Below are 144,179 nucleotides of genomic sequence, written 5' to 3' on the forward strand. Positions count from 1 at the left end.
ACGGGAAACAGTTTGCCATCTTTGATTTTCAATCTCTCTAGAATGATCACTTCATTCCATGGATTGCAGCGTACAAATTTCTCATTGAAACGGTAACACTCTCCCATGTAGAGAAAATCTGTTCCAAAACACAGATTTTCCTTCTCATTCCATTTTATAAGCGCAATATCCACTTTTATATTTAAAGGAATATCCTCCAAATCTTCCAATTCTAGCAGTTGTAAGAACCCAACGTCTTTTTTCTCATAAGGCTTTGCTGAGATATTTTTAATACTAGCAAATATAAATAACCATAAACAATAGTTATGGCCATTCATTTTGATGTTATTTGTATGAGAAATTATGTACAAGTGCTTATTTTATTCAGTTTGATGATCTGAAAAAAAAATTGATAGAATAAATGCATACATATTTACTGATAATCTTTAGAAATAGACAAATCTGTAAAACATATGACAGTAAATAATTATTTTTTAAATTTGAGTTGATATCTCTTGCTTAACCAAAGCATTTTATGAAATTATTCATTTTCAATTTAATAAAAATAGTATTTTTTAATGTGTCCAAACATTTTGAGATTTCAATAATAAAACAATTCAAATTTTTACAATATTTTGAGTGTCCAAAATCTGTGTTTACAAATTCTGGGTTTGTCTTCACTTAAGAGTTTTATTAGATGCAGACCTATAAAAGAATGCTCGGGATATCCTGGAGAAACCACATCTCCAACGACGAGGTACTACGATTGATCGAAGAAAGAAAGCACCTACTCGCGACACCAAGAGACACGCCGAATGGATCGGTCACGTGTTGAGACAAGAGGGTTTCCTGCACAAAATAATAGAGGGGACGATCGAGGGAATAAACGCCAGAGGACGCCCACGCCGCGAATACCTAAGCGACTTATACGAAGACATGGGCTGCTCGACGTATGAGGAGCTGAAGAGGGTTTTGGAAAATAGACTGGAATGGCGAAAGAGATGTCATCTTTTGCCACAGACAAATCCACAGGATTGAAATCAGAGAGAGAGAGAGAGGAGTAATTTATATTGACATCTCCACATAGATGAAGAATAATATGAATCTCGTTGGAATTATCATTGATTTATAATATTCACCGTTTTACACTACTTACATTGTTCAAAACAATATGTTTGGCGACTTTCCAAACACTTGATTTTGTTTGCTGTCAAAGTATTTTTAATTTTAGAATTATTGAGGCAGATTTTTGAAAATTTTATTCAGGATTCAAATTAAAAGTTAGGTAAGAAAAAATTATACTTAAAATCTTTTGACTAAAAATAACTACTTAACCATCATGGCGCTTCCCGGTAGGGGTAGGCAGAAAGAATAGAATACCACACTAACCGGACCTGCAGAAGAGGCGAAAATGTTGCAAACAATTTTCGCCTCTTCTGCATTCATGTATCTCCTCATACATGCCCGCTGATTATTTCAACTCCTGACCTGATCACTTTCAAGTATTTAAAATATTTGATTATGCCAAGTTGTCCACCTCCGTAGTGTAGTGGTCAGCGTGTTTGGCTAAAGTGCTGGAGGTCACGGGTTTGATTCCCAGGGGAGTCAAAATAAATATGGGTGATTTTGACACTCATATTTATTTAATATCACCTTGGACTGGTACAAGAAGCGCAGGGCTGATCACCTTGCCTTCATGCAATTAACTATCAATATAACACTGCTTTTATATGATGCAGTGCCCTATGCACAATCGGGTTCTGATGGGAGTTTGACGAAGAATATATAGTGAAAATAGAAATTATGTAAAAATAACATTAAAAAAAAATAAAACTCACCATCTTAGGGTGCTTGTGCACGACCCGGAATTTTACCGTCCGGCAGTCCGGTTTTGAAAAATGAAAGCGAATACGACGGTTTAGTGTGATCGAATTTACGCGCAGCGTGTTCACGCACCGATCCGAAGAAAGATGGACAAAAGCACAAGCCAATCATCATTTTGTCACGCTAACTGAAGTGCCGGACTGTAAAATTCCGTGTAGTGGACAAACGCCTTTAAGGCTTAATTTTATGACAAAATTACATCCACAGATGTCATTGCTATGCAAGTTTAAAAAAAGCCTCATTATTCCACTGCGACGAATGATAATAGAGATGAACGGCTACCCTAGGCTAAATTAATCCGCCTTTCACCCGTATAAACTTGAAAACATACTTAAGGTAAACTTACCTTTGTAAAGTGTGTAATATCTCTTCATCCACATAAGACTGACATACTAAAGAGTGCACACATCGCTCAGAGTCTATTTCGGAAAATAAAGCAAATCATTCAACATCTGTCAATTTTATAGTATATAGTAGTACTATTTTGTAAGCTTGCTTGACCAGTCTTAGGTACAGGTAACGCAAAGTACCTTAAAATTAACGTTATATCATACAGATTAATTTGATATTTCAGACATGATTGTGTTGCAATACCAATTGACCCACTTTAAGTAAAATAATGTTCATTATCTTGTACATAAAAATTACGGAGCAATTTCACATTTTTATACATCATTGAGACCTTTGTAACCCTTTGACTGATAAGTTTTATTTGGAAAAAGGGCAGGCTTTTTGATTTCTAATAATATTTTACATACTAAAGGACTCCTGAAAACATGATTTTCAATTTCAATTAAACTTATAATTTGACTAGCTATTTTATTCATAATATTTTGAGTGTTTCAAAATCATTGTTCGCCCTCATCTTTCTGATTGTTTCTATTACAAATAAAGCACATAAATGTACATATTACCATACAGTAACAAAAAATATACCATACGGTGTACATATCGCTCACTCCTTTCAAGAACGTCATAATTCAAAAAACTTGATTTCAAGCCACTTACTGAACTTTTTACTGTACAACAGATATTTTGAGGTAAAACCTGAAGGTTTTTTCTCCATTTGAAAAATATTTAGGATTTAAAAAAAAAAATTAAACAATACATTTTCTTCAAAATGCAATAACAACACTCTCTGCCCTATAGCGGGTAAATATTAAGTTAAAAATATTCCGCTTTTGCTGAGATACAGTACATTTTCTGGGCATTCCGAAAACATGCACAACTGAAAATTGACAATTTTTAATACATGATGTTGTTGAAAAGAGTGAGCGAAATATCGCTCACTCCTTTCAAGAACGTCATAAATCAAAAATCGATAATTTTCAGTTGTGCATGTTTTCGGAATGCCCAGAAAATGTACTGTATCTTAGCAAAAGAGACAAATTTTTAACTTAATATTTACCCGCTACAGGGCAGAGACTGTTGTTTTTGCATTTTGAAGAAAAGGTATTGCTTAATTATTTTTTTAAATATTCTAAATATTTTTCAAATGGAGAAAAAACATTCAGGTTTTACCTAAAAAGATTTTTTGCACAGTAAAAAGTTCAATAAGTGGCTTGATATTTAATTTAAATACATTCTTTTATATTTTTAAACTTTAAAAACAATCTCCTGAAAAATAAAGTTTTTTGATATATGACGTTGTTGAAAGAAGTGAGCGATTTGTCAAGTCTTCATACATCCTTTAAATATATATAATATAATAAATCCCTTACCGCACCCTAATGGTGCATAGGGCACTGCTTCATATAAACGCAGTGTTACCTCGATCGATTACACATGAAGGAAAGGTGATAAGCCCTCCACTTCAGATACCAGTCCAGTGTAATATTGAATAAATATTAGAGTGAAAAAATCACTTATATTTATTAAACCCCCCTAGGAATCGAACCCGGGACCTCCAGAACGGTGGCAGAGCATGCTGACCATTACACTACGGAGGCAGACAGAAATATATATACAATAAATAAAATTATGTTTTACTTTTCTTTAAATATTATGGCCAATTGGGAAAACAGCCTTACTAATACCTCCTGGCACTTCCCCTTTTTTTGTCTCAATCCTGTGGATTGGTCTGCAGCAACAAATGACACCTCCTTGGCCATTCCGGTCTATTATGTGAAACCCTTTTCAGCTCCTTCAACTCGAACAGCCCATATCCTCATATAAGTTGCAAAGATATTCCCAACGTGGGTGTATTCTAGTGTTTGTTCCCTCGACCGTTCTTTCTATTACCAGGTGCAAGAAACCCTCCTGTCTCAATATGTGACTAATCCATATGGCGCGTCTCTTCGAGATAGTTACGACTTGGCACTTAATTATATTAAACCATATCCGCTCTTTTTAATGTTTAATAACAAAATAAACTGTTTAATAAACTGTCTCCAGAATTTTTTGTCGGCTGCCAGCTCCCTTGCATCCTCCCAAGTCTGGTTTGCTTCCCAAAGTTCAGACGAGAACTGGCGACGGATTGTCAGCAGTGGTCGTCCTAAGCAGCGTGAACGTGATATGCCTTGTAAAAGAGGCAAGCTTGATTAAGGCTCTCGGGAGGCATACGGAGTACATGGCCAAGCCAACAGAATCGCCTTTTCTTGATGACAGTTGTGTCCAAGACATGCTGCGTCCTACGTCTTATCTCTTCATTCCTCACAAAGTCAAGCTTAAAATTCTTCACAGACACCTATTCTGAAAGCTAAGTACACGGCTGCTCTGGACCCTTTAAAGTTGCCATGTTTGACTAACCATATAAGAGAAAAGGAGCAATGCAGACATTGTATACTTGCTCTATACTTGGTCTCCACCGAGTATAGATCCAATCTCTGGAGATTGGATCTATACAGCTTGGGCAACCTTCATTCTGTTAAATGCAGACCCTGCGAGTCCTAATCGCACTCCCAGTTCCTTTTGAAGGCTGCCATTTTCAGTTATGTACACTCCCAAGTACTTTCTACAACTCTCGACCCTTTCGATGAGCTGGTTACTCAACGTCAAGTCACATGACATGTAGCACTTAAAGGGTTAATAAATAAATAAAACATTTAATATTTATCTCTTTATTATAGAACATGAAATGTTATACAATTCAATGACACAGTTAATCATTTCATAGAATTTAATAAAAACATAACTTTCAAAGTAATCCCAAATAAGATACTATAATTATGATAAAGGTTTACGTCTATTTACTAAATTTAAATCAGGTTATAAGTGAGATTCATAACGAAATCAGACCTGCACATTTGTGCTTCAAATTAATTATACCTAATATTCTATCTGTGAGTTCAGAATACATAAGAAGAAATGTATTTTACAGACTATAAGACATACTTTTTTCTTATAATAATTGCCTTCAAAATTCAAGTTTATTATAATTAAAATTAATATAAATGTACAGTAATTGATTAAAAATTCCTGAAAAAAAATTACAAATGGCCATATATTTGATGCCATTGGAAATTTTTCTCTATCTGGCAACATTGTAGTGATGAGATGATCGTGCGATAAAATTCATCTTACATTCATCATCGATAAAGTTCATCATACGTGTATTTGTAGTTCACAAAAATACATTTACTTTTTCTTACTTCAGCCTTCTTCTTGTGTCCAGTATTGAACAAAGCCCTCCCTCTTGGACTTCCACAGTTATCTGTTGGACGCGACTGTCTTCTGGTGCAGGCCCGCCACATTCTTAATGTCATCGGACCATCTTGTCTGGGGCCTACCCACGCTTCTGCGTCTAGTTCTAGGCCTCCAGTCAAGAACGTTTTTCTTCTACCTATCCTCAGACATACGTGTCACATGACCTGTCCAATTCCAAAAACACATTAAAATTGTGTAATGAAATGTTTTCTGAGACAAACACCCCCCACTCTGCCAAGGATTTCACGAGAACTCCAAGATTATGAGGCAATTACATTTTGATAAATATCATGTTTTAAAAAAAATGCTTAAAAATTAAGGTGTGTCTTATAGTCCGTAACATCTTATAGTCCATAAAATACGCTATGGTTATTTTAAAAATGCATATTTAGCGAAATGTGTTATATAATCCTGTGTAAAATATTGATAGAAACAGCAATAAATGGACTATAAAAGCCCTAGAAATCGATTCCTTTAAGATGTTGTGTCGGAGACAAATTTTCCATCATTTGTTTAAGTTACATACTTTGAGTCTCTTCTAAGATTGTCTAGTCAAATCCTTAGATCCTCCTAAGGATGTAAGCTTCAGGCTTTGACTAAAACAGATATTCTCTAGTTATCTTTCAGATAAATTTTATATTGAACTCTTGAGAAGAAAGCGTACTTATGGATTGGACACAGTGATGCCTCGCATAATGAATGGTGTATACAAAAAACTTTTGTTTGTTCATCACGCGACTCACACAACAAACTATGTTTCACACAATGGACAGCAGATGAACTTTACGCACAATATCCTGGTTAAATGGTGAGAGGTTCAGGAGTTTACCAACACTCATTATCCAAACTCAACTGAGACCAAAAAGATCAACCATCTCTACAATGATACCCTTGACTGTTTTTTTTCCAGCAGGTGTTAAAGAAGAGGGAGAAATAGACAACCATGGAAAGGTTGTTCAAGAAGCCAGCAGCCAAGAAGCAAAGGATGAAACAAGAGGATTTGACCCTGCAAACCTTGGTTTTGATTATAAAAAAACATGATTATCTTTTTAAAATTATAGTACCATATTTTATGCTACATAATGATTTAAAAAAAATCATGTATAGTTAATTAGATACTGTTGAAAAAATGCCAGCCAAACTAAAGGGAAAAGTCTACCAAAAAATTGTCAGATCCGCACTTCTTTATGGCTCCGAATGCTGGAAGATGTATAACACCTACTCTAGGCAACTAGAAATTGCTGAAATGCGAATGCTTAAATAGTCGGCTGGAGTGCCCCTTAGAGACAAAATAAAGAGTTCATGCATTAGAGGCAGCCTGGGTGTAACAGACATCAATAGTAAGGTAGAGCAAAGTCAATTGAGATAATATGGGCTCATTGAACGAAGAGAACCTGAACATACTGTGAACCAGGCAATCGCCATGGATCTTCCTCGAAAGACATCTAGAGGGAGACCAAAAAAATTCACGGATGCTACAGAAAGATAACATGATTCGAAGGCATGGCTAGGTGACGTTGTCCATGATAGATACATACTTGATCGTGCCAAGTTTTTCTCGGTCTTCCATAAATAAGATCATGTATTGTTATGGGAAAATGCTTTTCCCGTTACGAACTTGATTCTGTAATGATTAAGTTCTCCTATTATGCGAGACATTTTATTATGCATACATTACATATTTCATCTGCCTCCGTAGTGTAATGGTCAGCACGCTCGGCTACCGTTCCGGAGGTCCCGGGTTCGATTCCCAGGGGGGCCAAATAAATACAAGTGATTTTTTCACTGTAATATTTATTCAATATTACCCTGGACTGGTACCTGAAGCGGAGGGCTGATCACCTTTCCTTCATGTATAAACGATCAAGATAACACTGCGTTTATATGAAGCAGTGCCCTATGCACCATTGGGGTGCGGATAAGGGTTTTATTATTATATTATTATGCGAGACATCACTGTACGTCCATCTTATTAAATAGTTTTCATCGTAAATCATTCATTTTACAATCATCAAATACTTACGATACAACACAAATTCTCTAAACAAAAAAACCTTACAATATATGAACAAATCTTATCGCTACTAACAAAACATAACAATAAAATGAATAATTACACTCTTAAACGAAATAATAAAGTTGCAGTTGGACGGAATATTTATTCTAATGCATTTCATAAATTAAAATCATCTTTATTTTGTAAATAAACTCTAAGGACTTAATGGATATGTGCGTTATTCAATAATAAAAACATACATTTTACGAAAATCAAAGACATTTTATAAAATCTAACATAAAATTAGCATCTTAAATGCGATAGAGATTTTCTTACATTAAACATTGCTATGAACTCCCATATATATTTTTACTTTTAAAAAATCTTTAATACCTTAGAGCAGCAAAAACATTACATTTTAGTCAAATTATCTAAGAATGCAGAGGGTAGGACTGCCTTTGTAATACTCCCGATTGAGTTAACACCGTGTTGATTTGATGCAGTGCCCTATGCACCGTTTGGGTGTGGACAGCGGTCAGAGAAATCCAAATAATATTTTTTGCTAGGGTAATTAAAAGGATTTTTTTTACAAAGTGGAGTGTGTTTGAATAAATAAACAGTATAAACAGCATTTATTTGCATTTTTTTTTGCATGTTAATGCAGTTTTGTGCACGTTTTATCAATTTCGTAGTCATACAGGACAAAGTGACCAAGTGCATTTTTTTACAAAAACGTGATCATTGACTATTTGATATCTTACTAGCTTAATATTGCCCTGAAAAAAATACCAAAGGATTTAAAACTTAGAAGTGTAATATATTTTTTCATTTTTCATTCATTCAAACCCTTATCCGCACCCCAATGGTGCATAGGGCACTGCATCATATAAACGCAGTGTTGTCTTGATCATTAACACATGAAGGAAAGGTGATCAGCCCTCCGCTTCAGGTACCAGTCCAGGGTAATATTGAATAAATATTACAGTGAAAAAATCACTTATATTTATTCGACCCTCCCTGGGAATCGAACCCAAGACCTCCAGTACGGTAGCCGAGCGTGCTGACCATTACACTACGGAGGCGGACAATACCTAATATATTGGTAATATATTGGCTTGTTAAAAATGACTAACTATGTTGATGTTTATTTTCTTGCCAAGCAAAAGTGACTTACATGGCCCTCCTGAACATTCTACGTTTTGTAAGTTGGTCACTTTCTCCTGTACGGTTATGATTTGATTGTAAACTGCAGCTGTCCAGTTCGCAAATGTCAAATATGATTGACGCACGACGCCGTTTGCCAAAATCATAACATCTTCTTATAGGGTGATTCATTTTGTGCCACCCTGTATATTATAATGAAAAATGCCAAAAGTCTTTATCTGGGATATGAATGCTAGTTTACTACCTATTTATTTTTCCTAAAAAAGCATTGTAGCTGCCTATGAATGCCAATTCCTTAAAATAACATATATATTTTTTTACATAATACAAGATTAGTATGCATATTGGTCAGTTATTAGAGTCAAATTAAAAGCTTGACTTTTGTAGTTAAATAATATATAACTAATGATACCTAAAAGATAATACCTTGTTCACCAGGTTTGAGGTATGAAATTAGGAAATTGATATAATATAACATAAGTTTTTTTTCCGTTGTTTTTATAAAGTCCCGATTTTCACTCTACATCTCTGATGTGGCAAATAAATGCCATTATAACTTTGTAGTGTATTTATTGGTTAGCACGCTCCGCCACCATTCCTGAGGTTCCGGGTTCGATTCCCAGGGGTGGTCAAATAAATATAAGTGATTTTTTCACACTAATATTTATTCAATATATGTATTACCCTGGTACATGTAGCGAAGGGCTGACCACCTTTCCTTCATGTGTAAATGATCAAGATAACACTGCGTTTATATGATGCAGTGCCCTATGCACCATTGGGGTGCGCTTCAGGTACCAGTCCAGGGTAATACTGAATAAATATTAGAGTGAAAAAATCACTTATATTTATTTTACCATCTCTGGGAATCGAACCCGGGATGTCCAGAACGGTAGCCGAGCGTGCTGACCATTACACTACGGAGGCGGAAAACAATAAATTGCAATATAATATAAACATGAAAAAACTTGGTATAAAACTGTTAATGATTGTGCTTTCATTACGTACATATTATAAATAGTCATCAAAGTGATTGAATTATTTAAAATATTAAAAATATTTGTTATTTTCATAGGTAAGGCATCAAAATTTGTATCATACAGACTTGCTTATTATTGTTTTTGAAAATTCATATCCCAAAATCTTTGGAGATGAGATTTCTCAAATCAGATAATGATTCCAGATTTATATTCTAATTTTACTTGTAAAATGACGCATGTACATATCGCTAGTTAAATAAATGCCAAAGAGCCACAACGTAAAAAAATATTAAAGTCTTTATTCCAAAAATGGTATTAAAATCGTCAACATTTTCACATTCAAAAGACACCCATTATTCTAGCGTTAGAAATGTCCATTTCTAATGCTAAAATCATGGGTGTCTTTTTCGAACGTGAAAATGTTGACGATTTAAATACCATTTTTGGAATAAAGAGTTAATTTTTTATTGCATTGTGGCCCTTTGGCATTTAACCAGCGATATAATGATGTAACATCAAAAACTTGCGAAAAATATTCTTATATGATACATACATCATGATCAGATGTGATATGACATGTACCCTTCACAGTACATACTTACAAAATTCACAAATTTCTCTACTGATAGCCATACTTCTAAATCTATTAATTAACCACTCGCTTGCGAAAGGAATCCAAGATCATTGCATATCATCGTTCGGCATGCAATACTGCGAATTTGACATTTTTTTAAAAGTTACTTTTTAATGCCATTCGATTGTTATGTTATACTCAGAATATCCATATTTTGTATGAATCGTCATGTTTAAGGGCAAAATGTAACACAACGTATGTTGTTTTTACTGCAACACCGCGAATATGTCAATAACTTTTTTCGCTCTCCTGAACATTTTGTTTTTTGTCACATACGCGGTTTTACATGCCGAGCGACGATACATCAATGAATTACCAAAACTAATATATCATTAAAGATGAAATACAAACACATCTGGCACAATTTTATAAAATAATTTTACATTAGTCAATATTTTATAAATATTTTACTCTAAGAGTGGAGATTCTTAAATCTAGAATTAGCAAATAGGTACAATGATAAAGATTTTTTTTCGAAAAGACATGTATAATATAATAAAACTTAATTAAGCATTCCAATAATTCTTATGTGCATTGCAAATTGCAATTAAATCCACTTATTTCAATTACACATTTTGGTGATACCGGAATGTAAACAATTAATACACCAAAACCCATTTCAATATAAAAATGAAACATTCATATAAGACCACTTTTGAGATTTATAATGTAAATATGACTAGTTACGAGAACTACAGATGTTCTCATTGACTTGAAAAAGTGCAAACTAATGTTGTATATTAACCTGTTGATGAACACATCTGTAGTTCTCAAAACTAGTTGCGTTTACATTAACAAACTCAAAAGTAGTCTTATGCAAGTGTTTATCTACTTTATACATATATTGTAAAACTTTAAAGATTTTTAATCATCGTTTATTCTCAAATAAAAACACGAAAAATAATTTTGATTTATACAAGGGAAAAACATTTTTAAATATTTGAAAACAATAAAACAAACTATGTTTTTTTATGGTATTGCCACACTTAGTGCCATGATAAACAATTCGAATTTGAGTTTGGTAATTTTAATATTTTTGGAAAATATATTTTCAAGAGAAAATTTTATCCGTTTATTCCATACTACTGCCATCTTTTGATTTTTCCAACCAAATAGGCCAGTTGCCATTTTGAAAATACATAAAAAATTTTAAGGAGCAGTTTTTCCGTAAATGTTAGAATTATTTTTCCAATTAAACGATAATTATATTTAACCTCTTTTTCAGAGCTACAAAAAGTATAAAAAATAATAAAAAAAATACAAAAAGTCAAAATGATAAAACTTGATAATTTTTGTCGAAAATATACATGATTCATGGTGGCGGCAAACGCAACAGGGTTGGGGTCCCGAAAATCAGGATTTAGATTACCAATGAAACCTTTCTAACAATTACAAAAGAAAAACTGCTACTTTAATCCATTTCAGCATTTTTTCTGTTTTTATCGACTGGGTTGAATTTTTTCTAACACTTTGAGTGTGTCCAAATTTTCGTTCATTAAAATGACATTTTTTTTTTGAGAAATGAACATTTACAGGGCTCAAGACCAGTCATCGGCTGGTTTAAGTGATAAATGTTATTATTATTACTATTTATTCATTAACCCTTTTGCACACATGTACATAAAGCACTTAAACCAACCAATGACATGTAGTGAACGCTGTGACTGATGGTTGACCCATTTCGGAATCAAATCCACGATCTTACACACAGTAGTATAAGAAGTAAACCACTGCACCACAAAGGCAGAGAAAAAGATGCTCAAATTTGTAAGATAACACACCAATATATATTTTTAAAAACATTTAATGAAATTCTTATTAAAATAGATAAACTGACTGAAAAAATTGCATTTAAAACAAAAAATATTATTATATCGGCTGCCATTATAAACATTTTATTAAAATTATTAAAAATCTACATACACTAGATATCAGGAAGCATAATATCGCATATTATGATAATTTATCTTAGATTTCATTTATATTAATTGCTCCGAGAGTTCATAATAAATATTTATATCCTAAACACTCATAGATACATGTAAATTCGTAGATACATGTGAATTTACAGAAACATACATATATATATAATCTGAGATATAAATAAACTTTAGTTATGTGTAAATTTGTAGTTACATGTTATCTCGTGGACACAAGTTGACTTATAGATATGATTGTAAATATATGTTAAATCATAGATACACGATAACTCATAGATGCATGTAAAATTCGTAGATACGTGTAAAATCGTAGATACGTGTAAACTCGTAGATACAAGTTTATTCGTAGAAACATGTAAACTTGTGGATACACATAGACACATGTAAATTCATAGATACATGTTAATTCATAGAAACTTGTTAACTCGCAGATACATGTAAACTCGTATATATGTTTTAACTCATAGATAAATGCATATATGAGATTATACGTATCTATGTATTTACAGTAAAAATTATCAAGACATTCCTATTGAAATTAGAATTCAGTCTGTTGTAAAATAAAAATATATAACATATTAATATCATGCAAAAGTAAAAAACGTAAGACCTTTTTGAATGCATTTGAATTTCTTAATAAGCAAGTAAGACCTTCATGAATCCATGTAAGATTATAAGTAAGAAATTAAGACCTTCATGAATACATGTGAGATTCTTAGTAGGCAAATAATACCTTCATGAATGCATGTAAAATTCTTATTACATGAGATAATTATATTACAAATTACTGACTGATAATGCGGCTTTGTATTTAATATCCAAAACACTGATTAAAAAATCATAATAACGACAGAATTTGTAAGAAATTCAATTGACTACGATCAGCAAAAAAACGCCAGTAAGCATATTTTTCATTACTGACATTTTGTAACTGTTTACAATAATTCACATAATAGTAATATACATATATGTATATAAATGATCAAATTGGAACCACACATTGTCCTTAACATCAAACACAATCTTCTTCAAGTCTCTTAAAAATATTCACTCTTTTTTTCAAATTCTTCTATAAACAGACTCGCGCTTTATTTTTATTAATATTTTTACGTCTATACATTTCACAGACACCATTTGCACTGCCATTTTTGTAATGGTCCATTGTTTTTTTTAAAAAACTTATCCCTTTTCAGAAGTTGGTCTCAACTCTCTGATCAATAAATATTTGTCTCCAGTATCAAACCTCAGTGCTGTGAGTTTGAATTCTCACCTTCTTCTGGCTGCCGTTGCGGGATAATGTCGGGGAGTGTCCCGAATATCCTGGAAGAAAAACAAGAAAAAAAATTGAAACACATTGTTTTGTAAACATCTCTACACATTTGATTGCGTATATATATATATATATATATATATATATATATATATATATATATATATATATATATATATATATATATATATATATATATATATATATATATATATATATATATATATATATATATATATATATATATATATACGCATACCCGTGTATATATGTATACCCGATACAGGGCAGAAAGTGTTGCTTTTGCATTTTGAAGAAAAGGTATTGTTTAATTATTTTTTTAAATAAACTAAATATTTTTCAAATGGAGAAAAAACCTTCAGGTTTTACATAAAAAGATCTGTTGCACGGTAAAAAGTTCAATAAGTGGCTTGATATTTATTTTAAAAACATTTTATTATATTTTTAACTTTAAAAATGATCTACTAAAAAAAGTTTTTTGATATATGACGTTGTTGAAAGGAGTGAGAGATATGTCAACACAGATAAAGATGAACATGGAAAAATGTGCCATTTCTACTTTTTTATTCCCCTACCAATGTATCACCTCCGTTTCCTGTCTCATATAGCAGTGATATTCTTTACTCTAAGCTTCTTCACTTATGTCATCACATATTCCTATATACACAAATTAAAATCAGTAAAAGTTGCAAATATATATATAACACCAACAAAATATAACTTACCACGGTAATCTGTTTCCACATGAATGCATAGAACAAAAAGACTCAATTAAGACATATTGTAAAAACCGTTTTACTACCAAGTTCATAATGGAGCGCTAGTAGAAATACTTATATATGAAAACACAACAGAATTGGCAAAAGAAGGATGAAATGAGAATGTTTAGAAAAATCCATGTACAGGAAAATTAAAAATTATTATATTAGGTAGGAAGAGGAAGACCGAGGAAAACTTGGCACAAAAGTATGTCAAATACTTGAAAGCGGCCGGGTCAGGAGTCGTAATAATCGTCGGGTATGTACGAGGAGATGCATGAATGTAGAAGAGGCGAAGAATGTTTGCAAAGACAGAGGTGTGTGGCGTTCGATTCTCTCTGCCTACCCCTGCGGAGAAGCGGTGTGATGGTTAGTTAGTTAGTTAGTTATATAAGGGTGAGTGAGGGCCATTACTAACGCTAGAATCATGGGTGTCTTTCAAATATGAAAATGTTGATGATTTAGACACCATTTTCGGAATAAAGGGTTAATTTTTTTTGCATTGTGGCCCTTTGGCATTTAACCAGCGATATTATAACTAAGAAAAAATCTAAATTTATATGTATGTGTGTGTGTGTGTGTATGTGTGTGTGTAAAAGTAGAGTATGATGTAACATATTTTTGTTTTTATTGTCAAAATATTGATTGAATGATAACATTGAACACAGTGAAAATCTGTTTCATTGGCAATTTATTGATATATTGAAAAAAATATTGTTACTGTTTTTGTTTTTGTTTTTATGCAACTTATCCGCACCCCAATGGTGCATAGGGCACTGCATCATATAAACGCAGTAATATCTCGATCTTCAACACATGAAAGAAAGGTGATCAGCCCTCCGTTTCAGGTACCAGTGCAGAGAAGTATTGAATAAAATCTCTTATATTTATTTGACTCCCCCTTGGGAATCTAACCCGAGACCTCCAGTATGGTAGCCGAGCATGCTGACCATTACCTTACAGAGACGGACAAAGCATTTTATACAACAAAGAAGAAAAATATATAACAAAGAAGAAAAAGTTTGCAATCATAAAAGTATCCATTATACCTGGATTATGAATCCCCAGCCCGGGCGGCTGACCCTCCTCGCGCGGTGGCCTTGGCTTCTTCAGGGAGGAGCGCAGCGGTGAGCGCGCGGCGATCACGGACGACCCATCTGCGCTCAGTGACGTCACGGTGGTGGCGGTGGTGTTCATGGACACCACGCTGCCATGCCCATTGTAGTTGTATGGCTTGCCCGAAGAATCCGTCATAGATACTCCTGGAAGAGAAGAACAACCTGCATTAGCAAGAGAATATAATAGTTGGAGCATATGGCCAACACGAGATGTCTTCAAGTCACCCCTAGGTCAGTCCGCTGAGTATAGTCGGTGAATGGTTATCAGCGGCCTTCCGGGGCGCCGGAATCCTCGAGGTTGGAAGAAGAGACATTTTTATTTTACATTTTTTTGCATTACATGTCATAAATTCAAATACAAAAAATATGAATAAAATATAAATATAAATACAAAAAAATATCCCACAAAGGCATGGCCTGTGTGTGGGTATACAATATAATTTAGGTCATAGTAAAGGGTATAAGGGTATAGGTATTATAAGTAGAACTAGAATAATAGTGTAAATATAAAATAAAATAAATACTTGACTATCAGAAAACAAAAATTATTTTACTATTTTTTTTTTAACATGAGGGGTTGATGCTCTCAGGTGGCATTCTAAGGACATGTCCCAACCATGTCCACCTTCTCCTCTTCAGGACTTCCAGTATGAGGGGCCGTTGGGTTCTTCATACCACAATATCAGGTTTAACATACTACATATAAGAAAATATATTATATTATTTTGTTCCAAAGGTGAAATGAAATAAGAATGCAAGGCTGAGATGGGATTTTTTAAAAGCCTTCACTATCTTTTTGAGAGTGATTTTGGCTCTTACAGACAAAATACATTGTAATAAAAATATAAAAAGGATATAGGTAGAGATAGAGAGAGGAGAAATAATGATAAGAATAATTAACTGAAATTAAGGAAAATGTATTTTATTAATGAAATTATTTTACATACTGGGAGATGATATTCAATTTTAATCAAGATTATAATTTAACCACTTATCATCTTATTCACAACATTTTGGGGACGTCCAAATCCTCGTTCAAAATCTAGTTGTTTATATTATTATTAAGTTATTTTTTCATGTTAACATCTCAACATAGATGAAGAAGAGCATTTAATGTGTCCCTTACCGCTCCGCAGGCCGTCCCTAAATCCAGGGTTGTTGATGGTGGTCCCGTCTGGTCCCACAGCTGCCTGGACCATCGTGGGGTCGCCGCCCTCTCGCCGGGAGAAGAGCGTGTCGTATATGGACATCACGAACAGGACGCTGTTCAGTATTATGGCTAGAATCTGAAAAGCGAAAAAAATAATCTGAAAAAAGTGCCATAAAACTCAAAGTGAACGCAGCCACTTTCGTTCGACACAAATTTTCTTAAAGCCGTCTATATAGACCCCGAAGGGTCGATTGCGACGTAGAGGAGGTTTACGTTACATACTTCTTTATTTTTTATATTTTTTCTATATTTTTTGTTTCATCATATACAAAATACAAATGACAATAATGCGCCCTTAGAGAGAATAAAACGACGCACTACTCTGTCTTTGGGAAAAAGTAAAATAATAAAAATCGCCTCTTCCACATTCATACATATCTTCATACATACCCGCCAATTATTCCCATTCTTGATCCGACCGCTTTCAAGTGTTTGATATACCCGAGAGTGCCAAGTTTTCCTCGGTCATCCTCTACTCCTTTTTCCAACCATATTTGCCTGCTAAATTTGTTATACCGTTCTTTCCTCACTCATTCGTTCCATATGTCCAAACCATCTCAAAACACCTTTCTAAAAGCTGCGCACAAAATAATAACACATTTACCTATGTATAAAGAACATTGAAAGCTGTCCACCGCATTCCCAGATCTGATACAGAAGCATCTAGGCTTCCTGACAGATCTTGCAAAGCAAGTTCTTTGGTATATCAACTGAGTTGCAAAAATTATAGAAAATGAGAAACAAAATTGTACATAAGTATCACGATTTTACTGTGAATTTACATTTAAAAGCATTCAATGTCCCTGTCACTGCCAATCTAAAAAAATACAAGTTAAAAGTATAAAAGAACAACATACTTGTATGTAAAATGCTTCTCCTCTTTCTATGATAAACCCGTTCGTATCTCTGTCGTCTATCTGTATGGCAAATAGACCGGCTGCCACAATCGACAGCAAAGCTGAAATAAAAAAAGAAAATTGAATACAGGTGGCGCAAAATTAATCATTGTTTAATTAAGGCAGCAGCAGGCACCTCAATGGTTGGAGCGCTACGTGCAGCGCAGTCAAGGGATAACTGGAGAAGAGTCATTGCTTCTGCAAGGGTCACAACCCTCAGCAATGAGGAATAAGACGGAGAAGAAGAAGAAAAATAAATTTTTAGAACAGATTTTGAGCGATGACAATCTTTATTGGGACCTTTGCAATTTCAAGTGGAAAATACGATATCCGTCAAGCGGTTGCCGCCAGTAATGATACACATTTGTGACCGTTTTATAGCATTTTCCATGACTTTCCGCAAGATTTCCTGTGATGTTCGCATGATCGGATGAGACACAAAATTTTCCTCTAAAAACGAGGCATGTTAAAAGGTGAATGCTAATAGATCCATATTATTTATTGATTTGGCATTAACTTGGTGGAATAACAAGATAATTAAAATAAACTTATATTTTTTAAAATTAAAATGAGAAATATTTGTGTTTTTTTATTATTTACACAAATATTTCAATTTTTGTGAGCCTAAGCGGCTCATAATTAGAAATAGGTATCAAATTGTGGTAGAGCGGGTTCGAACCGAGAAACTCTGGCTTGAGTGTCCGCGAGACTAACCACGAGACCACAACCCGACACTAAGATTTAAGAATAAAACACTTGTATAACACCACTTTTGAGTTTATTCATGCAAACATGCCTAGTTTCGAGAACTACAGATGTTTTCACATGGTGAACAAAACAAATTTTGGAATATCGTAGTTCTCGAAACTAGTCATTATTTACATTAATAAATTCAATTAATATGTTATTCTACAAAGCTAATTCTGAAAACTGAGTTTTCAATACGTTTATATTTGTCCGCCTCCGTAGTGCACGCTCGATTTTACCGAGCTGGAGGTCCCGGGTTCGATTCCTAGGGAGGGTCAAATAAATATGAGTAATTTTTTCACTCTAATATGTATTCAATATTACCCTGGACTGGTATCTGAAGCGAAGGGCTGATCACCTTTCCTTCATGTTAATGATCAAGATAACACTGCGTTTATATGATGCAGTGCCCTATGCATCATTGGGGTGCGGATAAGGTTACTTATATTTTCACCTGCGGATGGGAACATCCGAAGTTCTTGAAACCAGTCGTGTTTACATTAATAAACTTAAAAGTGGTCTTATACAAGGGTTTAACCATGCTTGCTCAGTGCTTTTGAACAAGCAGTGTGTTGCGGGCGGCGTATGTATACATGTAGCGCGCCAACCCGAGCACTGCTCGCGTGTTTCCACTTTTTTGCATTATATAAGATAAACAACACAACTGAGCTTGCCAGTTGCCATTTGACGCTTTATATTGGAATTTATTGGAAATTCTTTGATAAATGTTTGAATTTTATCTTTTTATTTCTATTTTTCTTATTTTCATAGTAAGACTGTTTTTATTTTTTTATAAGATTATTTTTTTTACATCTTTTATTGCTTCTTTTCCGGTTTTTTCAATTCTGTTATGCCTTTACAAATATTTGAATCTAATAAATCTAGGTACAAACCTGCCAAGAGGGAGAAGGCCATATTCGTCATGACCAGAAGGGTGTAGACTGTGCGGGTATGCACACGATTGTGACTGTGTTGTCGTCACCAAAGTGTCATACCCACATTTCTTACAATATTTGAGTCTTATAGACCTAGGCACAAACCTGCCAAGAGGGAGAAGGACATGTTGTCGTCACCAATGTGCACCCATATCCCTTACAATATCTGGATCTAATTTCAATGAACAAGAAAGGATGGGACATTGCTGTACGAGAGAGCACCTTGCGAGGATTGGTATCTTTGACTCCCCCATTTGCGAGTGTCGTTTTGAAGAGGAAGACCTTAACCATATCGCTCACTCCTTTCAAGAACGTCATAAATCAAAAATCGTGAATTTTGAGTTGGGCATGTTTTCGGAATGCCCAGAAAATGTACTATATCCCAGCAAAAGAGGCATATTTTAAACTCAATATTTACCCGCTACAGGGCAGAAAATGTTGTTTTTGCATTTTGAAGAAAAGGTATTGTTTAATTATTTTTTAAAAATATAATAAATATTTTTCAAATGGAGAAAAAACCTTCAGGTTTTACCTAAAAAGATCTGTTGCATAGTAAAAAGTTCAGTAAGTGGCTTGATATTTATTTTTAAAAAATTGTATTATATTTTTCAACTTTAAAAACGTTCTCCTGAAAAATCAAGTTTTTTGATTTATGACGTTCTTGAAAGGAGTGAGTGATATATTCTTTGATTGCCCAATAAATGACCAAATGCCAACATTTTTCAAAACTCTGGTCCCGCTTATTCCCCTCCCTAAAGATATACATCTCATCCTGGCGAGCAGGAACCCAATTATCTACAGACTTTTAGTTGTTTTTTTTTTTTATTGAACGGAATTGATTCATAGTTTAATAATAAGTCTGTCATATTTTATAATTAAGTTACATTATTTAATTAACTTGATATTGGCAAAAGCAATAAATGCAACGTCATTATATATTTAAAAAAATCTAGGTACCAACCTGCCAAGAGGGAGAAGGCCATCTTGGTCATGACCAGAGGGGAGTACTTCATGACCACCTTGTCCTTGGAGACCACCATGGCCAGTTGGAGCACGGACAAGACGCAGAAGAGGCCCAGAGTCACCACGCCTATCACTCCCACGATCCCAGTTATGTAGACAGCCACTGCAATAGACATTAGACAAATATTGCAACAATGGGTTTTAAACGATCAATCTTTTTAGTATACGATCTCTAAAGGTGGAGACTGACCGGAGCATTTCGTGGTAACATAACGTTGTAACATCGCTCGCGGCGAGCATCACCGAGCATCCGAAACTATGGATGGAGCGCTCGGCTCGCTGTACTGACTGCCTGAATGCTCGCATCGTAACGTGTTACGTTCAATTTCAATTCAATTCAATTTATTTAATAAAAAAATAATATATACATTACAAACAATATTCAAGGCGTATATATTATAATAAAAGTAAGCAATAAGACTTAAAGGTGTAGAAGAATCCCGCTTCGGAAAACTCCTTCGGACACATGGAACAGATCAATATCCAATGTGATATTGTTCAACATAGCGATAGCTCTTCCTACAGGCATAACCATCGGCAGGTTGGTCCTGTGTATAGGAATGTGAAACAATCTATGCCGACGCTGTCTTAGGTAACTATCGGGAACATACAGACCAATGCTCCGGATAATTTCAGGATTATCGATCATACCGCGCAACAATCGATAAAAATGCGTAATCAAATACACATTCCTTCTAGTCTCTAAACTATTGTAGCCAAGCATACCCTGGAGAAACTGGGTCGGGTAGAGCCGAGGATAATAGCCGTACTCTCTCATGTAGAGATACCTCAAAAACTTCTTTTGGACTTTCTCTACCATAAGAGAGTACTTGTGGCTCGTGTGGCCCCCAAATCATCGAGCCGCTCTCGAGTCTACTTCGCACCAAGGAGTTATAAAGAGTTCTCAGCACGCGGGTATTTTCGAAAACCCTGGCAGTACGCAGAACAAATCCTAGCAGACGTTACGCTACGACGAAATGTTACGACGAAATGCTCCGGTCAGTCTTCACCCTAAGGTGATCAGATCAGTTTGATTACTGTGATGAAGGTTAGCGATTCCATTTTTATGGGGTCAGAATAATATAACAATTTCTTTACATAAATATTTTTTATATTTTTATAAGATTGCAAGACTTTTGAAAATGTAACATTGATCGGTTAATGAGATAATCATATATTTTTAACTAACTAAGTAACAAACCATCACGCCGCTTCACCGCAGGGGTAGGCAGAGAGAATAGAGCGCCACACCACTCTGTCCTTGCAAACATTCTTCGCCTCTTCCACGTTCATGCATCTCCTCATACATACCCGCCGATTGTTACGAATAATTCGGGATTTTTTTGCGAATATAGCAACAATTTACGAATGTTTAAACATTGACACGTATATTTTAATTTTGGGAGATTATTGCATAAAAGATTGCTGGTGATATTATTTTAAAGCCTAATACATGATAAATCGCAATTTAATTCTCTTTAAATCCCGGTAACATTTGACGTCATTTAATTTTTTGCTTAAAATACCGTTTCCCTGAGTTAAAATACCGTTTAGCTGAGATAAGCATTATCGATAAAATTAAGAAAGGTGTGTTGAGATGGTTTGGACATGTAGAACGAATGAGTGAGGAAAGAACGGTAAAACAAATTTATGAGGCGAATGTTAGCGGGAAAAGAAGCAGAGGAAGACCGAGAAAAACATGGTACGATCAGGTGTGCCAAATACTTGAAAGTGGTCAGGTTAGGAGTCGTAACAATCGGCGGGTATGTATGAGGAGATGCATGAACGTGGAAGAGGCGAAGAATGTTTGCAAGGACAGAGTGGTGTGGCGCTCTATTCTCTCTGCCTACCCCTACGGGGAAGCGGCGTGATGGTTAGTTAGTTAGTTAGTTAAAATACCGTTTTTATTTTGTTTGTTAGTTTTTTTTCGAAATAAATATATGGTTTCGAAAACAAAAGAGCCATTAAAAGAGTTTTGTAGAAAAGAGTTTAAAAAAAAATATTCTAAAAAAATGTCGCGCACTGAATTTGTATATCTGAGAGTACACCTTTAAACAGAGAAAAGAATACTTACGATTTGGGCGGAACCTCCCAACTTCTGTACCGCATTTCTCCCTGTTGTAGAGCAGCTTCTTGCAAATCCTCCATGGCCCGAAATATCCCTGGTCATGCCCCAAGTTGTCAGCTACAAAAAATTGAGAAAAAACATTTATTTTTAGTGATTTCACACGAACATCATGGTTAGGTAAGGTTAGGTTAGGTTAGGTTAGGTAAAATAAACTCAACAAAGTATATTTTGTATATTAAAAGCATTGTGAACATTGTGGTATGGTAATATAACACTCTCCTTATCATTCATCGTTCACTTTGTGGCATGGTAATATAACACTCTTCTTATCATTCAGCGTTCACATTGTGTTCACTCTTTTTTTTTGTATAAATGTCAGACTGTAACAATTTCATTATAATTATTTTGTTTTTTAAAAAGAGAAATATTTGCGTTTTTATTATTTAATAATAATAATAATAAAACCCTTATCCGCACCCGAATGGTGCATAGGGCACTGCGTCATATAACGCAGTGTTATCTTGATCGTTTTTACACATGAAGGAAAGGTGATCAACCCTCCGCTTCAGGTACCAGTCCAGGGTAATATTGAATAAATATTACAGTGGAAAATCACTTATATTTATTTGAACCCCCCTGGGAATCGAACCCGGGACCTACTGAACGGTAGCCGAGCGTGCTGACCATTACACTATGGAGGCAGACAAATATTTTATTATTTACACAAATATTTAAATTTCATACTATTTCTGTGAGTCTAAGCGGCTCATTATTAGAAATAGGTATCAAATTGTGGTAGAGTGGGTTCGAACCGAGAAACTCTGACTTAAGAGTCCGCGACACTAACCACGGGACCACAACCCGACACTTCACTACATTTGACCTGGTGATGGAATGATTTTTCTGAAACCGGTAGTCACGAAGTAGTGTTTTTTAAAGTGGTATTGCACAATGTGAACGATGAATGATAAGCAGAGTGTTCTAAACAAAGTTCCTATATTTATCGTTCAACAAATTCGGTTAACGATATTCATCGATATTCATCCCATATTCACGGGGATGTTCAGGTCATTTAACATTGTAAGTCGACATTATATATAGTGCAGTGGCGTGCCTAGGGTTTACCAGTAAGGCAAGCCCATTATTTTTCACATTCGTGAATACATGATGTACCTATAATTTCTTCACCTCATATCATTCCCAGTATAGTAAGCACCCAGAAAGTATTATAAATATAAACAATGTATTGTAATCATTGTAAAAATATGCATACATGTAGCTTTTGTAAGGTATAGCCATCACCTTCAAATAAAGAAAATGTTCACTTTAATAAAATATCTTCCTCAGATATTAACCATTACCAATAAGTACCATCACCATATAATGGCATGCATAGTGTTTAATAATCATACAAGCGCGAGATAATTTAAAAACAGTCACACATTAATTATGTATTTTTAATCATTTGGTCTAGATTTAATAAAATAAAAATAATAAAACCCTTGTCCGCACACCAACGGTGCATAGGGCACTGCTTCATATGAACACAGTGTTATCTTGATCGTTTACACACGAAGGAAAGGTGATCAGCCCTCCGCTTCAGGTACCAGTCCAGGGTAATATTGAATAAATATTACAGTGAAAAAATCACTTATATTTATTTGACCCCCCTGGGAATCGAACCCGGGACCTCCAGAACGGTAGCCGAGCGTGCTGACCATTACACTACAGAGGCGGACTAGATTTAGTCATTTTTATTTGTAGTTTTTAGGCAAGCCGGGCTTTTGGGCTTCTAGGGAAGTACCGCCACTGATATAGTGTGTCCCTCTTTCGTACTATTTGTCTTCGATCTTATGATTCGGTTCAACTGGAATATCGCGGAGTTAAAAATGTCCCCCCAAATTTATTACCCAGACTATCGTTTGGCATACCACCAAAGTAACCAAATGTATTCTTGTAGTCTACAATACAAAGATCGTGAGCATTTTAAAACAATTATATTTTAATCAAATAACGAGAAATATATTTTATTTGATACAATCTAGAAATCTAGCCAAAGGACAAACAAATAATAACTTCAATATAAAAAATAAAACACTTAAAAAAATACCATTAGTAAAATACCATTTTAGAGTTTATTAATGTAATTTATTTATTGTTTCGGCATTAACTTTGTGGTAAGACATGTTACAATGATTAAAGAAAACACTTGTTTTTTACCTCTTGAGTTTTATTATAGACTACATGTTTCAGAAGTTAAACTTCCATCATTCAGGTCTGTATAATAACTAGTCTGTATTCTCCAACTAGTCTGAAACGTGTAGTCTATAATAAAACTCAAGTGGTAAAAAACAAGTGTTTTCTTTAATCATTTTATTAATGTAAATACGACTAGTGCAAGATTTATAGATATTCTCATCAACATCCTTTTTAAATTTGTTAATGTGCCCCTGCATAAAGTACCTTATCTGCAAATCTGTTACTTTACAGGAGAGAGCTTAGAAGATTTTTTCAACGTATTTTTTTAAAATTAATTAACGGTTTTATCTGAAATTCTGAATAAGTATTAAACATTCAAAAACACGATAAAATAATGTATTAAATCGTTTTAAAGCTTTATACGTTGTCAAAATTACATAGTTAGCGTTTTAGGAGTTCAGTTCAGTTAATTTCGAAAATTCGATGTAGATAGCGTTTTATACGCCTGAAAACTAGGCGTAATTTATATATATATATATATATATATATATATATATATATATATATATATATATATATATATATATATATATATATATATATATATATGTTTATTTATATTTGTAGATAACGGTCAGTTGATAACGTACATCAAATATCTCAAAATTGACAAAAATGTAGTTAGAGCACTTTACGTAGGGCACGTCGAGATGTTCTCTAAACTATTCGTGTTTACATAATAAACTCATAAGTGGTATTATACAAGTGTTTTATTTGTATATGTAAATCATCATGTCATTGCACAAAGTTAATGCCAAATCAATAAATAAAACATCGAATAAATAGCAAATAGCATATTTGGTTTATCAGGTGAAAAAACCAACTGAAACAAGTTTTTCAAAAATAAATCCGGCCATTTTCTCGAAAAGGTTGGTGACCGCTGGTATATATTATAAAGAGTGATCAGTCCTAATAAAGTAGATTTGATGGAGGAGGAAAAGTATGAATTTTCAATTTAGCAGAGAAAGGGGGGAATAGCAGCACTCGGGGTTGCATACCCGTACTTGTGAAAACTTGTGTGAGTTGGATAAAAAAGGCACCGGGACTTCGTACGAATTCCTCAAGGTTTTCTTTTAGGTATATGAAAAATTATTTAACTTTAATTTTTCTCGTGCATTTCGTATTGGCAGTGTGTCAATTATCTGTCAGACGAAACATACAATGCTAAGAAGATAGCTAATATAAAAGAATGTATTAGTATAAACCCTTTCGTTTTTCGTTCGTTAGTTGTACGTTTTCCTTTGATAGTATCTTTCTCAACTATTATATCTGTGATTCAACCATTGATGTGAAAATGAGAAAAATACACGACGTAGAAATGCGTAATATCGAAATTCTTATTAAAAACTGGCTAGAATTTCAATTTTAATTGATTTAATAATAATTAATATATACATTACAAATAACATTTAAAGCGTAGGGATACATTATAATTTTTAATTTAAAAGTAAGCAAGAAGACTCTTGTTAAAAATGTAGGATTCCGCTTGGGAATACCCCCTCAGGCACATGGAACAGATCATATCCGGCGTGATATTGTTCAGCATAGTGGTAGGTCTTCCTACAGGCATAACCGTCGGCAGGTTGGTCCTGTATATAGGAATGTTAAACAATCTATGCCGACGCTGTCTTAGGTAACTATCGGGAACATACAGACCAATGCTCCGGATAATTTCAGCATTATCGATCATACCGCGCAACAATCGATTTTGAGGGACGAGAAGTCTCGATTCGATAAGATTCAAAACGAGTGAAAGCTCTTGGATTTTATAAATCAAACTATGTAAATCAAGTGAGCGACATTGTACTCAATTTCAAATGACGCATGGCAATTTTTCTTAAATAAGGAAAAAAAACTAGATAACCAACACGCCGCTCTTCCACGCTAACGTATCTCATTTTATAAACCTGCCGATAATTCCAACTCCTGACACGACAACTTTTTAGTATATGAAATACTTGATAATGCTTAGTGTTCCTCGGTCTTCCTCTACTCGTATTTCCAACTACATTCGCCTTATAGATTTGTTTTACCGATCTTTCTTTACATAATATTACCTTCATTAAATTAAATAAATTCGAATTTCCCCGAGAAATTCACTCCCACACTGGACACACGTCAAATGTGAACAACTTGCTCCTGCAAAACGTGGTTAATCGAAATTAATGCGTGGGCGAAACGAAAACGTGCGATTAACGAACGAGTGACGATGACGATAACATGCTAGGCCCACAGAATGTCAGAGCTGGACTAGTGAAATAATATAATGTATTTTAGTATTGAAATTAAACGTCCAAAGGTAATTAATGGGTGCGACCTTGAGTTCGTGGGTGTTACATATATATCCTGACATATTTTGGCGAGGCGTGTCAAATTTTGTATTTTGAAATTATACGCATATGTCTAAATTCCATTATATCATTGCTAGAAGCAATTTATTTAGGTAAATGTATACCTACTGGTATATATATATATATATATATATATATATATATATATATATATATATATATATATATATATATATATATATATATATATATATATATATATATATATATATATATATATTTGTACTTCACAGTAAAATATATAAATATAAAGTAGACTGAATGCAGTCGAAATCCGATCTCTCAGAAGAATGTGCGACAAAACGATGTATAATAGATGTTCGAATAGTGAAATAAGGAAGGAATGCAAAGCCGAGACAAGCATTATCGATAAAATTAAGAAAGGTGTGTTGAGATGGTTTGGACATGTAGAACGAATGAGTGAGGAAAGAACGGTAAAACAAATTTATGAGGCGAATGTAATTGGAAAAAGGAGCAGAGGGAGACCGAGGAAAACTTGGCACGATCAAGTATGCCAAATACTTGAAAGTGGTCGGGTTAGGAGTCGAAACAATCACAAAAGACACACAAGGTGGCTTGGTGGGTCTCTGCAAAAAATGTTCTAAATATGTATAAATTGTGATTTAAATAAATGTATTAAAAAAAAATTATAGACCAACCTGAATATGTTTGACATGGACACAAAACACGAAAGGTTCGTGAGCTGTGAAAATCAGTGTTGCCAAAAACAAAATACTTTTTAAAAAAATCACCCTTTATATTCTGACTAAGCTCTCTGTTTTCACATGCTTGTTGGTCCAGACGTTATTTCTAAGGCAAAAATTAGAAACAAAACTATATTTTTTTATCATCCCTTATTAAAAAAGTCACCGCACGCATGTCTCCGATCCCTACCTATCTATAATTACACCTCTTCCGGCATATACGAGGGCATTAAAACGTAACTACTCATTAGATTGGCAATTTTCCCTTCGTCTATCAGATCCAAGGCGAACACATCTTAATCTCGTTATAAATCTCTACATTGTCCCCGAACACGTGACTGGATGATTAAATCAATTACACAAGGTTGAGACATATCCGACATTAATTTCTCGTATAACCACGGTTCGCTATATGTATTTGTAAAGGTCTGGATACACATGCTTAAGGTACAGATACACATGCTTCAAAGTTAGCATGCTTAAAACAAATATGCTGTCTAGCTGTATACATTTTCTTGAAATAAGCATGCTAGCAACACAACGAAAACACATACCGCTCACTCCTTTCAAGAACGTTAAAAATCAAAAAACTTGATTTTTCAGAAGGACGTTTTTAAAGTTTAAAAATATAATACTTTGTATTAAAAATAAATATCAAGCCACTTATTGAACTTTTTACTGTGCAACAGATCTTTTTAGGTAAAACCTGGAGGTTTTTTCTCCATTTGAAAAATATTTAGTATATTTGAAAAGATAATTAAACAACACCTTTTCTTCAAAATGTAAAAACAACACTTTCTGCCCTGTAGCGGGTAAATACTAAGTTAAAAATATGGCTCTTTTGCTGGGATATAGTACATTATCTGGGCATTCCGAAAACATGCACAACCGAAAATTGACGATTTTTGATTTATGACGTTCTTGAAAGGAGTGAGCGATACGTCTTTTGGTCAAAAGAACTTAGATTTTTATGCAATAAAGTTGTGCAACCTGTTTCCGTTATCGAAAGAGTCATTTAAAATATTTCATTTTATTTTTTATATAAAAAAAGATAAATATTTGCGTTTTTATTATTAACACAAAAAATTCCATTTCATACTATTTCTGTGAGCCTAAGCGGCTCATTATTATAAATAGGTAACAAATTGTGGTAGAGTGGTCTCGAACCGAGAAACTCTGACTTAAGAGTCCGCGACACTAACCACGGGACTACAATCCGACACAATTATGGTATGTTGAATCCGATATTACTCCAGTGCAGTGGCGTGCACAGAGAATTAATTAGGATAGGTAATACGGCTGTCCAAACTCAAAACACAGCAAGGGACATTTTTTTTGAAGTGCGTTTTTTTTGCATTTTTGGACTAAGTAGATTCTACTTAGCCCAAAAATCGAAAAAAAACGTACTACAAAAAAATGTCCCTTACTGTGTTTTATGTTTGGACAGCCGAATAGAGGTAGGTAGTAAGGTAAGCTGGTACATACTACCTAATAAGGTAGGCAGTAGAGGTAGGTAGTTTGGTAAGCTCGATGCTACTTAGTAAGGTAGAGTAGGTATTGGTTGCGTTTTTATATGTCACGCGGGTAAGTTAGGGTAGGCACTGTTTTTCTGCCTATATGGAATGCACGCCCCTGCACTAGAGTGCAAATGTCCTTGGAGTGTGTTGAATGAATATCTTAAGATTTTTATGCAATTCTGAGCACTCAATCATTGGAGTTTGCCTTGATTACTTAACGCAGTATGCACAACGGTGTTAGCCGAGATATGCATTATAACCGCAAGCAAATAATATTCTGCCCGGGATTATTAAAACGATTTTATATATATTTTTTCTTTCTTTAATTAGCTTATATTATATATAAAACCCTTACCGCACCCCAATGGTGCATAGGGCACTGCTTCATATAAACGCAGTGTTATCTCGATCGTTTACACATGAAGGAAAGGTGATCAGCCCTCCACTTCAGGTACCAGTCCAGTGTAATATTGAATAAATATTAGAGTGAATTTATTTATTAAACCCCCCTGGGAATCGAACCCGGGACCTCCAGAACGGTAGCCGAGCATGCTGACCATTACACTACGGAGGCGGAGAAAGCTTATATTACACTTATATAAACTATTATTTACACTAAATTTACATAATATATATAAATATATATATATATATATATATATATATATATATATATATATATATATATATATATATATATATATATATATATATATTTATATATTATATATATATATATATATATATATATATATATATATATATATATATATATATAAATATATATATATATATATATATATATATATATATATATTTTAATGCAAATCTGGTTGGTAAAAGAAGCAGAGAAAGACCGAAGAAACCTTGGGATAACAAGTGTTTAAAATATTTGCAAGTGATCAGTTGGAATAATCGGCGGGTGTGTATGAGAAGATGCATGGATGTGGAAAAGGCAAAAATTGTCTGCAAAACCAAATTGATGTGGCATTCTGTTCTCTCTGCCTACCCCTGCGGAGATGCGGCGTGATGATTGGTTAGTTGGTTTACTATTATTAAATCATTATATTTGCTACTTTGAACCCATTTACAATAAAAGTACATAGGTAATTATACTATTATTATTTGTAAGTAATTGAATGCGAATGGAAAGTATACAGGATGTTGATAATTTCACAGGAATTTACTATCGAGAGAAAACCACTTCTAAACATATGTAATGAGAAAAAATATTGTAGCTTTTTGATAAGTACAGTGTATGCTTATATTTTTATATTATTTTTGACATCTCATCAAAGATGAAGAAAAATATGGAAGTCTGGGCATTTACGGGGCTGACGACCGTCATAGGCTGGTTTAAGTTATCACTTTACACACGTGTAACATTCACCAATTCTACCCATTATTGACAACCACATCACTCAAATTCTTGTAAGTTCTATATATATGAACCAATTTGGAAATCTTGTTCTTGAATCACTAGAACTTCACTAGAGACATCTATTGGTGAGATGTAAAGAAGCTTTTTATTAAGCAGAAACTCTTATATTAGTATGTGAGATCCGAATCCCGGATTATAATCACACACATGAGAAACGCCAGAAAATACCATTTTCATTTTTATTATTAAGCTTATAATTTGACCAGATAATTTATATTTTTAATTTGAGTTTTACTTGGTACCTACCTAAACATAACTGTTTCTTAAAATCTATTGTGACACGAATAGATTTTAAGAAAAAGTAGTATTTACTAAGTAAAGCTTAAATTAAAAATGGATAGATTTTACAACAAAGTGTCTGCCGCATCAAATAATGAAATTATATTTATATTATTTGTAATTCTAAAGTTGATACGATCAATACTAAACTGGCGGTACACAACGGAGTCTTAGTATCAACCCTAATGTATGGAAGTGTAGCATAACATTGGCAAAATAAGGATGAAAGTAGACTGAATGCAGTCGAAATGCGATCTCTCAGTGCGGCAAAACCATGTATGATAAGATGTTTAAAGGGTGATATAAGGAAAGAATGAGATAAGCATTATCGATGAAATTGAGAAAGGTCTGTTGAGATGGTTTGGGCATGTGGAAACAATGAGGAGAGAGGAAAAAACGTAGAAAGAAATTTAGAAGGCGAATGTAGTTGGAAATGGGAGCAGAGAAAGACCGAGGAAAGCATGGCATGATCAAGTACTTCAAATATTTGGGTAACACGTGTATAGGGTGATCACTCGAACCAGCCTATGACAGGTCGTAAGCCTTGCTATACTCGGACATCCATATTCTTCATTAACACATGTTGAGATGGCAATATAAATATAATGCTTAAATATTTTAGAAATGAAGAAGATTCAAATAATAAAAAAAATCATAAACATGTAACTAGAAATAAGAAAGGAATACGTATAAGATTGCCATTTAAAAAAAAGGTTTAAAAATATTATGGTGTGATTGTGTATGAGGAGATGCATGAACGTGGAAGAGGCGAAGAATGTTTGCAAGGACAGAGTGGTGTGGCGCTCTATTCTCTCTGCCTACCCCTGCGGGGAAGCGGCGTGATGGTTAGTTAGTTAGTTAGTTTTATGGTGTGATTCCTGAATGTATGAAGATCGATGAGTTTCAATGAATTTTAAAAAAAATGTTGTGTTTATTGTAAAAATATGTAAATACATATGATGTTAAATGAATTGTAAAAATTTGTTTATATTTAATAATAATAAAAATAAATCCCTTACCGCACCCCAATGGTGCATAGGGCACTGCTTCATATAAACGCAGTGTTATCTCGATCGATTACACATGAAGGAAAGGTGATCAGCCCTCCACTTCAGGTACCAGTCCAGTATAATATTGAATAAATATTAGAGTGAAAAAATACGTCCGCCTCCGTAGTGTAATGGTCAGCATGCTCGCCTACCGTTCTGGAAGTCCCGGGTTCGATTCCCAGGGGGGTTGTTTATATTTAATGTACGTTTATTTTATTTCTTAAGTCACCTTAAAAATACAAAAAAACTCAAAATGTTGTTAAAAATATGAAAGGTTTCAGGTATTTTAACGTAAATTATAACGCGGAATATGTTTACCATTATTTCCACCCCTTACAACTGTTTTCATAAAATCTTAATTCAATTCCCCACCCGTATTTGAGAATGACGCAATATGGGATCGAAAACTTAGAAATGCCCGTAAAAAGTTACGCAAAGAAGCGAGTAACAACATCTGAAGAAAAGAAAAACACATTAAATATTTTCGGTGTAATGTTCAAAGGAAATTTAGCGTGGAAACAAAGTTTTTTCAGCTTTAACAAACGTCCCTAAGTATTGACTTAATAAAGCAAAACTAAGGGTATAAGGGCGTTCTCTCAAATACACAATTCAGTAAGTCACCGGCTGCGTGAGGGGCCACACGTGTCTTTGGGCACATTTTCTAAAGAATAAATATTGGAATTTGATACATTTTGAAAAATATAATAAAATAACAACTACTTCTGCAATGTTTTCCTTGCGATTTTTTTTTGACCAGCCACCGGGTTTCGTCGTAACCGACATCGTCAGACTGGTCATCAGACATCACCAGTCTGGTGATGTCGGTTACGACGAAACCCGGCTGCTGGTCAAATAAAATTAATGTGGAAAAAATTACATAGTTGTTATTTTATTATATAAAATGCAGTTCCACCAAGAAATGTCAGTACAAAGCCTAAAATATTTTGAAAAATATATATTTAATTTCTGTTGTTGCACTCTTTACCATTCAAAAACTCGTTTATTTTCAAAACCATATATTCATTTCGAAGAAAAACTTATTTTTTCAATACAAAAACCACGTTTTATTTATTACTGGGCCTTAATATGGTAACAAAGCAATTTTGTACTGTCCCTTTCACTACGCATCAAGGGATACAATTTTTTTTATTGTTATGGCATATTGAAATTTTAAACTTTTTCATATCTGTTTTCGTAGAATTACCCCATGACTTTATTCCATGTCTTAAAATGTAAGTGTGAAATAGACAAACAAAATTATGAGAGTGAGTTAAGTAGTCCTTAAGTTTTATTAAATTTAAGTTTCATCGGAGAAAACCAACGTTTTACAATAGTTTTGAAACTCGCTTGCTTTGAGCGCGGAAATTGGTAGAAGGAAGGAGGGGAAATCAAATTGAAAACGAGAATCAGATTGGTCCAAATTGGGTGAATATTTGGAGACGTTACATGAAATGGAAATTATAACGGGAAAACATGAAAACAAGGGGGTTTTGAAGGATTAATATTAAAATTTCAATATAGATGAAGAAAAATATGGAAGTAAAGGTATATACAAAGCTTACGAAGGCTGGTTTAAGTGATCATTTTATACATGTGTAACATTTACCATTCTACCCATGATTGACAACCATATTACTCAAATTTCGGAAGCTGCATTTATGCTTCAATTGACACCTGCTTTCACATGCTCACACCCGATTTGTGAACATCAGATTCTTCACACTAGATTTGTGAACAAAGATTTGGACACATTAAAATATTGCCAATAAAATAACTGATCAAACCATTAAGTTAATAAAAATTCAGAATCATGTCTTTAGTATGTAAAATGATTGGGAAAGAATCTCACAAACATTTTACAAAGGCGTCTGCTAAACCAGCCTATAATAAGTCATGAGCCATGTGAATACCGTAGAACGGGTACTTGAGTACTTGAACTTTGATGTGTTACTTGAGCCCAGTACAAAAAAGAGATTTAAATCTGTATTAGGTCTAAAATATGGAACGTATCGTAACAATATGTGTCACCTGTCAGGGAAACAATGAATCATATCGATACTTATTTATTTTTTTACAAAAATGTTAATAAAATTAGTATATAACCACTCACCGAGATTTTTACGTCTACCGGTTTCGAGACGTACCCGTCTCTTCGTCAGGACAATCACTAACACAGCATGCAAACAATACTACCCTTCACCACCATAGCACCATTTACACACTCAAAACTACGCAAAATGTCTAACACATGCGATTTTTGGTCGACCCGAAGACCAACATGCACTATAGTTTTCAATACAGACATGCGTTACGAGCCGAGGTTAAACGTGCATAAAATTAGACCTGTAATCGAATCAACTTATATACTCGTAGGATGAAAGGAGTGGGCGTGGTTCGAATTGGATATTGACGAATCGTGTTTAACCGATGTCGAACCAAACAATGGACTATATGTAAAATTTATTTGGTTGTTAATTAGAGGGTGTTAATTTGGTTGTTAATTAGAGGATGTTAATCGATACGTTCATTATTGTAGACCAAAAACAGATCTAAATATTTTTGTACTAGGCTCAAGTAACACATCAAAGTTCAAGTAGCCCCGTTCTACGGTACCCAGATTTCCATATTCGTTATCATCTTTTTTGAGATATAAATAAGAATACCTCCTAAAAGGACAAACTCCGATATTTGAACAAAGATTTCGACACACAAAATATTCTGAAAAAGGATTAATTAGGCCACCTTCATTCATCATCCTACCATCACAGAAATGGGTGAATATTGCGTAGGTAATCAGTGACTCTATCACCCACCAAATATGTCTCATTCTAGGAGATGTCATTGTTATGATAACATAAAAGCCGCAAAATGGATATCGGAAAAGAAAACGAGGAAAGAAAATATGTTCGTCTCGCTGAAAATACATGAAATGATAGCTGGAATAGATGTTATATGGAGTAGAGATGACTTCATAAATATTGAAAGGGTAAAAGTATAAAGGGTATTTATTTTACCTAGTGAGGTAAGAGAGTATCTAATAAGTAAGCTTATTTTATTTTGTATATTGAAAGCATTAATTACTTTGTGGTATGGTAATAAAACACTCTCCTTACCGTCCATTGTTTACTTTGTGTAATACCACCTTTTAAAACACTCATTTGTGACTACCGGTTTCGGTAAATTATTCCATCATCAGGTCATTAAAATAAAATTATTACGATTTGACATTTGTATAAAAAAAAGAAAAAAAGGTTTTTATTTATACAAATGTCAAATCTAAATAATTTGATTTTAATGACCTGATGGAATAATTTACCGAAACCGGTAGTCACAAATAAGTGTTTAAAAAGTGGTATTACACAAAGTAAACAATGGATGGTAAGGAGAGTGTTTTATTACGCTTATTATTATTTTTGGATTTTATTTGAAATGCTATCTATCAAACGAATGTGCGACAAAATGATGATTTAAATATGTTCGAATGGTCATAAAGGAGAAGGATATAAGTCAGAAGAGCGAGATCAGGTGAGTAGAGTGGGTGAGGAAGAACACTGATCAAGTTTTTGGCTAAAAACTCAAGAGTTGGCTTCTCCTGAATGGGCTGAAGCTGATATAAGTCAGAAGAGCGAGATCAGATGAGTAGAGTGGGTGAGAAAGAACACTGATCAAGTTTTTGGCTAAAAACTCAAGAGTTGGCTTCTCCTGAATGGGCTGAAGCTGATATAAGTCAGAAGAGCGAGATCAGATGAGTAGAGTGGGTGAGAAAGAACACTGATCAAGTTTTTGGCTAAAAACTCAAGAGTTGGCTTCTCCTGAATGGGCTGAAGCTGATATAAGTCAGAAGAGCGAGATCAGATGAGTAGAGTGGGTGAGAAAGAACACTGATCAAGTTTTTGGCTAAAAACTCAAGAGTTGGCTTCTCCTGAATGGGCTGAAGCTGATATAAGTCAGAAGAGCGAGATCAGGTGAGTAGAGTGGGTGAAGAAGAACACTGATCAAGTTTTTGGCTAAAAACTCAAGAGTTGGCTTCTCCTGAATGGGCTGAAGCTGATATAAGTCAGAAGAGCGAGATCAGATGAGTAGAGTGGGTGAGAAAGAACACTGATCAAGTTTTTGGCTAAAAACTCAAGAGTTGGCTTCTCCTGAATGGGCTGAAGCTGATATAAGTCAGAAGAGCGAGATCAGGTGAGTAGAGTGGGTGAAGAAGAACACTGATCAAGTTTTTGGCTAAAAACTCAAGAGTTGGCTTCTCCTGAATGGGCTGAAGCTGATATAAGTCAGAAGAGCGAGATCAGATGAGTAGAGTGGGTGAGAAAGAACACTGATCAAGTTTTTGGCTAAAAACTCAAGAGTTGGCTTCTCCTGAATGGGCTGAAGCTGATATAAGTCAGAAGAGCGAGATCAGATGAGTAGAGTGGGTGAGAAAGAACACTGATCAAGTTTTTGGCTAAAAACTCAAGAGTTGGCTTCTCCTGAATGGGCTGAAGCTGATATAAGTCAGAAGAGCGAGATCAGGTGAGTAGAGTGGGTGAAGAAGAACACTGATCAAGTTTTTGGCTAAAAACTCAAGAGTTGGCTTCTCCTGAATGGGCTGAAGCTGATATAAGTCAGAAGAGCGAGATCAGATGAGTAGAGTGGGTGAGAAAGAACACTGATCAAGTTTTTGGCTAAAAACTCAAGAGTTGGCTTCTCCTGAATGGGCTGAAGCTGATATAAGTCAGAAGAGCGAGATCAGGTGAGTAGAGTGGGTGAAGAAGAACACTGATCAAGTTTTTGGCTAAAAACTCAAGAGTTGGCTTCTCCTGAATGGGCTGAAGCTGATATAAGTCAGAAGAGCGAGATCAGATGAGTAGAGTGGGTGAGAAAGAACACTGATCAAGTTTTTGGCTAAAAACTCAAGAGTTGGCTTCTCCTGAATGGGCTGAAGCTGATATAAGTCAGAAGAGCGAGATCAGATGAGTAGAGTGGGTGAGGAAGAACACTGATCAAGTTTTTGGCTAAAAACTCAAGAGTTGGCTTCTCCTGAATGGGCTGAAGCTGATATAAGTCAGAAGAGCGAGATCAGATGAGTAGAGTGGGTGAGGAAGAACACTGATCAAGTTTTTGGCTAAAAACTCAAGAGTTGGCTTCTCCTGAATGGGCTGAAGCTGATGAAACGACAATGCTCCAGCCCATTCAGGTTTTAGAACTCGTGAGTTTTTGGCCAAACTATCGATCACTGTTCTTCCCCACCCACCCTACTCACCTGATCTCGCCCCTTCTGACTTCTTCTTGTTTCCAAAACTCAAAAGACCTTTGAAAGGAAAAAGATTTGAGACGATTTGACGACTAAAAAAAAAGATGAAGAAGAAGAATATTACGCACCTTCTAGTATGCAAACGCATCAATCGTGCATGGTATTAATGTCACAAGCAACTCACTGTTGTCAACAGACCTTCCGTTTACAAGTTCGTAAGATAAATCCCAAAGTATTGTTGGCTTTAGAAACTATGAAGTTTATACGCTAATAAGGCATAAAGTGAATATCTTAGTGTGGGCAAATCAAGAACTTCTCAGCATTTGCTCATTGCTGGAAGAAAACCACGTTAAACTCCTCAGGAGCCAGACTGTTGACTGTGGTCAACAGGCCTTCCATTTATAAGTTCGTAAGATCAAACCCAAAGTATTGTTGTCTTCAGAGACTATGAAGTTGAGTTAATGTTGACTATGAAGTTGACTTATGTTGACTATAAAGTTGACTTATGTTGACTATGAAGTTGACTTATGTTGACTATGAAGTTGACTTATGTTGACTATGAAGTTGACTTATGTTGACTATGAAGTTGACTTAATGTTGACTATAAAGTTAACTTACGTTTACTATAAAGTTGACTTATGTCGACTATAAAGTTGACTTATGTTGACTATGAAGTTGACTATGTTGACTATGAAGTTGACTATGAAGTTGACTATGTTGACTATGAAGTTGACTTATGTTGACTGTAAAGTTGACTTATGTTGACTATGAAGTTGACTTATGTTGACTATGAAGTTGACTTAATGTTGACTATAAAGTTAACTTACGTTTACTATAAAGTTGACTTATGTCGACTATAAAGTTGACTTATGTTGACTATGAAGTTGACTATGTTGACTATGAAGTTGACTATGAAGTTGACTATGTTGACTATGAAGTTGACTTATGTTGACTGTAAAGTTGACTTATGTTGACTATGAAGTTGACTTATGTTGACTATGAAGTTGACTTATGTTGACTATGACTTGTGACCGTAATGAGGCAGAGAGCAGGCAGTAGAGTGCCTCGGTTAGTTAGGGCCGGCACTCACGGTTGTAGAAGTATCCCCACATGGGCAGGCCGATGGCCGTGGCGCCGATGGCGAAGCAGGCGAAGCCTAGGCAGGCCACGCAGAGCGAGTACACCGCCTTCCCGTGAGCCATGGCCGCATGTCGTCAGCCGGCGGCCATCACGGGAGCTGCCCGACAGTCCCGAACTGCGACAACCTGGAAAAGAAGGAAGCGAGATTAATATCAATCAGCTACGTGTGAATACAAAGAAGAAAAAAAGCACTGGTAGTAATGAGAGAGTGTCAGAAATGAAGACTTCAAAGAGCATATCGCTCAATCCTTTCAAGAACGTCATAAATCAAAAATCGTCAATTTTCAGTTGTGTTTTCGGAATGCCCAGAAAATGTACAATATCCCAGCAAAACAGGCATATTTTCAACTTAATATTTACCCGCTAAAGGGCAGAAAGTGCTGTTTTTGCATTTTGAAGAAAAGGTATTGTTTAATCATTTATTAAATATACTAAATAATTTTCAAATAGGGAAAAATCTGTGGAAAATGTAGTTAGACATATGAGCAAATTAAGACGAAGGAAAACTTGGCATGACCAAGTATTTCAAATACTTGAATCCTTATCAAATACTTCTTCCTTATCAAACAGTGGTCAGGTCAGGAGTCGGAACAATCGGCTGGTATGTACGAGGAGATTTTTGTATTTAAAAAAAATCAAAATGTCATTCTAAGTTAACGCCAAATCAATATATAATATAATATAAATGTTATTTTTCAATATTTTTGTGGCTGACAATTTGGGCATGACCAAAAATATTTTGAGCCATGGAGAATTAGGAAAAATCTGCTTCAGTCATATATATAATCAAAGGGACAATCCAATCTTGATATATAAACATTTTAAATTACTGCCGGTACGTGGAATATTGTGGATGAGTATCATCGTTGAATAACAAACTAGACAAAAATATCGAAATCTTCTAGTACACTACCATGATACACGATTTACACACAACGAAGGTTTGATAGTCCCAAGAATTAACAATAAATATGGGAGTCGAACACTGCAATATATCGTTCCGAACATTTTTAATTTGTTGCCGACGGATGTTAGAGGTCAAAATAAAATATGGAACAAAGGCAAAATAAAGGAATGGGTAAATGATCAAGAGTTAATTTTATGAAAATTTTAAATGTTTATATTCTTAATTTTTTTCACTTTTTTGTGTCTATATTAGGTTAAAATCGTTAAAAACAATAAAAATGTATTAAAAAAGAACTCCACCGACAAGACACACAAGGTGGCTTGGTGGGTCTCTGCAAAAAGTTGTTCTAAATATGTATAAATTGTGATTTAAATAAATGTATACAAATTTAAAAAAAAAAAACAACAGAGAGAAAATTTACATATTCTTCCTACATCCATGTCTAGATGTCAAAAAACTCACAATACTTTTCATGCGACCATCCAAGCACATACTAGGTCCTAAATCGACGTGACCTACGTAAAGTGCTCTAACTACATTTTTGTCAATTTTAAGATATTTGGTGTACGTTATCAACAGACCATTATCTACAAATATAAATAAACAAAAAAATATGTATGATAAATTACGCCTTGTTTTCAGGCGTATAAGACGCTATCTACATCGAATTTTCGATATGAACTGAACTCCTAAAACGCTAACTACTTAAGTTTGACAAAGCATAAAGTTTTAATAGATTATTTTATCGTGTTTTTGAATGTATAATACTATCACATAATAGATACTTATCACTCATTTCACTCTCATAAATTAAAATTATTACACCTTGTTCCATATAAAGGCCAAATTATGAATTATCTTGAAAATTTAGAAATCCAAAAAAACCTAAATTCTAATAATAATTTATTAGATAATATATTGTTTCAAAATTCTTCACCTTTGCTTTCCATTTTTCCTTTGTTTTCAAACTCCACCCCTTGACTTAGCCCCCTCCCCCTTACTTTCCCCTCTCCTTATTTATAGAACAATTTTATATTTTATATTTAAGTTACTATACAGACCTGAATGATGGAAGTTTAACTTCTGAAACATGTAGTCAATAATAAAGCTCAAGTGGTAAAAAACAAGTGTTTTCTTTAATCATTGTAACACGTCTTAACACAAAGTTAATGCCGAAACAATAAATAAAGTATAATACTAGTTTAGAATTTCAAAATAAAATACGTTGAAAAAATCTTCTAAGCTCTCTCCCGTAAAGAAACAGATTTGCAGATAGAGTACTTTACGCAGGGACCGTCGAAATGTACCCTGATAATCACAGGCAAATTGGCATGCAATCAAACCCTCGCTCAAAGCCCTAATTGTTTAATTTTTGTTCAAAATTTGTTCTGATTTTCACGTCTCACCGAGTTTGACATCCGTAGGGAGAAAAAATCTCCGTTTAAAATTCCTATTCATTGTAATACGGTAGTATTCACCACGTTCGTGATTCCAAACAGGAAGGGGACCGATCATGCGGAACTAGGTTTTTAAACCTGATTACAGACCCAATCAGAAATGATAATATCGGGTCGAGTTACCGGGAGAAGAGAGCATCAGAAGAGATGAAAAGAAATTGATTTGTAGAAATTGATTTTACATTTTGAACGAGTCAACAAAGTTGAAAAAGAATATCGAAGTATGGGTATTTAAAGTGCTTATAAACTTGTAAATAATACTTGTTCACAAATCTGCATTATCTCCAATTATACGAGTTATTTTTTATATTCTTTTTTGACATCTCAACAAAGATGGAAAAGAATGTGGAAGTCTGAGCATTTACGGGGCTTTTGACCGTCATAGGCTGGTTTAAGTAATTCTATCCATGATTGACAATAACACTACCTTTGGCGAATCCACATTCAAAACAGGACACAAGGCCTACACGAAGAATAAAAAGATGAAGAACCTATTACGACTCGGCATAATAGTATTTTTTAACCGATGTTTTTTTTTGTATTTTAAAATTGGATACACAATATTTTAATTTCATACTATTACTGGTGCACTGAAACCCACCAAGCCACATCAGTAGGGTTGGTTGGTTTAATTTTATCGATTTATGTCAACTCGTAATGTCGTGTCAATTGGAGTTAGGTAAAGTATTATCGAGATTCATCTCTAATTGGAGCTTTCAATACTTTGACAGAAACGCTCTATATAAAAATAAAAATTTCTGTATTAAAAATAATCGTGTACTTTACTGCCGAGTCGATTAATGAAATTATTGTACTACCATTAAATAGTTTAGTGAGTAGGCATTGAAGAATGCCCTTACTATCGGGAACACCATTAGAATACCATAAACAGTTTGATGTGAAACACTTCCGTATAACGCGAGATTACCTTATCTCGCACCTGCATTCCTGCATTAGAATCGGGACTGTGAGGGAAGAAGAGGGACACAATGTTCCCGGCTTACTCTAAACTATCGGCGAAACCTAAACTGGCAGTACAGTAACTAGAGTCTTGTTTCCAACCCTAATGTATTATGGATGTGAAGCCTGGAGTTGGCAAAGGACGGATGAAAGAAGACTGAATGCAGTCGTAATGCGTTCTCTCAGACGGATGTGCGGCAAAACGTTGTATAATAGATGTTGGAATGGTGACATCAGGAAAGAATGCAAGGTTGCTGAGTAAAGCATTATCAATAAAATTGACAAAGGTGTATTGAGATGGTTTGGATATAGGATAATCGATTAAGATCCAGCATTCGTTAAGTCTCATTCATTCCATCGGAGACCACCGGAGAGGTCATACGTCTGATCACGCACGATTTTTTTCAATGTGTACTTATTGGTAATTTTTTGTTTTTGAGAATATACATAGTAAAAAAAAATTTTTTTTTTTTTACTCCTTACCTTTCAATTACTCCTTTCTTTTGAAAACCATAATTACTTCACAGAAAAACTTATTTTCTCAATGCAAAACGGTGTTTAAAGAAAAAAATCAATCATTTAAAATTTTACCTGGATTTAGAGAAAATTAAGTTGCGACTTAACGAATGCTGGGCCGTAAGTCGTACGAATGCCAAGTAGAACGAATAACGAAGCGAGCGAATGGCGAAATTTTACCGTACTTTGTACACACATATTTTCTGCTACTTCACTTCTATTGCCTTCTTCCCAAGCAAGCTCAAAGCTTTGAAGCTGTGACCTTTATTACAGATGTAAAAAAAACTTGAATAACGGTTATTTCGAGCTTTATTTACCGACGGTTACGTAGCCCAATTCGAATTATTTATTTAACTTACCAGTTAACGTTAACAGTTCGGTTAACACGCTACCAAATACCGACACACACACACACATGCACACACAAACACACATACAAAGCTCCTAAAACTTCCTAACCTCCTAAAGAAAAATAAATAAATACACTTCAAGAAATACGAGATACACAGGTTTTACACTTAAAATTGGACGTTTTACAAATCACATTGGACGCCATACAATCCAATTGGACGTTTAATAAATCAAACTCGACATTTTACTAAACAAATTAGACCTTATATTGTACTTTATAAAAAAGTTTGAATTTGAAAAAAATATATTCATATCACAACTACATATAACCAAGTCTTTTATTCTTCAGACTAGTGGGCAAGCCTGCGCGGCGCGCTGTCATAGTCTATGCGCGCGATGTGAACTGAAATTTTCAGACAAGATTTTCAATACTTCTTTGAATCATAGTACTACTTTAAATATATTTTTAAAAATTCGAAACCAAAATGTTGTGAATTTTTTTTTTTACCGCATACGAGTAAAGTTAATATTACCTTTAATTTTAAAATGTTAACTTCTATTTGTAATCGATGACCAAGTAAGAAAATCTTTATGACGAGGTCGGCTTCGTTAGCATCAATTAACAAGGAGCTGCCAATAGTTTCTGCATATGCTGGCAATAGCGGTTTTGAATATAATCTGTTTATTTATTGTAACTGCAGACAGTTGGTAGAATTCCATATTGAATTATTGTGTAAATACTAAACACGGTTATTGGATTTATTTCTACTTTTATTTACATATATCGCTCACTCCTTCAAAACCGTCAATTTTCAGTTGTTCATGTTTTCGGAATGCCCAGAAAATGTACTATATCCCAGCAAAAGCGGCATATTTTTAACTTAATATTTACCCGCTACAGGGCAGAAAGTGTTGTTTTTGTATTTCGAAGAAAAGGTATTGTTTAATTTTTTTTTAAATAACCTAAATATTTTTCAAATGGAGAAAAAAAACCTTCAGGTTTTACCTAAAAATATCTGTTGCACAGAAAAAAAGTTCAACAAGTGGCTTGATATTTATTTTTAATACATTTTATTGTATTTTTAATACATTTTATTGTATTGTTTAATTATTTTTAAATATTACTTTTTTTACAAAAATGTTAATAATATTAGTATGAGTGGTTATATACTAAAATTATTAATATTTTTGTAAAAAAAAATTAATTAAAAATGACTAATTACAAAGTAAATGGTTTATATTAATAATATTGAGAATACAAAATACGAAGGAGAAAAACATTCAGGTTTTACCTAAAACGATCTGTTGCACAGTAAAAAGTTCAATAAGTGGCTTGATATTGATTTTTAATACATTGTATTATATTTTTAAACTCTAAAAACGATCTCCTGAAAAAACAAGTTTTTTTGATATATGACGTTGTTGAAAGGAGTGAGCGATATATGACAATATGTGACGGGTTTTGTCTTATTAAGGCATTATCAAACACTGACTACAAAATAAATTGATCGATAAAGAGAGAATACCCTACAATCGATATAATGTTCCTGGTATAGGGACAATTTTGTTTTTACTTGATTTATGTAATTTAATTTTTACTTCGAACCATGTGAGTTTGGAGTCTACTACTAAACTCAAATATTTCATCGCATTTTTAACTATTTTATTTATCTAGTACAGGAATTCAGAAGTTTTAGGAGCTCCGTACTAAGAGTGCATCGACCCATCCTTTCGATATTCCATCCATGCACATGCACTTGTCAAATTGAGACTTGTATAATGTGCTGTACGAAGACACCTGTGCGCCCTATTTGGCGCACTAACCGCGAGTGTGCGCCCTATGCGAGTACAATACAGCCGGGCGCGTGACACAATCATATGGGTACCATACCTAATTATCCGTTAATCTATATTCTGATAGTGTAAAACTAGTGACCCTTCATTCTACAGCTTTATATTTTAAAAGATAAAATAATAATAAGTAAAATAAAAAATTTAGAAAGATATGTTGGAAACTATATTATGGAATAATTATTCTTGTTTTTATATATGTATATATAAAACCCTCATCCGCACCCCAATGGTGCATAGGGCACTGCGTCATATAAACGCAGTGTTATCTTGATCGTTTACACATGAAGGAAAGGTGATCAGTCCTCCGCTTCAGGTAACAGTCCAGGGTAATATTGAATAAATATGACAGTGAAAAAATCACTTATATTTATTTTACCCCCCTTGGGAATCGAACCCGGGACCTCCAGAACGGTAGCCGAGCGTGCTGACCATAACACTACGGAGGCGTACGAATATATGTATGTATATAAATAAGAATGCATATTAGTTAATTCAAATCTCAATTCTCCTATAGCTATGCATTCACCGAAATTGCCATTAATTTTTTTTCTTTGAAATTTATACACGCGGGAAGACCGAGAAAAACATAGCACGATCAGGTATGCCAAATACTTGAAAGTGGTCAGGTTAGGAGTCGTAACAATCGGCGGGTATGTATGAGGAGATGCATGAACGTGGAAGAGGCGAAGAATGTTTGCAAGGACAGAGTGGTGTGGCGCTCTATTCTCTCTGCCTACCCTTGCGGGGAAGCGGCGTGATGGTTAGTTAGTTAGTTTCCGTGGCGTAGTTGGGTAGACGCTCGACTGCGAAACTGGCGTCGCGGGTTCGTTCCCGCTAAATGTAAAGTACATTCAAGAGAGAATTATTTTCAATTGGTCTGGATGGTGTCCTACCCTCACTATCCTACCTGCAGACGAGCCTCTAAAATAGAGGCTTTGCGGGATATTAAAATATATATTGCTTTGAAATATTGACACACTGATGCATTCGAATACGCGCACGTTTTTATCCTTCTATAAAAATAATAATCTGTCCGCCTCCGTAGTGTAATGGTCAGCACGCTCGGCTACCGTTCTGGAGGTCCCGGGTTCGATTCCCAAGGGGGGTAATATAAATATAAGTGATTTTTTCACTGTAATATTTATTCAATATTACCATGGACTGGTACCTGAAGCGGAGGGCTGATCACCTTTCCTTCATGTGTAAACGATCAAGATAACACTGCGTTTATATGCCACAGTGCCCTATGCACCATTGGGGTGCGGATAAGGGTTTTATAATAATATAAAAATAATAATGTATAGGATATATCAGTTTGTTCAAATCTCGAATCTCCTGAAGCCATTCACCGATTACTTTAAAAACTTGACTGAACTTATATATAATTACTTAGATAATCTTTTTGTAAATCTTTAAATTAAAACTATGTAAAAGATTAAGTAAATAAACGATCAAGATACGTATGTATTTGTATGAGATAAATGTAAAAAAATCCTCTCTGTTAATTATATTTGTTAAGTATTTCTTTGTATGGATATTTTTTATTACATTTAATTTTTTTTAAATATCTGAACCACTATCGTCAGGCATATCATACCAAAAGATGCCATTAACGAGCACTGTTATGTAAATACTAAATACTTAATACAGCAGTGATTCATGTCTGAATACATTAAGACACTATAATAAGAAATATCTCATTGATATTCAAGTGAGGTGCAAAAATGTACATATGACTATGTTTATGTATCAAAACATGTCGTCTGTGTATAGACAACTAATACAGGTTGACTAGAAATTAAAAAACAAAATGGAAAGTTGGCAAATTATTTTTTTAAAGAAATACCCCAAAAAGCCCCTACTTTTTAGAGGCGTGTCTACAGGTAGGATAGTAAAGATAGGGCAGGTAAATGTAAAAAAACATATCACAAATATTATTTACTGTATTTATTTTACATTTGGCAGGAATCGAATCCGCGACGCCAGTGTCGCAGTCGAGCGTCTACTTAACTACGCCACGGCGCCTGTCTGCTAATGCCTGCCTAATGAGAGTAGACTGAACGCAGTCAAAATGCGATCACTCAGACGAATGTGCATGATCTATCATACGATGTATGATAGATGTTCGCAGTCTTATGCAATTATTAGTGAATGTCAGAACCCGGTCTTTAGTACATGTTAGTCTAGAGTTCTCAGTGTATGTTGGTCCTTGGGTTGATCAAAAACGCATGTGATTAATATTTTTTGTAGTTAGAAGTGTACCACTACTATACCACATAAGTGGTTTGCGGTATAGTAGTAACGTGTAGTGTTGTTTTCATGATGGTATAGTGATCGCCCTGACGAAGAGACTAGTACGTCTCGAAACCGGCAGACTAAAATTTCGGTGTATAGTTATATACTAACATTTCGTAAAAATAACTGACCACAAAGTAAATGCTACAAATATTAAAAATATTAATAATACTTAACGATGATTAAAGAAAACACTTATTTTTTACCACTTGAGTTTTATTAAAGACTACATGTTTCAGAAGTTAAACTTCCATCATTCAGGTGTGTATAATAGTTATTATAATACTTATTATACAGACCTGAATGATGGAAGTTTAACTTCTGAAACATGTAGTCTTTAATAAAACTCAAGTGGTAAAAAACAAGTGTTTTCTTTAATCATTGTAACATGTCTTACCACAAAGTTAATGCCGAAACAATAAATAAAATACTTAACGATATTGATGAAGCGCCAGACTTGAATTTAATTTGGTAGGACTTCGCTAAATGACGTAGATATATATTAAAATAAAAGTTTTATGGCAGTTTAGGGTCATCCTGTAGTATGAAAGTTCATCACGAAGTGTAATCCCGAGGTCCTTGGACTGAAAAGGACACGGGAATGTTAAAAGGTGAACAGATTTGAGTCTCTCAGAGTGGAAACAGAACAATGGGAGATTGTCCTAATAAAGGTACACAAGACTTAATGGGAAATGGATGCCTCAAGCCTGCATATTCCCATATACATACATAAAAAATATAATAACTTTGTCATTTTTCATATAATTAAAAAAAAAACAGTTTCAAAAACGTACTTTAATTAAATCAGCTAGAAAAAAACATTATTTATATATATATATATATATATATATATATATATATATATATATATATATATATATATATATATATATATATATATATATATATATATATATATATATATATATATATATATATATATATATATATATATATATATATATATATATTTTTTATATATATATATATATATATATATATATATATATATATATATATATATATATATATATATAATTAAACACTTGTACTATACCACCTAATCAGTTTTATTTTTATATACGATTAGTTTCGAAAACTAACCCACAGATGTTTTCATCTACAGGTAAAAATTAAAACTATTAATTTCATATTTCAAATGTAAAAAAAAACACACATAAAAAATTGTGACAATTTTTTCGGCGTGTTATGGCATTTTTAATCAATATAATACAATTTAAAAGTCTCAAAAAATCAGTGTTTGATTTTTACATTTGATATGTAAATTAAAACGGAGTTCTACAAATTAAACGCCAAATCTAAAGATACATTTATTTTGCTTATATTTAAAATCATACACCTCAGTAACTTCATCGCTAACTAAGAATCATTTGATTGTTTAAAATCATGCCTTTAGGGAGATAACGAGTATTTCTGCCTAGAATTTTCACTGATGAATTACATGAAATTATAGTAACTTTAAACGTAAAGTATAAATTCTAAAAAAACACTTGTTTTTTACCACTTTATATTATAATATTGTTGTTACTGCTAACGGTACTGGAACACTTTTGATGAGGAAGACGGAAACGCGCAAATGAAGACAATCTTTTATTTATTACAAAATTACAAAGTCATAAGTGTGAAAATAACAAAATTATACCAATATATCGAAAATTAAATAAACAAAATAAAAGTCTAAAGAAGTTCATATAGTGAAGTTCTAGTGATTCAAGAACAAAGTTTCTAAATTGGTTCATATATATAGAACTTCCAAGAATTTGAGTAGTGTGGTTGTCAATAATGGGTAGAATTGGTGAATGTTACACGTGTGTAAAGTGATCACTTAAACCAGCCTATGACGGTCGTAAGCCCCGTAAATGCCCAGACTTCCATATTCTTCTTCATCTTTGATGAGATGTCAAAAAATAATATGAAAATAAAAGTCGATGAACTGCGTCTCTTTGTTCTTCTCGCGTACATTTATGAATACTATTTTAATACATAACTTATTCTGAAAAATACACAGATTTTGGCCGAAACAATTGTTACGACTACTTTCGGAAGCTACAAATGCTTCCATCTACGGGTTTGAATATAAACTGTTGATAACGTATAAATCTATGTTCAGATATGAATACAAAATACATTTAGTTTACAAACGCAAATTTCCGAACAAAGATTTGGACACACTCGAAATATTGTCAATTTTATTGTCATATTGAACAGATATACTATATTTTTTACATTTTTTTGTTAATACGTTTCTCTTAGTAATTAAAACCAGAATTCCAAATTCTTCTCAATCTGTATTGAGATAACAATATTAAATTATTTCCTTTATAAAAATAAACAACTTTGTTTTAACCACATTTTTTTTATTTTATTATTAGTACACTTTATCCAACCGGTTTCGACAAGAACCTTGTCATCATCAGTGTTTATAACATTCTAAAACATTAATATACTAAAAAAAACATTAAAATACTCATAGTTAATTACATTCCCTTACCAAAAAATTCCACACACTCCGTAGACCTAATTTACTATTTTAATATTTTTTAGTATTTTAATGTTTTAGAATTTAATGAACCATGATGATGACAAGGTTCTTGTCGAAACCGGTTGGTTAAAGTGTAGTTATAATAAAAAAGTGGTTAAAACGAAGTTGTTTCATTTTATAAAGTTTATAAAATGTGCCACAAAGTATTTATTTTATTTATTTATTTTATTTTCATAATACATAGATACATTCAATATACATATTCATTTCATATACACATTTATTATACGTATTACGGCTCTTTAGGCATGGCCTGTGTTGAACCGAATACCAACATGGTAATACAAAATTTATATACTTATATTTATATTTTTTTTTTATGTTTTTTTTTTAATTATTTGATTATAAACATAACATACAGGAGATACAAAAATAATTCATAGTTTAAAGGTTTTTCAATATGATAATTAAACCTGGACTTTAATTAATTCACTTTCTACCTTGTCCCTTCCAATGTTAAGCAACCATCGACGGACACTGTTCTTAAAGACTTGATCACTCCTGGAAATGCGAAAAACATTCAAGAAATTTATAAATATGTCTCTCTTAGTAATATAACAACATTTTCATATTCATTTTATATAAGTATGTTGAGATATCAATATAAAATAACTATTGTTAATTGTTCAAATCCAGATTTGCGAACAATGATTCGGACACAATCATAACATTGTGAAAGCTTTCTTTAATAACACCTCTGTCCGTCATTCCAAGAAACGCGAGTGAAGCGAAGACCGTAGACCTTCAGTACCTTGCTGTTTGAACTTAAGACGAGTTTCACGGCCAACGAAATAGCGTATACGAGCATTCGAGAGAAAGTATGATCTCTAACTGCGCTAGTAGACTTCCCAGTCAACTCCCGGTTAAAAAGACAACGATTTGTTAGTCAATGCTAGTTATAATAAAAATAATTCTGTGGTGTGTGATTTTTTCAATTAAAAAAAAATTATGTATTTTTTACAGTTAATTTTTTTTATACATAATTTCTATCCATTTCTTCTTAATACAATCTTATTATTTTAGTTGCGCTGAGCCTCTCCAAAAAAGAAACTGAGCTCTTGTGCTTGGAGAGGGACTTTTTGCTGTCGTTGATATTATCATGTTATACATTAAAAATATATATTACTGGAGAACATATCGCTCACTCCTTTCAAGAACGTCATAAATCAAAAATCCTCAATTTTCAGTTGTGCATGTTTTTGGAATGCCCAGAAAATGTACTATATCCCAGCAAAAGAGGCATATTTTTAACTTAATATTTACCCGCTATAGAGCAGAAAGTGTTGTTTTTGCATTTTGAAGAAAATGTATTGTTTAATATATTTTTTTTGTACTAAATATTTTTCAAATGTAGAATAAACCTTCAGGTTTTACCTAAAAAGATCTGTTACACAGTAAAAAGTTCAATAAGGGGCTTCATATATTTTTTTAATGCATTGTATAATATTTTTAAACTTTAAAAGCGTTCTCCTGAAAAATCAAGTTTTTTGATTTATGACGTTCTTGAAAGGAGTGAGCGATATATATCTATGCGGTATGAGGGAGTTCTTTGTGTCAGTTTTCTATTGTATGGTCTGTATATGTTTGTAGTGTTCGTTAAGTTTGTTTTAGTGTTTTTTGTGTCTTTTATATTTGAGATTTTTTTGTGTAATTCTAAGCCTTGTATTTTTTCGTAATTTCACCATTTGAACATCTATCATACATCGCTTTGCCTAACATTCGTCTGAGGGACCGCATGTATATACATATATATATATATATATATATATATATATATATATATATATATATATATATATATATATATATATATGTACACATTGATTTTTACTGATTTCGGTTATAAAAACACACGCACATTTGTGAGATCATATTTTATATTAGAAACACATTAACATATTCATGTAAAATATTTTGTGTGATAATGCGCTTTAATTAAGGCAACTTTCTTTTTTTTACCAGTCAGAAATGTAATAGGTATTTAGGTACCATTGTGGTACTTTTGAATTCATTAAATTGCATTCATATGCATACTTATATTAGTAGCTCTCTTCCCACGATAGAGCCTAACTCGTCGGTCCACGAATTTCAAGGTGAGATTTCGTGTAATACGCAAGCAGACGCACTCCCGGCTTGAACCCGTGGGTTGTTAAAATCAAGCTTCGGGTAAAAATCGATGAAGACATCAAGGTTATTTATTTATTTATTTATTTAAACTTCATGTACAGAAAATAAAAAGTACATTGGCGGGCTTATTGCTAAAAAGCAATATCTTCCAACCGACCAAAGACGGACTAGTGATATTGATCAAAACGTTTGATACCATATATTATCAAGAAAAATCTCATAAAATTATGATGTTTATCGATTTAAAAGACAACATTTTGAGTGTGTCCAAATACTTGTTCACAAAATCTGGATTATCTCCAATTACAGGAGTTATTTTCATATTATTTTTGACATCTCATCAAAGATGTAGAAAAATATGGTTAAAAATAAGAAGTCTGGGCATTTACGGGGCTGACGACCGTCATAGGCTGGTTTAAGTTATCACTTTACACACGTGTAACATTCACCAATTCTACCCATTATTGACAACCACATCACTCAAATTCTTGTAAGTTCTATATATATGAACCAATTTGGAAATCTTGTTATTGAATCACTAGAACTTCACTAGAGACATCTATTGGTGAGATGTAAAGAAGCTTTTTTACTAAGCAGAAACTCTTATATTAGTATGTGAGGTCCAAACCTTGCATTATAATCACACACATGAGAAACGCCAGAAAATACCATTTTCATTTTTATAAGCTTAATAATAAAAATGAAAATGGTATTTTCTGGCGTTTCTCATGTGTGTGATTATAATCCAAGGTTTGGACCTCACATACTAATATAATAGTTCCTGCTTAATAAAAAAGCTTCTTTACATCTCACCAATAGATGTCTCTAGTGAAGTTCTAGTGATTCAAGAACAAGGTTTCCCAATTGGTTCATATATATAGAGCTTCCAAGAATTTGAGTGATGTGATTGTCAATAATGGGTAGAATTGGTGAATGTTACACGTGTGTGTATCCATATTTTTCTTCATCTTTGATGAGATGTCAAAAATAAGATTAAAAAGACGATTGATTTTTACTTTTTACTCTAAAAAAAGGAGAGAAATGAAGGTGAAGAAGAGAAATGAAAGATGTAAAATTTTCATTCTTAGTTTACCTGGTTAATTCCACTATTTCCTAAAATCTATTATGATACGTCTATCAAAAACAATATAATCACTAAAAATCTCAACAAAATTATGCTGTTTGTCGATAAAAAATACGATTGATTCTTACTTTTTATTCATAAAAAAACAAGACAAAAAATAATAAAAATATGAAGAAAAAAATCTGTTTTTAATTCAAGTTTATATTGTAAATTTCAATATTTCTTAAAATCTACTGTGACACGTATTTCGATGCATTCCGCATTATTTTTTAAACACGTATATAGTGTTTCAATGATACGGAACGCATCGGAATACGTGTCAAAATAGATTTCAAGAAATAGTGGTATTTACAAAGTAAAACATAAATTTAAAATACGTGCCGAATCATTTGAAATGAAAAATATCGGTTACATCATTAATTTGTATCACTACTTTTAAAAACAACGGATGTTCTCATCAACAGGTAAAAATACAGTTTTTATACACTTAAAAAAGTGCTGCATTTCTATGAATGTTTTTATGAAATATATTTTTCAACATTTTGAGTGTGTCTAAATTATTGTTTACAAATGGTGTAAACAATAATTTATGTGGAGAGGATTTGGACACAAAAAAATGTTAAAAATCATTAATATTTATTTTGACCCCAGCCTATTACAGATAGACAGTCTTGAAACCAGCCTATGACAATTCGTAAAACCCAGACTTTGGTATTCTTCTTCATCTATATTGAGATGTCAAAAAAATGTTAAATAACTGAAGAAACCCAGATTTCTGAACGAGTTGTATGTTGTATATATTTCATATAATTTTCTGCTATAATCGACGATATACATATTTAAAAACACATGATATAAAAACGTATAAGTATAAAAAAAAAATGTATATACGTTATGTTTACGTATGTAGCTCACAGATATATTTATAAAGACACCTGTCGGGCATTCTAGAAAAAATGTGTATTATTTTCAATGTAAATATGAGATCTTTGGTAATAAGACGTAATGAGAAGTCGTTACCTAGGGCAACCGTCACAAGGTCACAGGTCTCGTGAGATCAATAAAATTACTTCGCAACAAATCAAAGAAGGGATACACTCAAATGCGTTAATTTAATAACGGTTGAAACTGTTTATGTCAAGGAAAAATTAACAAAAATTCAATTAAATTAACATGAAATTATTCATTGAAAAAACAGAATTAAGTTCCTCTTTCTTCAAGACGTATCACTCATCGCTCACTCCTTTCAAGAACGTCATAAATCAAAAAACTTGATTTTTCAGGAGAACGTTTTTAAAGTTTAAAAATATAACACAATGTATTCAAAATAAATATCTAGCCACTTACTGAACTATTTACTGTGCAACAGATCTTTTTAGGTAAAACCTGAAGGTTTTTTCTCCATTTTACAAATATTAAGTATATTTAAAAAAAATAATTAAACAATACCTTTTCTTCAAAATGCAAAAACAACACTTTCTGCCCTGTAGCGGGTAAATATTAAGTTAAAAATATGTCTTTTTTGCTGGGATATAGTACATTTTCTGGGCATTCCGAAAACATGCAAAACTGAAAATTGACGATTTTTGATTTATGACGTTCTTGAAAGGAGTGAGCGTCATGTAGTACATGTTTGTTAACTTTTTTATTTTTCATGTTCTTTTTTAAAATATTTTTTTATTTCTCATATTATTTTTTGACATCTCATCAAAGATGAAGAAGAATATGGAAGTCTGGGCATTTACGGGGCTGACGACCGTCATAGGCTGGTTTAAGTGATCACTTTACACACGTGTAACATTCACCAATTCTACTCATTATTGACAACCATTTAGAAACCTTGTTCTTGAATCACTAGAACTTCACTAGTGACATCTATTGGTGAGATGAAAATAAGCTTTATTATTGAGCAGAAACTCTTTTATTAGTATGTGAGATCTGAATCCTGGATTATAATCACATACATGAGATACGCCAGAAAATATTTTAGTGTTTTTTTTTTCATTTTTGTTAAAGACAAGTATTTGTAGTTTATAATAACACTTTTAATTTAATTTTGCTTATTTTAATATCAATTGTATTCTTGCCAGTGCCCTTTACTATTACCTAAAATATAATGTTTACCCACACACAGGCCATGCCTTTGTGGGATCTTGTTTTTTGTATTTACATTTTTTTGTGCTTGTATTTATATTATGTTGTGAAATGTAAAAGATTTAAAATAAAGAAAAAAAAATGAAAAAAAGGAATTAGTACCTATTTACAATATTTCGAGTAAGACCGAATTTTTTCACTATTTATCCAGGTTTTTCACTCCAAATTGGGTGTTTTACAAACTAAATTGGATGGTTCAAAAAGTAAACTGGACGTTATATTGTATTTCTTTTTAAGTTATATTTTTTTAAAATATATTCATACAAGTATTTAAATAAATCCTTTACCGCACCACAATGGTGCATAGGGCACTGCTTCATATAAACGCAGTGTTATCTCGATCGATTACACATGAAGGAAAGGTGATCAGCCCTCCACTGCAGGTACCAGTCCAGTGTAATATTGAATAAATATTAGAGTGAAAAAATCACTTATATTTATTAAACCCCCCTGGGAATCGAACCCGGGAGAGCCAGAACGGTAGCCGAGCATGCTGACCATTACACTACGGAGGCGGACAAGTATTCCCATACAAGTATTTACTACATAAAAATGTAAATACCTGTCTAAATCTTTTATTCTTAAGACTAGCAAGTGCGTTAGTCGTCAAGTTCGCAATCCTGCGCGGCGCGCTGTCCATAGTCTATGCGCGCGATGCGTAAAGATTTCAGTTCAAGTTTTCAGATAAGATTTTTTTTAAATCATGAGTACTACTTTAAATATATTTTAAAAACAAACTGACACATCAAGTTGAACATTAAAATCTCTATATTCATCGTTTTTGTTGAACGATTGTTGACAACCAATTTTGATGAACGATAAACATAGGAAGCTTGTTTAGAGTCTGTTCTACTCGTGGGTAGCGCTAAGGTGTCAGCCACCCTGGTGGTTCCAATAGGAACTCTAAAGCGCACACGTTTCAGCAATTTCGGCGAGTGCGTAATAATAATTAATTAGTAAAAGAGCTCTCCAGTTTGCAGATAATTTGTCAGATTAAGTACTCGAAGCTTCAGAATCCATTACGAAATAATTAATCAAACTGAGTGATAATTACACTCCCCATCTTCTCCTCGATTCTCCCTCCGACACCTCTTCACCCCCCTGCGATACTGCCTAATCAATAGCATTACCTATGTACATACAATTTACCTGACAAAAAATATCAAGAAGCTTCTTCGAGATGAAGAATTCTACGCGATTGATTCAGAGATTCAAGAGATGAGATGCTGAATGGTCTGACAGGGGTCATGCGACCAGCGTGGAATGTGGATCTGATGGCCAACAGTACGAATTTTGCAATCTTCTGTCGGTTGCTGATCAAATATAATTCATGTGGAAAAACTGCATAGTTGTTATTTTATTCCGCTTAAAAAACGTATTCCTCTTCAAATTTTCTCCCCATCACTCACTCCTTTCAAGAACGTCATAAATCAAAAAACTTGATTTTTCAGGAAAACGTATTTAAAGTTTAAAAATATAATACAATGTATTAAAAATACATATGAAGCCACATTGAACGTTTTACTGTGCAACAGATCTTTTTAGGTAAACCTTAAGGTTTTTTTCTCCATTTGAAAAATATTAAGTATATTTCAAAAAATAATTAAACAATACATTTTCTTCAAAATGCAAAAACAACACTTTCTGCCCTGTAGCGGGTAAATATTAAGTTAAAAATATGCCTCTTTTGCTGGGATATAGTACATTTTCTGGGCATTCCGAAAACATGCACAACTGAAAATTGACGATTTTTGATTTATGACGTTCTTGAAAGGAGTGAGCGATATAACTTGAGGACGAGGAGAGCTGACCCCAGCATTCTACACGGACAATAAGCTGGGATGTAGCCAGGAAGAAGAGTTGAATCTGGAAACGTTTGTCTATTTTTTATGGTTCAAATCGGTCACCGATTAAGATTATCATCTTTTACAAGCACGTGTACTACTTGCGTCGCCGTGTGAACTTGCCCTAGGTAGGTAGGTAGCTACAATAGTTCCGTAGTACGTACAGAGCGTAGGTACTCGGCATCAGGCAGTTCGTGAAGCCAAAAGAGCCTCGCCTTGGTGCACTACACGGTCCGTTGGGCCATCTAACTAAACTAGACTCCGCATCTCTCGCGGCGCGGGGTCGGCGAAATCCGCCGCCAGGGTCATCCCGAACGTACCGTCAGCCATATCTCACGATAATTTTTTTCTCATTTAAATTATTTCTCGATAAAGTTTTTCTCATTTATTTCTTTTAAATATGCTTCTTGTGCCTATTTATTATACCTGTTTATATTTTGCCATGTATTAGTTATTAGTTTTGGTTATTAAAAAAAAAAGTTACTTTATTATTTGTGTTCCAGTCTTGTTAACCTTAATCCCATGTCCCAAAATGATAAATATAAATTACTCATCGGGAATATTATATGTATATATGACTTATGTATGTAATATGTTTTGAAATAAATAAATATAATTCTGAAAAAAAAATTAACCAAAATTTGCAAAAATACGCATTTTTCTGAAATTGCGAAATTGAGTCGAATATCGACGAAAACGATCAAAACGTAGGTTTTCTCTTTAAATCAAAGAAAATAGATAAGTATTCGAGTGCTTTGTTAAATTCGGAAAAAAAATCAATGAATAATTTTTATATGTTACCAATAATATTTTAATAAGAGAGATATTATATTAAATCTTGAACTAACGGAATTTACATTTTAATTTGAATACATAGATTATAACGAGGACTTTTACTCACAAGTGATGGTCGATGTCAGGTCTGACGTGACACGTACAGAAGAAGAAGAAGATTATAAAGATTTTGAAAGTGAAATGATAAAAAAACGTAAATTTTTATCACAGCTTTTTTTGTCAAATTTCTTATGAGAGTGTGAATCAACAAGGTGTTCTTTTGATTTTTTCTAATTTATAATTTTTGTAAAAAGACTAATATACTATTTTTACGAGTTGTTCCTACAAACTATCGTGAAATTGATACGAAACATTTTTCTAACAAAAATATTTATTTTTTCGAAACAGTTTTGTTCAAAATTTAAGTTTGATATATTTCTTATATCATAAAAGAAATAGTACATATATAGACGAAGAAATGAAAATTGATAGTGAGTCAGCTTGGAAAAATACTACAATTCAGCTGAAAGTACAGTTAAGTTTTGAGTTACAAATATTACTATTTTTAAGTTTTGATTATCTTTACACGATTTCGACATAGATGAACTCCGAGTCGCTTGTGACATTAATAACATTCACGATCGATGCATTTGCATACTATACAAAGAAAACAAGGTGAGAAAATACTCGGTCAATATTTTTCACACTTGAAATTTTAATAAGTAGGCGTTTGTCACGCTGTGACGATCGTTAGCGTCAAAGTCAATCGTGTCACATGAGTTATTTGTCCAAATAATGATGCATTTTAAGTATGCAGTAAATAAGTCAACATGACGTGGCGAACTGCAATTTTTTATGGTACTTATTTTCAGTGTTTTCGAGCCGACTGTTTGCCCGCGAGCCTACCTACTGTGACGGTCCTAATAATGACATTTTTTTGTTATTTCTTCGTAGAAATCTTAACGTGTAACATGTGTATTTAATATTATGTACGAAGTCAGTATATCACAGCAAAAATATCATTATACAAAGAACTCCTAATATACGAGTATGTGTGTGAGAAAACATATGAATCATGTACACTTTTTGTATTTTTAGATAAGAGTTGCATCTATGATTAATCTTGCTTATTATTTTCTTTTCATACATATATAAAAATAAAATAAAACCCTTATCTGCACCCCAATGGTGCATAGGGCACTGCTTCATATAAACGCAGTGTTATCTTGATCGTTTACATATGAAGGAAAGGTGATCAGCCCTCCGCTTCAGGTACCAGTCCAGGGTATTATTAAATAAATATTAGAGTGAAAAAATCACTTTTATTTATTTGACCCCCCCTGGGAATCGAATCCGGGACCTCCAGAACGGTAGCCGAGCGTGCTGACCATTACACTACGGAGGCGGACATACATTTTTTTCATAAATACATTTTTTTTTTTAACTGCAGACAGTTGGTAGAATTCCATATTGAATTGTTGGGTAATATATCCAAAATTAAACAAGGTTTATTAGATTAAATTTTACATTTATTTATGCATATGTTAATACGTGACGCGTTTCGTCTTATTAAGACATTGTCAAACACAGTATTGTATTGTATAAGGAGTGTTTAATAATGACTTGATAAGACGAAACGCGTCACGTATTAACTTATACAAAAATAAATGTAGAATTCAATCCAATAAACCTTGTTTAATTTTGGATATATTACCAAACAATACATTTTTTTAGTTATATGTATTACGGCTCTTTAGGCATAGCTAAACTGACCATTTATTTTTGCCACCAAAACGGGACATATACCAATTTTTATGTAATAGTGTGTTTATTTAAAAAGAATCATATTTTTTCATAGTTTTTATGTATTGATAAAAAGAAAAGGAATGTTGATATAGAAAAAAAAGAGGAATAATTCATAAAAATATGAATGTTTTTTTGTTGTTTTATTGTTTATATAAAGAGTCGGCGGTCTTTATTAGTGCGAGTGTTTTTGCCTAGAATTTTCACTCATGAATTACATGAAATTATAGTAACTTTAAACATAAAGAGTAAATCCACTCACAAGTAGGCATAGGCTATGAAACTTATAAAGTTGAAGCCTGAGTAGGGACATGATAAACGGTGTTGCATAAGCCGTAGCTAGAGTCACTTGGACGTTAGGTAGGACGGTATGCCGCATAGCCTGTGTTGAGCCGAAATACTTACATGTTTATACAATATTATATTATAATTACTAGATTACATACATTACATACAATATATACAATAACAATTTACATTAGAAAGGTTTTACAATAAAATAATAAATGTTTACAATAATTAATTTGAAAGGAGTGAGCGATATCTACAAAACAATACAACGAGCTAACCACTAAAACTATTTAAAAGAAAGCCATTTCATAATCGATTTATTGAAAATGATATAAGCTAACTAACTAACTAACTAACCATCACGCCGCTTCCCCGCAGGGGTAGGCAGAGAGAATAGAGCGCCACACCACTCTGTCCTTGCAAACATTCTTCGCCTCTTCCACGTTCATGCATCTCCTCATACATACCCGCCGATTGTTACGACTCGTAACCTGACCACTTTCAAGTATTTGGCACACCTGATCGTGCCATGTTTTTCTCGGTCTTCCTCTGCTTCTTTTCCCACTAACATTCGCCTCATAAATTTGTTTTACCGTTCTTTCCTCACTCATTCGTTGCACATGTCCAAACCATCTCAACACACCTTTCTTAATTTTTTCGATAATGCTTATCTCAGCTTTGCATTCCTTCCTTATTTCACTATTCGCAAATCTATCATACATCGTTTTGTCGCACATTCTTCTGAGAGATCGCATTTCGACTGCACTCAGTCTACTTTCATCCTTCTTTTGCCAACTCCATGTTTAATGATATAAACATACTTAAATATAATGTCCACGAACGCACATTACTTTTTTTCAAATTGTGTTGTTCCATTTGTGCAGTAAGTGTCCATTTAATATGCAGTTATTTTCATCTAACACCTCTTCCTATAATTGCACAATGAGCTGGTAATACATGCGTTTGTGCGTTTTAATGGCTCGTTTGTCTTCGGAAGAAAACAATGCGTTTAAATGCACATGTTCTTTGAAACTGCAGTAAAACCTCCGACAAGGCGATGCATCGCGTTCGTGGACATTAATTTAAGTGTGTTAAAACCATTCTCAATAAATTGATAATGAAATTGCGGTTTCTAAATAGTTTTAGTGGTTGGCTCATTGTTTCGGTCTGTAGATATGAGGTTCCGGGTTAGATTCCCCGTATGGATACTAATAATTAAAAACTAACTAAAAACTAACTAACTAACCATCACGCCGCTTCCCCGCAGGGGTAGGCAGAGAGAATAGAGCGCCACACCACTCTGTCCTCGCAAACATTCTTCGCCTCTTCCACGTTCATGCATCTCCTCATACATACCCGCCGATTGTTACGACTCCTAACCTGACCACTTTCAAGCTGCTTCCACTGCTTCTTTTCCCGCTAACATTCGCCTCATAAATTTGTTTTACCGTTCTTTCCTCACTCATTCGTTCTACATGTCCAAACCATCTCAACACACCTTTCTTAATTTTATCGATAATGCTTATCTCAGCTTTGCATTCCTTCCTTATTTCACTATTCGCACATCTATCATACATCGTTTTGTTACACATTCTTCTGAGAGATCGCATTTCGACTGCATTCAGTCTACTTTCATCCTTCTTTTGCCAACTCCATGTTTCACTTCCATACATTAGAGTTGGAACCAGGACTCCGTTGTGCACTGCCAGTTTAGCTTCCGCTGATAGGTTTTTATTTGCTATAACTGATTTCAGTGCACCGTTCACTTTGTTCCCAGCATTCACTCTCCTTTCTATGTCTTTATCAATCTTTCCATCCCTAGAAAACATACTACCCAAATACACGAAATCATCTACCTGTTCCAAAATCTCTCCGTTTACCAATATTTCACATTCAGATCTGCATTCTTCTCTTTCAAAAACCATAATCTTGGATTTGCTAACATTCATCAATAGATCACTTTCCTTGCACACATTAAACATTATACTAATAATTAGAGATGGGAATTAAACTTTTACTCGGTTATTACAACTATTTAGTAAAATTATAATGTGACATGTGTTTCGATGCATTCAACATCAATATAAAAAAAAACAGGTGTGAAACGTAGCCTAAATTTGAGACTTGGGCCCTTGGGACGTTAAAGGATGAAGGAACTTTTTCTTGAATGTTTTCCGCAGATACTTTGTGGCATATTTTATAAACTTTATAAAATTAATTAACTTTGTTTTCACCACTTGGGAAAAATAACATTGAGGATTTTTACGGAGTTTGTGGAAGTTTTTGGTGAGAGTATTTAAATGTTTTTATTGTTTTTTAATTAAAATAAACCCTGATGATGACAAGGTTCTTGTTGAAACCGGTAGGTTATATTGTATTAATAAAAAAGTGGTGAAAACAAAGTTAATTAATTTAATAAAGATGAAGGAAATGTTTTAATTTTTTGACATCTCATCAAAGATGAAGAAGACTATGGAAGTCTTGGCAGTTACGGGGCTGACGAGCCTTTTTATATACATAAATAGGAACATGGACAGTAGCAGGAAGACTTAAATAATTTTCATATTGATAATAATAAAATAACTTTTCTAATTTTCCCCCATTATTTTTCCTGAGAACCCTTTTCTCCTATTACTCTGTGAATCAGTGAATGTGTAATTCAATAAACCATTGAACGGGTCACGCAATCAATGTAATTGGATCAGTCATTACGTGTTAATTTGTAGCTCTCTCTTCTACATCCTAGGGCCTTTAAGACCCCCTTAAATATCTCCCCAGCGCCAACTGGGGGGCGGTACCACCCCCGTTAGGAATCTATAGCGTAGGGTAATCAGGTACTAACGTAATAGTGTAATAATTTAACTAAGAGGTAATTATGTGCATTTTGTACGTCATTGTTCCTATATGTATATTCCTTTGTGGAAAGTAGGCACACTGAGCGCCGTTCAAAACTGCCACGCTTAACCCTTTCATGCATACACATTTGTAAGACTTGACAAAAAAATAATTAATTTTTCATTCTCAAGGTGATCACAATTATCAGGAGTGTTCAACTCACGCAAGCTATTACGAGTACGGGTGTCCAACCCCGAGAGCCCCAGCCATTTGAAATTCCATACATTTCACTGTTTAACACATTGAGGACGGGAAAGGTATTTCTACCCGTTCGGTCGATTGATGATAAAGGACGCGACGGGTATTTTTACCTTCTGCGCCGGCCTCATTTCAAAGGCAGAACATAAGGAATTATTTAATGTTTTTACATGAATATTATATACCAATCTCTTTGTTGATAGATTGATCTAAACTATATGTAAACAATTATCTATTTTCCGACGCCAGCGGTCCGCAGGCGTAAAAAACACCCATCCGAAATGTGTTAAAATTTGAAAGTGGTCAGGTCAGGAGTCGGAATAATCGGGGTGTATGTATGAGAAGATGTATGAATGTAGAAGAGGCAAAGGTCGTGTGCAAAGACAAAATGTTGTGGCGTTCTTTTCTCTCTGCCTACCTCTGCGGGAAGCGACGTGATGTGTAGTTAGTCAAAACGGACAAAACATTATAACACTCGGTTTTTGATAATGTCTTAATAAGACGATCGCGTCACGTATTAACATATACATACATAAATAAATGTAGAATTCAATCCAATAAACCTTGATTAATTTTGGATATATTACCCAACAGTTCAATATGGAATTCTACCAACTGTCTGCAGTTGCAAAAAATATCTTCTTTCCTCGGAACATGGGAGTGTAAGGGGTTAGAAAATACGCCATACACAGTTAATATGGTGGGAGTCGTAAAATATTGAATGCATGTGTTTTGTATTACGCCGCGCTCGACCCATATTGGATGGAGCATGGAGTATTCATACGGTGCAATTGGCGAATAATGAATGGGCCGATTACATCTTTTATTCTAGCACAAAAAATGTACAAACCATGACGCCGCTTCTCCGCTAAGGTATGCAGAGAGAATAGAACGCCATACCACTCTGTTTTTGCACAAAAATTCTACGCTTCCTCCACATTCGTGCAACTCCTCATACATCTTTTTTAATTTTTTTTAATTAAAAAAAAAATCGGTTAACAACAGCAACATATCGCTCACTCCTTTCAAGAACGTCATAAATAAAAAACTTTTTTAAAATTTAAAAATATAATACAATTTATTAAAAATAAATATCAAGCCACTTATTGAACTTTTTACTGTGCAACATATCTTTTTAGGTTAAACCTGAAGGTTTTTGCTCCATTTGAAAAATACAAAGTATATTTAAAAAATATTAAAACAATAGCTTTTCTTAAAAATGCAAAAACAACACTTTCTGCCCTGTAGCGGGCAAATATCAAGTTAAAAATATGCCTCATTTGCTGGGATATAGTACATTTTCTGGGCATTCCGAAAACATGCACAACTGAAAATTATCAATTTTGATTTATGACGTTCTTGAAAGGAGTGAGCGATATGAACACTACAATAACAACACTCTTCCAGAATGTCCAGAAAATGTACTATATCAAAAGTGGCATATTTTTAACTAAATATTTACCCGCTACAGGGCAGAAAGTGTTGTTTTTGCATTTTGAAGAAAAGGTGTTGTTTAATTATTTATTTTAACATACATAATATTTTTCAAATGAAGAAAAAACATTCAGGTTTTACCTAAAGAGATCTGTTGCACAGTAAAATGTTCAATAAAAGTGGCTTGACATTTTTTAAATACATTCATTATATTTTTAAACTTAAAAAACGTTCTCCTGAGAAATCAAGTTTTTTTGATTTATGACGTTGTTGAAAGGAGTGAGTGATATGTTGAGATGGTAAAAAAATAATAGGTTTAAGACGATTGAGGGTAGCTATGTGTATTTACCAGGTCCATAGGAGAGTTTTGTTATTGTAGTGTACATATGTGTGAGTAGGTATTAGCTAGGCGCTAACCTTTTGGGCGAGGTGAGAGCGAAATTACTCGGGACCATTATGCTGACAAGTTGACATACTTTAAATGAGTACCTGGGGGGGGGTCTATTCTTATATTATTTATGGGTATCACCGTTAGCGTCATGTCGCATCGAATGACTTGAATGAATGAATGAAAAAATTGTTTACCGAAATTATCTGGTAAAATTATAAGCTTAAATAATAAAAAAGAAAATCACATTTTCTGGCGTTTCTCATGTGTGTGATTATAATCCAGCATTCGGAACTCACATACTAATAAAAGAGTTTCTGCTCAATAAAAAGCTTCTTTCCATCTCACCAATAGATGTCTCTAGTGAAGTTCTAGTGATTCAAGAACAATGTTTAAAAGTTTGATTCATATATTTGGAACTTCTAAGAATTTGAGTAGTGTGGTTGTCAATAATGGGTAGAATTGGTGAATGTTACAGTGTTTAAAGTGATCACTTAAACCAGCCTCTGACGGTCGTCAGCCCCGTAAATGGCCAGAATGCCCAGACTTCCATATTCTTCTTCATCTTTGATGACATGTCAAAAAATAATATGAAAAAATTGTGTTTAACTATCACGTCGCTTGCCCGCAGGGATAGATCGAGAGAAAAGTACACCACACCAATCTGTATTTGCAAACAATTTTCGGCTCTTCCACATTCACGCATCTCCTCATGTATTCTTCTAACTCTTATCCGCATCCTATGGTGCAAAGGGCACTGCATCATGTAAACGCGTTGTTATCTAGATCGTAAAGGAAAAGTGATCAGCACTCCGCTTCAGGGACCAGTCCAGGGTAATATTGAATAAATATTAGAGTGTGAATTTACTTATACTTATTTACAAACCCCCCTGGGAATCGAACCTAGGACCTCCAGCAAGATAGCTTAGCACGCTAACCATTACACCACGGAGGGGGACAAAATACAAAAATACCCGTCAATTATTCCGACCTGACAAAATATATCGACCTGACTAAAAATAATCTAGGATCTTGCATACATCTTTTCTTAATCCAACGTAGATAGCTGTTGGGAACTCATATGTACTGTGTCATGAAATTGATCATTTAATATATAGGAGTTCCAAAAAATAGGTAACGTGATCACTAAACCATCTTATGACCTGTCATAAGCTGGTTAAGTGATCACTTTACATTCACATGCAACATTCACCATTGTACCATGATTGACAATCATACTACTCAAAAATTTGGAACACCTAGATATATGATCAATCTCATGATGCAGTGCATATGAGTTCACAATACCATGTTGGATTGAGAAAGCTTTTATTTGGCTGAAACCCTTTTATCACTGAGAACCCTCGGATCATTTTTACATCCTGGGAAACGCCTGAAACACGATTTAATTTTTTTTATGCAGATTATAATTCGGCCACTTATTTTTATTAATATTTTTATACTCATAAGTATTAGTGAGTGAATAAGAAATTCCAGACGTGCTTACTTTTTATTCCAAACCGGACATTTTCAATGTTCGCGAATCGCTTGAATTTTCCCGATCAATTCGAGAAAGGCACGATAAGAATTTTAATGGCTTTCCATAAATCGAGCGAGACGTTCGAGAAAGCACTCCGTCCAATTTTGTTCGAGCGATACCGAGAATAGGGCCCATAGATTGTATTTATCCTATACCTGTTTGTGAGTGCTGGAGAGTAATATAACGCCCATCTTGCCATCACACGTGTGTACCAACGTGGATATTTTGTTTGTTATTTGTGCCATAGATGCAGCGAGAGCTCTCTATAGCTCCGCATTCACAAATCAAGTTAATGTTTATTTATTTATTTAAACTTCATGTACAGAAAATAAATAAGTACATTGGCGGGCTTATTGCTAAAAAGCAGTATCTTCCAACCAACCAAAAACAGACTAGTGATATTAGTCAATACGTTTGATACCGTATATAGCTGTTTGTAAAATCGGGATACAATGCTGTTTCCCGTTTTCTATAATTTTCGCAACCAAGTATTTTTTAAAAACGCTTCGCAAGAGAGAGTCTGGCAGGAAGCCTAGAGGCTTCTGTATCAGATCTGGATACGCTGTTGGAACAGCTTTCAATGTATACGATAGCAGTACCAAGACAGAGCACCGACTTGCCTTGTGTTTCAAGTCAGTTACTGTCTCAAAGCAAACTGGCCTAGTAACAAAAAACTAGCTAGGTAAAATAAACTAGCAATAAGCTGTACCCAAAAACCATGCGGTGAAAAGTGAAATAGGATCCTCCATTCAGTCTTCCATCTCGCGGGTGTGTCTGACGCGGAACCAAGTTGGGATATTCGAGTGACAGGCCGCATCCCCTTCGTATCGAGTATCAAGGGGTAAGAACTAATTTTGTACTTGTAAGGTTTGTCCAAAACACTGGCAAGTATTCCAATGACCGTGCCCTTTACACTCTAGGGCAGGGGTTCCCAAAGTGTGAGCCGCGGCGCACTGGTGCGCCGTAGAAAGTAAAGAGGATATTCCAAATAGCTTACTAATGAAGGGGGCCATGACAAAATACTAAGCTTGTAAGTGCGCCTCGGGCTGAAAAAGATTGGGAGCCCCTGCTCTAGGGTGTCTAGCCCTAATATTTTGGAAGTTTTGACAGAGTAATCATTATAGAAAAAAATAAGAAAGGTGTGTTGCGATACTTTAAGCATGTAAATCTTGGAAGTTCTATATATTTGTATTCATATGATCCAATTTTGAAACATTGTACAAGAATCACTAGAATTTTCATTAGTCACATCTATTGGTGAGACGAAGAAGCTTTTTTTATCGAGCAGAAACTCTTATATTTGCATGTGTCGTAAGCCCAGACTTTCATATTCTTCTTCATCTATGTTGAGATGTAAAAAAAATAATATGATGAATAACTCCTATAATTGGAGATAATCCAGATTTGTGAACAAGTATTTAGACACACTCAAAATGTTGTGAATCTTATACCTACACCACCTCAATAATAAGATATGCAATAAGGTAACTTACTGTGATGGGACAAAAAATGGAGAAAATATTAGAAATTGATTGAAATTGATTGAAATATACGACGTTTTTTTTCAAGTAGGTACTTAAACATGGTAAATACCACTTTTCCTTAAAATCTATTGTGACACTTGTTTCAAACACCGTACGAAATGCAGTGTTTGAACGTTTATATTATTTGTATTAACAAATAACTAACACAAATATTTATATTATTTTTTTAAACAAACAATGAAAGATGATAGTAGACTGGATGCACACGATATGCGATCTCTCAGACGCATATGCGGCAAAATGATTTATGATAGATGTTAATATTAAGAAATGTAATAACGTAACTTACTGTGATGGGACAAAAAATGGAGAAAATATTAGAAATTGATTGAAATTTACGACGTTTTTTTTACGAGTATGTGGACACACTCAAGAGGTTGTTACTTTCAAACTTCTCTATTTAGGGCTTTTTCGACCATTTATTACCCCCGATGGGGACAATGTCATCGGCCAATCTTTTCCCACTCTTGGGGCCGGCCTATTCCACTCTTCATATCCCATGATCTCCACTGCAGAACTTCCATCCTCCATACACAATTTAAATTACGTATATCCTAAAGTCACCGGGAAAAATAGTTCAATTAATATCGAGGAGAAAACCTTGGTCGGGATGAGTAATGAGTCCTGCTAATAGAGACAAATAGTTGACGAATTAAGAGCGTTCACCTTACGAGACCTAACCTACATACGTAAAGAAAATGTGGTAGGCATCCAATTTACGTACATACCTTCCTACACGCGTGTGGCACATCACACATCGCACCTTTGTATTGGCGCCTGGCCGGATTCGCCCACAAAATAAGGATAATTACAATATTTGGGTCAGCAAGAAGAACGCAGCACGTGTGTTATCCACGATGATATCTCATTCAATTTAAGAGTGGCGAGAATCGATATATCGACTCTGATATACATGATACAATGATTAAAGAAAACACTTGTTTTTTACCACTTGAGTTTTATTATAGACTACATGTTTCAGAAGTTAAACTTCCATCATTCAGGTCTGTTATTATACAGACCTGAATGATGGAAGTTTAACTTCTGAAACATGTAGTCTATAATAAAACTCAAGTGGTAAAACACAAGTGTTTTCTTTAATCATTGTAACATGTCTTAGCACAAAGTTAATGCCGAAACAATAAATAAGATATACATGATTGTGAGTGGATTTACTAATTATGTTTAAAGTTACCATAACTTCACGTTTATGTATTAAATGTTAAATCAAACACTGATTTTTGAGTCTACTAAGTTGTATTTTATTGTTAAAAAACACATAAAAATCAATTTTGTGTCAATTGTTTCGCCTAAATATGGCATTTTTAAACGAATGCGAAGATTAAATGGACTGACGGTCCTTAAATAGCTATACAATTCTAGGTACTTAGGTAATAGTTTTAACATGTGCATTTTAAATTTATTTTTAATTTAATACATAAACAGTTTTTACCACATATATTTTATTTGACATGTGATCGAGCTTTGTCGTTACTGACATCATCAGACTGGCTAGACGAAATTTCTTTATTATTTACACAACAATTACATAAAATCACAGTTTCAAACCACTGCCGGGTATAAAATATATGAAGTCACCCTTCAGCAAATTTAGATATTGTAAAAAAGCCAGTTTTAAGCAAATTTAGATATTATAAAAAAGTCAGTTCTCAGCCAATTTAGATATTATAAAAAAGTCAGTTCTCAGCAAATTTAGATATTACAAAAAAGTCCGTTTTCAGCAATTTTAGAAAGAAAAATACCAAGTCCACACACAATATATAAATCATAAATACTAGAAAAAAACCTCATAAATTATTTAGGTAATTTCAAAAAATTTCTAATATTCTCTCCAATTTTTTGTCTCTTTACCGCTATCTTATTATCTGAAGAGTAAGGTTGTTTAGGTATAAGATGATATATAGGTATGTCCATAATTTGTACATGTATACAAATCTGTTGTACCAAGGTCCATAAGAATGTACCGTATGTTTTTAGTATAATAAATAATAAAAAAAGAAAATTACTTTCATTTTAAGTATTATGTTCACAACATTTTGAGTGTGTCCAAATACTATTTAAATTAACTGGTCAAATTATAGGCTAAAATAATACAATTTAAAGGATAGTTTCTGGCGTTTCTCATGTATGTGTATAAAATCCAGGATTCGGACCTCACATTCTTTAATCTCACCATAGGTGTCTCTAGTGAAATAAAAGTGATTCAAGCACTATGTTTCAAATTTCAAACATATACCTCTTTGATTTTGAGTAGTGTGATTTTCAATCATGGGTATAATTGGTGAATGTTACACGTGTGTAAAGTGATAATTTAAACCAGCCTATGACGGTCGTTAGCCCCGTTCATTCCCAGATTTTTATATTGCTCTTCATCTTTGTTGAAATGTCAACAAAAAAATATGAAAATAACTTTCATTATAATATGTTCAAATAAATAAATCGCGTGCTTTAAAAAACTCTTAGATGAAAATGTATTCACGAATTTTTCATATGATTTCAAGAGTTGTAATATTAGGTTTCATAGGGAAAATCCTCGGATATCACATCACAAAGGCCTTTTGATAAATTTCACATATAAAAGATCAAATGTAGGGACAGATAATAAATATTTTGATGATATTGCCAGCCTCAATTTCGCTAAATGTGAAGGACCTTTTTCGGGTCGAGATTGTTATCAGGTCATTAGGTATCACAATGATAAACCTTTTAAGGTTCAAAAGATAAATTGGGGTCGTATTATAATATAGTAAAACCACGATATAACGGATTAATTGGGGGGAGGTGGTGTCCGTTAAAGGCGAAAGTCTGGTGTGTAAAAATAGTGTAATTTTTTTTAAAAATATGAACACTGTATTTAGATAAACATCACAAAGTCCATCTACATATCGCTCACTCCTTTCAACAACGTCATATATCAAAAAACTTGATTTTTCATGAGATTGTTTTTAAAGTTTAAGAATAAAATGAAATGTGTTAAAAATAAATATCAAGCCACTTATTGAACTTTTTACTGTGCAACAGATCGGCTGTCCAAATATAATACACAATAAGGGACATTTTTTTTGTAGTAGTTTTTTTTTGCATTTTTGGACTAAGTAGAGTCTACTTAGTCCATAAATGCAAAAAAACCTACTACAAAAAAATGTCCCTTGCTGTGTTTTAAATTTGGACAGCCGAGATCTTTTAAGGTAAAACCTGAATGTTTTTTTCTCAATTTGAAAAATATTAAGTATATTTAAAAAATAATTAAACAATACTTTATCTTCAAAATGCAAAAACCACACTCTCTGCCCTGTAGCGGGTAAATATTAAGTTATAAATATGCCGCTTTTGCTGGGATTTAGTACATATTCTGGGCATTCCGAAAACACGCACAACTGAAAATTGACGATTTTTGATATACGACGTTGTTGTAAGGAGTGAGCGATATATGATGAAATAAATAAATAAAAATTACATTCTCTCTGCCTACCGCTGCGGGAAAGCGGCGTGATAGTTAATTGGGGTTTTTATATAATAAGTAAATAATATTTTATTTATAACACGTTTTATTTATTTATTTTAAATTATTTTACTGTGCTTAAAACACACTTTAATGAAATATTCAATTATTCTGACTGCTTAATTTAAAATAAATAATAATTAAATAATAACATAATAATGTATTTGTATAAGTACAATTATCTCAGTTCAGTACTTTATGGACTTACACCGATTGACCGATGAAGCTTTCATATTATACCACATACATTAACACTTGCTTTTCACTCATAAAAGCCTTTTAAATTTCAGTTTTAGCGAAACAAAACCTTCCGTGCTCTGAAACCATTATCGTATAATACGTATTCGAAATTCTCATACTGTTTTTTTACCAGACGTATTTATGTTGAATTGTCGCGAAAGGTCAGTATTACTCACATGGTATCTATATTCTAAACTTTCCTCTTTTATATAGTTCGGACTTCTTCAAAATTATGTTACCCTGGTAGAAAATATAAGTAAAACTAGTGTTATACCCTGCTTAAATGCCATGTTTAGGTGTGAATATAAAAAAAATGTAGTTCAGGAAACTAGTTGTGTTTACATAAATACACTCAAAAATAGTATTGTATCATATTTGTATTACACAAATTTTATATCCAAATCATCATGAAATTCCGCAAAGTAAATGCCAACTTAATAAATAATACAACAAACGTTATTACTCCTTTAATGTATGTGATTTATTATCTTGTCAAAAAAAAAAGAATATATATATATAGGGTCCGCCATCTAAAGTTTTTTTTTTCAACTAGTGCTTATTTCGTGAATGGTAACACTTAGCTCATGTCTGATTTGACAGATAATTAGTTTTATCCTTCCGCTGAGCGAATATGGTTGTGTATACGCTTGAACAACGCTGGGAAATATTGCGACATTACTTTGAAAATCATGGTAATGTTGCAGAATGTGTGCGAAAATTGCGTACGGTTTTTGGAAGAAGAGAAGCACCGTCAGCTCCGTATGTTCGTTATCTTGTGAAAAAAGTGAAAGAAACTGGCATCCTCATCGATAAACCAAAGCGTGAAAAGCCAAAAACAGTGCGTACACCCGAGAATATCGATGTTGTGGCAGAAAGTGTGCGTGAAGCGCCATCAACATCAATTCACCGTCGTTCTCAACAATTGAACATTTCGGAGACATCATTGAGACGAATTTTGCATAAAGACCTTGGTATGACGCCATACAAAGTCCAATTGGTTCAGGAGTTGAAGCCAACTGACCATCCAATGCGTTTTCGCTTCGCTGAGTGGGCCTGCGATCGACTTACAGAAGATGCCGATTTTGCCAAAAAAATCATCTTTTCGGATGAAGCTCATTTTGATCTTGGCGGGTATGTAAACAAGCAAAATTGTCGTATTTGGGGCACAGAAAACCCGCACGCATACATTGAAAAGCCGGTACACCCAAAACGAGTCACTGTTTGGTGCGGATTTTGGTCCAGAGGCATAATTGGGCCATTTTTCTTTGAAAATGAGCAAGGAGTGGCCGTTACAGTCAATGGCGATCGTTATCGGGCCATGTTGAACGGATTTTTGTTCACAAAAATTGAAGAGGAGGATATTGGCAACATTTGGTTTCAACAGGACGGCGCTACGTGCCACACAGCCGAAGCTACACTCGATGTTTTTTATAGCATTTTCAAAAAAAAAAAGTTATTTGGCGGACCCTTTACATGTCGTCCGCCTCCGTAGTGTAATGGTCAGCACGCTCGGCTACCGTTCTGGAGGTCCCGGGTTCGATTCCCAAGGGGGGGTCAAATAAATATAAGTGATTTTTTCATTATAATATTTATTCAGTACTACCCTGGACTGGTACCTGAAGCGGAGGGCTGATCGCCTTTACAGATCTAGATCCCACTGTGTTTATATAATGCAGTGCCCTATGCACCATTGGGGTGCGGATAACGGTTTGAATTGAATTGATTATATACATATATATAAATATATATATATATATATATATATATATATATATATATATATATATATATATATATATATATATATATATATATATATATATATATATATATATATATATATATATATATATATATATATATATATATATATATATATATATATATATATATATATATATATATATATATATATATATATATATATATATATATATATATATATATATATATATATATATATATATATATATATATATATATATATATATATATATATATATATATATATATATATATATATATATATATATATATATATATATATATATATATATATATATATATATATATATATATATATATATATATATATATATATATATATATATATATATATATATATATATATATATATATATATATATATATATATATATATATATATATATATATATATATATATATATATATATATATATATATTTGTGCGTATATATATTTATAAAGCATCTACTTTTAGAGGTTTGTCTGCAGGTAGGATAAAAAGGATGGGTAAGGTAAATGAGAATAATACACACTCCCAGACTAATAAAAAACAAATCTTTCTTGGATTTAGTTTGCAAATAGGTGGGGATCGAACCCGCTACGCAGTAGAACATCTATACAACTACACCACGGCGCCTGTCCACATACATTCCATTTTTTCACTGCTGTATAATTGTATATCCTTGGGAATTCTGCAATATAAAATAAAGAAGAAAAAATACAAAGGTCAATGCCCCAAACGTTGATCGCGCCCACTACTCTTAACAAATAAAATACACGCATGCATAATATACACACATTCTTATATTTATTTTTTAAATATTGAGTTTTATTGATATCTCAGTAAAGATGAAGCAGTTAGTAAGCATTGGAACAATTAATAATTAAAAGGGCTCACTATCTGTCATTGACTGGCTTAACTGATAATTTTGTGCTTTAAGTAACATTCACCATTCTACCCATGATTGACAACTGCGTTACTCAAATTTTCAAGTGACAGAAACAGTTTATTTTCCAATACAAACTATAAGCTACAGACGTGCCCAATGGATATGCGTTGGCTTTTCTCGCTTTATAAATATTTTTATATTTATAAAGCTCCTTTCAAGAACGTCATAAATAAAAAATCGTCAATTTTCAGTTGTGCATGTTTTCGGAATGCCTAGAAAATGTACTATATCCCAGCAAAAGCGGCATATTTTTAAATTAACGTTTACCCGCTACAGGGCAGAAAGTGTTGTTTTTGCATTTTGAAGAAAATGTCAATTGTTTTGTTATTTTTTTAAGTATACTAAATATTTTTCAAATGGAGAAAAAACCCTTAGGTTTTACCCAAAAAGATCCCTTGCACAGTAAAAAGTTCAATAAGTGGCTTGATATTTATTTTTAATACATTGTATTATATTTTTAAACTTAAAAAACGTTCTCCTGAAAAATGAAGTTTTTTGATTTACGACGTTCTTGAAAGAAGTGAGCGAACTGTGTTAGGTACTCAAATTTTTGAGTACCTAACACAGTTCAGTAACAGTTTATTTTCCAATACAAATTATAAGCTAAAGACGTGCCTAATGGTTATGCGATGCCATTTTTCGCTTTATATATATTTTTAGATAATTTTGTTTTTAATTATGAAATTATCAAATATATACGGAGTTCGAAACATCCCACAAGCGACCAAATTTTTGCGATGATCAGCGTTTAGTGATCGAATGAAAATACCGAAATAAGTACAGAGTTTTTACGAAGAATGATACTAAAATCGATTTCGGGAATCGATTGCAAACCAATAAAAATTATAATTTATATTTGAAGCACTTTGTGATTTTTCACATTATAATTTATTTAATTAGTTGATTCGGCAGTCAATTGATGGTTTACTTGGTAAATACAAGATTTTCTTAAAATCTGTTGTGACACGTGTTTCAATGCACTCCACACCGTGTACGGTTTTTTAAAAGTGATGTGGAATGCATCAAGACAAGTGTCAACAGATTTTAAGAAATAGTGGTTTTTGCCAAACAAACAACTAGTGAAATCCAGCAATTACAAAGGACAATTTGGACAGACCAAATATGATTACAAAAAGTATCCCTAGAATTGAAACAAGCTTTAAATTTAAATAAATATGTTTTAAATATGCAAATAAAGTTATTTATAATATAATAATCAATTTAAAAAAGGGTTCAATCTGCATAACAATATATATTAAAACGAACCTAATTGCTTTGCACTTTTTTACGACATCAAGCCCATTAGATAAGCTTTTTCATATCCAGTCTGTTCAAATATCAAGTTTTGGCGGGGAAAACAAAAAAAAATATTGCTGGAGACTTTATGTAAAAAAAGTCAAGACTGCACCAGTTTCAAATAGTTTCAGGGAAGCTAGTTTCTGAACCTTTTTGTAACAAGTTTAATATTGTTTGCTATTTACTTGGGCGGTTGAGTCTCAGTGCAAAGTGTCTGGTATGTGAGAAAGCAAAAAAATCAGGTTTATCCAGTCTTGTTCCTTCGTAAACAGGGCTGTCCAATAAAAACGAAAAAGTTATCTTAAATTTGTATTTTTACAGAGACCGTTAAAATAGAAGCAAATCACGAAGGAAAAAAATATCAGACACAACGAAAAATCACACGCGTTAGGGATCAATGAATCCAAAATCACTCGAAAACGAGTGAAGGAATGAATATACGAATATATTCTTGTAAGATCAATCTACAATGAATCGAACATTAAAATGATTGACTGTTTTTTTTATTATAAATTTGGAATTTTCCATCTCAACATAGATGAAGAAGAATATGGAAGTCTGGGCATTTACATGGCTAACGACCGTCATGGCTTTACACACGTGTAACATTCACCAATCCTACCCATTGACAATCACACTACTCAATTTTTGAAAGTTATATATATATATATATATATATATATATATATATATATATATATATATATATATATATATATATATATATATATATATATATATATATATATATATATATATATATATATATATATATATATGTATATATATAATCCAATTTCTAAACATGTTAAGAGATATGTTGATCAAACTTGTGACACAATACATGTGAGTTCACAACTGCCATCTATGTTGGAATAGGGAAAGCTTTTATTACATGGTTTTGAAAAGAAAGTCATTGAAAGGTAAGGAGTAAAAAAAAAACATAAAAACGCTTTTTCTATATAATTCTAAAAAACAAACAAAAATCCAATACACATTATTTTTAAAAAAATCGGCGTGAAGAGACTTGTGACCTCTCCGGTGGTCGGCAGGTGATTTATTTATGTATTTGCGAGTAAGGTCTTAATCAGCCATTGACAGGTCATAAGCCCTGTAAATACCCAGAGTTCGATATTTTTCTTTTTATGTTGAGATGTCAAAATGTATTTGAGATTTATTACCACTGTTCACATGGGAGTTACGCTAGTACTGAGTGTGTCACGTGACGCGAATGTTAATAACGTACGTCTACGAGAACAGCAGACATATTATTAGTAGAAAAGTACCCACAAACCTCTGTTACCGGCTTCAGTGAAGAATACAACCGCTTCAAGCAGTATCGAAAGTGGATATGCGGTTAGCCATAGAGAAAAAAGAACTGAATGGACTTTACTGACTGTCATAAAACTTTAACCTTATGGCAAAAGTGGTAACAGAACGTTCTGCCAAGTAGGTACTTCTCATTATTTGATAAGAATAATAAAATACGTTTTTATACAACAGGATAAAACCGAGAAAATTAAACAGAATGACTAAAATTTTAGTAACAGATTTGGCAGTCACTTTTCAGTAAAAATTATAATTATTTATTTTTAGAATTTATATTGGAAAAATTTTTTAATTTATTTTTTAAACTCCTTACCCTTCAATAACTCTTTTCCTTTCAAGACTATACATTTATTTCGAAGAAAAACAATTTTTTCAATACAATAACGGAGTTATAAGCAAAAAATTCAATCAAGTTAAATGTCACCGGGGTTTAAAGAAAATTGAATTGCAATTCATTGTTTATTTTTAAAAAAATTCAACACTTAAAATACCACTTAATGAGTTTTATTTCATTACACACGACTAGTTTCGAAAACTACAGATGTTTTAATATACAGGTGAAAAGTAAAACTGAAGATGAAAACATCTGTAGTTTTCGGTCGTGTGTAATTAAATAAAACTCATTAAGTGGTATTATATAATTGTTATATATAATTTAAAAAATCAACATGTCATAACACAAGATAATGCCAAATCAATAAATAATATATTAACTGTATACATATATTGTAATCAACAGCCCCAAGAAAACGTTATTTTAAAATATTAAGTTTATGTTATGTTAGAAATAACTCATCGGGAATATTATATGTATATATGATTTATGTATGTAATATGTTTTGAAATAAATAGATAAATAAATTAATAAAGTTATCTATAAAATTAAACAAAAAAAACAAGAAGTCCGAGAAAAACTTGGCACGATCAGGTACTTTTTTTAGGTTTTTAAATGGCTTTCAGGTTAGGAGTCAAAATAGAACGTGGAAGAATGTTTGCAAAGACAGAGTGGTGTGGCGTTCTATTCTCTCTGCCTACCCCTGCGGGGAATGGGCGTGATGATTAGTTTGTTTGTTAGTTATCTAGGGCCTTTCGATTATCCCGTCTGAATCCATCAATTGACATTTTAAATTTTAATAAAATCAGTGAGTAATTAAATATTTCATGGTAAAGTGTGTTTGGCATTTTGTTTGGCTTTAAGCGGGACCCGACGCACAGTTGATGGGGAACATTTCACATTCGCCCATTGTCTTCCCAGCGGCTAGATGCCTCTCCAAGCAGCTCGAGTAACGGCACCCGACAGCCCGTGACGAACGGAGCACGCTTCTAGCCCTTCCGCGGCCGCCGTCCTCGACGGAACGGCTATAGATGCAGATAATTGGTATAACCGAATATAACCGTTGTTCCCAAAGCTATACTCAATTAACTAACTAAGCGCCGCTTCACAGCAGAGATGATCAGGCAGAGAGAATCGAACGCCACACCACTCTTTGTTAAGTGTCACACCAGCCTTTGCAAACATTCGTCGCCACTGCCACATTAAAGCATCTCCTACCTTTAACCAAACTAATCATATTTTTTGGAACTCCTAAATACATATGCATATCATTAATCTCATTACGCTGTACATATCGCTCACTCCTTTCGACAATTTTCAGTTGTGCATGTTTTCGGAATGCCCAGAAAATGTACTATATCCCATCAAAAGCGGCATATTTTTATCTTAATATTTGCCTGCTACAGGGCAGAAAGTGTTGTTTTTGAATTTTGAAGAAAATGTATCGTTTAATTATTTTTTTAAACGTACAAAATATTTTTTAAATGGAGAAAAAACATTCAGGTTTTATCTAAAAAAAAATCTGTTTCACATTGAAAAGTTCAATAAGTGGCTTAACATTTATTTTTAGTACATTTTATTTTATTTTTAAACTTTAAAAACGATCTTCTGAAAAATCAAGTTTTTTGGATATATGACGTTGTTGAAAGGAGTGAGCGATATGAGTTCACATTTTCCATTTATGTTGGATTGAGAAAACTTTTATTTAGCAAAGATTTTTTAATGTATGCAAGATCAGAACTCTGGATTATTTTTACATTCTGGTAAACGCCTAAGCCTATGCATTTAAAACTTGTATGCGATCCGTCATGACATATGGGATTGAATGCAGAGCGGACACCGCAGTAACAAAAAATGCTCTAAGAGTCTCAGAAATGAAGACTCTCAAGAGCATATCTGGCAAGAGTCTGCGAGATAGAATAAGAAACAGCAGGATGAGAGAAATATGCGAGATCAATGATGTCGTTAGGTGGGGAAGGCAATGAAGAAGACAATGGTATGTGGAAGTGAGGAGAATGGTACCTTGCAGACTCTCCCACATTGCACTGCACGACCAACCCCAAGGGAGACAACCAAAAAGATGTATTTACAGCTGGGAATCGATACCGCAGGAGGCTTATCCCTCCTAAAAACAGGCCACAAGCCCTACACCAAGAAGAAGTGTATGATGAAAAATATACAGATAAAATACTTAAGTTTATCTTATTCTGCAATCTTTAAAACACACAAAACATAATTTCCTTAACTAACTAACTAACTAACTAAATATCACGCCGCTTCCCGCAGGGGTAGGCAGAGAGAATAGAACGCCACACCACTCTGTCCTTGCAAACATCCTTCGCCTCTTCCACGTTCATGCATCTCCTCGTACATACCCGCCGATTGTTTCGACTCCTAACCTGACCACTTTCAAGTATAATTTGCATAGTTTTAGATTTTCCTGTTTTACACGTCAACAATGACACGGTAGAGATTTGAACCCGGGACCACCATTAAATGACAGAAAAAAAACACTTAAAACAATAAAAAAAATACACTGGTTGAAAAAACTAGTTTTTATCTTGTTTTAAAAATCTTAAAATTAACGTTTGCTATAAAATTGTTCCCCTTATAAAAGATAAGTATCTACCTGCACATCCTTTTGCGAGAATTCTCCACTTCATGAAAATACAATTCACAATGTCTTACATTCTTTCTCACACAAATCAGTTAGAGAGTACTTGCACATAGTAGTTTGGTCACACATGGATGATATATGTAATGATATAATAATAAAAAGCTTGGTTTGAAATTAAAATTAGATAATTTATTCTGCCAAGCAACCAATTAACGTATTCAAAAATAATTATGTTAATTCATTGTTTAATTTATTTTTAATTTTTGTTTTAATATGCGTACCTAGTAAGGTGCTTAAGTTATCGGCATGAACGATATAAATAAATGCGTAAACGTTCGTTGGTTCAAAGTCTTAAATCTCCTAAAGCTTTTCACCGTTGCTTTGAAATTTAGATTTTTAACATCAAATTGGACATTAAATTGTATTTTATAGGATACATCATTCGTAGGGTGAATAATCCAGTACCTGAATATATCATACATAATAAATTGTTAAATCATTAATTGATTTACACTTTTTTCTGCGTATTTATTACCCCCTTTGTCATGGCTTTTGTGTGTGGGTGGGAGGTGAGTTTTTATGAAGGTATTGGTCAGTACAATACAAACATATTTAATAATAATAATGAAACCCTTATCCGCACCCAATGGTGCATAGGGCACTGCGTCATATAAACGCAGTGTTATCTTGATCGTTTACACATGAAGGAAAGGTGATCAGTCCTCCGCTTCAGGTACCAGTCCAGGGTAATATTGAATAAATATGATTGTGAAAAAATCACTTATATTTATTTTACCCCCCTTGGGAATCGAACCCGGGACCTCCAGAACGGTAGCCGAGCGTGCTGACCATTACACTACGGAGGCGGACATATTTATGTATGTATTTTATCATCATGCCTCCTGTATATGTATTGTACGTAAGTCATATAGTAACCGCGAAGCGTTCCTGTGGTTTTAGTATGTAAAATAAGCATAAAATTCAGTGTAAAATTGTCTCTATTTCCTGTTAATCATACCGAGCAATTCATCTAGGAAAATAAATAAAAAAAGTTATGATTCAAGTACAAAAAAAATGCATGTTTGGCCGGCAAAAAACTTTAGGAATTTTAAGGTTATGAACAAAGAATTTTTTTTTTCTTTCAACAGTGCGAATGTGTCCAAATCTTTGTTTACTGATCAGGGTCTGTCAAAAACACGCATGAACCGAAAAGCAAATTAATTATAACTTAAAATTATTATACTCGTATAAAACCTAATTAAGTATATACTTAAAAATAATTGAAAACTTACTAAAGTACACGGTACTGTACCTGTATTGCTATTAAAGTACTATAATATAATATAAGATTGAAATGTAAAAAGTGAAATATAAAAGCCGCTTACAACGCAACTACTACTACTACCACTACTACCATCACGCCGTTTCCACGCAGGGGTAGGCAGAGAAGAAGATACACACCTTGCTTCCTTCACATCCATATATATATATATATATATATATATATATATATATATATATATATATAAATATATATATATATATATATATATATATATATATATATATATATATATATATATATGATATATATATATATATATATATATATATATATATATATATATATATATATATATATATATATATATATATATATATATATATATATTTATATCATACATCAAAAAACTTGTTTTTTCAGGAGATCGTTTTTAAAGTTTAAGAATGTAATAAAATGTATTAAAAATAAATATCAAGCCACTTATTGATTTTTTACTGTGCAACAGACATTTTAGGTAAAACCTAAATGTTTTTTCTCCATTCGAAAAATAATTAGTTTATTCAAAAAAATAATTAAACAATACCTTTTCTTCAAAATGCAAAAACAACACTTTCTGCCCTGTAGCGGGTAAATATTAAGTTAAAATGTGCCGCTTTTGATGGGATTTATTATGTACATTTTCTGGGCATTCCGAAAACATGCACAGCTGAAAATTGACGATTTTTGATGTATGACGTTAAGATAAATTTCTCGGCCAATCCGAACCTCTCCCAATCCGAACAGGCCACAGTCCAATTAGTTCGGACTTCCGGGCTTCCAGTGTACATGCCATTACTTAATAAATGAAATTAAAACGGACGACTTAATAATTGCATTCACGGACAACATAACTGTCGTCTTTAATGTCATCAATTTTATTACGTGTGACTCATTCGTTGCAATAAAGTGCTCACTTTGCATGTAATAATATATTTATATTACAAGACCACGTAATGCTGACGTATGAAATGTCAGTATTATAAGAGAATGCAAAAACGCACGAAAACAGCAGATTTTTATTGCATTCTGACTTCCGCCTGGTAATGCGCAAAAAATTGTCTAAAAATGCATTTTTAAAATTGTTGTAAAATTTATTTTTGTTAGATTTAAGTTTTGTATTGGCATTTCTTGATAGAACTGCATTATATAGAATAAAATGCACTTATATAGTTTTTTTCCACATAAATTTTATTTGACCAGCGACCGGGTTTTTTTCGTAACCAGTCTGATTATGTCGGTTACGACGACAAACCCGGTAGCTGGTCAAATACGACCAGGACCAACCTGCCGATGGTTATGCCTGTAGGAAGAGCTACCGCTATGTTAAACAATAACTCTTTGGATATTGATCTGTTCCATGTGTCTGAAGGAGTTTTCCGAAGCGGGATTCTTCTACACCTTCAGCAATAGTTCTTGCATATTTCCGATTTTAATTTATTTTAATATAAGTATACGTTTTAAATTTTTTAGTTTGCAATGTATATATTAATTGAAAATGAATAAATTGAATTGAATTGAAATAAAATTTGTGAGGAAAATAAATAAAGAGTTGTAATTTAATTTATTATTAGATTAAAACCAATATTTTTAGCTTTTCCACTTTTTTATTTGACCAGCGACCGGGTTTCGTCGTTACCGACATCATCAGACTGGTGAGAGGCTATACAAATTTTTATGTTATATATAAAAGAAGGCAGGAGTTGATAACCATGATTTGATATAATTTTATTGAGATAATTAAAAAATATATAAAAGAAGGCAGGAGTTGATAACCATGATTTGATATAATTTTATTGAGAAATTAATTTAATTATCTCAATAAAATTATATCAAATCATGGTTATCAACTCCTGCCTTCTTTTATGTATAACATAACAATTTGTATAGCCTCTCACCAGTCTGATGATGTCGGTAACGACGAAACCCGGTCGCTGGTCAAATAAAAAAGTGGAAAAGCTAAAAATATTGGTTTTAATCTAATAATAAATTAAAAATGCAATTCCATCACGAAGTGTCAGTGGATAATATAAATCTATTAAAGAGTTGTTATGTTATTTATGTATTCTTTGCTTGTTTCATAAATAACATCTAACAATAATCTAACGTATTTTAATTTTTTTTTTCACTTCACATTTGAACTTTTTCGTACAATTTCTCTTTGAATTAAGCTTTGATCTTTCGCTTTCCTCATTTCCTCCCTCCCTTCCCCCTTACCCTACCTACCCTACCTACCCTTACCAATTCCCCTTAGTATTTTCACAAATTAACAATTCGCTCACTCCTTTCAACAACGTAAATATATTTAAAAAAAAGATTTTTCAGGTTAGATCGTTTTTAATGTTTAAAAATATAATAAAATGCATTCAGGTTCAGTGCTGCAGAACAGCGTTTATTATTTAATATAATTTTGTAAGTTATACATATTTATATATAAACATATATTTTTTATTATTTTTTTTTTATTGGACACTGTCTATCCTCACTAGGTATTTGGAGATACCTGTTCTGAGGTAGGCAGGGTATGCTTATTCTTTTTATAATACAGCTTTATATGTATTTTAATGATAATATAAAAGTGGTAAGACTGAAATAATATGAAATAATAATTATAAAAAGAAAGCAAATAAAAAATTAAAGCAAGCAACAAGCAAGCATTAAAGCAAGCAACAAGCATTAAAAATAAATATCAAGCCACTTAATGAACTTTTTACTGTGCAACAGATCTTTTTAGGTAAGACCTGAATGTTTTTTTCTCCATTTAAATAATATTTAGGATATTTAAAAAAATCTTTAAACAATACTTTTTTTTCAAAATGCAAAAACAATACTTTGTGCCCTGTAGCGGGTAAATATTGAGTTAAAAATATGCCGCTTTTGCTGGGATAAAGTACATTTTCTGGGCATTCCGAAAAATGCACAACTGAAAATTGACGATTTTTTATATATGACGTTGTTGAAAGGAGTAAGCGAATTTCGGAATTTTGTAACTGGAATAGTACAAGTATTTTGTGTAACTCATTTATGCGAATGACTTGATTAATGTAACTTTTCCATAAAATTCCCAAACAAAATAAAAGAATAAAATAAAATAAAAATATTGTGAATATATCAAACACATTTTTTAAAAATATTTTACTAATGAGCATTTTGATTTTAAATCCGCAATAGAATGAAACATTTGTTACGAGTTTAGTTGGAGAGATTTTTATTATCGATTAAACTTTTTTATTACACCGTTTACTTTTACATGGCATATGAATGTAGGTTTGCATATGTTTATATGTGTATATATGTATTCATAAATATTGACACACACCCACGAATATAAAATAAAAATCCCAAAATTTCACAAATCAGCTAACATAAATAAATTTAAAAAATATCATTAAAAAATAAACATCGTACTCCACAGATGCAATTTAGGAACAGATATACTTGCTACTAATTAAACATACTTATAACGAGCATGCTTTTCGCTGTATACACTAGCTTGAACTAAAAGTACGTACGCACATGCTACTATGTTGCAATTGCTCAATAATAGCATGCTTATGTGTGCTAGTAATGAGCATGCATACCTATGCTACGTAAAGGTCTACTTTACGTTCGCAAAAGTCAGCCTAAATAAAATATGAAGAAAAAAAATGTTGAAGCCTTATTCGTGCACATAACATATTCCAGTTTCCAGACAATCCCGTCCGACCGAAGGACGACAGGATAATTCTATTTTCGTGAGGTAAAAACCGATTGGGAGGATTCGCAGGAGATAATATAGGGTGCGACTATTTTGGGAACCGATACCGCTGAAATTCCTGGACAATATTGGATTTATCAGAGGGTCGTAGGTAACACGCTAACTATGCAATGTACGGCGGCTGAAACTCATCAACGTGTTTGGCTAGCATGGTGTTTAAATACTAAAAACCTTATAAATATATTTTTTAAATATATCTCAACATAGATGAAGAAGAATATGGTAAATCTGGGGATTTACAGTACTCGCGACCGTTATGGGCTTGGTTAAATGATCATTTTACACACGTGAGACATTCACCAATTCTACCCATGATGCCGATGAGAACATCTGTAATTCTCAAAACTAGTCTTGTTTATATTAATAAACTCAAAAGTAATCAAGGGTATATTATTATAATATGTAATACATACGTGTATAAAGGGATCACTTATACCAGCCTGTCAGATCGTTAACTCTGTAATTAAATTTTACCTTATAGATACCACTTTTTCCATTGTGACACAACTCTAAAATTTAGACTTAGCCACACATATCGCTCACTTCTTTCAAGAACGTCATAAATCAAAATTCGTAAATTTTCAGTTGTGCATGTTTTCGGAATGCCCAGAAAATGTACTTTATCCCAGCAAAAGAGGCATATTTTTAACATAATATTTACCCGCTACAGGGCAGAACATGTTGCTTTTGCATTTTTAAGAAAAGGTGTTGTATAATTATTTTTTTGAATAAACTAAATATTTTTCAAATGGAGAAAAAATCTTCAGGTTTTACTTAAAAAGATCTGTTGCACAGTAAAAAGTTCAAAAAGTGACTTGATATTTATTTTTAATACACTGTGCTATATTTTTAAACTTTAAAAACGTTCTCCTGAAAAATCAAGTTTTTTGATTTATGACGTTCTTGAAACGAGTGAGCGATATGGTGCTTGACAAAAAATACGGAATGCATTGAAACAATAGATTTAAAGAAAAATTAGTATTTAACAAGTTTAATATAAATTAAAAATGGATAGATATTACTACAAAGTTACTGCCAAATCAATCAATTCATATTCTTCCTTATCTGTATGTTTTTTTTATATTGCGAGATTTTGTGACTGTGCACAGTGTGTAATATGACCGATCTGGCTTTACTTTCATACTATTTAAGATTATTCTTGGCATATAAAAAAAATTAATGGACAGTTGAAAATATATTTGGTGATTAGTTAGCTTGAGTTTCGTGTAGTGAAAATTAGGAAAATGTACCGTAGAAAACTCAGGAAATAATATGAAAATCACCTTTGAATTTGTTGCAATAAAATAAATAAAACACATTTGTATAGAATAAAAAAATGTAAATTAGTCTGATAGATAGATAGATAGATAGATATAAAAATTATTATAAAGATAAATTAAGAATAAACTTTAATTATAAACTTTAATTACAAAGCAACACATTGTTTATTTTATTATTATACACCCACTTTACATATTATTTACAACCAATTTATAAAGAAAAGTATTACCACGTTATAAAACGACAATTTTGTTAATTGGAAATGGATTATGAAACATTAGATGTATTAAAACAATTACTACAATATGTTCGGAGTGAGAGAGAAAAATTAGAAGATGATCAAAGAAAACGATTAGAAGATAATCAAAGAAGACGTGGAAATTTAAGAACTAGTGATAAAATTAAAGATAAAAGTCCATGTAAGATTTGTGAAAATTTAAATAAGGGAACTCGATATCACTCTGAAGCAACGTGCTGGTTTAAAACAAAAGAGGATGATAAGATTAATAATAAAAATGAAGATTTACAAATTACACAGAAACAGTGCTTGAAGAATGAAAATAAAAATAATGTGGAAAAAATTTCTACAAAATATAAAATAAAATATACTCCAGAAAAGAAAAATTTCGAAGCAGATTGTATGAGCAGGAATCCAGTATTAGAATCGAAGGAAAATGCAGATGAACAATTAAAAGTTGTAAATTTGGTTAAATTACAAGATAATTTAAAAGATCAGAATAAAAATAAAGACATAAAAATAACACAGAAACAGTGCTTGAAAAATGAAAATAAAAATAAAGTAGAAAAAACTTCTACGACAGATAAAATAAAATATTCTCCAGGAAAGAAGAATTTAGAAGTAGATTGTCCAAGCAGGAATTCAGTATTAAACTCGAATGAAAATGCAGATGAACAATTAAAAGTTGTAAATTTAGTTAAATTAGAAGATAATTTAAGAGATCAGAATAAAAATGAAGGAATTCAAAAGAAAAAAACAAATGGATTGAAAAAAAACTGTGTCTACTTTAAAAGGGTCAAGAAGAAAAAAAAAAGAAAGAAAAAAAAAGAACGAAAAAAAAAAAACTTTATTATATCACTAAACTTATACAAGAAGATGATCCGGAGGACGAGTGAAAATTTTACTATGAATTTTCATCCCCAAGGGGGGAGATGTAATAAAATAACTAGGTACCTACCTATACATTTTATTAAGTACTTACAAAAAGTACCTACATAAAACAGTTCTACCACCAGATGCCGCATGCGTCGCACAGAATTAAACAAAAGACTTCCGATAATATTATTAACTGTCAGAATCAGATAGATAGATAGATAGATAGATATAAAATTATTATAAAGATAAATTAAGAATAAACTTTAATTACAAAGCAACACATTGTTTATTTTATTATTATACACCCACTTTACATATTATTTACAACCAATTTACAGAAGAAAAATATTACCACGTTATAAAACGACAATTCTCAATATTTTGTTACCAATATTCATTAGCATTTACATTAAAAACTTACTAATTTTAATATAAGATCGATAAATACTGGGGCGTTCAGTCTCTCGATGGACCACACCTTCTTTACTTTTTCGCTAAAACATTTTGTAAACAAATCCGTTGACCGGACAGCGCGCAGTGTGAAGCGCGTGGGTTCCACAGCATCATACACCCGATACAACACGGGGCAGAGATATTATCACCCGTGTATGAGAGCTTGTGCACTACACAGAATTTACTGCCCGGCAGTCCGGTTAGCATGAAAAGACGGATGCTTGGCTTGTGCACTAATGTGAAAGGCAACTAGCCGTAACCCAAGTTGCGGCTGTTTGGCGTAACACGGCCCAAAGCATTCTTATAACTAGCCTCTATCACACGGATTTACAAACTTGTATTTATTTAGATTGGCAGTGACAGGTATATTGAAAGCTTTCAAATGTAAATTCACAATAAAATCGGGATACAATTTTATATTGTTTCACATTTTCAATCAATTTAGCAACTTGGTTTTAAAAAAAATGCTTTGCAAGAGCAGATCTGTCAGGAAGCCTAGATGCTTTTGTATCAGATCTGGGCATGCGGTGGGACAGCTTTTAATAGCCTCGATCACAGTGTTCCGCAAACTTTTTCTGTTCAAGGTACACCTGCCAAACTAAGATATTTCAGAGGTATACCAAAGAGAAAAAATAGTTTTTTTAATACTGATGTATTATCAAAATATATTGCGAAAACATATAATATCATAACAAAGATTATTTAATATCTTCACAAATTAGACTTTTTTTCGCGGCACACCAATTAATCACCACGGTACACCAGTTGTGCCGCGGCTCACACTTTGCGGAACAATGCTCAATCATATACAATTACAGATTTTTCTCTATCTCTTTCCTTTACCGAGATATTCATTATCCAAATAGCCGCAAAATTGTATTAATTTGATACATGTTTTGGCAAAAAAGCACCATTTCAAGTTAACTTTAAACTAGTTTAGTTTTGAACATGTGGTTATTTGCTTTTGCACATTAGTTAGGGTTTGAAAATGTATGATGAGATGCCTGAATGTATGAAGAATGAAAAGAGTCTGAAAGAATTTAAAAATAAATGTTTTGTTTACTATAAGGAAATGTAAATATATATATATATATATATATATATATATATATATATATATATATATATATATATATATATATATATATATATATATATATATATATATATATATGTAGATGTAGTAAATTAAGTGTATAAAATAGTTTATATTATGTAATATAAGCCAACTTAAGAAATAATAAATAAAAAAATAAATAAATTAGTGGGTGTAAAATTTGCACATTAGTGCACTTGTCCCTCTTTCTCCGGATCGGTGCGCTAGAGCGGCGCACGACCACGGTGCGCGTGAACTCGATCAGGCTAAACTGTCGTAGACGCCTTTAAGTAAAATTCCGTGTAGTGCACAAGCGCCCTATGTTGTACACACGGACGCCGGTATATCTACCTAGCCGGCCATCTTCTTGTCAGTGTTGCGGGAAACAGGTTTCGCAACAACCGCCATAAAGCGGAGACAGTCGAAAATCAACGAACCCGGAGCGATCGATGGTTTGGCGGGAAAACTTTTGAATAAAAAAATGATACTTACTATTGAGAGCGTCACTTGTTTACAGGTTTTATTATTTTTAAATTCTAACATCTAACATTTTGACATTTCAACGTAGACGAAGAAGAATATGTAAGTCAGGGTATTAACAGGACTTGTCATAGGCCGCTTTAGTGATATTTTGTTTATCAAAAGCATTGTTAACTTTGCGGTATGGTAATATCTTATCTACCTGTCCATACGCAGGCATGTATGTGTGTTTGTATGTGTATGTGTGTGTCTGTGTATGTAATAACTTGAAATATATATGTTTTATGTAATGATGTAAATTTTTTATGTACAAACTCAGTACATAACGCTTTCCTTATCATCGTTAACTTTGTGTAATACCACTTTACCGATTTCGGAATAATCATTCCATCATCAGGTCAAATATATATATATATATATATATATATATATATATATATATATATATATATATATATATATATATATATATATATATATATATATATATATATATATATATATATATATATATATATATATATATATATATATATATATATATATAAAACGTGGTAATATTTTTCTTTGTAAATTGGTTGTAAATAATATGTAAAGTGGGTGTATAATAATAAAATAAACAATGTGTTGCTTTGTAATCAAAGTTTATAATTAAAGTTTATTCTTAATTTATCTTTATAATATTTTCTATCTATCTGATTCTGACATTTCAGAATATTATATTTTTTCTATCGGATATCTTTTGTTTTATTCTGTGCGACGCATGCGACATCTGGTGGTAGATCTGTTTTATGTAGGTACTATATGTAAGTACTTAATAAAATGTATAGGTAGGTACCTAGTTATTTTATTACATATATATATATATATATATATATATATATATATATATATATATATATATATATAACGTGGTAATATTTTCCTTTTGAAAATTAAGTGTAAATAATATGTAAAGTGGGTGTATAATAATAAAATAAACAATGTGTTGCTTTGTAATTAAAGTTTATTCTTAATTTATCTTTATAATAATTTTTATATCTATCTATCTATCTATCTATCTGATTCTGACAGTTAATAATATTATCGGAAGTCTTTTGTTTTATTCTGAGCGACGCATGCGGCATCTGGTGGTAGAACTGTTTTATGTAGGTACTTTTTGTAAGTACTTAATAAAATGTATAGGTAGGTACCTAGGTATTTTATTACATCTCCCCCCTTGGGGATGAAAATTCATAGTAAAATTTTCACTCGTCCTCCGTAACATCTTCTTGTAGTGAAGGGACTGGTATAAGCTTAGTGATATGATAAGTTTTTTTTTTTTTTTCTTTCTTTCTTTTTTCCTTCTTTTTTTTTTCTTTTTTTTTCTTTCTTGTTTTTTTTAAAAAAAAAAGAAAGAAAACTTTTTTTTTTTTTTTTTTTCGTTCTTTTTTTTCCTTTCTTTTTTTTTGTATTTTTTTTTCTTCTTGACCCTTTTAAAGTAGACACAGTTTTTTTTCAATCCATTTGTTTTTATCTTTTGAATTCTTTCATTTTTATTCTGACCTCTTAAAGTATCTTCTAATCTAACCAAATTTACAACTTTTAATTGTTCATCTGCATTTTCATTCGAGTTTAATACTGGATTCCTACTTAGACAATCTACTTCTAAATTCTTCTTTCCTGGAGTATATTTTATTTTATCTTTCGTAGAAGTTTTTTCTACTTTATTTTTATTTTTCAAGCACTGTTTCTGTGTTATTTGTATGTCTTCATTTTTATTCTGATCTTTTAAAATATCTTCTAATTTAACCAAATTTACAACTTTTAATTGTTCATTTGCATTTTCCTTCGATTCTAATACTGGATTCCTGCTCACACAATCTGCTTCGAAATTCTTCTTTTCTGGAGTATATTTTATTTTATATTTTGTAGAAATTTTTTTCACATGATTTTTATTTTTAATTTTATCACTAGTTCTTAAATTTCCACGTTTTCTTTGATTATCTTCTAATCGTTTTCTTTGATCATCTTCTAATTTTTCTCTCTCACTCCGAACATATTGTAGTAATTGTTTTAATACATCTAATGTTTCATAATCCATTTCCAATTAACAAAATTGTCGTTTTATAACGTGGTAATATTTTCCTTTTGAAAATTAAGTGTAAATAATATGTAAAGTGGGTGTATAATAATAAAATAAACAATGTGTTGCTTTGTAATTAAAGTTTATTCTTAATTTATCTTTATAATAATTTTTATATCTATCTATCTATCTATCTATCTGATTCTGACAGTTAATAATATTATCGGAAGTCTTTTGTTTTATTCTGAGCGACGCATGCGGCATCTGGTGGTAGAACTGTTTTATGTAGGTACTTTTTGTAAGTACTTAATAAAATGTTTAGGTAGGTACCTAGGTATTTTATTACATATATATATATATATATATATATATATATATATATATATATATATATATATATATATATATATATATATATATATATATATATATATATACTTATATATATTATTTATTTATTTTTTTACAACGTTCTAATTCAGGACACCCTAAACCCTAGGCTAGGTCTTGCTTTTGTAACTTTTTTTTCATAATCAAATCATTAAATATGTGAGCTTTTTATTTACTGAATATAACAGCTAAATTGCTCAATTTAAACGTCGACCCTGATAAAGAAAATAATCGATAATTCGATAAGGGTTGAAGAAAGACTTGTAAGAACAAAATATAGTAAATAGTATTATGTAAACACTCTCGATATGCATCCAAGATAAGCGATCACTTCCTCGATAAACATTTAATGTATACCTAGCTCATAATAATAGTGATGATCTAATCGATACTCGATTTGTAAAACTAGTTATGTGGGTAGGTATCGAAAGTTGGTGAATATTTACCGTAATTTTCATATTATGAAGTCAATGTCGTCTCATCTTTAAGGTAGCCCAGTGGTCATCGGTGAACACAGTTTCTTCACTCCTTTCAACAACGTCATATTTAAAAAAACTTGATTTTTCAGGAGATCATTTTTAAAGTTTAAGAATATTATAAATGTATTAAAAATAAATATCAAGCCAGTAATTGAAATTTTTACTGTGCAACAGATCGTTTTAGGTAAAACCTGAATGTTTTTTCTCCATTTGAAAAATATTAAGTATATTTAAAAAAATAATTAAACAATACCTTTTCTTCAAAATGCAAAAACAACACTTTCTGTCCTGTAGCGGGTAAATATTAAGTTAAAAATATGCCGCTTTTGCTGGGATAAAGTACATTTTCTGGGCATTCCGAAAACATACACAACTGAAAATGGACGATTTTTGATTTATAACGTTGTTCAAAGGAGTGAGCGAATTGTAAAAAAAAAATAAGTGAAACTTCTTGGGCGGCGATTCGATAATCGATTATCGGACAAAAGATAATTCAAGGACGCGTCACGTTTACTCGTCACATTTCGTTACACGAGAGAGAGGAAAGATATTTGTGCATTTCTTCATACATACGCTGTCCTGACCACGCCGAAGTATTTGAAATACTTGATCATGCCAAGTTTTTCTCGGTCTTTCTCTGCTTGTACAGTTATGAACCACATTTGGGTCATAAATTTGTTTAACTGTTTTTTTTTTAAATAATATACAGCATATTTAGTCTAAGTAAGATCTGAAGATGATTTAAATACGGAAATCTTATAAGATAGTATTTAAGAACGTGAAAATTTTACAAAAATTACAGAATTAAAAAAATCGGGAAAAATGTATGTAATAAAACTGAAAAATATGTTAAGAAAAAAACTCCAATAGGTGTAATAAAATAGTAAATTTAATATATGGTAGTAACATTTTAAATACGTCACACTAATAAAGTTTTTGTGCGCTTCAAGTACCAACCCAAGGATATTTATTTATAAGAAATAAAATTTAAGTTTATTGAAATATCCATTATTTTTATTTTCAGCCTTCCAACTTGGTCACCAAACGCACTAACCATTGCATTGAAGACGCAATTTTTAAAAAATAATAATAAATATAAAAACTCATTGAATTTTTTAAACCCATCGGGAACTGAATCTGAGACCTAATGCACGGTAGACAAATGAGGTACACACTACACTACTAAGGCGGAAACATCTTCACAAAATGTACCAACAAATGTACTAAAAATAATGTTCCAAAACGTTGATTAGTGCAAAAGTAGGTACCACTTTCACAGAAGAAAACAATGGCTGGCTATGCAAATTTATAAAGGAAGAAAGAATATTTGAAAAAAAAACAAGATGGCAGCGAAAAGCGTTGCCAGGCAACGAGATTATTGGCGCGTGAATACGTAAGGTTTGTATAATTATTATTATTCGGAGCTAATATTCAAATGAATAGAGATAGTAATCGCTTGCCAACAAGTGCACGACTGCGGAGGGGAAAGGGAATAATTTGAGTATAAAAATGTAAGCGATTTAATGAGATGTAAAGAAAATATCAATAAATTGCAAGTAATTTAATGTACAGTGAAACCTCTATCTATCGTTCCTCGAATAATCGTAATTCCGGATGTGTCGTTTATTAATTCTATCCCGACTTAATTTCATACTAAACTAAAACGCATCGATCGTTTCTCTATCACCATTTACGCATTTATCGTTCGAATTAATTAAGCTGCATATTTGATACATTTTGTCTGTTTTTGCATGGTTATGCAGATTGGGAGGACGGTATCTTTACTCGGTCGTATCTATTTGCGTATTGACCTCTTAATCCCGCATTCATTGTTTTCCCGCATTCATAGTTTATTTTAATAGGTCCCTTTAAAAACGATAGATAGAGGTTTCACTGTATTGTCAAATAATAAAAACAATTGAATCCAGGCGATTTTACGTTTTGACAAAAAAAAGTTCGAGGTATAAAATTAAATTATCGGATTTTTCACATATCCAACGCAACATTTTTTGCTACTTCATTCCGAGAACCGGTTCAATTTAAATACATACCTAAGATCAACAGTGCATAATAAATATAATTTACAGTTATCATCATTCATTGTTGACTGAACTCTATGGGAACAACGTAAAAACCGCGTAAAAATAAAATTAAAACGGAATTAAACATACCGTTTGATCACCGTATTCCAGCTAGAATCCCGCCAGAAATGCTCCGATGTCACAAAAATTTGAAATCGTACACAAAATTAACAAAGAATAAAAATATATACGGCAGAATCTAGATATCTCTTTCACTGCACTGAAGAAACCACTTAATCAGACAAGGACACACCTGTTTTCACGTTTAGATGCACAGCAGAATGGCACACCTATCGAAAATGGATAAACATTGCTTTCAAAAAGTGATAATAGATGACATTTTAATATTCTGTGGTTCGCGGTTCGATCGTCGGGCGCCGGTTTTGCCTGAGGAAAATGGTGTCACTATATATTAATGTTTTATATCGTTACAATATTTAAAATTTTCCGCGGGACAAAATAAACTAGACGCCTTGATTCGACCGCGATGCACAACTGCTCGACTCGCGATCGTTCGCGAACTAAATTACGAAATAAACGTGTCTCTTTCAAAGGTGAGGCGACATCCGCTAGTGTTCGCGACTGGCGCTAGAGGGCAATACAATGTTGCCATAACAGATAAAAACTCGCTACTTATAGACAATTTATTGATGATGTTTTTTCATTGTACTATACTCATTTGAGTATTTATATTTTATTTATTGTTTCGGCATTAACTTTGTGGTAAGACATGTTACAATAATTAAAGAAAACACTTCGTTTTTTACCACTTGAGTTTAATTATAGACTGCATGTTTCAGAAGCTAAACTTCCATCATTCAGGTCTGTATAATAACATTATTATACAGACCTGAATGATGGAAGTTTAGCTTCTGAAACATGCAGTCTATAATTAAACTCAAGTGGTAAAAAACGAAGTGTTTTCTTTAATTATTGAGTATTTATACTTTATACCCATATTTATGGGTATAAAGTATCCATATGTTAGTATTCGGCTCAACACAGGCCATGCCTAAAGAGCCGTAATACATATAATAAATGTATATATGAAATGAATATGTATATTTGAATGTATCTATGTATTATGAAAAATAAATGAATTAATTAAAAAAAATAATAAATAAATATAAGCGATTCATTTGTGTAAATATTCAAGCCAACTCAGGTCGCAATAAATACATATACACAAAATTCCAATATTATCACAAAATTGTATGTTTCAATGGATTTCTTAAAAATATTTTTATTTATTAGTTATGAATGTAAAAAAAAAGAAATAATTTGTTTGGAATTTCACAATTTTTCGTAAGTATAATTTAATAGGTAAAAACTTTTACAATAGCCTAATAATTAAGTTTTACATGTTATAATCTTTATCAACGTTTATCCCCTCAAATGGTACAAAGGACACTGCGTTGTAAAAAAAGTGATGTTAAGACAAAGTAAAGGTGACTTTATCCGACCAAGGGTGTGAAATAAAATTAAATATAAAATAAACTAGACAAAAAGTAATTCATGTTAATCACCCGCTTAAATTATAAAATATTAGCACATACTGCTGCTATTATACGTACAATAAGATACGGTCAGGGGAAAATTTAATAATTACTTTTAACATTTATATTTTATATATACGCATATATTTAATATTTTTAATATATTTGATAAATTTATCGTTTTTTCCTGTATTATTTCTTGCAGCATTGGAACGTGAACAATATGGCGAAATGATCTCCACACCTGGCAACATTCTACAACATTCTTTGTTTTGAAAAATACAGTTACATATTCCCGCGATTACTCAATACTGAATGTAACCAATAATGACCCTTATGGGACCTGATTGCGGAGAATAATAATACTTTATCGAATGCCATCAACTGTAAAGATGCTTTTATTGAATAACAATGGGAGACAGGCTGTAGGCTAACGGGTTATTACATTATTGGTCGTAAACTGAAATAAATAGGTAAGAACGACTAAGATTTTTTCAGGAAATTACATAATAATAATTAATTTGGATAATTTATATAGCGCCATTTTCGTAAAATGTGATCAGTAATAGACGAAAATATAATATAAAAAGCCTAAAACTCATAGGTGTGTTTATATTGGTCAGTCACAAATGGTCAGTAGGTTTATATTCGTAAAACAGTCGTGAGATTTCTTCACATCAGTATTGTCCATGTTACACTAGCCAGTACCTAAGGCGAAGGATATGCAACCTCAAGTGGCCTAGACATAACTGCTATTCTCCACATCCTGCCTTGTATATTTCCTCTCCGCTTCCTTTACCATATAGCGATAATATCCTTCGTCATCTGTATCCCATAATATACATTTCATTCCCAAATCCAAGCATTGGAGAGCACGACTGATTTTATATAATTAAGTATCAAGTTCGTCCGATTCGAAGAAGTGCCCTATGCACCATTTGGTTGCGGATAGGTGTCGAAGAACGGAAAAACTTCTCAAATTATATACTAATATAATTTGTTACGTATTTTACTTTAAATTTGCTTTTTTTAATGATTGATCAAATTATATACTCATATTTTTATCATTTATTTGTTATTATTCTATTAGCATTACCAGACAATGCTTTTCCTGAGGCTCAGTCTGTTTAAGTGGAAAAGAAAGAAATAACAAAACGCATTTTTATAAATGTTTAGTATCAAAATGCTTATACTATACACAATACAATAAAAACAGTTGTAAAGAAGCACGCTGTCTGCGATGAGCAATGTTCATCAGTACGTGTGTTGCTGATATAAGTCAACAGTTGGCGCTGCCATTACAGTAAAAAGGTGGTTAAAAATAATGTTATTATTTTTCACAGGTATTACAGGAATAGAAATACCACATTGTGTCAAAATGTCAAAGCAATTGGAGGCTTACTCTGAAAAACTTAAAATTTGTGCAAACAAACGTTTACATTTGTATTTATAAAGAATTTTGTGCTAATTTGTAACTGTTTCTTAATTTTTTTCAGGAGAAATGTTTACTTGTGTCTGTTGCTGTTAATTTGTTTAATTTAAACAAAGTAAAAAGTAAACAAAGACTGAATCGCTAATATTTACTTGACATGGCAATATCGATTTCCTGATTTCGAATGCACCACTCGCATACTTTGCATGGATACGTAAAACGAGTGAATTACACAAACGCATCGTCGCATAAATTTGGTGGTAGTTTAAATTTTGAATTTTGATCAAATGAACATATCGATCACTCAATCGTCAATTTTCAGTTGTGCATGTTTTCGGAATGCCCAGAAAATTTACTATATCCCAGCAAAAGCGGCATATTTTTAACTCAATATTTACCCGCTACATGGCAGAAAGTGTTGTTTTTGCATTTTGAAGAAAATGTATTGTTTAATTTTTTTTTTAAATATACCAAATATTTTTCAAATGGGGAAAAAATATTCAGGTTACCTAAAAAAAATCTGTTGCATATTAAAAGTTCAATAAGTGGTTTGATATTTATTTTTAATACATTTTATTATACTTTTAAACATTAAAAACGATCTCCTGAAAAATCAAGTTTTTTGATAAATGACGTTGTTGAAAGGAGGAGCGATTTACATTTTTATTTTTACTATTTGATATTTGATGTTATTATAAAAAATGTGGCTCAAATATATTGATGTTATTATAAAAAATGTGGCTAAAATATATTGATGTTATTATAAAAAATGTGGCTCAAATATATTGATGTTATTATAAAAAATGTGGCTCAAATATATTGATGTTATTATAAAAAATGTGGCTCAAATATATTGATGTTATTATAAAAAATGTGGCTCAAATATATTGATGTTATTATAAAAAATGTGGCTCAAATATATTGATGTTATTATAAAAAATGTGGCAGAAATATATTAAATATTTAATGATATTTGAGCCACGCTACGAACGCATGTCGGAGTTCCGCTTTCCTGAAATGGATCAATAATTTTCCATAGTACTACGCTCTAGGTTTCTACCGACATACGTTATATATTATTATACCTGCGTCCTATATACGTATTTATCTACCAGCACGAATTGGGTGACTGGGTTAAACACCCCCTTCCCTTAAAATATTGACATCAACACAAATCATGCATCGTGCCCACATACTCGAAAAATGTCATGTTTTTATTTATACGAACATTATTAGTTTCATGTTTTGTATTGAAATCTCTTTGCAGAACTGCATTTTTTTATAACAAAATACTATATATTATTTAACAATCGGCGGGTATGTATGAGGAGATGCATGAACGTGGAAGAACGTGGTGGGGCGTTCTATTATCTCTGCCTATCCCTGCGGGGAAGCGGCGTGATGGTTAGTTAGTTAGTTAGTTAGTTAGTTAGTTAGTTAGTTACATATAATTTTTTGGACATCTCATCAAAGATGAAGGAGAACATGGGAGTTTGGGCATTTACGGGGCTGACGACCGTCATAGGCTGGTGTAAGTGATCACTTTACACACGTGTAACATTCACCGATTCTACCCATTATTGACAACCGCTCTGCTCAAATTCTTGGAAGTTTATATACATGAACCAATTTCGAAACGTTGTTCTTGAATCAAAAACGTTTCGAAATTGTTTGGAAAGTTTGAAAAACGTTTGAAAAGTTCTAAAACTTCACTAGAGACATCTATTGGTTAGATGAAAATTTAGATTTTTACAGTTTTATTTTATTTAACCAATGACTATATATTGTTACAGACATCGCTTCAGCCTTTTTCTTGTGTCCAAATTGAACAAAGGCCTGCCTCTAGGACTTCCACAGTTCTCTGTTGGACGCGACTCTTTTCCAGTGCAGGCCCGCTATTTTCCTAATGTCATCGGACCATCTTGTCTGGGGTCTACCGACTGTTCTAGGCCTACAGTCAAGCACCCTTTTCGTACATCTCTCTTCAAACATAGGTGCCACATGACCTGCCCAGTTCCACTTTATTTCCGCGATTCTTTGAGCCACATCTATTTTCTAGGACTTTTCCCTTATCCAAACATTCTGTTTTCGGTCCCTAAGGGATATGTTTAGTATCCTTCTCTTCACTGTTTTTTGTGTTACCCGGAGTTTATATATCGAGTTTAAACATCGTAGTCATACAGGAGAAAGCGACCAAGTGCATTTTTCAAAAAAATGTGATCATTGACTATTCGATATCTTACTAGCTTGATATTACCCTGAAAAAAAAATATATATTGACTTGTAAAATGACTAACTGCATTGGTGTTTATTTTCTTGCCAAGCAAAAGTGACTTGAATAGCCCTCCTAAACATTTTACGTTTTGTTAGTTGGTCACTTTCTCCTGTACGACTACGATATGATTCGTTCTATGTATTTATTGTTTCGGCATTAACTTTGTTGTGTTGAAATTATTAAAGAAAACACTTACTAATAAAATGTATTTTTTACATTTATCTAGAGCTAGTCCTTACGTTTAGACTTTACGGCGTAAATCGAACCAGCGCAAAACGAGGTTTGCCTGTAATACATACCTGCTGTATTATTTCCGTAATTACGATTTTCCTCAATAGATGGCAATATAACAGATAAATCGACAAATTAACCTAACGCCTTATATAGGCAATACGCATAACACTCTACAAAACGAAAATAACTTATTAAAAATCTGGAGTTTTAAAAATATAAAAATAGCGTATATTTTAAGGTTGTCATGCAGATATTATAAATAAAGTATATACGGTAATTAGCCGAGTTTAGTCGGTTTGTATGGGAGTGCGTGTTGGGATTGCTTCATCCCGTTAGGGAGTGTTTCGAATCGATTGCGCGTGTTAAAAAATGTTAATTTAGGTGTAGCTAGAACATTACTTTCTACTGTGTAATAAATTGTTGCTACCCACGATCAAAAATATTTCTTATAAAATTAAGATTTAATGGGTCGGACCTTTTAATTTTAAATAATTTTCGATTTAAATACTTAATATTTTATTTATTGTTTCGGTATTCACTTTGTGGTAAGACATGATGAAATTTGAAAAGAAAAATACTTTTTGTTTATATTTAGACTTGAAGATGAAAGCATAGCTTTCGAAACCAGTCGTTATAATACAATAAACTCAAGTGGTAAAAACCAGTATTTGTCTTTTACAATTAAATACTTAATCATGAGTTGAGTATTATTTATTTTATTTAGTAGAGACCTCAAATTTGAGTAGCGTGGTTGTCAATCATGGGTTTCTACCATTCTGGTGGATGTAATACATGTATAAAGTGAACACTTAAACCAGACAATGACAGGTGGTAAGCCCTCTGCGTCTAGTACCAACCAAATTCGTCTCATAAAAATATTTTACTGTTTTTTCTTCACTCATTTAATTCACATGCCCAAATAATTTCAACAATTGATAAAAAATAGATAAGAGAATATTATTAACTAACTAACATTCCCTCTGATTTCCGCAAAGGTAAGCAGAGAGGACAGAACGCCACACCCTTATGTCTTAACAAAAAGAAGACCGAGAAAAACATGGCACGATCAGGTATGCCAAATACTTGAAAGTGGTCAAGTTAGGAGTCTCAACAATCGGCGGGTATGTATGAGGAGATGCATGAACGTGGAAGAGGCGAAGAATGTTTGCAAAGACAGAGTGGTGTGGCGTTCTGTTCTCTCTGCCTACCCCTGCGGGAAAGCAGCGTGATGGTTAATTAGTAGGTTAGTTTTAGTTTTTTTATATTAAAATTAAACACTTGAATATACCACTTTATGGAGTTTTATTTTTATTTACGACTAGTTTCGAAAACGACAGTTGTTTTCATCTTCTGGTACAAATTAAATTAAATAGTTTTAATTTTTACCAGAAGATGAAAACAACTGTCGTTTTCGAAACTAGTCGTAAATAAAAATAAAACTCAATAAAGTGGTATATTCAAGTGTTTAATTTTAATAAAATAATCATGTCATTCCACAAAGTTAATGCCGAATCAATAAATAATATAGTTAGTTTTAGGTTTCTCATACTACTTTTTTACTCTCTAATATCCTTTGTTACATTGAAAGGAGAAAGTATTGAGGTCAGTGGCTAGGAGTGACTTGGGCCTCTCCTTTTTCATCATCCCCTATGCCCGTTGCCTTCAGATAAAGCCTCCACGCGATTTACTATAATATTCCCGCGAATCCAAAAGTCCTACCCACTAACAGCGCCTGGTAATTTATAGACCAAATTCTAGCCAGCATGTAATATTTACGCTTCATTAAAAATATAATTTTGTTATTAAAAAAAAACTATAAAAAATGTGTTTATGGCAAATATTAATGTTTAAAGGTGACCTGTCAGTCTAGCCATCCCTTGAATAATAATAATTTATGTCGTGTTATGGTGTTTTTCGTGCGAATATTTCGCTAATGGCTCCCATTAACTCTCCGTATACACGTTAACGCATGCATGTCAAACATTTCACACGAAAATTCATATTCATAATCATATTCTTGGTGTAGTTGGTAACTGAAGCAGAGGAACATCGAGGAAAACTTGGCATGATGAAAATTCATATTCATATTCATATTCTTGGTATAGTTAATAACTGAAGCAGAGGAACATCGAGGAAAACTTGGCATTATGAAAATTCATATTCATAATCACATTCTTGGTGTAGTTGGTAACTGAAGCAGAGGAACATCGAGGAAAACTTGGCATGATGAAAATTCATATTCATAATCATATTCTTGGTGTAGTTGGTAACTGAAGCAGAGGAACATCGAGGAAAACTTGGCATGATGAAAATTCATATTCATAATCATATTCTTGGTGTAGTTGGTAACTGAAGCAGAGGAACATCGAGGAAAACTTGGCATGATGAAAATTCATATTCATAATCATATTCTTGGTGTAGTTGGTAACTGAAGCAGAGGAACATCGAGAAAAACTTGGCATGATGAAGTATTTTAAATACATACTTGAAAGTGGTCAAGTTAGGAGTCGGAATAATCGGCGGGTATGTATGAGGAGATGCATGAACATGTAATATTTTTTTATTTTGATCCACTTTGATATCTCAATATTGATATCTTTACGGTGGTATGGACATGTGGAGCGAATAGATGACGAACGAATGACTAATAAAATAAATGTGGCGATTGTAAGAGGGTCAACAGAACGAGGACGATAGAAAAAGACTTGGCACGATCAGATCAATCAGAACCTAAAATCTGGCGATGTCAAAAGTCTGCGTAATCGGAAGGCATGTATGACTAGATGTATGGATGTGAAGGAGGCGAGGAGTGTATGTCAGGACAGAAGAGTGTGGCGTTCTATCCTTTCTGCCTACCCCTGCGGGGAAACGGCGTGATGGTAGTAGTTGTAGTAGTTATTATCTCAACATGAATGAATAAGAATGTAAAAGTCTGGGCATTTGCAGTCAGGCATAGGCTGGTTTAAGTGATCAATTTTTTAACGTGTAACATCTACTATTTTACTCTTAAGTGACAACACACTACTCAAATTTCGTAAGACGCCGACATCATCCTACTGGTCTGTCGGTATGATGATGTCAGTAAAAAAATTTAAATTTACTATTAATATTTTATATTACAAAAATTCTATCAAATATAATATGGTTATCATTTTCCATAAATTCAATAAAATGAAAAACGCTTGTATTGTACAATATAATGAAAATAATAAAATGCGTTAAAAAAAATTGTTATATTTTTTTGGATTTATATTTTGCTTAGTAAATATCACTATTTTTGAAAATCTATTGTGACACGTGTTTCCATGCATTCCACATCACTTTCAAACAGCGTATAAACTTAAATTAAAAATTGATAGATTTTACCATAAAGTGACAGACGAACCTATTAATGAAAATATTCTTTGGAGTGCTGCCTGTTTTGGTTTTATTGTTATTTTAATCAAAACTGAAAAAAAAAACTGTTTTTACGTGATTATAAATTTCAATCTTAGTTCTATGCATCATTATTTTTTAGCATATCGCTCGCTCCTTTCAAGAACGTCATTAATAAAAAAAACTCGATTTTTCAGGAGAACGTTTTTAAAGTTTAAAAATATAATACAATGTATTAAAAATAAATATCAAGCCACTTACTGAACTTTTTACTGTGCAACAGATCTTTTAAAGTAAAACTTGAAGGTTTTTTCTCCATTTGAAAAATATTTAGTTTATTTTAAAAAATAATTAAACTATACCTTTTCTTCAAAATGCAAAACAACACTTTCTGCCCTGTGGCGGGTAAATATTAAGTTAAAAATATGCCGCTTCTGCTGGGATATAGTAAATGTTTTGGACATTCCGAAAACATGCCCAACTGAAAATTGACTAATTTTGATTTATGACGTTCTTGAAAGGAGTGAGCGATATATTTAAATATGTAAATCTTCATGTCCTAATGGATTACAATTTTTTTTATTTATACCTTTTTATCGATTTAAATGTGTGATCTTGTTTTTGATAGTAATTATGATATTTCCAACAAAAAATTGGAGAAGTAAAATTAATGAGGATATTTATTCAATCACCGTTACAACTTACCCCCAAAGAAAGTAGATAATACCAACCCTCTTTGTAAATACTTACGGGGTGGTTGGGTGAATTGCAACGACTTAAAACTTTCTCTGTATCGTTTGATCAATAGTTTTATTTTATCTACATCCTTACTTTTCTTTCATCTTATTGATTTTGAAAAAAAATATATATCCGTGAAAAAAGGTGCTGGAAAGCTGTTCCACCGCGTAACATCGAAAAAACCCTGCTAACAAGTACTTATGTACAAATTAGTTTTTCCCCACACATATTTAATTTGACCAGTGACCGGGTTTCATCATTGCCGACATCATCACCAGTCATATGATATCGGTAACGACGAAATCCGGTCACCGGTCAAATAAAATAAAGGTATGTGGAAAAAACTATATACTTACATGGTTGTTTTATATTTTTTTCATTAGAATAACTGATTATTTTTTGACATCTCATCAAAGATGAAGAAGAATATGGAAGTCTGGGCATTTACGGGGCTGACGACCGTCATCGGCTGGTTTAAGTGATCACTTTACACACGTGTAACATTCACCAATTCTACCCATTATTGACAACCACTCTACTCAAATTCTTGGAAGTTCTTTATACATGAACCAATTTAGAAACCTTGTTCTTGAATCACTAGAACTTCACTAGAGACATCTATTGGTGAGATGTAAAGAAGCTTTTTATTAAGCAGAAACTCTTATATTAGTAAATGCCCAGACTTCCATATTCTTCTTCATCTTTGATGAGATGTCAAAAAATAATATGAAAATAACTCCTGTAATTGGAGATAATCCAGATTTTGTGAACAAGTATTTGGACACACTCAAAATGTTGTAGAATAACTGATTTCTAAGGGTTCAATTTTTTTAACACTTAAAATATCGTAAGAAAGCATACTTCCCAAATATACAAAGCTATATAAGTATGTTAATTGAAATATTTTTAATGGTTATTTGGAAAATAATAAACTTTTTTTTAAAGACATTCGCAAAGCCTCTATTTTAGAGGCTTGTTTGCAGGTAAAATAGTTAGGAAAAGGAAGATATATGTGAAAAACAACATTTCAAGCACCCAGACCAATTAAAAAATGAGTATTTCCTGAATTCATTGAATTACTGAGAGTAAAAACTCCCAAAACTACGTATAGATTACCGCGGAAACATGTTTTGATATTGTTACCAATCTGGTCAACAGATGTCGCTAGCAGCCGGTTATAAACTGGTACACTAGCACACCCTGTTGACACGCTTCCGAAGCTATCCAATTTCCTTTTTTATGTTTATTTTCTCTGATTAATTTCACTGCGGCATGACTATTTTTTACCGTAAGCAAAGAAAGTCAAGCATTTTAAATAAGAATCGTGAAAATATATGCATATATTTATACAAGCATGTATAAATCTATAAGGTATTATGTAAGACAGAAATTAATTTAAAAAAACTAGCCAATTTCTCCGTACAGGTGAAATGTATATTGTATTCTTCTGAATATTCTTATTAATATGAAGGTATAAAGTTAAATGATTTTACTATTTTAATATACACAAATCGCTCACTCATTTCAAGAACGTCATAAATCAAAAATCGTCAATTTTCAGTTATTCATGTTTTCGGAATGCCCGAAAAATGTACTATATCCCAGCAAAAGAGGCAAATTTTTAACTTTATATTTGCCCGCTACAGGGCAGAAAGTGTTGTTTTTGCATTTTGAAGAAAAGGTATTGTTGAATTATTTTTTGAAATATACTAAATATTTTTCAAATGGAGAAAGAACCTTCAGGTTTTACCTAAAAAGATCTGTTGCACAGTAAAAAGTTCAATAAGTGGCTTGATATTTATTTTCAATACATTGTTTTATATTTTTAAACTTTAAAAACGTTCTCCTGAAAAATCAAGTTTTTTGATTTATGACGTTCTGAAAGGAGTGAGCGAAATGACAAATAATATTAAGGCGGTAATCGCAAACATAAATTCATTCCATGACCATTTTTTAGAATATGATTAGTTTTAGTTATTTTTTTAAAGAATATACATTGGAAAAATATTTTTATAATTTATTCACATCCATGCACCTCTTCATAACATACCCACAGATTATTTCGACTCCTGATCCGTCCACGGCCAAATAAGTACTTGATATTGATATCTCAACATAGACGAAGAAGAAAATTGATGTCTGAGTATTTACAGGGCTTATGATCTGTCATCTATCTATCACTGCGGAGAAGAGCTGTGATGGGTAGTTATTTTTTTTTATTCTTGTTTTTTATCAAATTTTTGAGAAATTTATATCAATATTTTTTATTGATATCTCAACATAGATGAAAAGAATATGGAAGTCTGGGTATTTACAAGCGTTATGACATGTCATAGGCTGGGTTAAGGGACACCTTTATACTCGTGTAGTAATACTCATGTATTACTCTGTAATACTATGATTGTCAACCGTAATACTCAAATTTCGGATGTTGTATTTGTCCTTCAATTGACACATTCATTTACACGCGAGTTCTCGACATCATATATGGTTGAGTTGAGTAATATGACTGTATAATTATATTTTGAAATTTTAACAGAGAAGAAGAAGAATATGGAAGACTGGATATTTATAGGTCTTAAGACCTGTCATAGACTGGTTAAGTGATCATTTACACACGTGTTACATTCACCATTCCACCCAAGATTGACAACCACACTAATGAAATTTTGGAACTCCTACATATATCAAAGTCGTACAGGAGAAAGTGACCAACTAACAAAACGTAAAATGTTCGGGAGGGCCATTGAAGTCACTTTTGCTTGGCAACAAAATAAACATCAATGCAGTTTGTCATTTTTAACAAGTCAATATAATATACTTCCAATCCTTTGGGATTATTTCAGGGCAATATTAAGGTAGTAAGATATCAAATAGTCAATGATCACGTTTTTGTAAGAAATGCACTTGGTCACTTTCTCCTGTATGACTACGATATCATAAATCTCATGACGCCTTATGTGTGAGTACACTGGAGCCATTACTGGTTGGTTTGAGAGGCTTTTAATTAACAGAAACCATTTTTTTTATGTATGTATGATTTTAACCGGATTATTTTACAAACTGTGTATAACGTGATTATTGATTTTCAGGTAGTTATTTTGTATTGTTTAATAATTAGGTAACAAATTTGTCTGGGTGCGCTATTGTGTAAAGAATATACATAAACCTTGGAATGCGTATTGAATAAGCGAATATAAGAAATCAGAGAAATTGTATATAGAGCCGGCTTGAGTCATTTTTTTATAATCATTTAAAATTTGATTGAAATGAATTTTTAAAAAAAAGTTAAAAAAGGAAGATGTCAACAAATTATCAAAATATCTTGATTCACAATATATTGAGTGTGTCCAAATATGTATTCACAAATTTGGATTACCTCCACTTAGGACTTATTTTTTTGAACATCTCAACATAGATGAAGAAGAATTTGGAAGTCTGGGCATTTACAGAGCTTACGACTTGTCTTGATATTTATAATAATTTTATAAATCTCTATATATAGTATTTTTTACTTTTATTTACAATATATCAAATATCTTGATATCTATAATATTTTTTGCTGATTTTCGTAATGTAATGTTAAATAAATATTAGAATGTAAAATCACTAATATTTATTACCCCCCCCCCTTGGAGTCGATCCCAGGACCTACAGCACGGTAGCTGAACACGTTAACCATTACATCACGGATGCGGACATACTGTAGCATAGACGGATATAAAGCGTGGTAAATGTTTATGATTTTTTTGTTTTTGTTTTTTTGATGTTATACGGTGGAACCTGTCATAACGATCGATTCGCATAACGAGCAAAAAAATGAAAAAGTTGCTCCCTTAACGAGTGACATTTATACATAACTCGGTTTGTGGTCCCGTGGTTAGTGTCACGGACTCTTAAGTCAGAGTTTCTCGGTTCGAACCCATTCTACCACAATTTGACACCTATTTCTAATAACGAGCCGCTTAGGCTCACAGAAATAGTATGAAATTGAAATATTTGTGTAAATAATGAAAAAAAAACACAAATATTTATATTTTTTAACAAAAAAATTATACATAAATTAATAATTTTTGGTTTTTACGGCGCCAGTCAAAACAAAACAAAAAAAATATCTTGACGAGAAAGATTCTGGACCGAATAATACTCGTTATGAGAGGTTCCACTGTATTTGTAAATAATGGACTGGCATTCCTCGTTTATTGTAACTGCAGACAGTTGGTAGAATTCCATTTTAAATTGTTGGGTAATATACCCAAAAACATATATTGAACACGGTTATTGAATTGAATTCTACTTTTATTTACATATATCACTCACTTATTTCAACAACGTCATATATCAAAAATCTTGAGTTTTCAGGAGATCGTTTTTGAAGTTTAAAAATAAAATAAATATCAAGCCACTTATTGAACTTTTTTACTGCGCAACAGATCTTTTTAGGTATCTCCTAAATTTTTTCTTCATTTGAAAAATATTTAGTACTTACCTTACCAATACCTTTACCTTTATATCTTTTAATAATACCTTTAGCAATACCTTTTCTTCAAAATGCAAAAACACCACTTTCTGCCCTGTAGCGGGTAAATATTAAGTTAAAAATATGCCGCTTTTGCTGGGATATAGTACACTTTCTGGGCACAAGTGAAAATTTACGATTTTTGAAAAATGACCTTGTTGAAAGGAGTGAGCGATATGTGACGCGTTTCGTCTTATTAAGACATTATTAAATATATTGCATTCCTAGTAGTTGACTAATCCGGTTCTGATTTTTTATTCTCGAAGAAGCAAAGCTGATTGTATTAACTGTTGAATCGACTATTGGCGTTCAGTAGACAGTCACTGGCTCCAAGACAAGACGTGTCTAGAGAAACTAATATCATTATAACGTCACCAGTGCATTATTCTCCATCGAGGGACCCATGTAAAAGGTCAGTAACACACATGCACCTAATTTCAGAGATGTTTTGAAACGAAAACAACATGTTTATTTGCGAAATATAGTAGATATTCGTAATTTCTTACCAATCAACATGTTATATACTTGTATTTAAAGCCTTGAGGCTTGAATGGTAAATACAGGTTTTGTGTAGCCATTTTGCTTTGGAAAACAACGGCAATACAATTTTCGTAAATTTAAAACAAGAATATCGTATTTTTTGTATCAAATATCGCTTTTTTGCTAGTTATAAATAACAGAATTTCTTGTATGAATTTCGCAGATACTTTGTGGTGCATTTTATAAATTTTAAAAAATAAAATAACTTTGTATTTAACTACTTTCTATTGGTACTTTTTGCGTATTTGTTTAACCCTGATGATGAAAAGGTTCTTGTCGAAAACGGTTGGAGAAAAGTACGCTTTTTTGCTAATTATAAATAATATAATTTCTTGAATGAATTTCGCAAATACTTTGTGGCATATTTTATGAATTTTATAAAATAAAATATTTTGTTTTTAACCACTTTTTATTGGTAGTTTTCATGTATATGTTTAACCCTGATGATGACGCGTATTCTTTTCGAAAACGGTTGGAGAAAAGTACTAATAAAAAGTGGTTAAAAACAAAGTAGTTTTGTTATAACAGAAACATATGCCTAACATAAATATCAACATTTAAAAAAAAAATATGTTCCTGATATTTATTATTTATTATTATTTCATCATACGAATAATTACAAATTACAAATAACAATAATGTGCCCGTGAGTTTTCCCGTGCCGAGGGCACATATTACAATATTTATTTGTGAAATCAGATAAAAGAAAATTGATCACGACATTTTTCTGTTCAATTTGTATTTCGCACGCAAATTTCGAATGCAGTGTTGAATAAAAAAAAATCAAAAACATTTAATTTTTATTGAAATTCTTAAGTTTGCTCATATAATACTCAGTATTCAAGCTACAAACTAATATTTACATATAATTTAACATCATATGTATTCACATCTTCTTACAATAAATATTTTATTTCATTATTCATTTAAACTCTTTCATTTTTCATGCATTCAGGCATCTCATCATACATTTTTAAACCCTTATACATAATGTCCGTCTCCGTAGGTCAGCACGCTTAGCTACCGTTCTGGAGGTCCCGGGTTCGATTCCCATGGGGGGGGTCAAATAAAAAGAAGTGATTTTTTCACTGTAGTATTTATTCAGTATTACCCTGGACTGGTGAAGCGGAGGGCTGGTCACCTTTCCTTCATGTGTTAATAACGATCCAGATTACACTGCGTTTATATGATGCAGTGCCCTATGCACCATTGCGGTGCAGGGTTTGAAGATACATAATGCAATTTTGGATTCTTTTTTTTTTTACTTTAGGAGATTCTAGAATTTGAACAAACGAACATATTTTCTTTATTTATTTATGTAGATTCACAGTGTGATAAAGTGGGATAAGAAATATATAGAATAGAACGGGATAGAGATATTTTCGGGATTTTTTTTTTACGGAACGATATTTCCAAGAATTAAAATCTGGTTTGCCTCGAATTATATGTAACAAATTAATAGTACAATTTGCAGAAGCTATTTGAATTCAAGGTTTTAGAAGCTCGTGTACATTCTCGTCATATTCTGACATTCTAAATAAATCAAATTTATTATTTATATATGCAATCCTTTTTACAATAATTATATTTTTAACGGACTTCTAAGGAAAAACCACGACGAGACGTTCATTTACGTCAAAAAAAATATAGAAAAATATATTTGGTGTATGATAGTAGTTGCAAATACTTCATCATCTTCTTGTCAATCTCTGATCAAGCATTTCAAGTATTCATGCCAAGTTTTCACCGGTCTTCCTCTGCTCCCATTTCCAACTTCCTTCACCTAGCAAATTTGTTTTACTCTCGAACGAGTGAAAATGCTTATTGAATATATATGTTGTATGAAGTTCTAGTGATTAAAGAATTATGTTTTTAAAATTGGTTCATATATATATAGAACTTCCGAGAATTTGAGTAGTGTGGTTGTCAATAATGGGTAGAATTGGTGAATGTTACACTTGTGTAAAGTGATTACATAAACCAGCCTATGACGGTCGTCGGCCCCGTAAAAGCCTAGACTTCCAAATTCTTTTTCATCTTTGATGAGATGTCAAAAAAATAATATATGGAGATCCTTTTAATGATTGAGTTCCATTACTTTAGTTCTATTACAAATTATATTTAAAAATATATATGTTTTTATCTTTACAGATATTTTCTGTACATTACAAATAACATGAAGAGTTTCGACCGTTAAAATTAACAGGAAAAAAATAACAAAATGAAAATGTGTACCAAGATGCAAATACTTCTGGCAGTCTGTATAGCAGTCCTGTTGGGCCAGTCGTCAGCGCTGCCCAAAACCAGGCGATTGATCCTCGACTTGGAGGAGTTCCAGGACCAGCCCTTCAGCAAGAGCGTCAGACTGGCACTGAATCAATGGATCAAGAAGAACAACAGATGCAAAGGAGACTTGGAGATAAAGTACAGAAATGAGTGCCAATTCTTGGTATCTCCTGTCCAGACCACGTCTTGCTCAGCCGAAGAATGGCTGGTGTTGACTAAGCCGAAAGAGAATAGCAGATATGTTTCGATTCAGCCGATGTGTGCAGAACGGAAGTGTGTATACCCAAGTGTAAGTATCTGTTCCCACTGTATCCCAAGTATCTTCCTTGTTCCATCTCAACTTATCGTCTTTGTATACTGTTAGGGTCAGCTCTCTTCATCCTCAGGTTGTTAGTCCTTCGTATACAACGTCCCTAGGTCATGTCTTCGAAGCATGTTGTCTTTCTGTAGCATCCATGAATTTTTTGGTCTTTCTCTAGATGTCTTTCGAGGAAGATCCACGACTATCGCCTGGTTTACAATATGTTTAGGTTTTCTACATCCTATGTGCCCATACTATCTCAATTGCCTTTGAATCTAGCCAATGTGCGTTTTAACGAAATATGTACATCTAAGTGTAGGTACTTGTTTGCTTACTGTAAGATCCTTTGGTTGGTTAGGTTAGGTTAAGTTTCAATCAAGCCACATTTCCAGCCAATTTCAAACTAATCCAAAAAAGTGATACACGAGTATAGTAGAGTAGAGTAAGCCGAGACAAGAGTATAATTAATAAAGTCATTGTATTTTTGGATTAGCGTAAGTGAAACTTACTAAGATTAAGTTGTTGAAACTTAGATTAAGTGTAAGTGAAACTGAAATCTAGCTACGGCTTATGCATGACCACTTATTATGTTCCTTCTTATGCTCTTACTTACCACTTGTTTTAAAGCCTATTCCTCATTGTGAGTGGGTTATTTTTTTATGAGTAATTGATAGTTTACTATTATTTTATGTTATTCAAAAACTTTTTTCAATTTCTCGTTAGCGGCACAAGTTGATGAAATTCAATGATTCTATGTTACAATAAAATTACTTAGGTGAATAATTTTAGTTCTACATATAATTTTACTTGTGAGGTTATGAGTTTAGTTATATGTGGTATAAAGTATCTTACATAACACTTATACACAGTCAACTATCACTAAAATGAGTTCTTATAACTATAATAGTTACCATACAGGGGTGGGGATGAAGGCGTTGTGTGTGGGTTTTTCAATATATATGTATACATGAGTATGTAGTTGTTTGCTAACTGTCTAAACAAGTTTTTTTTAAATATCGGAATAACTTGTCTTGCAGGTATGGTGGCCTTCAATGAAGAGGTGCCTCGAGCCCGAGGAGAGTGCCAAGGTCTGCGGGAAAGGAAATATCTTCCGGACTGATCCATTTGGTGACACATACTGCGACTGTCTCCACACACAAGGACAACTAAATGTAAGCACTTATATTTTATACATTTCCTTGTTTTATATTTTTGAGAAATCAGTCTTTGTAATCATTCGTCACGCTTGTTCTAGGCGGGAGGAGCCTGTTACAGTTTTTACCAACAAGGACCTTGTGAAGATGACGAAGTATTGATTTACGACCCCGCTACCACATTTGGAAAATGTGCAAAGGACGTGTGTCACGAGGAAAATTCAGGCAATAAAAGAAGTAAAAGAGACGCTGAAGAAAGCGAAGAATATGAATATGATGACGAAGAAGAAGAGATCACAACGAAAAAATCTCAAGTAGATATTTTCGAAGCCGAACTTAAAGCGAGGGCCGCGGAACAACTCGCCAGGGAAAAGGAACTGCAAGCTAGGGCTGCAGAAGAAAAAAGAAGAGAAGCAGAACTAAAAGTCCGCGAAGCCGCTCACAAAAAAGCTATTGAAGCTGAAAAACAGGCGAGAGAAGATGAACTTAGAGCCAGAAAAGCCGAAGCGCTGGCCAGAGAGAGAGAGTTAGCTGCGAGAGCTGCCGAAGAGAAAAGGAGAGCCGAAGAACTGAAAACCAGAGAAACTGCAGCATTCAAGGCGAAACAAGCCGAAGAAGAGGCTCGTAATTCTGAATTGAGGGCCCGAATTGTCGAAGAGGAAATTAGAGCTATGGAGTTAAAAGCGAGGCAGTTGGAAGACGCGAGAAGGGCAGCGGAGCAAAAAGTGAGGGAAGCAGCTGAAAAGAAGGCAAAGGAAGATGAAGACGAGGCTAGAGAAATAGAACTCTTAGCCAGAGCTGCCGAATTGGAAGTGAGAGAAAATGAAGATAGGATCAGGGCTGCAGAGATGAGAACAAGGTTAGCCATAGAAAAAAGAATGAAACTTAGCGACGCCAAAGCGAGAGCCGAGGAGCTAAGAGTCAGGCTATACGAAGCGGAAGCGAGGGCCAAAGAAGAAGAAGCGAGAACCAGAGAAGAAGAAATAAGACGCGCAGCGGAAGAAACCAGGATATCATCAGAAGAAAGTATGACAAGTCAACATTACACAGACTTCACACAGTCACTGAAGAAATTCGCGCCGATGAATGGAAACGGAAAATGCTTTGAGCTGAAATCGTTCAATGGCTGCCAACAAACTAAAAGTTCTGGCGATACAAATCTCTTCGTAATCGACCATGAAACCAACCTGCCTTCTTGTGTTGCGATCTCCTCCTTACCACAAGACACTGAGGGATTGGCACACAACCGTTAATTCGCAATTCGAGAGAAATTAACCACGATTTATTACGGTACTGTACTCGAGTTGACAAACAGTGTTGAAAAAGATTTTTCAACGCTCTCCAAGCAATTTACATAACGTAATATCGTAAGATTAATTTTTAATTGTTTTGGGTTATACAACTCGTAGAAAAGCGTGCAGAAAAATATTTATTTGTAAATTTTAAAACTTTAATGCGGAAAATTATTTCAAATAAATTATGTTAAAATTTTGTGCCATAAAATTACTGTCTTTAGAGATTATTTGATGACTAAAATCGAAAAAAAAACATTGATGAAAGAAAAATTAGCTTTGATTCTGACGTCACAAAATCTATCCATTTTATTTTAAACATCAAATCGTAAATACCACTTTTGAAATCTAGTATAACTCGTGTTTTGATGCATTCATTATTGTCATTAAACATAGAATACATTTTAAGAAGTAGTGGTATTTACCAAGTGAAATAAAAAATATAAAAAATAATTTCAACAGTGAAAACATCTTAAATAATTTTTTTTTTGTCAATAAACAATTGTAATTTTATTTTAACCTTCTTCTTCCTGGCTCCATCCCTACTTAACATCATTGTAGAATGTTCGGTTCAGCTCTACTCGTCCTCAGGTTGTAGGTCCTTCTATCACGGACAACGTCACCAAGGCCATACCTTTGATTCATGTTATTTTTCAATAGCATCCACGAATTTTTTGGTCTTCCTCTAGATGTCTTTCGAGGAAGATCCATGGCGATTGTCTGGTTCACAATATGATCAGGTTCTCTGCATCCTATGTGTCCTGTGAGTTTTGTGTATTTATTTTTACTTATATCGCTCACTCCTTTCAAGAACGTCATAAATAAAATAAAAACTAGATTTTTCAGGAGAACGTTTTTAAAGTTTAAAAATGCAACACATTGTATTAAAAATAAATATCAAGCCACTTATTGAACTTTTTACTGTGCAACAGATCTTTTTAGGTAAAACCTGAAGGTTTTTTCTCCATTTGAAAAATATTTAGTTTATTTTAAAAAAAAAATTAAACAATATTTTTTCTTCAAAAAGCAAAAACAACATTTTCTGCCCTGTAGCGGGTAAATATTAAGTTAAAAATATGACTCTTTTGCTGGGATATAGTACATTTTCTGGGCATTCCGAAAACATGCATAACTGAAAATTGACGAATTTTGATTTATGACGTTCTTGAAAGGAGTGAGCGATATATTGATCATGAAAAAGCAATTATGTAACTGGAGGTGTGACTAATGAATAACGGATATTTTTTCGATCACCCGATTGGAATGGTGTTCGTTTGCGATTTCTTTCCAGGTTATTTTTTTTATGTCAAACATGTTGAAAGGTAGAAATACTCAATTAGCATAAGAAGTGTACACTGATGGAGGATATTCGCTTTCTTCTTCTTCTGTTCGTGTCATGTCAGACCCCTGACGTCGACTATCACTTGAGTAAATGTCCTTGCCTTGGGCAGCTCTGAACAGCTTCTCGACGGTCCTGATGCCCATCCAATCTCGTATATTCCGGAGCCAGGAGATCTGTCGTCGGTCCACACCTCGCGCCTCGCTTTAAATATAATAGTTATTTACCACCAAATAACTTTCAATAATTGGATCCAAGAATTAAGTTACAATTTAAAAAAAAATGTTAATTAGGTTTATTTTTTTAATTTAACGTTCTTTATTTACGTAACCCCCCAAATAAAATTGAAAAAATACATGTAAACTTGCAGACCCCTTCAACTTTCTTGCTTTTTATGGAATATTTAATATTAAAACGTAATTCATCACAATGTCAATGCTTTTAAAATACAAAATAAATACAATATAGTTAAAAAAATGTTTTTTGATGTTGCTGTATTATTTGAACAAATTATTAAAAATTCGTAGACTTATAAATAGGAAGAAACAAGAAAAAGACGGAAGAGAATGAGGTGGCGTCCGTTTTTTTCCTAATATTTTCGTATTTAATTTTATTATCAGTTACTTCTAATATAAGTGTGGAAATGGGACCTTTTCATAATTAACAGCAGCGTAAAAATGTGAGTATTTAGCTATTTATTTGATTTTATCGTAATATTTCCATATGTTAGGCAATTTTGTAGCTTTGTTGAACAACGATGTTGTAATCATTTACATATAATAATATAAGTAATATAATATTTTTCTTTTTCTAAACAACGTAGGTTTTTCCCTTTATTTTCAGCTACTGGTAGATTGGTTTGGATATCGACTAGATTAGATTTAATAAAAGTTTCCATATTTCGACAAAAGATGGCGTTAGTGACACGAAATACAACATTCACAACATTTTGAATGTCAAAATACATTTTCACAAATCTGGATTATCTCCAATTATGAGTTATTTTTTACATCTCAACATAGATGAAGAATAATATGGAAGTCTAGGCATTTAGATTATGAGTTTAAATAAAAAATGAAAATGATGTTTTATAGCATTTCAAAAGTATGTGAATATAATCCAAGATTCGGATGCTGGTGTGTGGCGTGAAGTTTGGATTTCCCTCTGCTTACCCTTGTAGAGAAATGGCGTGATGGTTAGTTAGTAAGTTAGTTAGAAACTTGCATCATATGAAATAAGATCAGAATCATTGTTTTATAATAGCGATAATTCTCTTATCTTTAAAATTTCATTCTCACGGCAATTGCAAATGTAATAAGTATAACGTAGCTATTAGAATACGAATACCGCAGAGTTTAGACAATGAACCGCTGAAAAAACTGTGATCGCTTTCGAAATATCAACACATGTTACTATATTTAACGTCAAGATTCAAAATAAATATATAATAAATTAATCGTTAAAATCTGTGTCAAGTTCACAATTATAGCTGACTGCATTATGATATTACACTTCGTGAAAATCAACTTTTCATATTAGCAAAAAAATACCAGTCATTAGTGGTTATCAAACACCGTACGTGAAGCAAAGTTTAAATTTTAGAGGTGTGTTCTTTTGATATTAAAGGATGATGGAAGGAGATGTTTCTTATTTTTATTTGTTTATTTGTGTTTGAAAGTAATTCGGAATGCATCGAAACACGTGTCACAGTAAATATTAAGAAAAAGTGGATTTAGGGAATGAAATTTTAAATATATATAGATATTACCGCAAAATGGCTGGCGAATCAATAAATGGTAGTATTTGATATATTTCAAGAACTTGGTGATTTTTCATTTTATAATTAAAATGTAACTTTGTTTTAAAATCACCATATATATTTTATTATAACTTGATTATAATTTTATTACAACTTAATAAAATATATGTATAAATATATATATATATATATATATATATATATATATATATATATATATATATATATATATATATATATATATATATATATATATATATATATATATATATATATATATATACACATATATATATATATATATATATATATATATATATATATATATATATATATATATATATATATATATACACATATATATAAATATATATATATAGTAGTGAAACATGGAGTTGGCAAAAGAAGGATGAAAGTAGACTGAATGCAGTCGAAATGCGATCTCTCAGAAGAATGTGCGACAAAACGATGTATGATAGATGTACGAATAGTGAAATAAGGAAGGAATGCAAAGCTGAGATAAGCATTATCGATAAAATTAAGAAAGGTGTGTTGAGATGGTTTGGACATGTAGAACGAATGAGTGAAGAAAGAACGGTAAAACAAATTTATGAGGCGAATGTTAGCCGGAAAAGAAGCAGAGGAAGACCGAGAAAAACATGGCACGATCAGGTATGCCAAATACTTGAAAGTGGTCAGGTTAGGAGTCGTAACAATCGGCGGGTATGTATGAGGAGATGCATGAACGTGGAAGGGGCGAAGAATGTTTGCAAGGACAGAGTGGTGTGGCGCTCTATTCTCTCTGCCTACCCCTGCGGGGAAGCGGCGTGATGGTTAGTTAGTTTGTTAGTTATATATATATATATATATATATATATATATATATATATATATATATATATATATATATATATATATATATATATATATATATATATATATATATATATATATATATATATATATATTATTATATATTATATTATAATATATATATATATATATATATATATAGTTATATATATATATATATATATATATATATATATATATATATATATATATATATATATATATATATATATATATATATATATATAAACGGCCAGCGGGCCGCATGAGGCCCTCGACGCCCTTTCGTGCGGCCCGCGGTCATTTATAAAGAATATATTTTTAAACCAGTGGTATATTTGTGATATCATATATGCCCTCAAGTAATATCTATGAGCCAAGTCATGCGTGTTGTTATAAAAACAGTGAACAATATACGTTCGCACGCTCATCAGCATTGCCAATTTAAAGCAATATCAAAAAATCACGAAAACCAGTTAAGGTGTGCAACTTCAACTATTGAAATATATAATACTAATAATAATAAAACCCTTATCCGCACCCAAATGGTGCACAGGGCACTGCCTCATATAACGCACTGTTATCTTGATCGTTTTTACACTAGAAGGAAAGGTGATCAGCCCTCCGCTTCAGGTACCAACCAGTCCAGGGTAATATTGAATAAATATTACAGTGGAAAATCACTTATTTTTATTTGGACCCCCCTGGGAATCGAACCCGGAACCTACAGAACGGTAGCCGAGCGTGCTGACCATTACACTACGGAGGCAGACAAATATTGAAATACATAGATTAAGAAAAATTAAGAGTGAAGAGAAACTCTAATCTCGCACTGAGAGGTAATTGATCAATAATTAATTATTGGTTTTATTAAAAATATTTTTTAATTATCGTTTGATTGACAAATAATAATTTTGATTCTTTAATTATTAAAAATGTTTATTACTATACAAATACGTTTTTTTGTGCAGCCCTTGGGAAAATTTAAGGTCGTCGATGCGGCCGACGATGCAATTTGCGGTTGACCAGGCCTGCTCTAGATAACTGTAGAGGAAGATCCATTTCTATTGCCTGGTTCAGGTTCTCTGCGTCCTATATGCACATGGGTAAATGAATTCTGTGTTTTTCCGAATTTCTCTTTTATATCTAATTCGCCTGGATTTCTAATATAATAAGCACTAATATAATAAGTAAAGTAAGTAAAACTAATATAATAACACATACTAATATAATAAGCACAAACTAATATAATAACACAAACTAATATAATAAGCACAAACTAAAATAATAAGTAAAGTAAGTAAAACTAATATAATAACACATACTAATATAATAAGCACAAACTAAAATAATAAGTAAAGTAAGTAAAACTAATATAATAACACATACTAATATAATAAGCACAAACTAAAATAATAAGTAAAGTAAGTAAAACTAATATAATAACACATACTAATATAATAAGCACAAACTAAAATAATAAGTAAAGTAAGTAAAACTAATATAATAACACATACTAATATAATAAGCACAAACTAAAATAATAAGTAAAGTAAGTAAAACTAATATAATAACACATACTAATATAATAAGCACAAACTAAAATAATAAGTAAAGTAAGTAAAACTAATATAATAACACATACTAATATAATAAGCACAAACTAAAATAATAAGTAAAGTAAGTAAAACTAATATAATAACACATACTAATATAATAAGCACAAACTAAAATAATAAGTAAAGTAAGTAAAACTAATATAATAACACATACTAATATAATAAGCACAAACTAATATAATAACACAAACTAATATAATAAGCACAAACTAAAATAATAAGTAAAGTAAGTAAAACTAATATAATAACACATACTAATATAATAAGCACAAACGTAACGCCACACAATTGGATATTTATACCCTCTGATTCCCACGCCATTTTTTCGTTCAAAAACTCTCATCTGTATTTAATGTCATAATTTCCCTTTTTATACGTAACATACCGATTCATTCATCATACTTAGTTACAAACACGATAGCTTATTGTGTACATACGTAAATACAGTAAAACCATGCTATAACGGACCTCTATTCAACAAACATCGGATATAACGGGCAACAAAATCCGGCCAAATATATAAAAATTAGGAACGTCCTGTTAATATTATCCATTTCCGTAGTGTAATGGTCAGCATGCTTGGGTACCATTCTGGAGGTCCCGGGTTCGATTCCCCGGGGGGGGGGGGGGCTCAAATAAATATAAGTGATTTTTTCATGCAAGACTAAGATAAGCATTATCGATATTATGAAAGACGTGTTGAGATTGCTTGGATATGTGGAAGAATGAAAGAGGAAAGAAATATGAGGCGAACGTAGTAAGAAATAGAAGCAGGAGAAGAATGAGGAAAGCTTGTCAAGTATTTTAAATGTTTGGGCGTGGTCGGGTCAGGCCGGAATAATAATCGGGTATGTATTTCGCCTTCGTGGTGTAATGGTAAGCGTGTTTAGCTACCGCGCTGGAGGTCCCGGGTTCGATTCCCAGGGGGGTCAAAATAAATATTCGCGATTCAACACTCTAATACTTATTTGATATTACCCTGGACTGGTACCTGAAGTGGAGGGCTGATCACCTTTCCTTCATGTGTTAACGATCTAGGTAACACTGCGTTTTTATGATGGAGTACCCTATGCACCATTGGGGTGAGGATAAGGGTTTGAATGAATGAAAAAAGAAAAATATTATACATGCTTAAATTGAAGTATCGCCCCATGTAGACAATTTTTAGCAGCCATGATAATCACGTCATACATCTAGCTCTAGAATTTGGACATAATGCCGTCCTATTCGTAGACTGCACCTAGCCGGACTAACAACACACTGCCAAAAATGAAGTTACCAGTGGTAAGATCACATCTCGATGATCTAATAACACTTATTGACCATGCGTCAGATAACGAACTTCAACTATAAAATACACATTTTCCTAATTTCAAAGAGTTGATTGTAATAAAAAAAACAGCAAACTTTAAAAGTGCAATCAAAACTTGATTCCTTTTTCAATGCAGGATTACTGAAAGCAAGCTCGTCGATATCAAACAGCAACGTCACTTCAAGATGAGTGTTCAAAGACAGGAAATATAATATTATTTGTGTTCTGTTCATATTTAAAGGACATTTTTAAAAATTGTTTTAAACCTGTTTTTATATTAAAATTTTGAGCATAGAGCATTTCGAGAATACCTCTTCCGTTTTAAAATTAGATAAAACTTTACTGGTGAATGTGATGAGACGTCATCGCAAGATGTCTCTCATTTATTGTAGGTACGTCCAATTTTAGGTAAAGAAAGATTTTCATTGGAAACAGAATGTGCGAAAGAAGGTATGCAGTTGACAATATTGATCAGGCAACAGGGCATAAAGATCTATCAGATTTCGTGGTGTCTTGTATAGACAATATGACAAGACGAATAAGATAAAATTATGAGACAAATCTTGATATAAGATATTAAATCCATTGTGTCTATTATGTTATTTTAAGGGATCAACCTTATTAATTTATTTACAACATCTTGAGTGTGAACACTCAAAATGTTGTAAATAAATTATCTGGTCAAATTATAAGCTTAAATAATAAAAATGAAAATGGTATTTTCTGGCGTCTCTCATGTGTGTGATTGTAATCCAGGATTCGGACCTTACATACTATCATATGAGTTTCTGCTTAGTAAAAAGCTTCTTTACATCTCACCAATAGATGTCTCTAGTGAAGTTCTAGTGATTCAAGAACAAGGTTTTAAAATTGGTTCATATGTATAGAACTTCCAAGAATTTGAGTAGTGTGGTTGTCAATAATGGGTAGAATCGGTGAATGTTACACGTGTGTAAAGTGATCACTTAAACCAGCCTATGACGGTCGTCAGCCCCGTAAATGCCCAGACTTCCATATTCTTCTTCATCTTTGATGACATGTTAAAAAAAATGTTTTATTAATTTATTATTGACTATACAATCCACTATCATTTTTTAAGACATATAAACTAAATATGATATAAATCCTTGTATATTATTTGCAAGAAAATTTTTCTAAGGAAACCAATTAATATATATGTTTTTTAAAAGTTTTTATTTAATGCACTTTCGGTTTTAACGGACACCCTCTATTACCAATTAGTCCGTTATATCGAGGTTTCACTGTACGTGTAATACATACTTAACTTGTCTGGTACAAATCTTGGAAGATAATCGGTATGATCCATCCTACGTGATGTAATTTACAATTACTTTTGACGTAACGTTAAACATCTCATTTGTAATAGAGTGAAAATATTGTGACAGTAATAATGTGGTTTATTAATTTATTTTATTTTATTTTATTTTATTTTAAAATTTCTTCTGCTACAATATTTAAAACACAGAAACAAAACCATTTTCGATCAAGCTAAATTAAAAAGCTGCCTGACATATAACATATAAAATGGACCCAATCAGGGATCTAAAATAAATAATCTGAAAAAATACTTTATGCAAATATATCTATCTTCTTCTTCTTCTTCTTTTTGATGGCTTTTCACCCATCTTGGGCGTTATCGCCAGTGTCGAGTTATTCTTTATTTACACTTTTTACATTTGACTAATAAGTGTTAGTATTCCTGTTAGTGGGGTTAGTTTTATTAGTAATGTTAGTTTGTTTAGTGAGTTATTTTAGTAAGTGATCATACACCTTTACAAATTTATACAATTAATTTTAAGGTATTTACATATTATTTTATAAACAAGTTTGTTAGGGGAGGTTAGTAAGGTTAAGGTGTTGGTGGGAAATGGAACGTTTATGCTGGAGAGGTCTGAAAGGAAGCTCGGGTAGCCGTCATTCAACGGGCACCCTAACAACATGTGATCTAGATCCTCCTCTTCAAGACGACATTCACACATGGCAGTATCCCGGACATGTATTCTAAACAAGTGATCACTGCAACAGCAGTGGCTTAGTCGCATTCTGCATAAAGATGTTGTCTCGAACTTGTTTAGAGTTATCCGGGAGAACCAGGGTTTCTCCGTTACCAAAATATATCTATGTTAGTTATATTTTTTCATTTGTTTTCTTTAAATACTATTTATCATTAGAATCCTAACTGTCCATCAAACCTCCTGACCTTAGTTTTTCCCTCTACCTCCTTCCCTAAACTCCCCTTTTCCTTTGCCCTCCTTATTATCATCTTTTGTAATTTATGTTTTTTTTTAATGTTTAAGTACTATCTACCCTCTGATTGCAAACAGCTTTATATGGTCTCAAACGCTTTGATAGATATCACTGGTTTATTTTTGATTGGTTAAAAGATATTGCTTTTTAACAATAAACCTGCCAATGTATTTTTTTCTGTACATTTTTTAAAAATAAATAAATAAAAATATGTTTATAATATAATTTATATTTGAAGCACTAACTTTGTGATTTTCCATGAACTTTTTTTCCAATACTGAAATCAGTCTTGATAAAGAAGCGCTTAGCTTCAAAACCGGTAGACATTATAATTAAGTTATAATAATATATTTAAAGTGATTTTCAAACGAGGTTACATTTTAATTATAAAAATATGTTTTTTACCTTAGTTTTTATAGGCCTATTTACTTCTCCCGTTTTTCGTTTTATATTTTATATTTTGCCCTGTGATAGTTTTGTTTAATTTTTTTATTATTTTTAAAAACTTTTGTTCAAATCTTTATTCCCACTCTTCTTTGCCAATTTTTTCAATAAAATCTTGCAGTTAGGGTAGATCGCTTAAGCCAGCCAAGTGCCAGGTCGTTAACCCTGAGATGGTTATACTTCCATCAACTTTCATATAAAGACGAACGTATCATATTAAATTATTTTTGACATCTCATCAAAGATGACAAAGAATATGGAAGTCTGGGCATTTACGGGGCTGACGACCGTCATCGGCTGGTTTAAGTGATCACTTTACACACTACTCAAATTCTCGGAAGTTCTATATACATGAACCAATTTAGAAACCTTGAATCACTAGAACTTCACTAGAGACATCTATTGGTGAGATGTAAAGAAGCTTTTCATTAAGCAGAAACTCTTATATTATTTCTTATTAACTCCTGTAATTGGAGATAATCCAGATTTTGTGAAAAAGTATTTGGACACACTCAAAATGTTGTATCATATCAAGCTGAGATACCTATAAATTGACATATTTCTTTTAAATTTATTTATTTCAAAACATATTACATACGTAAGTCATATATATATATATATATATATATATATATATATATATATATATATATATATATATATATATATATATATATATACATATATATATATATATATATATATATATATATATATATATATATATATATATATATATATATATATATATATATATATATATATATATATATATATATATATATATATATATATATATATATAAATATATATATATACATATAATATTCCCGATGAGCAATTTCTATTTCTCATTTTGGAACATGGGATTAAGGTTAACAAGACTGGAACACAAATAATAAAGTACCAAAAAAGTTTTTTTAAATAACCATAACTAATACTAATACATGGCAAAATATAAAAATAATTTCATTTCATTTCTTTCATTCAAACCCTTATCCGCACCCCAATGGTGCATAGGGCACTGCATCATATAAACACAGTGTTATCTTGATCGTTAACACATGAAGGGAAGGTGATCAGCTCTCCGCTTCAGGAACCAGTCCAGGGTAATATTGAATAAATATTAGGGAGAATTAATCACTTTTATGTATTTGACCCCCCTGGGGATCAAACCCGGGACCTCCAGAACGGTAGCCGAGCGTGCTGACCATTACACTACGGAGGCGGACAAAAAAATAATTAACAGGTATAATAAATAGGCATAAGAACCATACTTAGAAATAAATGAGAAAAAAATAAGGTAAGAAGCATATTTAAAATACACAAATGAGAAAATAAAATAAATGAGAAAATATAAAAAACATAAGGTAGAAACAAAATAAGAATAGTTATTAACAGTTTGGACTTCCCTCTTAAGTCTTGAAGGTAATAAATAATGTTTATAGACATAAATTACATGTTATATGATACTAATTTAAGAGTACAGTGGCATTTCTAGATAACAAAACCGGACATACATAAATGCATTTGTAATGATTAACGTATTAACGTAGTTTAATAAAATACGGAATATGAAATAAAGTGAAAGGATGAAAATACTCATGTTATAATACTAACAATTTTGTAAGATAAAAATCTTGATAGTTATTATATCTAAAGTTAATATTTTTGGATGCCACATATGGGATAGAGTCAAGAGCACACTCAAAGAAAGCCCAATCTCTTCTAAGAATTTATTTATCTTAACTGCAGACAGTTAGTAGAAATCCATTTTGAATTTTTGAAAAAAAAATTAACAATTTTTTTTTTAAATTAACTTTTTACTTATTATTTTTGACATCTCATCAAAGATGAAGAAGAATATGGAAGTCTGGGCATTTACGGGGCTGACGACCGTCATAGGCTGGTTTAAGTGATCACTTTAGACACGTGTAACATTCACCAATTCTACCCATTATTGACGACCGCACTACTCAAATTCTTGGAAGTTCTGTATATATGAACCAATTTAGAAACCTTGTTCTTGAATCACTAGAACTTCACTAGAGACATTTATTGGTGAGATGTAAAGAAACTTTTTATTTAGCAGAAACTCTTATATTAGTATGTGAGGTCCGAATCCTGGATTATAATCACACACATGAGAAACGCCAGAAAATACCATTTTCATTTTTATTATTTAAGCTTATAATTTGACCAGACAATTCATTTACAACAATCTTTGATGAGATGTCAAAAATAATATGAAAATAACTCCTGTAATTGGAGATAATCCATATTTTGTGAACAAGTATTTGGACACACTCAAAATGTTGTAACGTTTTACTTAGTAAATACCACTTTTTCTTAAAATCTTCTGTGAAACGTGTTTCGATGCATTCCGCATCATCTTCAAACATTTTCAAATACGGTGTTTGAAAATGGTGCGGAATGTATCGAAACACGTGTCACAGTAGATTTTAAGAAAAAGTGGTATTTACTAAGTAAAACATTAATAAAAATGGATAGATTTTACGACAAAGTGACTCCCGAATCAATTAATGAAATTTTAAACTAATTAAAAATGTTATTTGCAGAGACCCACGGTGGAGTTCTTTTTACATACATTTTTATGGTTTTTATCTATTTTAGCCTAATATACAAACAAGAAAGAGAGAAAATAATAAGAATTTAAACTATTTTACAATTTTTATAGAATTAACTCTTGATCATTTACCCATTCCTATATTTTGCCTTTGTTTCATATTTTATTATGACCTCTAACCTCTGTCGGCCCAAATTGTTGAGTAATACTTATATAATATTTAAAATTAAACAAGGTTATTGGATTGAATTCTACTTTTATTTACATATATGTATATGAGCCTTTCGTATTAATAAGACATTATCAAACACTCTTGTTTGTGTTGATAGAGTGTTTGATAATGTCTTAATAAGACGAAACGCGTCACATATTATCATATATATATGTAAGTAAAAGTAGAATTCAATCCAATAACCGTGTTTAATATTGGATATATTATCCAACAACTCTTCTAAGAACTTCATAAATGAGGACTTAAGGTGCATAACCGGAAACACGTTAAAAGAACGAATAAATAACACGGAAATTCCATAAAAATGTAGTACGGGGGATATAGTCAGATCGGGAAGACAGCGAAGACGATTCTGAAACGCCCATGTCAATCGAATGCAAGAAAATAGATTGGTCCGAATTGTTCTTTAAGAGAACCCAGACGGAAGAAAACTATCTGGAAGACCTCAAAAGCGATGGCGCGACAGCTAACAGTCCACCTCACAAGAGACGGATATCGAGGAACAGGAGACAGATCCTCAGATCTATACGAAGGGAGAAAAATGATAATAATATTTTTGGTTTTATTAAATACACGTTTTTTACTTTGTTTAGTTCAATTTTCCTTAAACTACCTTTATACGTTGTATGCTAGGGCAGTGTTCCGCAAACTTTTTCTATTCAAGAATTTATAGAAGAATGTAGAAGTGTGGGCATGTACAAGCCTTAAGACCTATCAAAGTATGATTTAAGTGATCAATACAATACAATACACGTGTAACATTCACCATTCAACCCAATATAAATAAAAGTTATATTTGTGATTCAGTAAAAAAAATTGCAGTAAAAAACAAAAAAAAAAGAGTAATAAATAAACCCTGAAGAGGGCAACAGGTTGTTGCCGAAACTAGTTGGTTAGTAAAGTATTTTTATTTCTCGAAATAATATATAAAAATATTACATCTTATTATGCTCCTTTGGCTCCATCTCTAATTAAAATTGGATTTAATCAATTTTTTAAAAAGACCTTTATAAAATCAAAATAAAATGCCTAAATCTATACATAAACAAACAAATTCTTTCGATGATATTGCTATCCAAGGTTATTTACAATAAGATTTTTCGAATCAGAATATGAATCCAGTTTTAAAATAAAACAACAATATTAATTTATGTATAAAAAAATTCACAGTAAATTAAGCGTTTGAAATAAATTAACGGAATGGTGCCATTTTCAATGAAACGAATGTTGTTTTACAATTAGCCAAACTTATTAATTAGAGTTTCATAATGTAAATATATATATATATATATATATATATATATATATATATATATATATATATATATATATATATATATATATATATATATATATATATATATATATATATATATATATATATATATATATATATATATATATATATATATATATATATATATATATATATATATATATATATATATATATATATATATATATATATAATTTTTGTATTACCATGTTAGTATTCGGCTCAACACAGGCCATGCCGAGAGAGCCGTATGAAATGAATATGCATATTGAATGTATCTATGTATTATGAAGAAAAAAAAAAAATATATATATATATATATATATATGTTTCAGGACAGAAGATTTTGGCGTTCCATCCTCTCTACCTACTCTTGCGGGGAAATGGCGTGATGATATAAGCAGTAGTTATAGTATATATTCTTGGTAATTTTTATATATAGCCAGTAAAGGTGTTGTCTTTTCAATGACTATTCATATAATTTTTTAATAATAATTATATTAATTTTGCCATTAAACTTTATTCTATGATACAAAATGGCCTTTAGCGTTATAATAATCAACTGTTTGTGTTGTCATCTAAATAATTATCCATTTCACGCCTTTCAATACTCACGACATGAAAAAATCATTAATAAAAGTAATTATATAGTTTAGTTATAACTAATCTCTAAATATAGTAAATAATTCTAAAAAGTGTATAAATGCTGACCTTGATTGTGATTTTATTCACAGTAAGAATAAAATTATAGAAATGTTTTTTTTTTATGTATTATGAATTCATATTAATTGAGAAATATTTCCTGTTCATTTTTGTCAATTTTCTTATCAATAGTGTAATAGAGACATCACAGAAAAATTCACTTTAAACGTTAAGGGTGTATTCTCAAGTATACAAAATCAGTACCCGACCGGCTGAGAAGTCGCTGTGTGTTGTCTTTTGTAGAATATATTTTATATTGAAATCAGGCGAACAAATATTAATACATTTTTTAAACTTCATACCATTAAATATTTTTTTTTCAAAACCTTATATTAATTTCTAAAACAAACTTATTTTTTCAGTACCAAAACGGAGTTATAAGCAAACAAATGCAATTACCTTAAATGTTACCTGCGTTTAAGGTAATACAACGCAACACAGAATTTAATCACCGGCCGACCGCCGAAGAGGTAACATGTCTTTCCACAACCAATTTTTTTAAAGAATGTATATTGGATATATTTATTCAATATTACCCTGGACTGGTACCTGAAGCGGAGGGCTGATCACCTTTCCTTCATGTGTAAACGATCAAGATAACATTGCGTTTATATGACGCAGTGCCCTGTGCACCATTGGGGTGCGGATAAGGGTTTTTTTATTATTATTTATTATATTGGATACCTTTTGGTTTTTAGAACTACATAGAAAAAATATTTTTAATTTTTTTTAACTCTCTTTGAACTTTCGATAACTCCTTTCTTTTCAAAACCATGTATTTTTTTTTTTTAAATTCAACACAAAAATGATGTTTTTAGTAAAAAATTCAATTGCGTCAAATGTTACCTGGGTATAAAGAAAAATTAGTTGCGATTTATCGTATATTGGGTCTTAGACCATCGCCAAGTACAATAGCAATCATAAAAGACGTTCGTGTGCCATTTTCTTCCAACTGTCAATCACAGTGTTAATGAGAAATTAGTATTGTTATCATTGGTCAAGAAATGCGGTGTTTGTTAACAATATCATGACAGATTCCCGTCACGATATTGCATTATTATCTGAAGAACAATCATTGCTTTTGTGCACAAAAACTTGGAAAAATACAATGATTTCAAACTGTAGTACAATGAACACAGCTTAACCAACTTTACTGGATTATTAGTTATTCATTTATTTTATTAAAATTAAACACTTGAATATACCACTTTATCGAGTTTTATTTTTGCTAACGACTAGTTTCGAAAACGACAGATGTTTTCATCTTCAACTAACGAACAAAAATATATTTATGTGTATATATATACATAGGTTAATAAATATAGGGAGGGGGGTTAAGGAACAAGATTTTTTGTAAAAGGAAACATTGATAATGATGGTGACGTATTTTGAAACAGTATATTATTAATTATTGTTTTATCTGAATTTAAATTTTTATGTATTTCTAAATTTTTTAAATTATTCATGACTTGACTTTTATTTGTAACAGAGTGTAATAATTTAAATGTATAAGAGTCAAATGAATGGTTAGTTTCCATGATATGATTTGCAAATTCCGAAAAATAATTACTTGTTAGTCCACGGCGATGTTCTCTTATTCTAATTCTTAGACTTCTCGCAGTTTGGCCAGTATATATATATATATATATATATATATATATATATATATATATATATATATATATATATATATATATATATATATATATATATATATATATATATATATATATATATATATATATATATATATATATATATATATATATATATATATATATATATATATATATATATATATATATATATATATATATATATATATATATATATATATATATATATATATATATATATATATATATATATATATATATATATATATATATATATATATATATATATATATATATATATATATATATATATATATATATATATATATATATATATATATATATATATATATATATATATATATATATATATATATATATATATATATATATATATATATATATATATATATATATATAAATATATGTATTCAAGTGTTTAATTTTAATAAAATAATCATGTCATTCCACAAAGTTAATGCCGAATGAATAAATAATATATTCATTTATTTATTTATTTATTTAATGGCTGTTGTATCTGTAATAGTTGCCGTGGTGCAGTCTGGAAAAAAAAAGAAAATAGAAAGCACGCATTTTCAATATGATAATATGTGCTTTTTCTTTTATATTGTAAGTCGAACCTTTTATCGTGGTGTGTCAAAACCTTAAAATATCAAGTTAAAAATATGCCTCTTTTGCTGGGATAAAGTACATTTTCTGGGCATTCCGAAAACATGTACAACTGAAAATTGAGATAAACAGATGGCGCTGCCATCATTTAAAAAAAGCTGTTTTCAAATAAATCATGTTTTAACATTTTTCATATTATTTTATAATAAAATTTAATAAAATGTGCCGTCGGCACGAGAAAATTCAGTGAGAGCATATTTTTGTAATTCATAATTATGGGCATGATAAAAAAAACTGTCATATGTGTACAACACACGCAAATGAAATACTTTTTCCAAACTTTAAATTAATCTGTGAATTACATAAGATGTTTTTGGTGTGTCTAAATCCCTGTTCACAAATCTATTCAGGCGTCTCTCAATATGTAAAATAATATGTAAATAGGAAATAGCATATATCTAATAGATGCAGAGGATGACCGATGAAAACTTGGCCATGATCAAGTATTTGAAATAGTTAAAAGTGGTCAGGTCATGAGTAGGAATGATCAGTGTGTATATATGAGGAGATGCATGAATGTGGTATAGATGAAGATTGTTATCAAAGACTGATAGGTGTGGCGTTCTATTTTGTCTACCTACCATGCGGTAAGCGTAATAGTTAGTTAGTTAGTTCATTTTATTTGAAAACTGTTTTTTTTTGCTATAATTTTTGTTACTTTTTAAAATGCTTTTATCTTTGGCAACCAGTGGTTCATTCAATGATTTTCCATTCCTACATAATGACCATGATTCTACCTTCATCTTCACCTTGACCTCAGAAGATAATAAAAAAAGCTGTGCATAATCAGCGCAACTAACCGCATTGTCTGATATTTCCTCTCGACTCTTTTCAATATTTATCAATACCATTGTAGTTTGATTTCAGAAGCTCTTAAACATTTTCCTTAAGAAAACCTCTGTTCACAGTTATTTTAACTCTATTTTAATTTTTTAATCAATAATTAAATTATCATTATAAAATTAAAAGACTTTGTTTTCACCACTTTTTTTATTCATATAATTCAACCTACCGGTTTCAACAATACATTGTCATCATCAGGGTGTATTTTAAATATAAAAAAAAAAACATTAAAAATATTACAATCATTAAAGAAAACACTTCGTTTTATACCACTTGAGTTTTATTATAGACTACATGTTTCAGAAGTTAAACTTCCATCATTCAGGTCTGTATAAAAACGAAGTGTTTTCTTTAATCATTGTAACATGTCTTACCACAAAGTTAATGCCGAAACAATAAATAAAATTAAAAATATTAGCATACTTTCACAAAAAAACTTCCACACACTCCATAAAAATCCTAAATGTTTTTTTTTTTATATATTTAAAATAAACCCTGATGATGACAATGTATTGTTGAAACCAGTAGGTTGAATTATATGAATAAAAAAAGTGGTGAAAACGAAGTCTATTAATTTTATAAAGATATTATAAAATGTACCACAAAATATCTGCGGAAAACATTCAAGAAATAATTAAATTAATTAAAGTGTGAAAAATTTTAAAAATTAATAAAAATAGAGGTAAAATATCTGTGAACAGAGTTTTTTGTTGTTGTAGTAGATGAAGTATGTTTAGACTCTCCTTATCATCCATTGTTTACATTGTGTAATACCACTTTTATAAACACTTATTTGTGACTGCCGGTTTCGGAAAATTATTCCATCGTCAGGTCATTAAAATAAAAGTATTACGATTTGATATTTGTTTACAAAAAATTCGGAATGAGAGAAAGACGTCAAATCAATCACAATGGGAATTATTTCTAAAGTGGATTCGAAGTTAAATTAAGTCGGTTATTTACTATGGGTAAATCTGTATTCATTGCTTTACTTATTTCTAATTTTTCTAGATTAATTATTACTTCTTAACAAAGACCAGTTTTATTTACATATTTTTTTTTATTAACATGAACTGAATACATTTATTTAAAGAACAATTTTAAACATATTTAAAAAAAATTGCAGAGACCCACCAAGCCACCTTGTGTGTCTTGTCGGTGGAGTTCATTTTACATAATACAAACAAAAAAGAGAAAATTAAGAATATATACTTACATAAAATTAACTCTTGATCATTTACCCATTTATATATATATATATATATATATATATATATATATATATATATATATATATATATATATATATATATATATATATATATATATATATATATATATATATATATATATATATATATTTATATATGTCTATATATATGTATATATATATATATATATATATATATATATATATATATATATATATATATATATATATATATATATATGTATATATATACATATATATATATATATATATATATATATATATATATATATATATATATATATATATATATATATACATATTATTCAATTTCAAAACATAGTGCTTGAATCACTAGAATTTCACTAGAGACATCTCGGCTGTGCAAATTTAAAACACAGTAAGGGACATTTTTTTTTGTAGTACATTTTTTTTTGCATTTTTGGACTAAGTAGATTCTACTTAGTCCATAAATGCAAAAAAAACGTACTACAAAAAAATGTCCCCCACTGTGTTTTAAATTTGAGCAGCCGATCTATTGGTGAGATGAAAGAAGCTTTTAATTGAGCAGAAACTATGTCATTTCTACAAGTTTTTGGACACACTCAAAATGTATATACGATGGTTAAAAACATCACACAAAAGCTATCTCAAACGTTGGGCAATAGCCTCATCAATCAACAAAAATTTAGATCGAAAGCTGTGATTGAAAACATCTGGACTCTCATCAGAAAAATCGTTCACGATTCTGCCGACGGATCTAGAACGGCCATAAATAAAACCTAATAAAAAAATCAAATCTCTGAAACGTATCGAAGCAGATCTTCGTAATTTATAATAAATATTAGTACAACCTAGACGTTATCAATGTGATCCATCAGCTTTCGTGATGCACGTAGGTTTGTATTTTATTATATATTTTAAATATATTGTATTGTAATATACAAACAAATTAAGATGAACTGCAAATTGAATTAAAGTCAATATTTAATAGATTTATATTATCCACTGACACTTCGTGATGGAATTGCATTTTTAATATATTATTAGATTAAAACCAATATTTTTAGCTTTTCCACTTAATTTTTATTTGACCAGCGACCGGGTTTCGTCGTTACCGACATCATCTGACTGGTAGGAGGCTATGCAAATTGTTATATTATATCGTAGTCGTACAGGCGAAAGTGACCAACTACCAAAACGTAAAATGTTCAGGAGGGCCATTTAATTCACTTTTTCTTGGCAAGAAAATAAACACCAATGCAGTTAGTCATTTTTACTAAGTCAATATAATATACTTCCAAGTTTAAAATCCTTTGGTTTTTTCAGGGCAATATTAAGCTTGTAAGATAGCAAATAGTCAATGATCACGTTTTTGTTAAACAATGCACTTGGTCACTTTCTCCTGTATGACTACGATATATAAAACAAGGTAGGAGTTGATAACCATGATTTGATATAATTTTGTTGAGAAATTAATTTAATTTGAGTGAATTTAAGTATTGTATGATATGAAAAATATTTTTTATAAAGGTTTTTTGTATTGAGAGCACGATTTTATACACGATTTTTTTTTATACTATAACATTATATAAAATCGTGCTCTCAATACAAAAAACCTTTATAAAAAATATTTTTAATATCATACAATACTTAAATTCACTCAAATTAAATTAATTTCTCAATAAAATTATATCAAATCATGGTTATCAACTCCTGCCTTGTTTTATATATAACATAACAATTTGTATAGCCTCCTACCAGTCTGATGATGTCGGTAACGACGAAACCCGGTCGCTGGTCAAATAAAAATAAAGTGTAAAAGCTAAAAAAAATATTGGTTTTAATCTAATAATATATTATTCAATATTTAATTTTCAAGAAATACAAATACCTACACCCCCCATTAGCTAGTGTTGTCTCCCATAAATTATTGCTGCATAAAACTGTCACTTAGAATTGTATGGCTACACAAGGACCGTCAGTCCATTTGATCTTCACATTCGTTTGAAAATGCCATAACAAGGCGAAACAATGTCACAATATGAATTTTTTATGTGTTTTCGTTAATAAAATACAACTTGGTAGACTCAAAAAAATATGTGTTTGATTTAAAATTAATACTAAAATTAAAATGGAGTTACAAATTATTGAATTAATTTATTTTTTCAACCCTTATCCAAACCCAATGGAACATAGGGCACTGCATCATATAAACGCAGTATTATCTTGAACGTGAATGTGTTAACACACGAAAGAAAGGTAATCAGCCCTCCGTTTCGGGTACCAGTCCAGGGTAATATTGAATAAATATTACAGTTAAAAATCACTGATACTTATTTGACACCCTCCCTAAGAATCGAACCCAGGACCTCTAGATCGGTAGCCGAGCATGCTGACAACTGACTGATGTTTTCTGAATTCCAAAATTAGTGAAGTGTGGTTTTCAATCATGCGTAAAATGGTGATTGTAACACGTGTATAAAGTGATCACTTAACCAGCCTATGATAGATCATCAATTCTGAAAAAATCCATACGTCATACAGTATAAACAAATTAATGTTTATACTGTTAAGTATTCTTTAAATTATTATATAGTACTTCACTTTGTCCGCCGCCATAGCGCGCTGCGCTACCATGCAGGAGGTCTCGGGTTCGATACTCAAAAGGCTAACGCTAAATTTTAGTGATTTCTCAGTCTAATATTTATTTAATATGACCCTGGACGTGTACCTTGTGCGGAAGGCTGATCATCTTTCCTTCTTGTATTTAACCATCAAGATAACACTACTTCTATACGATGCAGTTCCCTATGCACCATTGTGTGTGTATAAGGGTTAGAAGAAGAAGAAGAAGACTTCACTTTATTGTTTTTAATTACGTACTTGGTTAAAAATTCTCCGAACGCCTGCTTCATAAGTCTGTTATCCTATTTCTTCGTAATTAGTGTTGCCAGCGGCAAAAAAGGCCAAATCGCTAATTTTTATTTGCGTTCACAAATCAAATAATAATCACAAATCACTCCGCCCACTCCAAGAGGTGGCCATAACGTGAGCAAACAAAGGAAACCCAGCTCGAAGCCTTTCTAAAGTGGATCGAGGTCGGGTGGGATAAGGTTAACATTAGGTCAACGTGACGTAACGTGTGTGCATGCCTAAAAACAACGTCATCGACAGGTCAAGGCTGCATCGGTTCATCGTTCGTGTGTCTTGTTTGAAAAGTGTATGTACGTAATATTTTTATTTTATTTTATTTTTATTTTTTTTGACATCTCATCAAAGACGAAGAAGAATATGTAAGTCTGGGCATTTTCGGGGCTGACGATCGTCAAAAAATAATATGAAAGATAGCTCCTGTAATTGTAATCCAGATTTGTGAACAAGTATTTGGACACACTCAAATGTACGTAATATTTCACGATACGACTCGCCAAAATAAAAAGATTTTAGAATGTATATATATATATATATATAAAATAAAATTTGACAAATATACCTTTTGCCTTTCACTACCGATATATATAACATTAAGATGTATAGTTATATCACGGATTTATGAAAAACGATTATCTCCGAATTTCGTAAACCTTCATAAGTGATATGTATTCACTTTATTGGCAGATTTTTTAAAGAAAACATTTTTCCAAATAAAATCTTCATAAAAAAACTCATCAGTCAACGTGTTATGAGTTGTAGAAATGTTACAACAGGGTGAGAGTAACATAACATACATTTTATGCTTTGACATCTCAACATAGATGAAGAAGAATACGGAAGTCTGGGCATTTACAGGGCTTACGACCGTCGTACGCTTTTTGAAGTGTAACATTCACCAATTCTACGCATGATTGACAACCAAACTACTCAAATTCTTGAAACTTTAAGATATTTCGATCAAACTCGAAACACAGTGTGCGAGACTTAACTAGAGACATCCGTGGTGGGATGAGGGAAGCTTTTGCTTAGCAGAAACTCTTTCATTTGTGTGTGAGGTCCGAATCCTGGATTATATTCACATACGTGAGAAACGCTAGAAAACATATTTTCCTTCCTGCATATTCCTATTTATACCCTTACCCTTTTACTCCCACCTCCACACACACACACACACACACACACACACACACACACACACACACACACACACACACACACACACACACAAACACACACTCCCATTCTTCTCTTTTTTATCTCTTAATGTTTCAAAAGTAACATGAATGTGGAATTGTTTAATTGGCTTTATTATTAATGTTACTTTTTTGTCAATGTAATGTAATGTTTATTATTGTGAATGTAACTATTTTTTTTAATGTAAGGCTGTACAATTCCCGAACAAGTAAATACATATATAAATAATAATAAAATAAAATAATAAAACCCTTGTCCGCACCCCAATGGTGCATAGGGCACTGCTTCATATAAACGCAGTGTTATCTCGATCGTTTACACACGAAGGAAAGGTGACTAGCCCTCCGTTTCAGGTACCAGTCCAGTATTTATTTGACCCCCCCTGGGGATCGAACCCGGGACCTCCAGAACGGTAGCCGAGCGTGCTGACCATTACACTACGGAGGCTGACTGACCATTACACTACGGAGGCGGACATATTAAAAAAATCAACATTATTTTCATTTTTTCTCAAACTCATACTTTGACCAGTTTTTTTTATAGTAGTAAAAGCAAACGTCATAATACTCCACTTCATTTCAGAGTAAACGTGTTTAGTTTTTTCATCACGCCTTTAAAATACATATCGCTCACTCCTTTCAAGAACGTCATAAATAAAAAAAATCGATTTTTCAGGAGATCGTTTTTAAAGTTTAAAAATATAATAAAATGTATTAAAAATAAATATCAAGCCACTTATTGAACTTTTTACTGTGCAACAGATCTTTTAAGGTAGAATCTGAAGGTTTTTTCTCCATTTGAAAAATATTTAGTATATTTAAAAATATAATTAAACAATACCATTTCTTCAAAATGCATATACAACACTTTCTGCCCTGTAGCGGGTAAATATTAAGCTAAAAATATGCCGCTTTTGCTGGGATATAGTTCATTTTCTGGGCATTCCGAAAACATGGCACAACTGAAAATTGACGATTTTTTATTTATGACGTTCTTTCAAGGAGTGAGCGATATTTTCATTGTTGAACGTTAATTTTTCAATGATCGTGCGCAGAATAAATAACATTTCTTGTTATTTCTCTCTTGTGTGTCTCACGTGTTGCTTTGGTTTAATGGTTGCCTTTGTTTTGCATTCATTTCACATCAAAACCCACAGCCTTAACCTTTTGGGTAACATTGAGAAATATATCAAAAAGGAAACAATTCACCTTTGAAACCTACAAACACAAAATATAAATCACTTCACTAATTCAACCGCCCACGTTTTAATTTTTGTGCATATTTTGTAATTCTTTTTATAATGAGAATAAAAATCAATAAAAAGCTTTTCATCTCTCCAATAGATGTCTCTAGTGAAGTTCTAGTGATTAAAGAACAATTTTTAATTAATGTTTACTTACAACATTTTGAGTGTTTCCAAATACTTGTTCACAAAATCTGGATTATCTCCAATTACAGGAGTTATTTTCATTTCATTTTTTGACATCTCATCAAAGATGAAGAAGAATATGGAAGTCTGGGCATTTACGGGGCTGACGACCGTCATAGGCCCACTCCTTTCAAGAACGTCATAATTCAAAAATCGACCATTTTCAGTTGTGCATATTTTCAGAATACCCAGAAAATGTACTATATCCCAGCAAAAGCGGCATATTTTTAACTTAATATTTACCCGCTACAGGGCAGAAAATGTTATTTTTGCATTTTGAAGAAAATGTATTGTTTACATATTTTTAAAAATAAACTACATATTTTTTAAATTGAGAAAAAACCTTCAGGTTTTACCTAAAAAGTTTTGTTGCACAGTAAAAAGTTCAGTAAGTGGCTTGATATTTATTTTTAAAAGATTGTGTTATATTTTTAAACTTTTTAAACGCTGTCTTGAAAAATCAAGTATTTTGATTTATGACGTTCTTGAAAGGAGTGAGCGAAATGTCAAATCGTCAAAAAAACCGTTTATGGGAAGTTTATAAGAAGGAAGAAGGAGATGAGTTTTATAAATCAATAGGTACACATACATTTTTACATGAAACTCTCTTTATAAAACATTCTCAAATCCCTGAGATTAAACTCTCAGTTAGTTAAACTTAATATTATACTCAATTCACTTGATCGGGACCTCAAATACTAGGCCTTCGTATAAAAGATAAAGTAGGTACTTTAAGTAGGAACTTGCAAAAAATAGTCGAGCTCTACATATACGCATGGAATGCATTTTTTGTATTTTTTTATACAAGGTTAGCAATCAAAAGTCAATCAGAAATAAATTAACCGCATAACATTATATTATAATGAATGTATTTTACATTTAAGTATATTACATGTTAAACCTAATCATGTTTTTAACCGAGACAAATTAATTATTTCATTATTATAATCATTCATTATAACAAAGTTGATTTGAACAAGTTACATGGGGGTGCTTAGAATCAAAATGGATTATGTAATGAAATGGGACATGGAATTTTACATTTTTACGTCTAAAGTTGAAAAAACTATGGAAGTCTGGGAATTTACTGGGTTTATATCCGTCTTAGGCTGGGCTAAACTCAGGGTCTCTGCCAAAAAAAAGTTACTCAAATCGACCATAGATGCTGCCGCGAATTCAGAAATTTGTGAATTATGTGATATGGATATACAGCCCTGGCCATATGTATTAGGCACCCCTACGGAATTAGTTTATGTATTTAAATTTATTTATTACTTCGAGAAATAAAAATACTTTGTGTTCTGATCCACTCACATTTTTATTAACCAACAAGTTTCGGCAACAACCTTTGCCCTCTTCAGGGTTACATTTATTACTAAATATATATATAAAAAGAAACAGTGTACAAGTTGTTGGGTTTCAAAAGGGTAGGGGGGGGGGGTAATGGTGTTTTAGGAGGGGTAAGAGCAAGGAAGGGGATAACTCTGTTTAGGTTGGGTTTGATTTTATGGGAAAAATATTAAAAATGGGACTTTGACTAACGTTTATTTGGTTATTAATTATATTTAATTTTTATTTAACCGCTTTTTTTATTTCTAACACCTCTAAAAACCCACACTTTCTGCCCTGTAGCGGGTAAATATTAAGTTTAAAATATGCCGCTTTTGCTGGGATATAGTACATTTTCTGGGCATTCCGAAAACTTGCACAACTGAAAATTGGCGATTTTTGATAAGTGACGTTGTTGAAAGAAGTAAGGGATATGTAAATAGGGATTTAGGCACACTCAAAATGTTGTGAATTTTGTATCTTATTTTATAAATCCTTTTGCTAGATTTTTTCTTGCTATAAATTGTACGTTATACCAGGGTCTGATTCAAGTTGCTCTTTGAGAATGTTTAACGTATTTTGTGTCTGAATTACCTGCATTGATGTTGGCATTTAAGCATAGTATTTCAGTTTGAATTGCGGAAGCCAGAGGTAATTTTTGCTGTAATTTATAGCCGGGTCGTGCAGTTGCTTCGGAATGATATTTTCACAGAATTATCAAGTTTTAGTTGCTGTAGCAGCTATGGTGTCTCGGTTGTGAAGCAAGGCCAACTATAGGTGTGTGAAATGCGAACTTTAACTCGAAGGATAATACGCCAAGAATACTAATGCAAGCTGTTTCTAGGAAGCACTAAGGATTGCCGTCGTAAATGGTACGAAAACTCAAAACGAATCACGTAAAAAGATGTATAATATTTTATTTTATTTTATTTCTATAGTTAGCTTATATTACAACTAGTACAAACTATTATTCTTACTTAATTTACATCATATATCGGTACTATAAAGGCAAAGGGGTATATCTGTCTCAGACCAAATTTTACAGGAGAGCAAAAACAAACTTGTGAAATTAAATAACTCATTTGTTTTATGTATTTTATATGAACATATCTTAATAATACTCAATAAGTATTGCAACTACAGCTATATCCTTTTTCCAGATTATGGAATACACTGTTTTAGACATTTTGTGGAACAAACTTAGAAAATGAAAAATTTGACAAATATACCTTTTGCCTTTCACTACCGATATATATATATATATATATATATATATATATATATATATATATATATATATATATATATATATATATATATATATATATATATATAATATATATTTATATATATATTTAAATGCTTTCAGTCTCTTTTCATTCTTCATACATTCAGGCATCTCATCATACATTTTCAAACTCTTATACATTATACAATTTAGCGACGTAGTATTATTTTTATTTTAATTTTAATTTCATTTGGCACATACCACTTTATATTAAATATATTGTGAAACATGTTTCAATGCATTCCACTTAATTTTCAAGTATAAATGATGCGGAATGTATGGAAACACATGTCACAAGAAATTGTATGGAATAAGTGGTATTTACAAAGCAAAATTGAAATTTAACATGAAGATACGAATCTAATTATCTGTAATTGGAGATAATCCAGATTTTGTGAACAAGTATTTGGACACACTCAAAATGTTGTAAGATACGAATCAATTAGTAACTAGTAGTGAGGCTCAGTCTGTTGTAATGGAAAAGAAAGAAAAGAGTATGATAACATTTCTAATATTTAGATCTTAATATAAATAATGGCGAAAACGGAATTGTGAGTGTACATGTATATGTGCTCTGAATATTATATTTTCTTTCTTTTCCATTTATCCAGACTGAGCCAGAGCAACGCGTGGTCGGACACAGATATAAAAATTGTTTTATTGTGAAATACCAGTACATGATACATTGAATCATAAATCTTTTATACAGTAATGGAGTTTCATATAGAAATATCATTATAGATCATCAATTATATAGACTTTTAGACATATGGATTACATTATAATATAAATTGATCGATATTTTGATTGATATATCAATCTTCTAAATGCTTCATTTTAAATAGATAAAGCAATACAAAACATATTTAAAATACCGATATCATAGTTATTTATCCAACATCATGTCAAGTGTAGACAGAGAGGATAGAACGCCACACTACTTTATTTTTGCCATAACATTATTCGCCTATTTAGTTTGTGAAAATAATTCATAGATCTTGCAAACAAATAAAAGGGTATCTGCCAAATAAAATCTTTCCTCAATCCAACAACCATGGCTGTTGCGAACTCATATGCCATGAAATTGATCAATATATCAAGGAGTTCCAAAAAATTGAGTAGTGTGGTTGTCAATCATGGGTAGAATGGTGAATGTAGCACGTGTGTTAAGTGATCGCTTAACGCGCCTATAACAGGTCATAAGTCCTGTAAATACCCAGACTTCCATATTTTTCTTCAATATTTGTTGAGATGTCAAGAAAATATATAAAAAATAACTGACTTTTTTACATATTTTGATGTTCAGATGTTGAGATATTTAAATATGATTTTTTTATCTTCAAAAAAGTTTCTTCCGTATCACATTTCAATGTGTGTAAACTACAGATTTACTTTTCTCAATATTATTAATATTTAAAGCATTTACAGTGAATCTACAGTTATTTTATCTCTAGTTGTTATGTTGGCTAACTACATAAAAATCAGAAGTAAAATAAATATGAACACAAATAAAATAAAATAAAATAAATATTAATAAATCAGAGGTAAAATAAATATGAACGGACCTTGTGGTTAGTCATTTTCACTTAATTTTATTTTTTTACAAAATTTTAAGTAATATTATTATACCATATATAACCAGCTCACAGATTTTACTATCATATTATTTTTTGACATCTCATCAAAGATGAAGAAGAATATGGAAGTCTGGGCATTTACGGGGCTGACGACCGTCATAGGCTGGTTTAAGTGATCACTTTACAAACATGTAACATTCACCAATTCTACCCATTATTGACAACCACACTACTCAAATTCTTGGAAGTTCTATGTATATGAACCAATTTTGAAACCTTGTTCTTGAATCACTAGAACTTCACTAGAGACATCTATTGGTAAGATGTAAAGAAGCTTTTTTATTAAGCAGAAACTCTTATATTAGTATGTGACATCCGAATCCTATCCATTTTTTGGTAAAATAACTATATTTTTTTAGTACCATATAAAATCCTGCTCAATCCAATTCCACAAAAGGCAGGAAAAACCATAAAATTATTATTTAATTGTGATATAATTCATTCTTGTTCAATTCGTATTTATTTTTTGTACGTCTGGAGAATCTTCGAATTCAATCTTAGTTCAAATTATATTGAAACGTCGTTGTATTACATATGTAAGACTAATTGAAGTATGATTGCAATTCGAAGTATTAAAGTAAAAAATTTTTTGCAAGAATAATCATCTTCTAAAAATATATGGTCCGATTCTCAAAACATGGTTAAGGGATTGATTTTCAACATTAGAAAAATAATTTGAAATTTAAATTATCTTGGTATTTACCACTATGTTTTAAAATATATTGTAAATTGTGTTTCGATGCATTCAGCTTCACTATCGAAAACCGAATGTGAGTCTGTGTAACCCAGGATTGATAACAATATCAATCCTGTGTAACCCAGGATTGATAACGATACTACTAAAATTTCAGAGCTGAACTACCCAGACTTCCATATTCTTCTTCATCTACATATGTTGAGATGTCAATATAAAGAAAATTACTTCAGAGATGACAAACCGGAACAGATTTGTGAACGAGGATTTAGATACATTCAAAACATTGTGGATTTATATCGTATATGTGTTTATGATTTTTTAGTGTTTCAAATGTATCGGGCTGTGGTCCCGTGGTCAGTGTCGCGGACCCTTTAAGTCAGAGTTTCTTGGTTCGAACCCACGCTACCACAATTTGATACCTTTTTCTTATAATGAGCCGCTTAGGATCACAGAAATAGTATGAAAGTGAAATATTTGTGTAAATAATAATAAAAAAAATAATTATCTTTTTTTAAATAATTTTTTTGACGTTTTGATTTTCGTATTCATAATTTTTAGGATTTCGATATTTGTTATCATTTTTATTAATGATTCAAAAAGGCAGTCTGAAATATACAAAGTCAGTAAGTGACTGGCTGCGCGAGAAGTCACACGTCTCGGCGCACATTTAAAAAATATATATTGGAATTTGGCATGTAAATATTTTTTTACCTATTTATTTTTTACAAAAAATGTTAGTAATAACCACTCACCGAGATTTTTATGTCTACCGGTTTCGAAACGTACCCGTCTCTTCGTCAGGACAATCACTACCACAGCATGCAAACAATACTTCCCTTCACACCATAGCACTATTTAAATATTTAATAATATTGAGAATATTTTTTTGATCTTTTTTTTAACTCCCTATCTTTTAATAACTCTTTTCTTTTGAAAACCATGTATTTATTTCAAAGAAAATGGCGTTTTAAGCGAAAAATGCAATAACGCTAAATGTTACCTGGGTTTAAGAAAATCAAGTTGCGGGGTATTAATTATCTCACCTTAACAGCATCAAAGAATACCACCTATTAATTACATCTTATAATTTTATAAGGAATAAGTTATCAACCTCTCGGGCAACCTTGAGAAGCCAAGCCAACTGAATTATTTTTATATAGTATTCGTAGAAATATAAAAAAAAACTTTTAATACCATGATTTATTACTTATATTATACTTTCATGCCGTTTCCCATCATGGGTAGGCAGAGAGGATGTAGAAGAGTTGGGGTAGAAGCTGTTGGTTATTTTAAGTCAGTGGAAACATAGACAATAAGGGGAGGCTTTCGGGATTGTCATATTTGCATAAATGCCTGGAATAAATACATTATTCTATTTTGGCGCCTCAACAAACATATATACCAATATCTATATGGAAGTCTGGGTATTTATAGGGCTTATGACCTGTCATAGGCTGATTGAGTAATTACTTTACACACGT

General features: G+C 32.1%; 2 protein-coding genes across 3 annotated transcripts; one reads left to right on the forward strand and one right to left on the reverse strand.

Annotated features, from left to right (window-relative positions):
- Window positions 1-11,460: 11,460 nt before the first annotated feature.
- LOC148312705 (uncharacterized) lies at window positions 11,461-94,319 on the reverse strand. 2 transcript variants are annotated; one of them, XM_088274725.1, is made up of 8 exons: window positions 93,887-94,319; window positions 38,195-38,369; window positions 22,275-22,385; window positions 20,139-20,303; window positions 17,457-17,557; window positions 16,516-16,675; window positions 15,321-15,533; window positions 11,461-13,542 (listed from the first exon to the last, which is right to left on the reverse strand). In XM_088274725.1, the coding sequence occupies exons 2-8, from the start codon at window positions 38,304-38,306 to the stop codon at window positions 13,460-13,462; spliced, it is 945 nt and encodes a 314-aa protein (XP_088130851.1). In that variant the 5' UTR covers window positions 38,307-38,369; window positions 93,887-94,319; the 3' UTR covers window positions 11,461-13,459. The 2 variants fall into 2 exon arrangements, with proteins under 2 accessions (XP_088130851.1, XP_088130860.1); XM_088274734.1 differs by having other exon boundaries at window positions 11,789-13,542; window positions 94,050-94,319.
- A 13,857-nt stretch (window positions 94,320-108,176) lies between these two features.
- LOC148312706 (uncharacterized) lies at window positions 108,177-113,950 on the forward strand. The gene is made up of 4 exons (XM_088274661.1): window positions 108,177-108,277; window positions 110,557-110,980; window positions 112,030-112,164; window positions 112,248-113,950. Exons 2-4 carry the CDS (start codon window positions 110,627-110,629, stop codon window positions 113,397-113,399), a joined length of 1,641 nt encoding a protein of 546 aa, XP_088130787.1. The 5' UTR covers window positions 108,177-108,277; window positions 110,557-110,626; the 3' UTR covers window positions 113,400-113,950.
- The last annotated feature ends 30,229 nt before the right edge of the window (window positions 113,951-144,179 follow it).

Source organism: Brachycentrus maculatus, unplaced genomic scaffold (genome assembly GCF_059751285.1).
Source record: "Brachycentrus maculatus isolate JH-2025_06_01 unplaced genomic scaffold, ASM5975128v1 h1tg000035l, whole genome shotgun sequence".
NCBI lineage: Eukaryota > Metazoa > Arthropoda > Insecta > Trichoptera > Brachycentridae > Brachycentrus > Brachycentrus maculatus.

Coding starts and splice junctions, on each gene's coding strand:
- LOC148312705 (XM_088274725.1), bottom strand. CDS start 38,306: ATGGCTCACGGGAAGGCGGTGTACTCGCTCTGCGTGGCCTGCCTAGGC. Junction 16,676..17,456: donor GAGAAGCATTTTACATACAA/GTATGTTGTTCT, acceptor TTCGCTTTTCAG/ATTCTAGCCATAATACTGAA. Junction 13,543..15,320: donor GCTGGGGATTCATAATCCAG/GTATAATGGATA, acceptor TTTTTCTTCCAG/GATATTCGGGACACTCCCCG.
- LOC148312706 (XM_088274661.1), top strand. CDS start 110,627: ATGAAAATGTGTACCAAGATGCAAATACTTCTGGCAGTCTGTATAGCA. Junction 110,981..112,029: donor GGAAGTGTGTATACCCAAGT/GTAAGTATCTGT, acceptor CTTGTCTTGCAG/GTATGGTGGCCTTCAATGAA. Junction 112,165..112,247: donor ACACACAAGGACAACTAAAT/GTAAGCACTTAT, acceptor CGCTTGTTCTAG/GCGGGAGGAGCCTGTTACAG.